Here is a 144179-nt window from a genome sequence, read left to right on the forward strand (position 1 = left end):
ATTGGTTTAACACTTTCAGTTTCTACATGATGCCATGAGTTATTTCATAGTTTTGATGTCTTCCCTATTATTCTACAATGTAGAAAATAGTACAAATAAAGAAACCCTTGAATGAGTAGGTACATCCAAACTTTTGACAGGAATTGTAGATCTCTCAGGTTAGCATGAGTGCTCAACAATGCACTCTCCTACCTCGGGGTCTCTTCTCAGTTTCTGTCACAAAGATACCTGAAACAATACTTTCAATCAACATTTTTATTGAACCTTAAATTAACTTATCCTTTATCTATCTCTATCCACACACACAAAATTATTTACAATGGTTATGACCAAATTCAAGCAACACCCACCATTCAGACAGCCACCTACTCAGCAGCAATAATCAGATGCTTCTACTGGAGTTAGAGTTGGGTCTCCTGTGGCAACATGTAACTTTTTGACCAACCAGACCAAATTCGCATAGAAATTTGGGTTATAGATCTATTCTACTTTAAAGCAAGTCTAATACCGCTTTTATCTGTTCTATTTCTATGTTCTATTTGAGTCTTACGTTCAGTTTTGTACACAAGCTTAAAAAAGCTGAAACAATATTTTTGGTTATGGAAAATATATTTCAATGTTTAGATGTACAATGATTCTCTACACTATACTAGCTTATTTTGTCATATAAACTGACATTAGGCTAACTATTAGAGTTTTAGCATATAGGAAATGGTGGCGCGATTTCTGCATAGAGCAACTTAAGTGCCATTCACATGTGCTATTGCCATCGACACAACATGTGACTTCTTAAGATAAAAATAAAAAGACCAAGTTGCTAAATTAAAATAAAATTCTAAAATGTGGCATTTCATTAAAACAGTATCTGATCAAAAGGTAATATAGCTTCTGAGCTTAGTTTTTTCTTGGTTGTGGTCACTGGTGATGCAGATCCACAACGATCTGATTACTGTGAAATTAATGACCAGCAGTACGAGAATCGGTGGAATACGTTTCTTTTTCTTCAAATGTAGGTGAATGTCTGCTGGCATGAGAGTCATTGTAGAAGAAACATCGGTTGAATGTGTATGTAAACAAAAAGGTATGCTTGTCCAGTAGGGGGCAGTGAAAGTCAGGTATGATTCAAAGTGTTGCAGGTTTGGAGGGTGAAACCAGTGGGTGGATGAGTCATGGGTGTTTGGCATCAGATGTATATGGGGTGGTATTGCCTGTGGGTCAGTTTCTTTCTGCAGGTTGGGCAAGTGTGGGATCTCGACAGTGAGTCGCGGAGGCACTGACTGCAGAAAAGGTGACCACATTTTGTGGAGACCACTAGTCTGCCACTTTCAATGATCTAAAGGAAGAGGAAAACAGAATCTTAGTTGAAGAGACAACTTCACATTCTGGTAGCTACACAGCAATTACAGAAACAGTTTGGCATAGTCACCTTCACACACACAATGATGTATGCTTCTCTTACCTCAGCATAGGAGTCCATACACACTGGGCAGCTGACTGTACCTGGCGTAGACCTGTGGAGAACACCAGACCATCAGGATCTACCGCAACCCAAGGTCATGATTTCAGTGGTCACATGCCAATATTATGATTGGATAAATGGATGAATGAGATTGATGCTTTTATGTGCCTTAACACAAATATTCTAGTAAAATTATTATTATTTTTTTTACAATTTTATATGTCATCTGATAAGATTATCATGTCAGAGAGGTTGTTAGTACCTGGCTCTACTGCTGGCCTGTAGAGAAGATAGAAGGTCAGCACTGAGGCTCCCATTGGTATCCCCCTCCTCATCACTGCTCAGCACGTAACTCTCACCGCCAAGTCCACGTCTGCCCTGAAGCCCTGATATATGCCATTTAGCAGATAAACATGCATTTTTCTAACATAGTTTGTCTGATGTAGTGATGCATGATTACTTGAGGGTCAAAACATAGTTAATCTTAATCTCTGTGATTGAGGAAAACAATGAATTACCTTCATCGACAACCTGGTTTCCCCATTCGCAATCATGCAGTGGTGGAAAAGAAGAGAATAGAAACATAAAATGTCAACATTTCAGTCTTTAAACAGTGACAAACACTTATTGTTATCAATACAATTAAAACAGCTAATGCATACATCATTATTTGCATAGAGAGAGCTCCCAAACTCACCACCACAGAATCATTGTTGGTCAAGTCAACCACAGTTGACTCAGAACCTTCACATGTCAAGTCCACCACCTCCTCACCTGCACAGCCAAAAGAAGGGTTTGAAACCTATCCATAATCAACCAGAGAGAAAGGCATAAAGCCATTGGTACTCACTGCTAGTCCTACTGCTCTCCAGCACAGCAATGGTCTCAGCAGCGGCTGCTGCACGAAGTGGCATAGTGGTGGTGACTCTGCTACTCTTGGCTGTGCGTCTGGAACTTGAGGGGGCTCCAGTCCTTCTCTTCCTCTGTGTCTGTGACAAAGTACTGCTTTTTAGTAACCAGACCCCTTTGCTTAAGTGAAAATGAAACTGAAGGTTTTGGAGGGTTATCATGTGGCAGGAATGTGGGCCTACAACAAACACTACACATTGCCTGCTACCGTAGGCTGAATGCTAGATCAGCCATTTACATGTTAAAAATGTTATGGGATGCATTTCCTCCGTCGTTTGACGTTAGGCCACTCTGGTAGGCCTACATTATGATCAAATAGCCTCAGTGGGTACAGCCTCAGTGTTCACAGTAAACGTACACTGGAAGTTGCAAGGAATTTTCACATCGTTGCGCTCAGCAGAACTGACATTTTCTCTGTGTCAAAAAAAAAACGAGGGATGTAAAGGTGAGAACTTACTGTACTGCTCATGTTGTGATGGGAAAGGTGTGGATGAAAATCGGTCAAATATAGTACACGCTGATAAATCTACATCTGTTCCGACTCAAGCTCGAGACCAATTTAACAGTAATCTGGAGAAATAAAATAAACCAATGACGTTACAAAACAAGCAGTCACATCTGATAAACAACACGCACTAGGCATGAGCCTTTACAATATTTGTTGTTGTTGAAAAATAAACTTATTAACATTAGCGAGCTAATAAAACCAAACAGCACCACAATCCATCTCAATCTCTGCTTAGAGAAATACAACGTGAGTTTATATACTAGCTACGTTTATCCACAAACATAACTAACCAATTGTTGTGTGGTTTAGCTGCTGTGATACCAAAAACAGCTGGTTAGCTAGCTAAGTTAATGAGGTTAGCTTGCATATTAGCTGGGTCTGAGCAGGGCAGCTCATCAAGAAGCGTAGGTTTATCCCGAGAACATAGTCATTAACACGGTTTATTAAGCATGACATGCGTATCTGATTATCACAAATCCAGTGGATAATGAAAACATGAGCTATAGTAGCGAGAATTAACATTTTAGCTAAAGAGCAAAGCCAGCTAATTTAGCTAATAACGCTAACATGCTCCTATGCAAGCTCTACCTCCTTGTAAAATAGGTTTACAACCCGAGTCATCTTAACCTAACGTTAACAAAAACATTCAACATTTGGGTGAGTGACAGCTAGATGTATTAAATTATAAATAATCCAGGTTTAAAATGGTACATACTTTTTGAAAATCAACTTCCTCTCTCCTGCAGCCTGCTAACCAAATACAACGGGAAACGCTTCTTCTTCTTTGGGGTTGGGTTGGCTGATCGCATCCACACGCCCCACCTTCATAGAATGAAAAAATGCAGCAGCAGCCCCGGTGGGCAGAGCTGGGTTACGTTGGACTGGGACTTTTAAGCTTGTCGTTTTACAATGGGTCCACAATGGTCATGTGTAGCCTAGTTGAGATCAGTGTATTGCATTTAATTTCGTCCTTGAGTTAAGTAGAAATATATTTCAGTAGTAAACAGGGAAACAACAACGAGTTCCAGGCAGTTCACAATAGAAAATACCAGAGGGGCATCGTTTACTAGGCTACCTAAATTATTGGGATCATCTGGTTACCACCAGTGTTTGGAATACATTGAGTTACTTGACAACACAGACCATGGGACGCCTTTTCTCACCTAAGGTGTATTTGTCAAAGGTCCGCGGTGGGTCTGTGTAAACTATACGATTATATTGGAGACAGGTTTATTGCGGTGAATGTCATCTGTTCTTTTACTCGTATAGCATTTCTAGAGTAGAAGTAGAAGCCATATCAGCTAGGGAAAATAATTGTTCTCACTTTATGATAGAACATTCAGATGTTCTGCCTGACTGTGGCACTCTTTACCTGCATTTTTAGGATTTTCATGTGATCACAACAAAAATACTTATTTTGCTCAAATAGAGATAATTAGTTTTAGAATATAACATTCCGTTTTCTGCCTGAATGTGGCGCTGTTTACCGTTATTTTCTGGATTGTCTAGTGAACAGAACAAAACCAGTAATTTTACTCAGCTAGAGATTTAATGGAATTGTGTTTCTTTTAAAAGGTGGGCTGACCTGAATAATACATTAAGGGGAAAGTATCCAGAGGCGGATTATCGTTTGGCACATCTTTTTATTTACAATGCTGGCTGCCATGGTTTACACAAACACAGGACATTGAATGCTACCCGAATTGACTCAGTGAGGTCAAACAGGTGTGTGTGTGTGTTAGTCAGATTATCCAGTGTCCATAGCAACACTATTGATTATTTTCTATCCCCAGTGCATGTGGTGTATTTGTATTTATTATGGATCCCCATTAGTTCCTGCCAAGGCAGCAGCTACTCTTCCCAGGGTCCAGGAAAATTAAGGCAGTTAAACAATAAAAAAAAAACATTACAATATATTCACAACACATTTCACAACACATTAAGTGTGTGCCCTCAGGCCCCTACTCTACTACCACATATCTACAACACAAAATCCATGTGTACGTGTATAGTCAAATCACATTTTATTTGTCACATGCGCTGAATACAACAGGTGCAAACCTTAGAGTGAAATGCTTACTTACAAGTCCTAACCAACAATGCAGTTTAAAAAATACCTTTTAAAAAGAAGAATAAGAAATAAAAGTAACAAATAATTAAAGAGCAGCAGTAAAATAACAATAGTGAGGCTATATACAGGGGGTACAGAGTCAGTGTGCTGGGGCACCGGTTAGTCGAGGTAATATGTACATGTACTGTAGGTAGAGTTATTAAAGTGACTATGCATAGATAATAACAGAGAATAGAAGCAGTGTAAAAGAGGGGGGGGGGCAATGCAAATAGTATCTGGTCAAACACAATTTTTTCCGAAAAGTTTACTAAGGGTTGGTAACAGGCTGATTGGTCAACTATTTGAGCCAGTAAAGGTGGGCTTTACTATTATGTAGCTGAATGGCTTTTTCTTCCCTCCAGGCCTGAGGGCACACACTTTCTAGTAGGCTTAAATTGAAGATATGGCAAATAGGAGTGACAATATCGTCCGCTATCATCCTCAGTAATTTTCCATCCAAGTTGTCAGACCCCGGTGGCTTGTCATTGTTGATAGACAGCAATATTTATTTCACCTCTTCCACACTCACTTTACAGAATTCAAAATGACAATGCTTGTCTTTCATAATTTGGTCAGATATACTTGGATGTGTAGTGTCAGCGTTTATTGCTGGCATGTCATGCCTAAATTGGCTGATCTTGCCAATGAAACAATCATTAAAGTAGTTGGCAATATCAGTGGGTTTTGTGATGAATGAGCCATCTGATTCATTGAACGATGGAGATGTTTGCCTTTTTGCCCAAAATGTAATTTAAGGTGCTCCAAGGCTTTTTACTTTAATTCTTTGTCATTTATCTTTGTTTCATAGTGTAGTTTCTTCTTCTTTTTATTCAGTTTAGTCACATGATTTCTCAACTTGCAGGATGTTTGCCAATCAGTTGGGCAGCCAGACTTATTTGCCATTCCTTTTGCCTCATCCCTCTCAACCATACAATTTTTCAATTCGTCATCAATCCACGAGGATTTAACCTGACAGATCTCAAGATCTGTCAGGTTGGATGGGGAGCGTCGCTGCACCTGAGTTCAATTTCGAGTCTCATAGCAAAGGGTCTGAATACTTTTTTTAGAATCTTAGAATATATTTTTCTTATAACTGTTTTCGCTTTGTCATTATTTGGTATTATGTGTAGATTGATGAGGAAATGTATTTAATCCATTTTAAAACAAGGCGGTAACGTAACTAAATGGGAAAAATGGGAAAGGATCTGAATACATTCCGAATAAACTGTATATACAGAATAGGTTGCCATTTGGTACACATCCCATCTGTTGATGAAGCCACCTGAAATCAATGGCTGCATACCAATTGTCCATCCCTCTCCTCATGGATATCCAAGCATTGGATAGGAGTAAGCATTAGTTTCAGCTACTTTACATCATTGTTAAATCCCTGAGATGAGAAGAAATGTGCATGTCCACACTTTGGAAGAAGGACAATGGATATGCAGCCAATGTTGATAGTCACAAACCTTGGAGTCATTAGTAAAAAATAATATTCTATAAAAGGTCAAATGATTGACACAAGTTGTTGCAGTAGTAGGTAAGACAATGGATCCAGATCTGTACATGTTAATTGTGGACTTTAAAGTAACAGGCAGGTAGAGCGGGGCTAGGTGGGATAGGGCCAGGCACGTCCAGGTGTCAGGCCAGGGTGTCCTCAGTCGCGGTCCAAGAGCCTCAGGCCCTCCGGAAGGGGAGACAGAGAGAGATTATAGATGACTGTTAGTGAGAACATGACTAACACCATAGTACACTACATACACTGGTGGTAGAGAATAATCAATAGTGTTGCTATGGACACTGGATAATCTGACTAACACAGATACACACCTTTTTGATCTTGTTGAGTCAATTCAGGTAGCATTCAATGTCCTGCGTTTGTGTTAACCATGACAGCCAGCATTGTAAATAAAGAGATGTGCAGAATGATAATAAGCCTTTGGATCCTTTCCCCTTAATGTATTTAAACATTTTTATTTTTTTTACCCACTTTTTCTCCCCAATTTAGTGATATCCAATTGCGATCCAATTACGCTCTTGTCTCATCACTGCAACTCTCCAATGGGCTCGGGAGAGGAGAAGATCGAGTCATGTGTCCTCGGAAACATGACCCGCCAAACCGCGCTTCTTAACACCCGCCTGCTTAACTCTGAAGCCAGCTGCACCAATGTGTTGGAGGAAACACTGTTCAACTGACAACTGAAGTCAGCCTGCAGGCGCCCGGCCTGCCACAAGGAGTCGCTAGAGCACGATGAGACAAGTAAAGCCACCCGGCCAAAGCCTCCCCTAACCCGGACGATGCTGGACCAACTGTGCGCCACCTGGTCACGGCCGGGTTGTGACACAGCCTGGGATCAAACCCAGGTCTGTAGTGACGCCTCAAGCACTGCGATGCAGTGCCTTAGACAGCTGTGCCGCTCGGGAGACCCCTTAATGTATTTTTCATGTCAGCCAGGCCCACCTTTTCAAAGACACACCATTTAATTAAATCTGTAGTTGAGTAAAATAAAAAGATTTGTTCTGGTCACAAAATAATCCAGAGAATTATGGCAAACAGCGCCACATTCAGGCAGAAAACAGAATGTTATATTCTCAGCCAGGACCATCTTTTCAAAGAAAACTAATTATCTCTATTTGAGCAAAATAAGTATTTTGTTGTGATCACAAGAAAATCCTAACAATTCAGGTAAAGAGTGCCACAGTCAGGCAGAAAATCTGAATGATCTATCATAAAGTGAGAACCATTATTTTCCCTGGCTGATATGGCTGCTACTTAGAAATGCTATAACAGTAAATTAACAGATGACATTCACCGCAATAAACCTGTCTCCAATATAATCACATAGTTTATTTACACAGACCCACCACAGACCTTTGACAAATAAATATCCGTGTGAAAAGGCGTCCCATGGTCTGTTTTGTCAACAAACTCAATGTATTCCAAGACTTGTGGTAACCTATGATCACTATTATTTAGATAGCCTAGTAAACGATGCCACTCTGGTATGTTCTATTGAGAACTGTCTGGGACTAGTTGTTTTCCTGTTTACTACTCAAATATATTTGACTTATTAAGTAAAATATGAAATTAACTGCAATACACTGGTCTCAAATATATTAGCATAACTAGGCTCCACAGAACCACGGCAGTCCCACTGTAAAATGAGAGGCTGTATTAAAACGTGTCCCAGTCCAACATGCCCAGCTCTGGACTTCTTCCTTTCTTCTTTTTTTCATTTTTCCCCCTTCTTCTTCTTCTTCTTCTTCTTCTTCTATGATATCATGGCGGTCCGCAAACAATCGTTTAAGTGCATGCCGCCACCTACTGTGCTGAATGTACGATCAATCGTGATCTGCCCAATTCTTTACTACAATGAACAAAAAAAACAAATACATCCCTACTAACTACCACACCCTCCCCCCCACCTCCCCCCAAAACCCTCCCCAACCCCCCTATCCCATTAAACTGTATCTATATCACGCTGAAACACACCCTTAGGATTGTTCAGCATGTCAACAACCTTTTCAACAGTAACATCTGTTACCCCCAATATCTCTTTTGCCGTCTCCGCAATAACCTTCAACCCGGGTCGTATTGATAACCTTGAGCACAAGATTTCTGAACAGGCCTCGAAACCATGCCAGGACCATCAGAAGCACCAGCCCCGACAGTAGGTCCACTTACTACAGGTACATTTATGTAAGCTCCATCATGTGTCCCTCCACACTTTTCTTTCCTTTACACTGAGCAGCTACATGTCCCATTCTTTGCCATTTAAAACACTGCAGTGCATATGGGACACATTCTCTAACATTGAAATTAAGGAATCCGTTCTGTTCTTTTTCCGGCAAGACTTTCTCAAACCTCTCCATCACTGATAAGCTTTCACTTCTTTGATCCTCTTTCCTACTGATCAACCTTTTGGCCTCAATCACTCTGCCTCACTTCACATTTTCTTTAATATCATCTATGGACATAGATATTGGGACCCCAGTGATGGCTCCCCTCAATCTAGCATATGCACCAGGTACCTGCCTGGCTTTTAATCTTCTTCCCATTAAGTTTTTCCATTTTCAAAATCTTCCCTTGCTGAGCGTGGCTACCACACAATATTAACAATCTACCATTTCCAATGAGCCGAGCTAATTTCACTTCACCTACCTCTTTCTCTACGGCAGTAGTTAGTTGGATAGGTTGTAAGTGAGGCCCTGTGGTCTCCTCAAACACTTTCACCACTTTCCACTCCAACACATCATTACTCTTGCTTCCTACCTTGGCCCTCTTTATGCTTTCTTCACTCACGTTTCACTGCTTTCTGTCTCATGATCTCTCTTCTTCCTACATCTTTCCACTACTGACCATTCTGGTCCTTGACCCTCTTCCTCCCGCTCCATACCATCAGAACTGACACCCATATTGTTCTCATTCCAGCACAGCTGTTGCTTCACCAACTTTTTCTCCATTTCATCCATTTAGTCCGCACTATCCGCCTCCATTTTCGACCTCCTCCCATGGCTGCCTGCTCCTTCTGCACCCCACTGGGTCTTCACAACTTTTTCTTTACGTTTTTTGGGCGAATCGCAACCAAATGACAGTTGCATACACCACCTGCTGCACTGGAGTGTGAGGCCGGTCACAACCTATCTATACCTCTATATTCTCTTAACTAACCCAGAATTTCTAATTGAATAAAAGCATTCCCTACAAACCTCACTACTCCCATCACCGCACCCATCCGCTCACCATTCCTGTCCAACCTCTCTGACCCTGTCAAACAACCTCTACCATTCTACAGCATACATTTCACAAAATAATAATAAATGTTCAACCGTTTCCTCTACCAAACAGCCATTACACATTCCTGTACCATGTTTCCCTGTAAATTTCAAAGAGGAATTAAATCCTCTATGCCCTAATCTCATCCTACACAACATAACTTCCTCCCTTCTGTTCCCATTATATGACATGATCTCCCATACAGATTTCCTAGTACTATAAAAACATTTATATTACATTCAGTCAACTAACAGACTCCCAACCAGAGCCACCCACAGGAGCAATCAAGGTCAAGCGCCCCGTCTAAGGGTGTGTTGATAGATCTCCAACCTGAACCATCGACCTATCGGCCTCTGGCCCAAGCGCCTAACTGCCAGGCCAACAACCATCCAAGATCGCCCCCCCCCCCCCCCTTCCCCCCACACACACACACACATAAAAACTCAACCAACAAAAGGAACAAGAGAAAAACAAAGGAAAACAACAATGCAAAAACAAAAGACATCAAGGACAACAAAGGCCAACTGTATACGTTTGAGTGCATGGGTGGCACTATTTACATGTTTGTATGTGTGTGTGTGTGTGTCCACGTGGTTGTGCACGTGTGCGTTTGAATACAGGTGTGTGTATATGCATGTTTACACGTGAACAAACACCTGCACGGCACTAAATGTAAGAGTGTTGCCCCTCAGTGTCATTCAAACATACTCTTTTTTTGTTTATTTTGACTTTTATCTTTCTGTCATTCTATCCTCTGTCCAGCAACTCCACTCCCACATGTCTCCAGTTCCCCATCCCAACCCTCAGCTTCCCTCAGCCCATATCACCTATCTCTGCTGGCCACCCTCTTCGAATTTCTACACGCCATATATCTACAACAACACCTTGATACAGATAACTTGAAACCCCATGATAAAGACCACTCCTCTACTGCTACAAAAGCACCTTGAGACAGATAACTTGAAACCCCATGATAAAGACCTCTACTGCTACAAAAGCACCTTGAGACAGATAACTTGAAACCCCATGATAAAGACCATTCCTCTACAGCTACAACAGCACCTTGACACAGATAACTTGAAACCTCATGATAAAGACTATTCCTCTACTGCTAAGTCAAATCAAATCAAATTGTATTTGTCACATACACATGGTTAGCAGATGTTAATGCGAGTGTAGCGAAATGCTTGTGCTTCTAGTTCCGACAATGCAGTAATAACCAACAAGTAATCTAGCTAACAATTCCAAAACTACTACCTTATAGACACAAGTGTAAGGGGATAAAGAATATGTACATAAAGATATATGAATTAGTGATGGTACAGAGCTGCATAGGCAAGATACAGTAGATGGTATTGAGTGCAGTATATACATATGAGATGAGTATGTAAACAAAGTGGCATAGTTAAAGTGGCTAGTGAGACATGTATTACATAAAGATGCAGTATATACGTATACATATGAGATGAATAATGTAGGGTATGTAAACATTATATTAGGTAGCATTGTTTAAAGTGGCTAGTGATATATTTTACATAATTTCCCATCAATTCCCATTATTAAAGTGACTGGAGTTGAGTCAGTGTGTTGGCAGCAGCCACTCAATGTTAGTGGTTGCTGTTTAACAGTCTGATGGCCTTGAGATAGAAGCTGTTTTTCAGTCTCTCGGTCCCAGCTTTGATGCTCGGGTGGTTGTTGTCCTTGATGATCTTTATGGCCTTCCTGTGACATCGGGTGGTGTAGGTGTCCTGGAAGGAAGGTAGTTTGCCCCCGGTGATGCGTTGTGCAGACCTCACTACCCTCTGGAGAGCCTTACGGTTGTGGGCGGAGGAGTTGCCGTACCAGGCGGTGATACAGCCCGACAGGATGCTCTCGATTGTGCATCTGTAGAAATTTGTGAATGCTTTTGGTGACAAGCCGAATTTCTTCAGCCTCCTGAGGTTGAAGAGGTGCTGCTGCGCCTTCTTCACGATGCTGTCTGTGTGGGTGGACCAATTCAGTTTGTCTGTGATGTGTACGCCGAGGAACTTAAAACTTACTACCCTCTCCTCTACTGTTCCATGGACAGCACCTTGCATTTTCTCTACTTCATAAGGAATATTCCTTCCCCTTTTCCAAATGGCACCATCATCTGTATATAAGGCCGCCCCGCCCCTATGCCCTGTCCAATATCCCAAAAGATAATAATCAATCTTCAACGTGAATAAGATAGTTATAGCACTATCCTGTGGATTTCCATTTTCCACCTCATATTCTCTTGATAACTCACCCTGACCTGGAAGGTTCAGTCAAACAAGAAATCCATTATCCAGGTGTACATTCTCCCACTAATACCCATTCCATTCAATTCAATCAGTAGACCTTCCCGCCACATTGTATCATATAGTCTTTCAATATCAAAGTATACTATTGACATCACATCCTTCATTGCCAAAACTTTGGTCACCTCAATACTAACTTTAACCAATGCATCAAGGGGAGTCCTTCCTTTTCGGAATCCACTCTGGTATGGACTTAATAGACCCCTATGTTCCAGATAACACATCAATCTGCCTACAAACAACTGTTCCATTAGTTTACAGAGATTTACTGTAAGTGCAATAGGTCTTTAACTAGCAGGACTGGATGGATCTTTACCAGGCTTCACAAAAGGCAAAACCACAGCACGTTTCCATCCTGATGGTAGCACTCCTCTCCTCCATATTTTCTTAAATTAACTCAATCTTTCCCAGAACTTCTGTAGGCAGATGTTTAAACATAATGTAGCATAATCAATCTTCACCTGGAGCAGTACAACCACACCCCTCCAAGGCCCTCGTTATTTCAAACATGGTTAATGAAGCATTCAGTGACTCTCCAGAATCACACTTCTTACGGTAAACACCTTCATGCATTCTTAGCTTTTCTTCCTTACATCTTTTACATTCATCACTTAGATTGTCAACTTTATGCACTGCTGCAAAAGCTCTTCCTAGAGCACCTGCTTATTCTTTGTTTGAAACAGACGTAACATTTTCCTCAGCCAACACGGTATCTGTACTGTCTTTCCTTTCCCCATCATCCTCTTTAACATTTTCCACACATCCCCCAGTTGTTTCCCTCCCTAGAAGAACAGAATTCCCGCCTTGCACCTTTCTTTGCATTCTTAATGACTTTCCAGGCCAACACTCTCTTTCTCTGCTATCAAATGTAAAATGATTCTTCAAAGTTTTAAAAGCATTATCACAATGGATGGCCTTAGTTCCTTGGTGGACTGAAGCATGTACTATCTTTAGTCTACCATTCCCCCCTCTTATTGGAATAGCCAATAAGGCAGCATCCAATATGACTGAATTGACAGATGCAGCACAGTCTTCTACCGACCTTTCCATTGACAATTTATGACCCTCTTTTCCACACAAAGTGTAAAAAAGTTCTGCGTTTGCTTTGTTAAAGCACCAATTTGAAACCAGTTCCCTTTTCTGAAACATACGTCAAGATCTATGTTGCACATGACTAGTGGCGACCAGTCATTCAGGGCAGAAGAGGCAGTGAAAAGCTCTTACAATATTCAATCATTATATTTCTCAAAAACAGGTTACATGTGCACCACCAAGTCAGAACAGTAGGCGAAATTAAGAGGTGAAAATAGACAAAATTATTAGGCTGAGACATATAGGCTACTAACAGCGTAAATTAATCGAAATTATGGATTGCCTCTTATTGGCTTGTTGTCCCCTTATGCCATAGTTTGTACATCTCAAATGTCCGTATAAACCAAATTTGTTTAAGCAAGTGAGCCATATCAGCTATGTTTTTTTTAAAGGCAGTAAATGAGGCTGAATGAACTGGTACGTGTTGGGACTCTGCTGTAGGGACAGCTTTATTTAGGCCCTAACAGTTTGTGGGCACCGTTTGTCACCGTTATAGTGCAATTAATGTATTGTTTAGTATTGAGTAGTGGCTTTGCTGGCATGCAGCCCACTTTTCTTTTCTTTTTGCCCCACCAAGATTTAGATGCTAAAATCGCCACTGTAAGTTATGTTTTTTTTAAAGGCAGTAAATGAGGCTGAACGAATTGATTCGCTGCCAGACAAGGCTCTGCTGATAGCCAGGTGTAGCAGTGGTAAGATGTTGGGACTCTGCTGTTGGGGAAGCTTTATGTAGGTCATAACAGTTTGTGGGCACCATTTGTCACCGTTATAGTGCAGTTTATGTATTGTTTAGTGTAGTGTAGTGGCTTTGCTGGCATGCAGCCCATATTCTTTTGTTTGTTTGCCCCACCAAGATTTACGTGCTAAAATCACCATTGCACATGAAATTATCACTACCTATTGTGGATTCTTCACATCCCACTCACATATACCAGCAATGGAGGACATGACGATGTACCTCTCATTCAATCTTCAACAACTGAACTATTGGAATTTGTGTTATTGCTGCCCCACAAACTGTTATGCGCATAGACATTTCCACAACATATCTCCTTAGAACTTGAACTGGATTTCGCAACTGTGTCTAATTCAGATACAGAAATGGGTTTACAAGGATTATAGTAATTCAACGACGTGATATTACCCCCTTCTCTACACATCTCCACCGCCCCACATTCATGCGCTTTGAAACCATGTATCACTCTATCTGCTACACCTTATTTGATAAATGTAGCACACCCACCACCCGGACCCTCTATTCCATCACCTCTCACAGAAATAAACCCAGGTACAATATAATCCAACTGAGGATTAAACCATGTTTCTTGTATACACACCACATCCAGTAAAACATCTAAGCCATGTATAAACTTCTTCAATTCTTGTCTATTAGCTATCAGCTATCAACTCCCGGTATGGGAGTGGCTTTTTGGGCTCCCGAGTGGCGCAGCGGTCTAAGGCACTGCATCTCAGTGCAAGAAGGCTGAATCCAGGCTGAATCACATCCCGCCGTGAATGGAAGTTTCATAGGGCAGCTCATAATTGGCCCAGCGTCGTCCAGGTTTGGACGGGGTAGGCCGTCATTGTAAATAATAATTTGTTCTTTTTATTTATTTATTTTTTATTTCACCTTAATTAAACCAGGTAGGCTAGTTGAGAACAAGTTCGCATTTACAACTGCGACCTGGCCAAGATAAAGCAAAGCAGTGTGACACAGACAACAACACAGAGTTACACATGGAATAACATAGAATAAACAATAAACAAGCCAATAACACAATAAACAAGTCAATGACACAGTAGGAAAACATAGTCTATATACAGTGTTTGCAAAAAGCATGAGGTAGGCAATAAATAGGCCATAGTAGCGAAGAATTACAATTTAGCAGATTAACACTGGAGTGATAAATGAGCAGATGATGATGTGCAAGTAGAGATACTGGTGTGCAAAAGAGCAGAAAAGTACATAAAAACATCATGGGGTTGAGGTAGGTAGATTGGGTGGGATATTTACAGATGGAGTCGGCACGAGAATAGAACCCTGTGGTGCCCCCATAGAGACACCCAGAGGTCCGGACAAAAGGCCCTCCGATTTGAGGGAGCGTTTGACAGTGATGAGGGGTGGTCGTTTGACCGCGGACCCATAGCGGATACAGGCAAAGAGGCAGTGATCGCTGAGATCCTGATTGATAACAGCAGAGGTGTACTTGGAGGGCAAGTTGGTCAGGATAATGTCTATGAGGGTGCCCATGTTTACGGATTTAGTGTTGTACCTGGTGGGTTCCTTGATGATTTGTGTGAGGTTGAGTGCATCTAGCTTAGATTGTAGGACTGCCGGGGTGTTAAGCATATCCCAGTTTAGGTCACCTAACAGAACAAACTCTGAAGCTAGATGGAGGCCGATTAATTCACATATGGTGTCCAGGGAAAAGCTGGGAGCGGAGGGGGGTTGATAACAGGCGGCAACAGTGAGAGACTTATTTCTGGAGAGATACATTTTTTAAATTAGAAGTTTGAACTGTTTCGGCATATGTAACCGATGTGAAATGGTTAGCTAGTTAGCGGTGGTGCGCGCTAATAACGTTTCAATCGGTGACGTCACTCGCTCTGAGACCTGAAGTAGTTGTTCCCCTTGCTCTGCAAGGGCCGTGGCTTTTGTTGCGCGATGGGTAACAATGCTTCGAGGGTGGCTGTTGTTGATGTGTGCAGAGGGTCCCTGGTTCAAGCCCAGGTTGGGGCGAGGAGAGGGACAGAAGAAATACTGTGACACATAGGCCTGGAAAGTATGACAGAACTCTGCAGTAGATTGCAACTCCTCCCCCGTTGGCAGTTCTATCTTGACGGAAAATGTTGTAGTTGGGTATGGAAATCTCAGAATTTTTGGTGGCTTTCCTAAGCCAGGATTCAGACACGGCAAGGACATCAGGGTTGGCGGAGTGTGCTAAAGCAGTGAGTAAAACAAACTTAGGGAGGAGGCTTCTGATGTTAACATGCATGGCTTTTTTGATCACAGAATTCAACAAATGAGGGTGCCTGGGGACACGCAGGGCACACGCAGAGGAACAGGCATATTGAAAATTGAAAGAGACATAAAGCGAGGCATAAAGCAATCACAGGTGTTCATTGTGAGAGCTAGATAAGACAACAACAGCTAATCAGCTAAGACAACAACAACAGGTAAAATGGCAATGAATTGGCAGAAAGTGTCGGTTAACTACACCCAGAGCCTGAGTTCGCGGCTGGGGCCGACAGATAAACAAAAATAAACAGAATGGAGTACCGTGATTAATGGACAGTCCAGCAGGCATCAGCTATGTAGCCAAGTGATCATAGGGTCCAGGGGACAGCAATTGTAGTGGAGAAACAGTCCGATACTGGTAGGCTGGCAGGTATTATCCAGGCTAAAAAAAGGGGTGGTATCCTTGCAGAAGGTAAAGGCCGCTAGCAGTGGCTAACAATGACTAAATAGTGTGTGGCTAATTAGCTGGTTAGCTGCTGATGGCTAGCTTCTGATGGCTAGGTGGTTCTGGCTATAAGGTCTAAAAAAATTAAATAAATAAATAGTGGTTCCATATCACATTGGGTGAGGCAGGTTACCGGAAGGTATAATTGATTTAAAATGGAAAATAATTTTAAATTAAATTGAAATATATACAAAAAAGGACGAAAAATACAGAAGTACACGAGAGGACGAACAAAACACGTCTGCACTGCTACCCCATCTTGGAATGTATGATCATTTATGTACAAGCATTTATGCTCGCATATCACATTAAACAATCGGCTGAGGTTCCACTGGCGTCCTCGGCGCGGCCACTATCTGCCGATATGCTGTATCTGGAGTATTTTGAACACTAGGTTCATTATTCACTTTCCGAACTTCCTCATAGGATACATTGTTAGTAAATTTGTACCTCTGCGCTTCCATGGCTTTGAGTTGTACCTCACATCCTCCATATACTGCATGTTCTGTGTCGCAGTTACAACATTTAACTTTAGCATCAGTCCCACATTTCCCATACTAGTGATCCCCAACACTCTTTGCACATCTCATTTGACCTTTGCACACATTAGCAACATGCCCCATCCGATGGCACTTAAAGCACAGAAGTAAAGGTGGTACGTACTCTTAAACTTTTTCAGCCTGGGACCCAAATTAGAAATGTTTTTCCTGGGACTCAAGCTTAGGAAAATACGCAACTATAAGTACACTACTGTTCAAACGTTTGGGGCCACTTAGAAATGTCCTTGTTTTTGAAAGAAAGCACATTTTCTTGTCCATTAAAATAACATTAAATTGATCAGAAATACAGTGTAGACATTGTTAATGTTGTAAATGACTATTGTAGCTGGAAACGGCAGATTATTAATGGAATGTCTAAATAGGCGTACAGAGGCCCATTATCACCATCACTCCTGTTCCAATGGCACTTTGTGTTAGCTAATCCAAGTGTATCATTTTAAAAGGCTAATTGATCATTATCAAACCCTTTTGCAATTATGTTAGCACAGCTGAAAACTGTTGTCCAGATTAAAGAAGCAATAAAACTGGCCTTCTTTAGACTAGTTGAGTATCTGGAGCATCAGCATTTGTGGTTTCGATTACAGGCTTAAAATGGCCAGAAACAAAGAACTTCCTTCTGAAACTCATCAGTCTATTCTTGTTCTGAGAAATTCCATGCGAGAAATTGCCAAGAAACTGAAGATCTTTTACAACGCTGTGTACTACTCCCTTCACAGAACAGCTCGAACTGGCTCTAACCAGAATAGAAAGAGTGTGAGGCCCCGGTGAATAACTGAGCAAGAGGACAAGTACATTAGAGTGTCTAGTTTGAGAAACAGACACCTCACAATTCCTCAACTGGCATCTTCATTAAATAGTACCCACAAAACACCAGCCTCAACGTCAACAGTGAAGAATACAATACATATTTTAAATTCTGAACTAGAATAAACTGATTGATCACACCACACAGATGTAGACCAGAAAATACACACACACACAGTCATAATGAGAGGTGTGTGTCTGGTTGAAGTTTTCAACAAGCATGTCTATTCTGGGCTCAGTTTTTAACAGTGCAACACTGAGGTCATACTCAGCATTGACACTGTTTCTGTACATGCTTTTTTTAAAGTATGTCAGAGTTGAGAACCCTGACTCATATAGTTATGTGGTGCCAAACTGGATCAGAATATCAACTGCTTTCTCAGTCAGGCAGGAGACCGCTTCCTGCAGTAGATGAGCAAACCAGAACTGTGTGAGTGTGTTTGCCTCAAAAAGCATCTTGCTTAAATCAGTTTATTCCAGTTCAGAATACAAATTATTACTTGTTTTTAACAGCAACAGTTCCAACCTAGACTAGTTTCAACAATAATTTCTACAGTAAGATGTACAGTAGGCCTGATCATTTTCATCTTCATCTGTACTGTTATAAACGCTTTGGTACACCAGAAGTACATTCATTTCCAATGGAAAACTGCGTTTGCCTTGCAGCATTGCGTTGCAGAGGCAGTTGCATTGCGTTCTGTGTGGTGCATACGTTCCATTTATCGAACATATGCATCAAATTGTATGAGTAAACTTGACAGAAAGTAGCAACATGTGAATGTCGAATTTTTGTTGCACACATATCCAGTAAAATAAATAAATGTGGGATTAAATAATAAAAACAGTTTGATTGCATAGTTTCTTTACATATGTGTATAAATGTATTTGCCAAGTAGCAGACATATTATTTGAGTTCGATTACCTGCTCAAGATGGTTGGAGCCAGGATCGCCCGGATGGATACCAACTACCGGGAGTCCATTAGCCCAGTTGAACGCCTGGCGATTTGTCTCCGGTAAGCTAAATTCTAGTGAATTTTTAAAGCTTTTGATACCGTAATTGATTGATATTAGATATATTTTATGTGTAACCTAGCTAGCTAAAAGGCTCTCTAGTTAATAGCCCTTATGTGACATGAGATGTACTTTTACAGAATGTTCATTAGGACTATAACTTTTCCCAAAGTTGGTTTAATATTTTATTTTAATGATGCAATGTTACCAAATGAAAAGAAAGTTGGGGTGCCCTCTATTCTGATGGAGGTAGGCTAGTCTTCTCCAGGACCACTTGTTGTTCAAGACAGTTGGTCATTCATTAAATTCTTATTGGAATCACTTACACTCTGTGAAAAATGGTTCCACACGTGTCCTTCTGCTTTCCCCATAGGATAACCCGTTTTGGTTCCAGGTAGAACCCTTTGGGGAAAAGGTTATATATGGAACCAAAAATAACCCATTTCAAGTTACACACAGTATTGCTCATTATTTTGAATTACATTTCAGATTCTTGGTGACAGGGGACTCCTACAGGACCATTGGATTCAGCTTTGGAGTTGGATGGTCCACGGTGGCAGGCATTGTCTCCTCTGTGGCACAAGCCATTTGGGACTGTCTGGTTGGTGAATACATGCCTGTCCCCAAGGAGGAAGACTGGAGGACCATCGCTGCCGTGTTCCTGGAGAGGTGGAACTTCCCCAACTGTCTTGGCTCCATTGCCGGGAAACATGAAGTAATCCAGACTCTACCGTGCTCAGGTTCGCAGTTCTACAACTACAAGGGTACATATTCAGTTGTACTCTTGGCTGTTGTAGATGCCTTCTAATGTTTCCGTTTTGTCGATGTTGGTGCTTACGGCAAGGGAAGTGATGGCGGGACCGGGACTCTACCTTCGGCCAGGCACTTCAGGATGGCACATTGGAGATTCCACCTCCTGCATCACTCCCTGGGGTTGAAGACCTGGGACCCGTTTCACACGTCTTCGCCGGCGACGAGGCCTTCCCTTTAGACACAACCTCATAAGGCCCTACGCTGGACGTCAGCTGCCATGGCCAACGCTTGTAGGGATCTATAACAAACGACTATCCAGGGAAAGGTTAGTTGTTGAATGTGCCTGTGGGATTCTGGCAGCCAGGTGGAGAATGTATTGGAGAGTGCTTGGTCTCAGCCTCTCAAATGTCGATGCCTGCGTGAAGGCCACATGTGTTCTCCACAACTACCTGCAGGTCATTCCAGGAGCCGCTCCGGATGGAGATGGGCACGCCAAATGGTCACCTTCCTGATGTCACCAGGGCAGGTGCCAACAACGCCCCCAGACAGGCACTCCAGGTGAGGGAGAAGCTGACCACCTACTACTCATCACCAGCAGGTGAAGTCCCATGGCAGTATGCCGTGGAGTGAAACGGCCGTTTTAAGAGCCCCATAACACAAAGGTTATTTTAAGAACCATCCACCATTGTCCATAAAATAGCATTTTTTCCCCCAGATTACTTTATGTATCCTTGTCTCTCTTCATTTGGAGGCTATATTTAAGTGAAATTTGTGAGTAAAGACCACACATTAACCCCTTCCCTCTCCCACTAACGTCAGTATTATACACACCTGGCATACACCAGGTGAGTGGGAGCACTAATTAAGGTTATACGACATACAGTTAGTATGATAACAAAGGGAAAGGGTAACCTAGGTAACCTAGGGTCCATACAAATAGTACAGTTTACCACCATGTTCACTGGCCTGACAAAATACAGGTGGGAAAAAAACGAATTAGGAAAATAATGTGTTTTTACTTTCATCTTGTCTTTGATCTGCAAAGGTGTAGGGAAGAAATAAGCAGATTAAGTCTAAATTAGATATTAATAAACAACTGAAACAACTGACTATGAAAACATTATAATTGAATAAGTATTCAAGTACAGGAAAGAACATGACAGGTATGTGTGTTGTCATTTTTTTTTACAAAAAATTAACTATTGAAAGAGGTGTGTGTGCGTGCGTGTAAAAAAAATATATTTCAAAAATGAATGTGTAGCCTGTAATCTGTAAGAGAACAGCAAGAGCATGTATTTTTGGCACAACTGCAGACCGATACAGGGACTACTCATAAAGCCTAGACGTAGTAGGGGAACTTCAGACATGGCCATAAAGAGAGAGAGGGCAGGGCACTGGAGATCTGAGGTACGAAGAGGTGTGTCTCTGTCTCTGAGAAAAAGGGAATAATATGTAGCCATAACACAGCTAAACAAACAAATGGCCCCTGGACGTCACGGACCAGTCGATGGAACATAACTTCACAAAAAGTTGCAACACCCTGGTTTTCAAGTGGTTTTAAATGAAATAAATATATTGACCTTTAGTCTCGTAAGAGACCAAGAGCATCTGTGAAAACTCCGTATGAGTTTCAATTCAGAAATCTATGTAACACTAATAATGAATGCTATCCTAAGACTTTATAAACAAATTAATTGACTGAATTTAAACAGAACTGATGTGTGTGAAAAGAAAGGTACAACGAGGGAGGTCAAAACAACAACCAGACAACTCCTCTCCTCTTCCTGTCCTTCCTGTAAGCTGGTCGGCTAAATTGACTCAATTTCTGAAAAGGAAGAGAAAAACAACACATACAAGCTTAACATAATATGACACCATAAAAGGTGAGATTTATGTTAACTAAATACTGCTTGTATAGTGTAGTTAGTGGCATAAATATAGGAACAGTGTGGTAAAGTTGGTAATACTTGCTGTTTACTCATGGAATTTGTATTTCAGATCAAAAGATGAATATGACAGGCAGATATTTTGACAGCAAACTGTTTTAGGATATTTTCTAACCCAGAAACAACAGCTATACATTTGCCTCATATTAATACTTTGATCTGAAATACCAATTAACCTACATGACTATACTGTAAAAATGACCTACTTTACTTCACTGTTGCACTTATGACACTACCTGTGATGTGGGAGAAAAAAAGACGTAGCATTGAACTCGGCTTCGAAAAGCAGCTGATACATTTTTAACCTTGACTGCTGCTTTTCTTTGCTGAGGCAGCCTCTTCAGTGTTGGCACCAGGCTCATGGTAAAGAGGGTCTCTTCATCCTCCTTCCTGTGAGCATCAGGTTGGGCTGCATCCCTCTCGACGGCTTGGAGGAGAGCCTCTGCTGAAATGAGTTGAGTGGATCTGGGGGCTGGTGTGACGTTGTTCCTCTTCGTTTCTCTCTTTGTTTCTCTCCACGGCCACATCCTGTTCAACGAGATCCTCAGTGGTCACTTCCATGAGGTTCATAATAATCTCAGGTGGTCCTAGATCCAGAGTTGCTTCCTCCATTTCATCATCTTCCATGGCTGCACCGGTGGTGGTCATACTCGTGGATGATGTTGTAGAGGGTCTCACTCCACCGGTGGAGGTGATGGTCGCATTTGAAGGTGACGTTGAGGGTCTTGATCAAATCAAATCAAATGTATTTGTCACATACACATGGTTAGCAGATGTTAATGCGAGTGTTCCGAAATGCTTGTGCTTCTAGTTCCGACAATGCAGTAATAACCAACGAGTAATCTAACTAACAATTCCAAAACTACTACCTTATACACACAAGTGTAAAGGGATAAAGAATATGTACATAAAGATATATGAATGAGTGATGGTACAGAGCGGCATATGCAAGATGCAGTAGATGGTATCGAGTATAGTATATACATATGAGATGAGTATGTAAACAAAGTGGCATAGTTTAAAGGGGCTAGTGATACATGTATTACATAAAGATGCAGTAGATGATATAGAGTACAGTATATGCACCGGTGGCGACAACACTTGTGGATGACGTAGTAAAGGGTCTGGCTGTAAAATTGCCACTCGTTGCCCTAGGCACAATAAATGGATCCAGAAAAGAAAGAATGTGGCAGAAGTGCCAAGGCTGCTGGCCTGAAGCTGCTGACCCAGACCTCTTCTTCTCTCTCTCTGATACCTGTCCCTGAGTCCTCTCCACTTCCTCCTACAGTCTTCTTCTACATAGACATGAACATGATATGCCAAACCACATACCTAGCATAACTATAGTTATTAGATAGCTATCATGGACATGTCACCTACTGTACACACACACACACACACACGCACACGGTTATCTGACCAAATTATCAGGGGTACAGTAGTATCTACTATTTCTATTACTATTTTTCTAGCATACAGACTCACACTCTTTCAAACATGATTATTTGGTAAAGTTATCAGGGGTAGTAACTAGCATAATTTATTTGACTATTTCTTTTACACACACGCCTCATTGTCTAGGTTAGCAAGCTAGCTAACGCTAACTAGCACATCTAGCACAAGCTCACTACTAAACTGACCTGGCAATTCTACTATCGTGGACCCTTGTCTCCAATTAGCATTTTTTTGCGTTTATGTCCCTGTAGCTGTCAGCAGTTGTGTCAAAAAGACACGGTTTTGAGGATACTGCGAAAATGATTCTCTCCTCCATGTGTCCAACCACATGCGACCATTTGCAAAAGTTACCTGCATCAGTATAGTTGCCTAGCTGCGCAAAATATTATGCAGCAGTGATGCAAAAACACAGTCGGTGTGTTCGAAGCGTTAGGCTGCTTTAGCTAACCGGATAACTGAGCAGTGATCCTAGCTGCACCCTATTCGGCAGGTTCCCCTCAATGTGTAACAGTACAGTTGTAGTGTCCACTCGACCGCCACTCTTTTTGCTTTTCATCCTTTTTGCTTCAATAACTTTTCCTCCTTTCAGGTAAGCCTTATCTCCTTCCATGGTCATTTCCACTGGCATCCCAGCAATTACTCCTCTCAGTTTAGACATAACATCATGAATGTGACATTTCACTCGACCCAATATAGTGAGTATATATATTTTGTTTTACTATTTGCAATTATCAGAACCTTCCCATAACCCAGTGGTTTGGCATCCCTAATCACCCCAATATTTTCCCTAATTGATTTTGTGAAATGCAACGGATGAAAGTACTTACTTGCTGGTTCTGGGAACACTACCAAAACTTTATAATGTTCTACTCCAACCTCTTAGTCTAGAGTGGTCCTTTACAGGTCTACTCTCAACACTACTCATTGTTTCCCCAGCAGTATTCATCCCTCCATCACTCTCATTTGTAAATGGCTGATCACTACTGGTTTTATCGTCATTATCATCATCAATTGCCCTTTAGAGATTCAGTATCTCTATTGCTTTGAATGCTACTAAGTAAAAATATAAGGAAAAAAGCATTTAATATATTGTTTAAATCAATAAATAAAAAATAGAGTTGTAGTTGGGGGCAGGTAGGCTACTTGTTTCAAAAGTTAGAGAGGGCTGTGTTATTGTTCAGGAGAGGGACTGTAAGGGTTTTCTACAAGGACCCTGAGCATTCCCTTCAGTGGCAAACTATTGTTGGGAGAGGGGTCTATAAATGTGTCATAAATGTGAGGATTATTCCATTGACATTTTGTGTGTCTCTGTCACGAACCTCGCTGAAGAGGGTGCCTCTTCCTGTTCGGGCGGGGCTCGGCGGTCGTCGTCACCGGTCTATTAGCTTCCATCGATTCTTTTTCCGTTTGTGTTTGTTATTGGTTAATTGGGTACACCTGTTTTGTATTAGGGTTTGTTTGTAGGGTATTTAAGGGAACTAGGCCTGCTGGGTATTTTGTGCGGGCTTGTTTATTGTTACTCTGTGTTTGATGGTGTATTTGGTTTTCGTATCTTTATTTATCCGGTCTATTTTGTCCTGTTGTTTTTGGACTGGCAATTTATACGCCCTGTGTGTTGGCGTCATCGTTTTGGTTGCACCGGTGAATACATTTTGATAAACGACAGAACCCTGCTCTCTGCGCCTGATTCCACCCACCACTCATAGTTATTCGTAACACTCTCAATCTTAAATGTTATGAGGTATTACTCAATTTAAATGAAGGGAAGTTACATTGTGAGAAACATGATTAATCATATCACCTTTGTAAATTATTTTAAAGGGTTAATGACCTTAGGTTTGAGCATCTGTGGTCTCCATTTCAGAAAATCTAAAATGACCTAAAATGTATCATTGGTGTTACTACTCTGACAAGTGGCACAATATTATCACAATGGTAAAACCTATTTATAGTCTTTAAGCTGCTATAGTAGTTGATTTGGAATGAGAAGAAGTACACAAATGCATTTCAGTAAATACAAATAGAGAAAATGGAAGTACATGTTTTCCAAACTCAATGGATTACTTTACAATAATGGATTAATTCAGTAACATTTCTTTAAGTCATTCATGTTTACAGGTTCCTGTAAATCCATACATCAAGGTAGTATATGCCCCGCCCATAAATGTGCAGGTAAGATCAGGTAAAAAGGGTGAGAACAGGCAAGCCTCCTTTGACAATCGTGTGGTTGAAGAAGGATATGCTAGCATTGCTGCGTGCAGCAGCACTTTAGCAGCGCCTTTGAGAGAAATCTTGGGATTATTGTTGATTTGAATATTAGATTGGCTAGATTAACCTAAGGATATAGACAAGGTGAACATTTTCAACCATGAACAGATTTCGAAAGTGGTTTCACAAACCTAAGGTAAGTGTCTTTTAAAAAATGTAACCATGCAAGTCAGTTTAGAACAAATTCGTATTTACAATGACAGCCTACCGTGGAATAGTGGGTTAACTGCCTTGTTCAGGGGCAGAACAACAGATTTTTACCTTCTCAGCTCAGGGATTCAATCCAGCAACCTTTTGGTTACTGGTCCAATGCTCTAACCACTAGGCTACCTGCCACCCATCACAATCTTTTGGCCCTATCAAATGTCTGATACTCTTTTTTGGAAGATTTTATTCAAATCTAATAATTCATAACCCTTTATTATTTGAGGTATTTTAAGAAAAAAATCTATTCTTTCATTTCCTAGCAGTTTCTTTGTTTTTTTTTGTGAGAAACATGTTTCCCATTATATATATTTAAAAAATGGAGCAACAATAATTGTATAAACATTAGCATTACTATTCCATATAGAATATCCAGTATTTGAGTCAGACATGCTAGCAGTATTCTTTTTAAAATTCCAACCAGTGGTATGTCCACGTTTCCTCTGTAAACACGGACATGTAAGCTGCTGCCCAGCTAATTACAGTAAGGGCTCCTTTGTTGGTGGCTGCTGGGCTTTGTAATAGAAACACAGCCTCGTTCAATAGCTCTGCTTCTGGGCTTTTTTCAGCTAGCCACAAGTCATACCCCAGGGGCATTGTTCTCTCTCATTTGTTGAGCTCCTTTTGTTTGTCCAAAGTGTAGAATCTTACAGAAAAAAATATGTACTGTTACTCCCTCCCTCCTCAGTCCTTTTACCGTAAAAAATGTGATTAGTCTATTCAGTCTTTAATTTCTTAATGTTACACTATTTGTTTGCCTGAAGAAATCGGACCAACAATTGCTCGCCCAGTTCTACTGTGCTGATGAAGAGCTGAGGCAAGTGGCTGCCAAGCTCAACAGCCTGAATGGCAAGAACGAACCCCAACGCTGTGCCCTGCTGGTCAGCCAGTTCCGCTCCTGCCAGGTAAAGAAAGGATGTGTCCCAAATGGAACCATATTCCCTATTTGGTGCACTACTTTTGACCAGAGCCCTAAAGGCCCTGGTCAAATGTAGTGCACTACTAAGGGAATAGGACACTGATAAGTGAATCATCATCACTTCCTCTTATTGTAATGATAACAGCATCAGTAGAGACCTTTTAAGATGATTCACAAACTGTAAAATAGTATGTGCTATCTTCAATGGGATTTCAATTCCTCTTCTTGGATTTACAACAGGACAATGTGCTGAGCATCCTCAACCAGATCATGAATGAGTGTATTCCAGGCGAGAGAGCCAACCGAGACTTCTATGTCAAGTTCCCAGACGAGATCCAACAAGAGAACCTGGAAGGCCAGATGTGGTTTGGAGCTGAGGTACCTGCTAGCATAATCTTATCTTGACACTTCAGACGTTCATGTCTCGGCGACAGCATTATAGAACAATTGCTGGTCATAGAGATTTTAGCTATTATCTTCGAAAAGCTGACTATGTAGAAGAACACATTTATGTTATCTCCCTAGTGTTTGGCTGCTGGCTCCATCATCATGAACCAGGAGGCTGAGAGCGAGGCAATGCGTCCCCTAGCAAAGGAACTGACTCGCTGCATAGATGAAGTACGGAACATCGCCCGTGACCAGGCTCTTCGCAATCGGAACATCTATACAGAGCTACTGTGCCAGGCCTTGAGAAAATTTGACAACCTGTTTGCAGGTTTCGAGTTCAGGTGAGACAGTGAAAATGATATTTTACTCCCACAGGAAAAGTGGGTTTCATAGCGTAACACACTCACTCTCTTTTTCCTTCTGTACCTCAGCTATGTTTCAGCCATGGTACCAGTCAAGTCCTTTAAACAGTATGACATCCAACAGGATGTCACTGTGCTGTTCTGTGAGACAGTGTCCAGGTGAGAATGTATACATAGTTCTCACCTACTGTATATATGCTTCCTATCAAATAATTGATTTATTAATCTACTAATAAATGTTACTAAGTCACTTTTTCCCTCATGGATTCTGTTAGGGCACTAAAACGGGGATATATCACTCAAGACCTGATCGATGACTATGAGCCTGCACTCATGTTTACAATCCCACGATTAGCTATAGTGTGGTGAGTGTTCTGAAAAAACTCTCCAATAAATACCTTTTCAATTGTAATTTTTATTGTACAGTATTTGAATAATCTACGTCACTACAAATTCTCAAACCAAATGCCATGTGTCTGTCTAGTGGTCTAATGGTGTTTCCTGATGGCCCCATGAAGCTGGATGGTGAGTTGGAGGACATGTCTGAGTTATTCAGGCCCTTCCACTCTTTACTGAAGAAAATTAGGTACAGTACCTCCATTTCAAAGCCTAGTTTTAACAATAGCATTAGTCTTGATGAGGTATTTTCAAAAGTCAACATTTTGGTATATGAACAGGAATCTCCTGCGCACGCTCAAGGAAGAAGAGCTTCATTCGTTGGAACGCAACCTCTGTGTCACTCATGAAGAGGGTTTGGTTGCCCGCCGCTGTTCTTCAGCCATACCACATTCAGCCATCACTCTGGCCCAGCAACTAGAGCATACCATGCATGGGAAGCAGGGGGCAAAGTCCCAGTCAAGTGTTCCTCCTCAGGCATGTGTCGTGATGGAGGAGGACAAGGAGGACAACCCTTCCCTCCTGCAAGTTGAACCTGGCCGTTTAGAGTGGGACCCAGAGGTTGAGCTGTCATCCTCCATGCAGACTGACATCATGGAGATGGAGCTGCTCAGCATGATGTTCTACCAGGCGGGAGATGAGATGTCCAGCTTTCTGTCCCCAGCACCCAGCCAGACTTCATCTCCTTACCCCCAGAGGAGGGGGGCTGCCAGCCTCACCCCCAGCCCCATGGCCTCTCCTCTCAGGCTCCGCAGGGCTGGGAGCAGAGTGTCATCTGGTGGTTGGTCGTCTGGTGGGTCAAGTGTAGACAAAGAGGAGCGTGTCTTCTACATGGATGACTTGGACGGGACACAGAAGCAAGGCTATTCCCTTCCTAACTCCCCATATCTGAATATGAGGCGGAACATGTCTTGCCCTTCTTCACCGTGGACCAGCTTGTCCAGGAAGTGTGCGGAGGCAGCCCTCCAGCGCAGCAAGAACTGGCCCAGCAGTAGCAGGCTCTCGATCCCAGACCCTGGGGCTCTCTCTGTCCCCCCCATCTACCTGAATGGGGAGGGGTTGAGCCAGAATGTGAGCCAGGATGTTTTAGAGACGGCAGAGCTGATTGCACAGAGGATGAAGGGGATGAAACTCTCTGTAACTGTGATCAATCCCCCATCTCCCAACCTGTCTACCTGGACCGAGAAGGTGAAAGAGGAAAAAGATGACGATGAAGACGACGATGAAGAGGATTCACAGCTGCAGTCTCTGAATGAAGGGGCCACATACTGCCAGATCAGCCCCTGTATCTGCCTCCAGTGCCCCAGTCTGCATATATTCCCACCAGACCATGACACCTATGGCTGCCTGACTCCCCAAACCCAAGGTCCCCCCTTATCTGTTGTTAGAAGCCCAGCTCGGAGCCCCAGGGAACAGGGGAAGGAGAGGAGCCATGTGCTGGGCCCACGGTTCTCTTCACTACGGGCCAAGGGTCAACAGAGAGATGGTGTTCCAGCATCTGTTACCTGCCCCAGCCTGACCCAGTGGAGAACCAATGGAGATGGGAAGGCTGAACAGAGAGTGGTAGAAGCAGAGCCAGAGGAATCCCCCCCGTCTCAATTCAGGTAAGTGCTAACCTCATACTTGCTCTAGTTTGAATGACGTAACCCAAAAGTTGATCAATTATACTACTATTACACTACTATAAACCAGTAGATTATACAATTTTTTTCTAGTGGCACTTTATAAATTACAGAATTTTTATAATACATGACAATAACAGTTTTAGCCTAGTTTTCAATGGCTGAGCAGAACCTAATGTTCCCTATGTCCCCTACTTCTCTCAGCTATCAACCCAGCAGTAATAACACAGAGGGGATTGAGCATCCTGACATCCAGTTGGCCTGCCACAATATCCGATCCCGTTTCAATAGCAGCGGTGACCTCCTTCACCGTCTGTTTGTGTGCATCTCAGGTACAGTAGGTCCTCATTGTCTTTCGCTTTGTCAATATTGTAAAACATTTGCAAATTTTTCCCCCTTTTAGAACCCCGTCATTAGCCACAAATGTTTTATTTTTCACAAAAATAAACAAGTTTGACAGGCCCACTACGCTAAAAATGAGCGTTGAGCCATTAGTGCTTTTTGACGTCGTTTTGGTTTGGGTTCAATAAAAAAAAAAATATCACGGTTTTCAATTTATTTTTTTATTTTTTATTTTTACAATAAACGCACTACGCATTATGTGGGTTGAATGCTGTAACAACACTGAATAAAACAATTATTAAAAGTCCCATGATGGTAGTGACTGTCCATTTATTAACCATAATGTATTCACATTACTTTACTTTAATAAAATATTTCAGTTGTGTATATTACATTTATTTTATTTGATGACTTTATTATTTCATTCCAAGTCATCATCTCATCTTTATAGAGCTTCTACCTATGCTGTCTTAACAACTCCCTACTTCATCGCACAGTTTGGGCTTGATCTGATTTATCTCTAGAGAAACTGCGCATCGGGCAGAAAAAAAACAGAACGAAATGGCATTCAAATAATGTAAACAACATTTCGGTTAATCGCTCAGGACTACTAAAAATGGACCAGCCCATCTGTCAATTGCCCGAAATGCCAGATGGCCAGTCTGCCCCTGTATTATGTCATACAGAATCTGGATATGCCTATCCCTCTGTTTGACATAGCTCTTACATCATAAGACAGACTGAGGGGACAAGTGATCTTAGTCTCTGATAATGTATCAACTCTAACCAGGTGTTGCAGACCAGCTACAAAGCAACTACTCCAGTGACCTAAGAACCATATTGAAGACACTCTTCCAGATAATGACGACTAAGACAGTTCTTGCAGAAGAAGACAAGAAAAGGAAAGGTACTGCAGTGCTTGGGGATATAATGTGACATAACCAAGACATGAGAGATTCTACGCTGCAAAAAGTTCAATCTAAGCACGCATAAATATCTTAAATTGAGTGATTACTCACTTTAAAACAATTCTTACCAAGCTAAATTATCTAACATCATTGGCAGAAAGGTTTTCTTATTTTAATCTAAAAGGGCTTATCTCTTATTTTAAGAAATGTTTACCTTAATCATATTATTTGCAGTGTCCGTAGACCACAGGTTGGTGGAACATATATTGTGGACAGGCTGTGGTAATGGCTGGAGAGGAATCGGTGGAATGGTATCAAATACATTCAACAGATAGGTTCCATGTGTTTAATGTCATTCCAGCCATTATTATGAGCTGTCCTCCCCTCAGCAGCCTTCTGTGACGTAGATGCATCCAAAATCTCTCGACTCCCAGTTCAATATGGTCTGTGTCCTGTCCATGTCTCACCAGCATCCTTAGGCCTGAGTAACAAGGCTCTGGAGGACTGTGCCTTGTGTATGGAGTGGCTGTCCTCCTCCCCATCGATGGAGCAAGATGTCCAATGTGAAGGTGATGTCTCCTTTTGGTCTTGTCATTTTAACTGTCCCTATTATCATTTTCTAACCATACATCAACAACTTCAATCACATGTAGCGCTCCCAAACTGGGTTCCCGATGAGGCCTGTAGCGTCTGCACAGCATGTAACGCCCCCTTCACCTTAATACGCAAGAAGCACCACTGCAGGAGCTGTGGCAAGGTACCTGTAACTACCCAGACAAGGGTACCATATAATCACCACTCAACTTCCAGCCACACACTTACTAATGAACACAGACTTGTGAATGTATGCGAATCATTTTGAAATGTATGTCGTCTCAGATCTTCTGTTCTCGCTGCTCTGCCCGCTCAGCGCCTCTACCGCGGTACGGCCAGGTCAAGGCTGTGAGGGTATGCACCCACTGCTACATGTTTCACGTCACGCCATTCTGCCCCTGGAACAGCAACTGACTCAACCCTGGCCCTTATTATTCTATCAATCCAACTGTTTAAGGTAGTTTACTAGATTATCAATTAAATAGGCATTCACAATGTGGTACCTGTTTTGTGACTTTTAGATGTGTAATAGTACCAAAATGTCATACAAAATGTTTCAACATGTGGAGGACCTTCAATCGTTTGTATTGAATAATATTTTATATTGAGGGTATTTCTTTCTACAACATCACAACTGGGCACTGACATGAGTGAAACCTCTCAGAATGTTTATTACTTTAAGACAAGACAGATATTTTATTCTGCTTCAATCCTTGAGTTGTAGCCACACCATCTGATTTCACACACATATGCAACAAGAGTGCTTTCTCACTACTTAGGAGTGGTTGACAATGTCAAACTGAGTGAGAGGGATCATTAGATAACAATACCATTTCATTCAGCTAGCAGTGCTTTCTTTAACCATTCGTTTCACAAGTTCACGAAGATACAATAACTGTTGTGTTGCACAATATCCACTACTTTGAATTGTTAGGCTGCTGGGCACATACAGCTTAACTTTCTTCCGTGCTACTTTTACATTGTCAGCAACCTGGTTGGACAATTCATTGTACTCAAAAACACAAACATCTCCACTAGAAGATCCATCAGACAGAATTAACATTAAAAGAAAGTGAGCAATTAGCCCTCAAATTCATTTTCTTCCCCCAAAAACAACTATTTCAATCATGGATAACACCTGAAAGATAAGAGCTGTAAAAAAAAGCACATTCAAAGACTTCAAGCATTTCAAAACTTCAGCTCAAACAGAACTAATTTTGTCAAATCAAGCAGGACTGAACAAGCCCTGCCCCCAGTGTCCCCAATGTAAAGGTTCAGACAGTTAAGGGAGACTTGACACAGAACGGCTGACTGAAAAAACAACCACCCCATTACAAAAGCCCTTGGTACAACAGCAGTGCAAACCATTCGCTTTCTTTAACTAAACCACTTATAGGACTACCCTGGAGGACACAAGACACATCACAGTAGCCTCTTAAAATAACATATTTCAAATTTGCTCACAAAATATCTGTATATGACAGGATTTTGTCATCCAAGCCAGCTAGTGGCGTGCTTATTTTTTGTTTAGATCGAGGACACAGGAGCGTTTCCCAGGGCAGAGGAAGTGTGGTCAGTGGCAGGGACATCCAGCCTGGCCTCACAGCAAGCTGTTTGCAGACCAAGCCTTCATTACACCACAACGCAGTCCCACTGACCTGAGCAACTGCTTCAGAGACCTGGATGGAGAAACAGAGCAGTCTGTTAACGAACACTTGCCCCAGAGTCCATGTCTAAGATAACACAAACAACAATAAGATACATCGACATGCTTCAGTCTGTGGATGGCAGATGCATTTCATTACCTACTAATCTTCTTAAACGTCAGCACTACAGAGATGGAAAGGAGATCTTGTCAACTTGATTCATCTTAATGTGATTATCAAGGATTTGGAAGATCTCCTGAATGTTGGGTACGTATCCTGACTGTAGCTTGGACCAGATTGGTACATCTAAAAGGGAGTGTAGAAAAGATAGGAGACAAAGATGTTTACATATAATTGAACTGAATTTCATCATCACTGAATTAGTTGTGTACATCCATGCAATGATGTAAAGTGAAGAAAGTGTTTTCAGTGACCCCATTCAACTCACCATTTAGTGTGATTTCAAATGCACCGGTGGACAAGAAGTGGGTCTCCAACATGTTACTGAGGAAGAATGTCATCAGGCACGAGAATATCTGGAAGATAAACAAGTGTGTTTAGTCAAAATCTATTGAAGTTGAAACCGTAAAATCTCACCTTATTTTCTTGAGTCCACGTCCATGCTCTGGGAGTCTCCAGTCCAAGCATAGCGAAGGGATTTTGTCCACTGACAACCAGGGCAATGGCAAGAAGTTTGAAATAGGAAAATACATTTCCGAGATATCTGGTGGAGGGCAAAAAGTGGTGATCAGAACACCAAATTCCCTGACGAAATAAATATGTTGACTGGCTACATGGCAATAACGTGCCATCTTACTTGTTGATGGTTGTGGGAGGGTAATTTTCCCCTTCTATGCGGATGTCCGGGTACAACTGGCTGATAGACCGGGAGTACTCCTGGAACACCTTGCTATACCCTCAGGAGATGCTGTAACACAGAAACTGGTTAGAAATGTGTGTATTTGACATAAATTAGAAGTTATATTATTGAAGTTATATTTCGTGGCTCCCGAGTGGTGCAGTGGTCTATGGCACTGCATCTCAGTGCTTGAGGTGTCACTACAGACAACCTGGTTCGATTCCAGGCTATATCACAACCGGCTGTGTTTGGGAGTGCACAATTGGTCCAGGTTTGGCCGGTGTAGGCCGTCATAAATAAGAATTTGTTCTTAACTGATTTGCCTAGATAAATAAAGGTTACATTAAACATAGCTGGATACTGTGACACCAAATTCCAGACTAGCAGCCTGCATATAGTTAGCTAGTTCAGGTAATATGCCGGTTCTTTCATTCTATATTAGGAGCCAAAAGGCTGTATATAGCTAGGAGGATTAGCGAGCAAGCTCAGCTAAGAACTTACTAGCTAACTAGCTAGTAGCTAGCATCAAACAATGTCCCCAAACGATCAAATGGCTAGCTAGCATAAGCTAGTTAGCATTGACTAGCTAACTGCGCCTGCTATCTAACGTTAGCTCGAAAAATAGCTACATAACAGAAAAAAAACGATAATCTTACCAAAACTGGAATTTCAGCACTGGCCCAGTGTAGAGGGCCTGCTTGCTGAGCCTCTGTGGGTCGGCATCCCGCAAAATATCAGCCCCCATATTCAGGCTGTCAGAGGCCTGCGCTGGGTGTTGAGTCATCATGGACCTCCCGACGTAAATGTCTTTTACAGTGACAACTGTGAACAGCAGAAGCGCCGTCAAGATACCCGTTTGGCTATATTCTGCCATTTGAAACGGGGTTTAGGGGACCAACGCCCCGCTTCACAGCCAAGTCTATCGACTGGCAAACTACTGTACACCTGACAGTTTTCTTCTGACCCGTCTCCACTGGCAAGCGGCTACAAACTGGCTAGCTCTGTATTAGTAGCAGCTTCATCCTCTTCCTGTAATCTGTGCACTACATCTCTGAAATGCTGCCCCTGCCGGAGTGGATGCAGCACTATTTGTATGAATACGTTATACTGTATCTCTAATTCTATGGATACACTGTACAGTGCCTTCAGAAAGTATTCATACCCCTTGACTTATTCCAAATGTTGTTTTGTTCCAGCCTGAATTCAACATGGATTAAATCGTATTTGTTTCTCAGCCATTCGCACACACTACCCCATAATGACTAAGTGAAAACATGTTTTTAGAAAAGTTAGCAAATGTATTGAAAATAAAATACAGAAATATATCATTTAAATAAGTATTCACACCCTTGATGTTAGAATCACTTATGGCAGCGATTACAACTGTGCGTCTTTCTGGGTAAGTCTCTAAGAGTTGTGTACACCTGGATTGTACAATATTTGCCCATTATTATTTTCAAAATTCTTCAAGCTCTAGTTGTTGATCATTGCTGGACAACCATTTTCAAGTCTTGCCATAGATTTTCGAGCAGATTTAAGTCAAAACTGTAACTCGGCCACTGAGGAACATTCACTGTCTTCTTGGTAAGAAAGATCCAGCATAGATTTGGCCTTGTGTTTTAGGTCATTGTCCTGCTGAAAAGTGAATTCATCTCCCAGTGTCTGTTGGAAGGCAGACTGATCCAGGCTTTCTTCTTTTTCTTTTTTTATCCTGAAAAACTCTCCAGTCCTTAACGATTCCAAGCATATTCATAAAATGATGCAGCCACTACTATGCTTGAAAATATGGAGAGTGGTACTCAGTAATGTGTTGAATTGGATTTGCACCAACCATAACACGTTGTATTCAGGACAATAAATTAATTGCTTTGCCAAAAATAATTCTGTATTATTTTAGTGCCTTAGTGCCTTGTTGCAAACAGGATGCAGGTTTTGTAATATGTTTTATTCTGTACAGGCTTCCTTCTTGTCACACTGTCAATTAGTTTAGTATAGTGGTTTAGTATGTTGATCCATCCTCAGTTTTTTCCAATCCCACCCATTAAACTCTGTAACTGTTTTAAAGTCACCATTGGCCTCATTGTGAAATCCCTGAGCGTTGTCCTTCCTCTCCTGCAAACGGAGTTAGGAAGGACACCTGTATCTTTGTAGTGACTGGGTGTATTGATACACCATCCAACATGTAATTAATAACTTCACCATGCTCAAAGGGATATTCAATGTCTGATTTTTTATTTGTACCATCTAGGTGCCCTTCTATGTGAGGCATTGGAAAACCTCCCTGGTCTTTGTGGATGCATCTGTATTTAAAATTCACTGCTCGACTGAGGGACCTTACAGATAATTTATTGTGTGGGGTACAGAGATGAGGTAGTCATTCAAAAATCATGTAAAACACATATTGCACACAGAGTGAGTTCATGCAACTTATTATGTGACTTGTTAAGCACATTTTTACTCCTGAACTAATTTAAGCTTGGCATAACAAAGGGGGATGACTACTTATTGACTCAACATATTTAAGCTTTTCAATTTTAATTAATCTGTAAAAAATGTACTTTGTCATTATGGGGTATTGTGTCTAGGCCAGTGACAAACAAATCTGAATTTAATTCATTTTAAATTCAGGCTGTAACACAACATAAGGTGGAAAAAGTCAAGGGATGTGAATACTTTCTGAAGGCACTGTAGCTTTGTATGCAGCTATCACCACTGATGATGGGTGGGGTTATATCTTGCCTGTTTGGCCCTGTCCGGGGGTATCGTCGGACAGTGTCTCCCGACCCCTCTTCTCTCAGCCTCCAGTATTTATGCTGCAATAGTTTATGTGTTGGGGGGCTAGGGTCAGCCTGTTATATCTAGAGTATTTCTCCTGTCTTATCCGGTGTCCTGTGTGAATTGAAGTATGCTCCCTCTAATTATCTATTTTTCTCTCTTTCTCTCTCTCTTTCTCTCGGAGGATCTAAGCCCTAGGACTATGTCTCAGGACAACCTGGCCTGATGACTCCTTGCTGTCCCTAGTCCACCCGGTCGTGCTGCTGCTCCAGTTTCAACTGTTCTGCCTGCGGCTATGGAACCCTGATCTGTTCACCGGACCTGTTACCTTGTCCCGGACCTGCTATTTTGGACTCTCTCTCTACCATACCTGCTGTCTCTAATTTTGAATGATCGGCTATGAAAAGCCAACTGACATTTACTTCTGAGGTGCTGACGTGTTGCACCCTCTACAACCACTGTGATTATTATTATCTGAACCTGCTGGTTATCTATGAACGTTGGCCATGTACTGTTATAATCTTCACCCGGCACAGGCAGAAGAGGACTGGCCACCTCTCAGAGCCTGGTTCCTCTCTAGGTTTCTTCCTAGGTTCTGGTCTTTTCTAGGGAGTTTTTCCTAGCCACCGTGCTTCTACATCTGCATTGCTTGCTGTTTGTGGGTTTAGGCTGGGTTTCTGTACAGCACTTTGTGACATCGGCTGATGTAAAAAGGGCTTTATAAATACATTTCATTGATGATGTTGGGGAGATACTTTCGGAAGGTGCTGTAGCTCAGTATGCAGCTATCATCATTGATGATGTTGGGGAGATACTTTTGGAAGGTGCTGTAGCTCAGTATGCAGCTATCATCATTGATGATGTTGGGGAGATTCTTTCGGAAGGTGCTGTAGCTCTGTATGCAGCTATCATCATTGATGATGTTGGGGAGATACTTTCGGAAGGTGCTGTAGCTCTGTATGCAGCTATCATCATTGATGATGTTGGGGAGATACTTTTGGAAGGTGCTGTAGCTCTGTGTGCAGCTTTCATCATTGATGATGTTGGGGAGATACTTTAGGAAGGTGCTGTAGATCTGTATGCAGCTATCATCATTGCTGATGTTGGGGAGATACTTTCGGAAGGTGCTGTAGCTCTGTATGCAGCTATCATCATTGCTGATGTTGGGGAGATACTTTCGGAAGGTGCTGTAGCTCTGTGCGCAGCTATCATCATTGATGATGTTGGGGAGATACTTTTGGAAGGTGCTGTAGCTCTGTGTGCAGCTATCATCATTGATGATGTTGGGGAGATACTTTTGGAAGGTGCTGTAGCTCTGTGTGCAGCTATCATCATTGATGATGTTGGGGCGATACTTTTGGAAGGTGCTGTAGCTCTGTGTGCAGCTATCATCATTGATGATGTTGGGGCGATAGTTTTGGAAGGTGCTGTAGCTCTGTGTGCAGCTATCATCATTGATGATGTTGGGTAGATACTTTTGGAAGGTGCTGTAGCTCTGTATGCAGCTATCATTTTTTAAATATTTTTTGATTTATTTCACCTTTATTTAACCAGGTAGGCTAGTTGAGAACAAGTTCTCATTTGCAACTGCGACCTGGCCAAGATAAAGCATAGCAGTGTGAACAGACAACACAGAGTTACACATGGAGTAAACAATTAACAAGTCAATAACACAGTAGGAAAAAAAAGGGGAGTCTATATACATTGTGTGCAAAAGGCATGAGGAGGTAGGCGAATAATTACAATTTTGCAGATTAATAACACTGGAGTGATAAATGATCAGATGGTCATGTACAGGTAGAGATATTGGTGTGCAAAAGAGCAGAAAAGTAAATAAATAAGAACAGTATGGGGATGAGGTAGGTAAAAATGGGTGGGCTATTTACCGATAGACTATGTACAGCTGCAGCGATCGGTTAACTGCTCAGATAGCAGATGTTTGAAGTTGGTGAGGGAGATTGATGATGTTGGGGAGATACTTTTCAAACAAACAGTAAGTAGGAAAATTGAACATGTCATTATTTTAATTGCATAAAGTAAATTCTTACTGAAGGTTTCACATAATATCAAATCAAATCTTATTTGTCACATGCGCCGAATACAACAGTTGTACTGTGAAATACTTACTTACGAGCACTTTTCCAACATCACAGAGTTAAAAAGTAAGAATATTTGCACAAAAAAAGAAGGAAATAGTAACACAATAACAATAACAATAATGAGGCTATATACAAGGAGTACCAGTACTGGGTCTATTTGCAGGGGTATGAGGTAGTTGGGGTGATTGAGGTAATATGTACAGTTGAAGTCGAATATTTATATACACTTAGGTTGGAGTCATTAAAACTCGTTTTTCAACCATTCCACAAATTTTCTGTTAACAAACTATAGTTTTGGCAAGTCGGTTAGGACATCTACTTTGTGCATGACACAAGTAATTTTTCCAACAATTGTTTACAGACAGATTATTTCACTTCTAATTCACTGTATCTCAATTCCAGTGAGTCAGAAGTTTACATACACTAAGTTGATTGTGCCTTTAAACATGTCATGGCTTTAGAAACTTCTGATAGCCTAATTGACATGATTTGATTAAATTGGAGGTGTTCCTGTGGATGTATTTCAAGGCCTACCTTCAAACTCAGTGCCTCTTTGCTTGACATCATGGGAAAATCAAAAGAAATCAGCCAAGAGCTCAGATTTTTTTTGTAGACATCCACAAGTCTGGTTCATCGTTGGGAGCAATTTCCAAACGCCTGATGGTGCCACGTTCATCTGTACAAACAATAGTACGCAAGTATGAACACCATGGGACCACGCAGCCGTCATACCGCTCAGGAAGGAGACGTGTTCTGTCTTCTAGAGATTAACGTACTTTGGTGCGAAAAGTGCAAATCAATCCCAGAACAACAGCAAAGGACCTTGGGAAGATGCTGGAGGAAACAGGTGCAAAAGTATCTATATCCACAGTAAAACGAGTCCTATATCGACATAACCTGAAAGGCCGCTCAGCAAGGAAGAAGCCACTGCTCCAAAACCTCCATAAAAAAAGCCAGACTACGGTTTGCAACTGCACATGGGGACAAAGATTGTACTTTTTGGAGAAATGTCCTCTGGTCTGATGAAAAAATAGAACTGTTTGACCATAATGACCATTGTTATGTTTGGAGAAAAAAGAAGAACACCATCCCAACTGTGAAGCATGTTGGTGGCAGCATCATGTTGTGGGTGTGCTTTTCTGCAGGAGGGACTGGTGCCCTTCACAAAATAGATGGCAGCATGAGGAAAGGAAAATTATGTGGATATATTTAAGCAACATCTCAAGCCATCAGTCAGGAAGTTAAAGTTTGGTCGCAAATGGATTTTCAAATGGACAATGACCCCAGGCATACTTCCAAAGTTGTGGAAAAATGGCTTAAGGACAACAACGTCAAGGTATTGGAGTGGCCATCACAAAGCCCTGACCTCAATCCTGTAGAAAATTTGATAGCAGAACTGAAAAGCGTGTGCGAGCAAGGAGGCCTACAAACCTGCCTCAGTTACACCAGCTCTGTCAGTAGGAATGGGCCAGAATTTACCCAACTTATTGTGGGAAGCTTGTGGAAGGCTACTTGAAACGTTTAACCCAAGTTAAACAATTTAAAGGCAATGCTACCAAATACTAATTGAGTGTATGTGAACTTCTGACCCACTGGGAATGTGATGAAAGAAATAAAAGCTGAAATAAATCCTTCTCTCTACTATTATTCTGACATTTCACATTCTTAAAATAAAGTGGTGATCCTAACTGACCTCAGACCAGGAATTTTTACTACGATTAAATGTCAGGAATTGTGAAAAACTGAGTTTAATTGTAATTAGCTAAAGTGTATGTAAACTTCTGACTTCAACTGTACATGTAGGTTGGGGTAAAAGTGAATAGGCAATCAGGATAGATAATCAACAGTAGCAGCAGCATATGTGAAGAGTGTGAAAGAGTGTGAGAGAGTGTGTGACTGTGTATGTGGCATCAATATGCATGCATGCATGTGTGTGTGTGTGTGTGTTTTGTGTGTGGATGGGAGGGAGCTCGGCCCCAGTGATGTACTTGGCTGTACGCACTACCATTTGTAGCGCCTTGGACTCGGATGCCAAGCAGTTCCCATAAGAAGAGGTGATACAGCCATTCAAGATGCTCTCAATGGTGCAGATGTAGAACATTTTGAGGGTACGAGGGTCCATGCCAAATATTTTCAGTCTCCTGAGCGGGAAGAGGCGTTGTCGTGCCCTCTTCATGTGGGCACGACAATGATGTGAACACAGAGGAACTTGAACCTCTCAACCCGCTCCACTTCAGCCCCGTCAATGTGAATGGGGGCGTGCTCGGCCCTCCATTTCCTGTAGTCCACGATCAGCTCCTTTATCTTGCTGACATTGAGGGAGAGGTTGTTGTCTTGTCACTTGTCTTGTTTCATCGTCGTCAGGCCTACCACCGTTGTGTTGTCAGCAAATTTAATGATGGTGTTGGAGTCGTGGGTGAACAGAGACTACAGGAGGGGACTAATATGGAGCACTAAGATACTTAAAACAGGCTTAGTGTCTCACTGACTTATGAACAGATCCAATAAACAATTTAGATATTATGAAGTGTGTCAAATTTGACTCTTTGGCTAAGTAATATGAAATGTTATTTTCATGAGTCAGACTGCGACTACCAATTTCTGCAACATCTAGTGGAGATTCTTTGCACTACATTTTTTTTATAACCTTGAAAATTGTGTCAAGTGAAAGATCCTCACCTCAAAACGTTATTTTTAGTAGTATGTGCTTTGTTATCACGAGCTGCAAAATGCAATAAAGGACACATGATATTTGTTGAATATTTAATTTTGAGTCAAAGACAGGAAATGGTCACAAATTGGATGTTTTGATGACGATCAGAAATATGATGATGATCAATGGAGAGAAAACAGAAAGCAGAAATAGCAGACCTGAAGCCAGAGAAACCCCTGGTGGGGCAGGGGAAGGGTATTGGGCTAACTAGCATCGTTGCCTCCCCATCCTCTGCATTATGGTTATGACAATTCAATGTGAAGGATTATTAGTGGATATGTCTTAAAATATAGTTAAAAAACAAACAATATACTCAACAAATGTAAAATGATTGCAGCACATATACAGTACGTCAGTGTGAAGCCCAAATAGTCTTTATGTAAGTCCCTTTGTGAGATTGTGACAATCATGTTACACACAAGTATATTGCATGAAACAATAATACTGACAGCAGACATGTACATACATGATAATACCGACAGCAGTCATGTACAGACATGTACAACTCAAATACAAAATAAATTAACATACTTTACAAACACCACAGGATGACCTCTCTTGACTTAAGGCCATTATTACAGAATGTGATAATGATAACATATCAAAGAAAGAGAGTAAAACAAGAGAGGGACAGACAGACAGACAGACAGACAGACAGACAGACAGACAGACAGACAGACAGACAGACAGACAGACAGAGACAGACAGACAGACAGACAGACAGACAGACAGACAGACAGACAGACAGACAGACAGACAGACAGACAGACAGACAGACAGACAGACAGACAGACAGACAGACAGACAGACAGACAGACAGACAGACAGACAGACAGACAGACAGACAGACAGACAGACAGACAGACAGACAGACTGAAATAACTTCAGGCACATTCTTTCAAGAAATGTTAACATTAGAACAGTATCTTCGCCTTTTGTTGTTTATGTTAAATTGTTCAATTCAAGTCACAGCAGTATTAAAAAGGGATAATGAATCATTGCAGAGTGGAGGAGCCTCAACAAGGGCAGTTACTCTTAACATCTGTCTCTTGTGAAAGCCTAACCCTTCCATCCTCCCTCTCAACATCCCTGTACAGCAGGGACTTCTGGGCTTTCAGCCGACATGCCAGGCACATGAAAATGGAGTCCACATTTTGGCTCTCCTTGGGGTCCTTCGCTGAGGTCTCAAACAGCAGCATGTTGTGGGCATCTGCAAACTTGAGGGCAGTGTTGGAGGGTACTTGGATATGACTAACCAGGTCACACTTGTTACCCACCAGTACCCGAGGCACAGTGGGTGAGACACGGTGCCCGTTGCACTCCTGGATCCACGTCTTCAGGTTCTGGAATGAGGCCATCTTGGTGACGTCGTAAACGAAAACGACAGCGTGCACATTGCGGTAGTAGTGTTCTACCATGCTCTTTCTGAAGCGCTCCTGTCCTGCAGTGTCCCACACCTGAACCTGTTGAGGAGTAATAACACATTCAGTGGTCAGAGAGGAATCGTGTGTATTGGTCAGAGAGAAATGGGAAAACATCTCTAGATAATGCACCACAGTAAACACACACACCTTTGGCTGACCATTGCGTTATGTTTGGAGGACCATTGCGTTATGTTTGGAGGACCATTGCATTATGTTTGGAGGACCATTGAGTGATGTTTGGAGGACCATTGCATTATGTTTGGAGGACCATTGCATTAAGTTTAGAGGACCATTGCATTATGTTTGGAGGACCATTGCATTATGTTTAGAGGACCATTGCATTATGTTTGGAGGACCATTGCATTATGTTTAGAGGACCATTGCATTATGTTTGGAGGACCATTGCATTATGTTTAGAGGACCATTGCATTATGTTTAGAGGACCATTGCATTATGTTTGGAGGACCATTGCATTATGTTTAGAGGACCATTGCATTATGTTTAGAGGACCATTGCATTATGTTTAGAGGACCATTGCATTATGTTTGGAGGACCATTGCATTATGTTTAGAGGACCATTGCATTATGTTTGGAGGACCATTGCATTATGTTTAGAGGACCATTGCATTAAGTTTAGAGGACCATTGCGTTATGTTTGGAGGACCATTGCATTATGTTTAGAGGACCATTGCATTAAGTTTAGAGGACCATTGCGTTATGTTTGGAGGACCATTGCATTATGTTTAGAGGATCATTGCATTATGTTTGGATGACCATTGCATTATGTTTAGAGGATCATTGCATTATGTTTGGAGGACCATTGCATTATGTTTAGAGGATCATTGCATTATGTTTGGAGGACCATTGCATTATGTTTGGAGGACCATTGCATTATGTTTAGAGGATCATTGCATTATGTTTGGAGGACCATTGCATTATGTTTGGAGGACCATTGCATTATGTTTAGAGGATCATTGCATTATGTTTAGAGGACCATTGCATTATGTTTAGAGGATCATTGCATTATTGTTAAGTTCCCCAGTTTCAGTGTTGTTGTGTGTTTGTATGTGTTTGTATGTGTGTGTTTCAGGATGGCTTCCTGGATTTTAAGCAGCTGATTGGTCAGCCCCATTGCAGATTGGAGCTCTGACCCTGCACTCTCATCAGGGGATACAGCTGTCTGCAATTACCGACTCCTTCTGCAGCTTTAAAAGCCAGTGTTCCTTTGTTATGAGGGAGAGCGTCTTGGTATGTGCTGGTCTGGTAAATTTGTTGTAAAGTAGTTTGTAGCCTGCAGAGGTATGTGTTTGCTTATAGTACCTAGTGTTTTTGGTTTAATCAAATTGTTCATGGAGTTTGGTGACTTATTCTGTTACATTTGTTCCCAGGAAGGCACCTTGGGAGTGTTTAGGCAAGAGGCCTGCAGGCATACATATACCCATTGTATGTAATCTGTCTAGGCACACTAGTAAGACCTGGGTGGACCACCCCCTGTGCCAGGTGGCATTGAGAGTAGGTGGGTAGGCAGGTAAGATAGGAGTGGGGACTTTAACTGTTACTTTGGTTCTGTTTATTTATTTAACTAGGCAAGTCGGTTAAGAACAAATTCTTTTTTTCAATGACTGCCTTGTTCAGGGGCAGAATGACAGCTTTGTACCTTGTCACCTCGGGGATTTGATCTTGCAACCTTTCGGTTACATGTCCAATGCTCTATCCACTAGGCTATGCTGCTGCCTCTTCTGTCCAGCACCTTTTTGGCCACTTTACTGTGACGAGAACAAATTCCCTGTAAACGGTAATATTCTCTACCTCTGTCATCCTTACCTGCACCTACAGTCACATACCTCTTTCACTCCACGGGGAGTTGAGTGTAGCAGGGTGTTAAGTACACCTCTTGGAGGGAAAGCAACAATTATGTTTGGAGGACCATTGTGTTATGCGGCCTGTGGGCATGAACCATTCCCAAAGTTGAAATGGGAATACAATGACTGACATTTTGTTTATTTATTTACCTTCATGTGTCATCACTGCCCTTCATCTAATAGCACAGCCACATGACCTGTACTGCTGTTGAGATTATTATTATTTTTTGAATTTGACCCCTTTTTCTCCCCAATTTCATGGTATCCAATTGTTTAGTAGCTACTATCTTGTCTCATCGCTACAACTCCCGCACGGGCTCGGGAGAGACGAAGGTTGAAAGTCATGCGTCCTCCGATACACAACCCAGCCAGCCGTACTGCTTCTTAACACAGCGCGCATCCAACCCGGAAGCCAGCTGCACCAATGTGTCGGAGGGTGCACCTGGAAACCTTGGTTAGCTCGCACTGTGCCCAGCCCGCCACAGGTGTCGCTGGTGCGCGATGAGACAAGGACATCCCTACCAACCAAGCCCTCCCTCGGACGACGCTAGGCCAATTGTACGTCGCCCCACGGACGTCGCGGCCGGTTACGACAGAGCCTGGGCGCGAACCCAGGGACTCTGATGGCACAGCTGGCGCTGCAGTACACTGCGACACCCGGGAGGCCCTGTTGAGATTACATTAACAGTATGTACCCTATGCATAGTATAGTGATCAATGCCGTTTGAGATGCTTTCTTATAGCACTTGCGACCTTTGCATGCTATCTTGAACATGAACACTTTCTATGATTACGTAAGAGGACATAAGTTACAGTAACCTCAATGTGGTCACAGATGTGTTACTCTTTAGGCCATTAACTGTATAATAAAAGTAATTTTGACTTGTTCTGTTGACCAGGCAACCAAATATCAACATTTTTAAAGGAGAGCTACTGCTTGGATAGCTCCATCTGAGCCACTGACTTAATCCCATTTAACTTTTATTTTTGGTTGAGTTGGAGATGTAAATCCTACATAAAAAATAAAGAAACTTGTCAACAAAAACAAATATCACCATTTAAAACAAGATATACCTACTGGCTTCGGTTCCAGTTTGTGGTATGATTGTGAAACAGATTGTCTGAGTGGCAGAATGAGAGAAATGTTGTAGCTTAGCTGTGAATGTCTGCTTGAGAGAAATGCCGCCCTCGAGTGTTCTCTCCCTATCCCAGTCTGTTGTCCCCACGTTCTTCAAGATGTCCACCATTGTTCCTGTACCCAAGAAAGCAAAGGTAACTGAACTAAATGACTATCACCCTGCAGCACTCACTTCTGTCATCATGAAGTGCTTTGAGAGACTAGTCAAGGATCGTAATCACCTTACCTGACACCCTAGACCCACTTCAATTTGCTTACCGCCCCAACAGATCTACAGATGATGCAGTCGTCGTTACACTGCCCTATCCCATCTGGACAAGAGGAATAACTATGTAATAGTTAACTATGCTGTTCATTGACTACAACTACAACCCGCCCTGTGCAACTGGGTCCTGGACTTTGACGGGCCTCCCCCAGGTGGTGAAGGTAGGAAACAACGCCTCCACTTCACTGATCCTTAATTAACACGGGCCCCACAAGGATGCGTGCTCATTTCCCTTCTGTACTCCCTGTTCACCCATGACTGCGTGGCCACGCACTCCAACTCAAGATTAGACTACACAATAGTAGTTGGCCTGATTACCAAAAATTGAGACAGCCTACAGGGAGGAGGTGATGCCAAAAAGACCAAGGACAACAACCACCAAGGCACTGCCTGTTTACCCCGCTATCATCCAGAAGGCGAGGTCAGTACAGGTGCATCAAAGCTGGGACCGAGAGACTGAAAAACAGCTATCTCAAGGCCATCAGATTGTTAAATAGCCATCACTAGCACATTAGAGGCTGCTGCCATATATACAGAGACTTGAAATAACTGGCCACTTTAATAATGTTGATATATTTTGCATTACTCATATGTATACTGTAATCTGTCCTATTCTACTGTATCTTAGTCCATGATTTGATTTAGTCGTCTGTTGTTTAACTTCAATTTTTGATTGAGACGGAGATCAGGAAACCAACATATTAAATTTGAAATCAACCAGAGCTTGAAACCCTAGACCTATTGTATTGTTTATTTTTAGTTGAATTGCAACAATAGCTGTTGATGACTTTACAAATGCTATATAGGCCTAAATAGTATCATTAATGATATTGATTCATTAAGTATGGTTACTGTTAAATCTATTTGAAATGACTTTGATTGCAACAGTGAATCTATTTAATTTTTCAGTGGAGGATTCTCAATTATTCTCACAATAGCACATTGCTAAGAGTCTGACAAATATGAAAGCTGAGCACGGCTGGCCTTTAACACTGTGGATGCCCAGCCAATAGTTCTCTCATAGGCAAATCTTCAATGTTATATCAACCATGTTTAAAATTGATTCCCATCATGACATAATCCTGGGGTTGAAATTTCACCTTCAAAACAAGTTGATGGATTTTTGCATATCCAATGTGTTTTAATTAAATTCCATATCACAATATGTTGGCAAATTACATTGCAACAACGCTGATTCAACCAGTTTGTGCCCTGTGGGAAGGCACTATTTTGAAGACTGTATTAGTGTATGTCTTCCATTTCTGAATAAAATAACTGATACTTGAACAAAGATGCTCTATTGCTTATGTTTTCATACTGAGGAAATGTTTATTTTGAGGGTGACTCTCAATGAGAAGTCATGATGAAGAGCTAATATTGTAAAAACATCACAATATCTATCGCTGTTGCTAGATATGCTGGGATTAGGTCATGTTTGGGGCGGGGGCATTCAGAGGTTGTACTACACTGACATTTTGTGTTTTTATATACACTGAATAAAAGTGTAAACGCTACATGTAAAGTGTTCCACTTTTTCATGAGCTGAAACAAATATCCCAGACATTTTCTAAAGCTTATTTCTATCAAATGTGCACATTTGTTTACATCCCTGTTAGTGAGCGTTTCTCCTTTACCAAGATAATCCATCCACATGACAGGTGTGGCATATCAATAACCTAATTAAACAGCATGATCATTACACCTTGTGCTGGGGATGATAAGGTCACTCTAAAATGTGCAGTTTTACACAACGCCACAGATGCATCAAGTTGAGGGAGTGTGCAAATGACATGCTGACTGCAGGAATGTCCACCTGAGCAGTTGCCAGAGAATGTAATGTTCATTTCTCTAACATAAGCCACCTAACAATTTTTTGAAAATTTGGCAGTATGTCCAACAGGTCTCACAACCGCAGACCACGTGTATGGGCGAGCAGTTTGATGTCAACGTTGTGAACAGAGTGCCACATGATGGCGGTGGGGTTATGGGCTGGCCTAAACTATGGACAAACACAATTGCATTTTATCGATGTGAATGCACAAAATCCGTGACGAGATCCTGAGGCGCATTGTACGGCCCTTTAAAGGTGACCAACATATGCATATCTGTATTCCCAGTCATGTGAAATCTATAGATTAGAGACTAATTTATTTAAATTGACATTTTCTCGAACTGTAACTCAATGAAATATTTTAAATTGCATGTTGCGTTTATATTTTTGTTTTAGTTACTAGGCCTTGCAGAGAACCGTTTGTGAACTGGGGATATGATGGTGATCTGAAATTAAACGGTAAATTCCGTAAATTGAGAACCATGCCAACATTGCTGAAGGATCTATTAATTCAAAAGATTCAACCTAACAGGCCATTAAATATAAATTGATGGACTCGGGAGAGAAATAATTCTCTACTCGGTTTATTGACATGTCATGCATAGATTTATAACGGTTAAACCCGAACACACAAATGGTCAATTGACCCAAATAAAAACGACCCTGTCCCGACCAGATGCTAAATTAGGCTATTACCTTTATTTTTTCGCCCTCTATTTCCACTGCTTTCTCCCTGAAATCCACACCGATTGTCGCCTCCGTCTTCTCGGGAAAGCTTCCCCCGGTGAAGCGGAAGGTTAAGCAGGTCTTCCCTACATTTGAATCCCCGATTACAATTATTTTAAATATTCGAGTCTGAACACTTGAATCTAAGGACGTGCTGAGATCCACAGATGATGTGAAATTTGAGTTTCTCGAACCGGTACCTCCCTCATTTCCAAAAGATTCATTTGCCATTACGCTAAAATGATGTACACAGTTGTGCACTGGTCTCGCGGATGGGGGAAGGTGAGGCAGTCAGGAACCGCAACAACAGCGACCCACTCCCTCACAAGCAGCTTCATTGAAGAAGGCAAAATGCAATTCTTGCAATGTTCCCCTATTTACAAATACTGTAAATATGCATAGAAAATAGTTTCTAGTCAGTAAACACAATGGTAATGTTTAATGTGATTTATAGCTTATATCAAAGAGGAAATGAATACGGCTACAGTAGGCTAATATTTAACAACCTTTAGATTGTCAACATCTGTCAATATTGTTTATTCCTCTGCCATAGACATTTAATTTTTTACATGTATTCAAATGTAACCTACAAATGTCTTTCACTCAGGTTTGAAAAATCATGTGATCCATTCAGCTGATCAGATGCCATCATCCAAAATGGTGCAAATGCATTGGCCTCTTACCTGTTGTCCAGATAAGACAAGTATCTGCTGTATAATGCAGCTTTTAAGGTGAAAATCAATACTGAGAGGTTTCAAGTAAGTGAGTGCACCAGTGATGCATATTTTCCACATTGCACTGGATATCCTAGGCCTATTATAAATACATATTTAGGTCTTGTCATTAAGTGACATTTCCCAAATATGTATTAACAATGTATTAAAGAAATTCACAGCTGGTAGAATTAGTTGCTGGGTCTCCATTTTGATTAGCTCTGTTGAACAATTAGAACATTTGTATCACACAAAGCTTCATTTTACGCCCTCTATGAAAGGCTCATTTGTTCCAAATGGTTTGCATAAAATCTGAAAGCATGCCTCAGAATGGGATTCACACAATCAGAGAGGGCGTACAAACAGATTCCTGTGTAAGTGATTCACTTTTATTTTTTCTATTGTCAGAAGTAACACTAGGCACCTGCAAGCTGTATCTTAGTAAAAAAGTGATATAGATAAACCAACAATGTGAGTTCAGTCAACACAGCATAATTAGATATTTACATACAGGAATATTTATAAATTCAAAGAAAAGAGAGCATTCCCTAAGTCACATCTGTTATGTTTTTATATGCTTATATTTCTGCCAACAATTAAAGCAGACCTTTTTCTCCTTTCCTTGTTAGTGATATAAGAGTTCACACTATTTTACCTCATATAATATGCACATTAATGGTAAGGTTACATAAATACACTGTACATATGGTATTCTAGAGGATTAAGTTTTACATTCAAGTGTAATTGTCAGATTAGATTAGGGATTTCTGTTGTGGCTCAGATCACCTGAAGATATGTTGCTTTGAAGTCACTTCCTAGAGCATTTTTTGCATTGCATTTGTAAATCCCTGAGTTCATCAGCACTGGGTCTTGTATGACCAAGCTGCCCTCAACCGTCATGTGAATTCCTCCCTGTGCCGTGAAACGGTTTTTGGGAACAAGTGTGGTTCTTCCAGGTAGAGTCCATGTTATCTCAGGCTTTGGTATGCCTGCAGCGATGCAGTTAAGTGTTACTGATGAACCTCTGTGGACTCTAGTGATGGAAGGGGGTGCGTTTGTGATACTTGGAGGATACACCATAACTGCAACTGGGTATGACAACGCAGATGACCCAAATGTGTTGGTGGCCTTGCAGACGTAGGTTCCCCTGTCAAATGTGGCGACCTCTTTGAGTTGAAGTGTGCCGTTTGATAAAAATGTAATTCTCCCAATAACCTGGGGCTTGTCCAGGACCAGGCCGTTTGGTAGGGTCCATGTGATTGAGGCCTGTGGCCAGCCATCCACAGAGCACGGCAGGTTCAGAATTTGGCCAAACGTGATCTTCATGATCCCTGTTGTGCCTCGAATCACAGGCTTTCTTCCTGGTTCTAGAGCGTATCGCTTCTCTGCAGTCCCAGCCACGTTTTTCGCCAGACAACGGTAAACCCCTTTGTCAGCTGTCACTGGCTGGTCGATGCGCAACGTCCCGTTTCCTCTATAGTGAGTGAAGTGTTGATGTCTAGTGCCTGGCATCAGCGCTGTGCCATTTGGCAGGATCCAAACAAACTCTGGGTTTGGCTTACCGCGGGCAGGACACTCCAGAGTGACATCACTTCCATCTTGTTTTATTGGTAAAATCTCAATGTTCGGCATGGCGAAGCTTGGCTTCTCTGCTATGGATGCCACTTCAAGCTCAATTGCCAGGCTTGCTTCTCCCAAGTGATTTTTGGCCAAACACACATACTGACCCTCGTCTGTCTTCCTCACTCCACGTAGCTCTAGACTCCCATTCTTGTGGACTTGGAAGCGTCCTCCCAGGTAAGGTGTTGGCAGAGAGAGGCCGTAGGGTGCGGCCCAGGAAATGCGTGGCTCAGGCTTGCCCTCCGCTCTGCAGTCAAGCAGTGTTGTCTGATAAGATACTGCCAACACTTTCATGCTGCTTCTTCCACCTTGTTCATTGATGTGTGGCTCTCTTGGTTCTACTTGTATCTTAATGTTCTTGATGTCATCCCCAGCAGAACTCCTTGCCACACAAGCATACTTCCCTTGGTCGGCCAAAGTCACCTTCTTTATCACCAAAGTCCCATCATCTAAGGTTTGGTATTTGGTTGAAGAGGATGTGATGACGTCATTGCTTGGGGAGAGCCACACAATGGTTGGTGGAGGCTCCCCAGTCGCCTGACACGTCATATAGGCAGACTCTCCGAGTCGGGCCGTGAGCAACAGCTGAGCCTTGGATGTGATTCGGGGGAAGTCAGGGCCTACTTTGATGCTCACCTTCATCTCATCCTCCCCCAGTTCATTCTTAGCATGGCATGTATAGTCCCCCTCATCCTTCTTTCCCATCTGCTGCAGCAACAGTGTTCCATTCCCGAAGATGACATAGCGGCGAGAACGGGTGCCGCTGTCGTCCGACTGTAGGGCATTGTTGATCATGGTTCCATCAGGGAGGCTCCAGGACACCTCTGGGTCAGGAAGGCCTGAGGCAACACAGTCCACCTGGAAGTTCTCCCCGGAGGTCACCCTCTTCTGAGCTGTGGCCAGATGTTCGATCTTAGGTGGCATCATGAGCACCTGCACCTGGAACAGCTCCATGTCCTCACCGTTGGGCCTCTGGAACATACACAGGTAGCTACCTCCGTCTTTTTCAGTCAGCTGCAGGATCCGTAAGGTCCCATTGGAGAACACGGTGACAGGTCTCTCAGGGCTGATTATGAAATAAATAGACACACAATATTAATGTTTTTAACAAGGGTTGGAACCAGTTCAGAGTACAGAACCAAAAACCAGAAAATAACAATTACTTGAAGAAAAGAACCCGAACCGAAAACGAAAGTGATCTATACTGTTCCGGAACAGAACTGTCATTTTAGTTAATAACAATAACATTATTTTATGTTACTGGCCATTTTTTCCAGTCCCACAAAAATCGCAACAAAGTGCTTCAAGGCAAGCTTCCTCCATCCTCTCTCCTAACCATAAACATTTCTGTTGCATCTCACACCCTACACTGTGACTGGCAGCATAGTGTGTGTGTTTGTCTTTCATTATGATTAAACCATGCTGTTATTACAAAATGCAATTTGCTCTTAATGACTTCACTATACAGATTAAGCCACTTACCCACTACACAGCAAACTCCTCTATCCCCCTGATTGGTGAAGTAATTTAATGTCGAGCTAAATGTAAAATATATATATATATATATATACACAGTGGGGCAAAAAAGTATTTAGTCAGCCACCAATTGTGCAATTTCTCCCACTTAAAAAGATGAGAGAGGCCTGTAATTTTCATCATAGGTACACTTCAACTATGACAGACGAAATGAGAAATAAAATCCTGAAAATCACATTGTAGGATTTTTAATGAATTTATTTGCAAATTATGGTGGAAAATGAGCATTTGGTCAATAACAAAAGTTTATCTCAATACTTTGTTATATACCCTTTGTTGGCAATGACAGAGGTCAAACGTTTTCTGTAAGTCTTCACAAGGTTTTCACACACTGTTGCTGGTATTTTGGCCCATTCCTCCATGCAGATCTCCTCTAGAGCAGTGATGTTTTGGGGCTGTTGCTGGGCAACACGGACTTTCAACTCCCTCCAAAGATTTTCTATGGGGTTGAGATCTGGAGACTGGCTAGGCCACTCCAGGACCTTGAAATGCTTCTTACAAAGCCACTCCGTCTTTGCCCGGGCGGTGTGTTTGGGATCATTGTCATGCTGAAAGACCCAGCCACGTTTCATCTTCAATGCCCTTGCTGATGGAAGGAGGTTTTCACTCAAAATCTCACGATACATGGCCCCATTCATTCTTTCCTTTACACGGATCAGTCGTCCTGGTCCCTTTGCAGAACAACAACCCCAAAGCATGATGTTTCCACCCCCATGCTTCACAGTAGGTATGGTGTTCTTTGGATGCAACTCAGCATTCTTTGTTTTTACCAAAAAGTTCTATTTTGGTTTCATCTGACCAAATGACATTCTCACAATCTTCTTCTGGATCATCCAAATGCTCTCTAGCAAACTTCAGACGGCCTGGACATGTACTGGCTTAAGCAGGGGGACACGTCTGGCACTGCAGGATTTGAGTCCCTGGCGGCGTAGTGTGTTACTGATGGTAGGCTTTGTTACTTTGGTCCCAGCTCTCTGCAGGTCATTCACTAGGTCCCCCCGTGTGGTTCTGGGATTTTTGCTCACCGTGATAATTTTGACCCCACGGGGTGAGATCTTGCGTGGAGCCCCAGATCGAGGGAGATTATCAGTGGTCTTGTATGTCTACCATTTCCTAATAAATGCTCCCACAGTTGATTTCTTCAAACCAAGCTGCTTACCTATTGCAGATTCAGTCTTCCCAGCCTGGTGCAGGTTTCTGGTGTCCTTTGACAGCTCTTTGGTCTTGGCCATAGTGGAGTTTGTAGTGTGACTGTTTAAGGTTGTGGACAGGTGTCTTTTATACTGATAATAAGTTCAAACAGGTGCCATTAATACAGGTAACGAGTGGAGGACAGAGGAGCCTCTTAAAGAAGTTGTTACAGGTCTGTGAGAGCCAGACATCTTGCTTGTTTGTAGGTGACCAAATACTTATTTTCCACCATCATTTGCAAATAAATTCATAAAAAATCCTACAATGTGATTTTCTGGATTTTTTTCCCTCATTTTGTCTGTCATAGTTGAAGTGTACCTATGATGAAAATTAAAGGCCTCTCATCTTTTTAAGTGGGAGAATTTGCACAATCATGGGTGGTACTGGTAACTAAAATTCACTCAAAAGGCACCCTGGGCAATATGAAAATAATGCTCAACACCTTATTTGCATAAAATAAGGTGCTGAGTGTGTGTAATTCTTCAAAGAACCATCCCATTTAAGGTTCTTCAGATAACCTAAAATGGTTCTCTTATGGCATTGCTTTGGAGATCCTTATTTTTAAATTTTTTAAGAATGTAGTCTCTGACAGTGGCACCCATCAGGGTTTCTGACCCTGAGATCACAGGCTGGTTAACCTTGGTCAGGCTCCAGCAGATAGCTTGTTTTGAATTACACTAATTGTGTTTGAAAAAAATAATTGTGTTTGATTAAACCTCCCTGAAATTGAGGGCTGTAATAGAGTTGAGAAGTTCTTTATAAGGTCACTGGAGGGAAAGCGATTAGAATGATAGTACAGATCATTTAGCTTACTGAATAATTACAGCTATTCTTCAGATCTCTGATACCTAATCGATATCAGCACAGGGTATTATTATTATAGGAAAACTCCTATATAGGTTTGATTACTAGCATGGTGGAGTTACCTGTAGCGATGTTCCAGCAATGTTTTGGATGGTAGCTGCCACAGAGTGCCACGGGGAGTGCCAGTGGACTCTGGACAGTGCAGGTACACAGTGGAGCCATACATGGCTGTGACTCGGTGCTGTTGGGAGGGGTGGTGTGACAGTCGCAGGCTGGGGACCTCCTGCCTGGCCTTCAGGTACAGAACTCTCCTGGCCGCGCCCACTGCGTTGGTCACAGAGCACTCATACCTCCCCGAGTCTTCTGGAGAGATGTTCTTGATGTACAGCGTCCCATTGGGGAAGACAAACAGTCTCCTGCCGAGGATCTGGGAGGGTTTGACATGTACCCCTGCAGGGAGGGTCCACTTTAGCACGGGCGCAGGCTCTCCCTTGGCAGTGCAGTGGACGTACACACTTCTCCCTTCCTGGATGACGATGCTCTCCGAGGCCTCCTCATTGATGGTGGGCGGTAGCGCTGCCACGTGGATGTGAAAAGTCACTGTGTCAGCTCCGGCCGCATTGCTAGCGATACACCTATAGTCGCCTTTACTGGAGAAGTTAGCTGATTGGATCCTCAGGGTGCCGTTAGCCAGCAGAGAGGCTGACCTGTCAAGAGCTCCCACATCACGCACAAAGGTCCTGTCTGGAAGAATCCAGGAGATCTGAGCCTGGGGCTTGCCAGAGGCTACACAGTCTAAGCTTATAGCCTTCCCCAAATACACTGGGACCTCTCTGGAGTGGGGACCTATGATTTTGGGAGGCTGGGTCAGCACAGCCAGGGTAATGACCATTCGGTCCGAGCCAAATGTGTTCTGTGCCGTGCAGAGGTACTGGCCTCTGTCCTGTAGCTGAATGTTTTTAATCACAAAGGTGCCGTTCTTTACAACTTCAAATCTCTGTCCGTGTTTTGTGTTTGCTTGGACGGTAGCACCTGTTGTTGAAAAGAGAGAGAAGCACATCATTGGTACTCTGGATTAGGCTTGCGTCCTAATGTTAATGCAGTGAATTATTTGAGTTTTTGTCAAGGGTCTCTCTGTCAAATATTACAGCATGAGTTGAGCACACTCAGGTGGTGCCATTTTGTTCATATATTATACAAATGTCTTTATTTTATTTTTATTTCACCTTTATTTTACCAGGTAGGCTAGCTGAGAACATGTTCTCATTTACAACTGCGATCTGGCCAAGATGAAGCAAAGCAGTGCGACACAAACAACAACACAGAGTTACACATGGAGTAAACAAACACAGTCAATACTACAATAGAAAAAGTCTATATACAGTGTGTGCAAATGAGGTAGGATAAGGTAGGTAAGGCAATAAATAGGCCATAGTGGCGAAATAATTACAATATAGCAATTAAACACTGGAGTGATAGATGTGCAGAAGATGAGTGTGCAAGTAGAGATACTGGGGTGCAAAGGAGCAAAAAAAATAAGAAAAATAACAGTATGTGGATGAGGTAGTTGGATGGGCTATTTACAGATGGGCTATGTGCAGGTGCAGTGATCCTTGAGCTGCTCTGACAGCTGGTGCTTGAAGTTAGTGAGGGAGATTTGAGTCTCCAGCTTCAGTGATTTTTGCAGTTAGTTCCAGTCATTGGCAGCAGAGAACTGGAAGGAAAGGCGGCCAAATGAGGAATTGGCTTTGGGGGTGACCAGTAAAATATACCTGCTGGAGCACGTGCTATGGGTGAGTGCTGCTATGGTGACCAATGAGCTGAGATAAGGCGGGGCTTTACCTAGCAAAGAACTATCCTTACCTGAAACCAGTGTGTTTGGCGACGAATATGAAGCGATGGCCAGCCAACGAGAGCATACAGGTCGCAGTGGTGGGTTGTATATGGGGCTTTGGTGACAAAACGGATGGCACTGTGATAGATTGCATCCCATTTGCTGAGTAAAGTGTTGGAGGCTAGGTAGGATAGTCCGTTTTACGAGGGTATGTTTGGCAGCATGAGTGAAGGATGCTTTGTTTGCGAAATAGGAAGTCGATTCTAGATTTAATTTTGGATTGGAGATGCTTAATGTGAGTCTGGAGGGAGAGTTTACAGTCTAACCAGATACCTATGTATTTGTAGTTGTTCACATAAGTCAGAACTGTCCAGAGTAGTGATGCTGGACGGGCGAGCAGGTGCTGGTAGCGATCGGTTGAAGAGCATGCATTTAGTTTTACTTGCATTTAAGAGCAGTTGGAGGCATGGCATTGAAGCTCGTCTGGATATTAGTTAACACAGTGTCCAAAGGGGGGCCAGAAGAATACAGAATAGTGTCGTCTGCGTAGAGGTGGATCAGAGAATCAGCAAGAGCGACATCATTGATGTACACAGAGAAGAGAGTCGGCCCGAAGATTGAACCCTGTGGCACCCCCATAGAGACTGCCAGAGGTCCGGACAACAGGCCCTCCGATTTGACACACTGAACTCTGTCTGACAAGTAATTGGTGAACCAGGCGAGGCAGTCATTTGAGAAACCAAGGCTGTTGAGTCTGCTGATAAGAATGTGAAGATTGACAGAGTCGAAAGCCTTGGCCAGCTCGATGAATACAGATGCACAGTATTGTCTCTTATCAATGGCGGTTATGATATCGTTTAGGACCTTGAGCATGGCTGAGGTGCACCCATGACCAGCTCGGAAACCAGATTGCATAGCGGAGAAGGTACGGTGGGATTCGAAATGGTTGGTGATCTGTTTGTTAACTTGGCTTTCGAAGACCTTAGAAAGGCAGGGTAGGATAGATATAGGTCTGTAGGTCTGTCTAATCCTTTGCAGCCTCAATTAGCCTATGCATATATTATTTCTGCTGCTCCTTGAATGTTAACAAGCTTGTAAAATATAGTATTTCTGTTGGATATTATTCTTTACAATGGTAAGCTCACAAGAACTTGAAGTCAAAATATTTATTCCATGCATTACAGAGAGTCTATACTGTAATTCCCTGCAGAGAGGCAATAATTGTTTCTACCCTACAAAGTCTTTCACAATAAAAGTGTTTAAATACCTGTGGAGACTTTAGTCCAGGAGAGCGCTGGCTGTGGGTCTCCTGATGCTTCACAGGGCAGCAGCACATCACCCTCAGCCAGGGCAGACACACTGACTGTGTTCACAGAACTGATCCTAGGCTTCACCCCACTACCCATCAAGTTGGGGAATGGCAGGGCCGTGCTCAGTCTCCTCTGGCCCCAGTGGCTGTAGTGCCAGCGGCTGCCGTACAGGACACTGGCTGTGGAGTAGGGCCTGTTGGTGGGCACGGGGAGGGAGGTGGTGGGGGGCACAGGCCAGTAGTTGTATGACGGAGTGGGAGGCTGGTAGTGAGGTCTAGGTGTAGGGTGACTGATCTTGGGCTTAGTTGTCACTCTCTTCCCTAGCTGTGAAATACGGTCCAGCTGAGCCTGTCTGTATCTGTTTCTGAGCTTGGAGAGCATTAAGAGGTCCTGCTGTCTGGTCCTGCTGGCTGGGCCTGGGATCCTGTGGGGTGGGTGGGAGGTCAGCGGGGCTGCCATGCCACTGCCCGGTGAAGCAGAGATGAACGCTGTGGGCCTGACAGTCTCAGCTGTGATTTCTGGTCGATTGGTGACCCCAACGCCCCGGCCCCCTGGGTGGGGGAAAAGCATGGGCCTCTCCGTAAAGAAAGGATGTGGCCCTGAACCATGAACTGAGGGCCACACTTGTAAGCGGCTATAAGGCCAATAGGGGGTGGGAGCGCGGGGTGGAGGGGTGGTTTGAACTCTCATTTGGACATTCTGTTGGTAGATCCAGGGGTGGATGGGGAGACTGGGACTGTCAGGTTTCATTTGAGAGTGATCCTCCTCCTCTTTATACGAGTTTCTGTGTGTGTTCCTCAGAAAATCCTCCCGAGCAACACTGCCTTTTGCAACGGTTCTCAAATGTGTTTGTGTCTTATCTTGTGATTTTTTAGGAGTTGGATTTAGAAAATGTACTTTTGTTAAAGGGGTTTCTGGCTTGGCAGCTCCTTTATCTGAAACGTCAAGTTTAGTCAGTACGGGTGTTGCCATAGCAACCGTATCATGTGACAAATGAGGATTTAAATGAATGTTATAATTAATATCAGTGTGCTTTGTTGCTGTTGTTGTTATCTTTGGGGATGTTTGCCTGTTTTGGGTAGTCTGTCTAATAACATCCTGTTTTTTTAAGTTCTCCCATGTCCTCTCCTGTCCAGGCACCTCAGTTGGGGGAGGTAGATTTTCTGCTGAGGTGATTGTCTCTGGTGTAGGCACATGCTCTCTGTTTGAAAGGTTAACTATACTAAGGTCTTTCATCTCTGGTGTTAATGATTTTATGTGAATGCTATCTGATTTGTCTGTAGCAGTGTTGGGATTAATGATCGGATCAACAGGCTCATTGTCATCATGTGTTGAAATAGTGGGTATGTGTTCTGTAATATTGTCCTCCATTTTAGAATTGTCTTTTTGCGATGCAGTAGATTCTTGTTTTTCCACTCTTGTTGCGGGTTGAGGGAGTGTCGTCTGTGGTTTGTGTGATGAGGGGAGGGAGGGTTTCTGAGGTCGAACCCGTCTCTGTGGGGGTCTGCCCCGTCTGTAAGGGGGTCTTCGTCTGTTTGTCCAAATAGGATTGTTCTTCTGGTTCACTCTCTCTCTCTCCCTCCCCACATGCTTGTCTTCTAGATGCATTGGTTGTGTGACGGATTGAGGAGCTTCTGTAACAGACAGATTTATGACCGAGTCTGAATCTGGGTTTGGACCTCCTCTACCTCTACCACGGTTCACAAGTAATGCTTTCCCTCTTGGGGCCTGTTTTCTAGGTGGAGGACGTAAAGGTTCAGGTTGCTTTTCGGAAAAGTCCAATTCACCTTCTGTTTCTGTGTGGTGACTTGTTTTAGAATGGCTCTTGGTGGGCTTTTTAGTTGTGGTTGTTCTAGTAGTTGATGGAGGAGCAGTAGTAGTTGTTGTTGTTGTGGTCGTGGTTGTTGTAGTTTTTCTCATGGTAGTGGTAGTAGGAGTAGTAGTGGTAGTAGGAGTAGTAGTGGGTTTAGGAGTAGTAGTGGTAGTAGTAGTGTGTTTAGGAGTAGCAGTGGTAGTAGTGGGTTTAGGAGTAGTGGTAGTAGTAGTAGTGGGTTTAGGAGTAGTAGTGGTAGTAGTAGTGGGTTTAGGAGTAGTAGTAGTAGTGGGTTTAGGAGTAGTAGTGGTAGTAGTAGAAGTAGTGGGTTTAGGAGTAGTAGTGGTAGTAGTAGTAGTAGTGGGTTTAGGAGTAGTAGTAGTGGTTTTGGCTGTCATTGTCGTTGCTGTTTTTGTTGTTGGTGTAGTTGGTGGTGGTCTTGTAGGCGGTAGTGTCGGAGGTTTAGCATTAGCTTTGGCTAGGATCTCAGCCCAGCGGTTGGGGTCGAGCTCCTTGACAGACTTATTAGGTTTCCTCTTGTTATCCTTGATCCTCTTCCCTTTCATACCAGGGCGTAAAAACCCTCCAGGGTACCTCTGTTGTCCACCCACCCTCTTAGGAGACTGTGTAGCATGGGGGCCTTTTATCTCCTGGAACCCTGACCCCTCACCTTCATCCTCCTTACTCCCAAACAAAGGTGATTCTACTCTGGCTGTTTCAACACCAGGTGATTCTTTCTCGACCTCTTCTTTTGCATCCGAGTCTTTCTCCCCTGTAATGACCACGAGATGAGCCAACATGTCTACTCCATAGAGGTTAGCAGCCAAACAGCTGTACTCCCCAGCGTCCTCATGAGTTGTCTTTTTGATCACCAGGGATCCATTTTGATTGACGTAGACCCTCCCCTTTGGTTGCGACGGTTGTAGGATCTGATTTTTAGGGAGGTACCAGCGTGTCTCGCTAGGCTGTGCTGAGTTCACATAGCAGGGGAGTGAGAGGGACTCCCCGCTCTCCACTTCCATCTTCTTCCCATTTAGAGTGTTTGGACTGAGCAGGCGTTCTTTCACTGTCAACCTCACAGGCACCATGTCCACATCAGTCTCTGTGCGGACTAGACAGTGATACAGCCCAGTGTCAGACACACTAGCATTTCCAATGACCAGTCTGCCTCCCTCAGACACCAGCCGGGAATTAGATTCTTCCAGGATAGATAGATCTGGGAGCATCCACTCCACAGACTGTGATCCTGAACTGATAACTGTACACCCCAGACTGACCTCTGAACCCTCCAGCACAGATTGAACTCTCCCAGGGCTTCCTCTCTTTATTAGGGCCCAGGAGGAAGTCATATCCTCCTGCTCTCCCCTACCACTGATGTGCTTGGAGATGAATGTGGTAAAGTCCAGCACCAGTTTTTTCGTGGTGGTTTGCCGTCTGTTCAGCTGCAGGGTGACCCTTGGTTGGAGGAGCCACGTCGGTTCAGCCATTAAGTGTCCTTTGAGATCTGTAAAGTAAGGGGATTCCTCATTGTGTCCCTGGGAGTACTGAAACGTGACTCTGCTGGTGTTCTCCCTCCTCATCCCCCTCTCCAAGAGAGCAGGGCTCTCGTAGTAGTAGGCCACCAGCCTCCAGAGGTTCTGCAGAGCGTCCCGTTCGATTTCACACTCCAGCAGGCTGACCAGGCTCACGTTGACCGCCACCTCCCCAGACGTCCGCTGGTTCTCCCATGTCAAGGAGGAGCTCTCGCTGGGCCGCCGGACATCGCAGGCCACGTGTGCTTTGTTCCCGTGGTTGTCGGTCAGGACGAATGTGAGGTGGCCCAGGGGACGTTCCAGGTCCCTGGTGTAGGGCAGGTCGGGCTCTGAGTCCGCATCGTCCCAGCCGGGGCTGTCCCACTGCTTCAGATCGGACACCAGAGTGGGCCGCTCACAGACCAGCTGGCCAGCAGACAGTCCCAGGACCTGGCTGCCATTTAAGGACTGAGGTGAGGAGCAGACAGCACAGCTCTCACCAGAGGCAGCGTCCCGCTCCTTCTTACACTTAATCACTCCTGACAGAGAGAGACAGACAGACAGACAGAGAGAGTGAGAGAGAAAGAGAAAGAAAGAAAGAAAGAAAGAAAGAAAGAAAGAAAGAAAGAAAGAAAGAAAGAAAGAAAGAAAGAAAGAAAGAAAGAAAGAAAGAAAGAAAGAAAGAAAGAAAGAAAGAAAGAAAGAAAGAAAGAAAGAGGTGAGGGTGTCAGAATTGTCATTTTTCAGTTTGTTTACATTAATAAAGTTGGTTCAGAGAAAGTTACAGATTACTGCACGCTAATTAGAGCATTGTTTAGTGATCGAGTCATGCAACTATTTATAAATATTAGCAGTCCAACTGGGTCAGAGGAAACAGCACATAAACACTCACATTGATGTATTATACACATGGGCCCAATCATTGTTGTGAAGTGAATGACAAATATGTATGTGTTGGAGTGTATGGCAGACACTGGAGAAATATACAGCACAAACAACTAAAGAGAGAGGGAGAGGGAGAGATGGGAGAGAGAGATAGGGCAGAGAGACAGAAAGAGAAAGAGAGAGAGACAGGAGAGAGAGAGGGCAGAGAGAGAAAGAGAGAGAGAGGGCAAAGACAGAAAGAGAGAGACAGATCGACGGGAGAGAGAGAGAGAGAGGTCAGAGAGACAAAGAGATAGATAGAGACTGGAAAGAGAGAGAGAGAGAGGCCTCACCCTCATGTTTGTTGTTCCACTCTAGCAGCCACTGGAGATGGCAGTCACAGGTCCAAGGGTTGCCATGCAGGGAGAGCAGCTCCAGTTTGCTGAGGGGCATCAGGGTCCCAGGCTGGAGGTAGTGCAGCTGGTTGTCCGACAGGTGGAGGTGACGCAGCCCAGAGCTCCAGAAGTTCCCCAGGAGAGAGAGGGTGATGAAGCTGTGTGGGTGGAGGTCCCTCAGCTTGTTGCCCTCTAGCTGTAGGAGTTTTAATGATGTTAGCCCACTGAAGGTGTACGGCTCGATGAAGTCTATGTTGTTGCGGTCCAAGTGGAGTCGCACCAGGCTGACCAAGCCCTCAAACATACCAGGGGTGATGGCCTCCAGCTTGTTGTAGCTCAGCTTCAGAATCTGGCAAGAAATAGAAATTGGTTAAAAAAATGTAACATTTAAATGTTTTACAATATGGTTGCCTGTAGACAAGTGACTGAATATTTAATAGTGAGACACAATCCCCTGACTGTTATGCATCTATGTACGTTATCCTTCTTGTCTTGAATGAGACGACAGACTCCCCTTGGTGCCAGCCTGTCTGTCGGGGGAACTCACCTGCAGAGAGCGCAGGCTGTAAAATGCTCCTGGAGACACGGTCGTGATATCATTCCCATGGAGCATAAGCATCTCCAGCTGGCGGAGTTGTGTGAACTCTGACCCCCCCACGGCCTGGAGACTGTTATAGCTACACAGAGAGACATCGAGAGGGAGGGACAACATGAGAATGTTGCAGGAGCTGCCTGCCTGTGTGAAATATAAACAAGTAAAGAGGCAATAATCCTGAGAAATCCTCAAAGACATGGAACAGATCAAGCCTTTGGCAGGGAAAGTTGTTTAAAATATGTGAGCCATTCCAACCCCCCACATGTACCGTAGATTGTTGGGTGCAAGTACAGGGCGTTCTTTAAAAACAATTATATATCAGTTCAATTCCCATAACCCAGAGCACCCCATAGTTTCTTGTAAATAGGCTACCATGTTATACTGGGCTGTCAAATAAAGTGTAACCAGAACATGTTGGCCTATTATATGGGATATTATTAAGATAGAGGACCCGACAGTCTGCTTACACTGAACAAAAATAGAAACACAACATGTACAGTGTTGGTCCCGTCTTTCATGAGCTGAAATAATACATATTTCTCACAAATGTTGTGCACAAATTTGTTTACATCCCTGTTAGTGAGTATTTCCCCATTGCCAAGATAATCCATCCACCTGACATGTGTGGCATATCAAGAAGCTGATTGAACAGCATGATCATTAAAAGGGTACCTGCTGTCTCGACCTCTGAATGCTCGGCCACCTGACATTTAGTCCTGAGGTACTGACCTGTTTGTTGCACCCTCTACAACCACTGTGATTATTATTTGACACTGCTGGTCATCTAAGAACATTTGAACATCTTGAAGAACAATCTGGCCATAATGGCCATATACTCTTATAATCCCCACATGGCACAACCAGAAGAGGACTGACCACCCCGCAGAGCTTGGTTCATCTCTAGATTTCTGCCTTTCTAGGGAGTTTTTCCTAGCCACGGTGCTTCTACATATGCATTGCGGTCCATGAAAGTAAGTCCACAAAGTGAATTTTTTTGTATGGAGGTCAATGAGAGAGTGTTGACTTTTGTTAACTCATTGTTCATTTGCTACGTGAGTCGTATTTGATAGAATAGAAGTTTCATCATGGTTAGGCTGTTATGTTTTTATTTAACTAGGCAAGTTAGTTAAGAACAAATTCTTATTTACAATGACGGCCTACCCGGGCTAAACCCAGACGATTCTGGGTTAATAATTATATAATATATAAGCAGTGGCCTGAAGATTGAAATGGAACAATTCACTTTCTAGCGGACCAAACTAATGCACAGTACACTGTGGCCTGAGCCAGTTATCACTTTGTTTTCTATTCCTTTTAAAAACGTATGTGCCTCCCAATCACGGCCAGATGTGATGCAGCCTGGATTCAAACTAGGTACTGTAGTGACACCTCTTGCACTGAGATGCGGTGTCTTAGACCACTAAACCACTCGGGAGCAATGGCTATGAACGTGTTGCTATAAGTGGACTCACGTGACATTTCGGCAACTTTGAAAAAACAACAACTTTATATTGGAGTTGTGCTTGTTGTCAGAGATAGAGGACTCATCATGGATATTATCTGTTTTGGCAAAATGGCTTCCACCATTTTAAAGTAGTCACCTGGGTGGGGATTCATCTGAGTTGGGAGCAAACAGTCAATGAAGAAGAAGAAAAATGGACTACTTTAACATGGAGATAGACTCAGTAGCACTGCCCGCGCTGTCACAGACACTATAATGTTCACACGCATATCTGCCCTCTTATTGCCTAAAATGGTCCCACCTGATTTTGCTGCCTCCCTCCCGCCTTCCATCTTTCAGGACATGCATAACCATTGTTAGAGCGGTCACTTGACCGTCTTGACAATATAATAGACAATCCTTGGGAAGGTATACACTTGTTTCCCCGTGGACCGGTTTGTACATTCTCCATTCAGGCTACATAGGCGCAGATATCCTCCTTAACTCTATTTAATGGCATGCTCTCTGGACAGACGAGTCAAACATATAACCTTTGGCCTCAATTAGAAATGTTATGTTTGTCGAAAACCAAACACGGCGTTCAAACAGAAGAACCTCATCCCAAATGTCAAGAATGGTGGTGGGAGTGTGATAGTTTGGGGATGCTTTGCTGGCTCTGCACCTGGACCTATCAATGACACAACCATGAATTCTGCATTGTATCAGAAGATTCTAGAAGAGAATGTCAGGCTATCCGTTCTTGTGATGAAGCTGAACCGAAAGTTAATCATGCAGCAAGACAATGTTCCTAACATGACACGCAGATCTACCAAAGAATGGCTGCAGAAGAAGAAATTCCGTATTTTAGAATGGCCTAGACAAAGTCCGTACCGAAACCCCATGGGAATGTTGTGGCAGGACCTGACGCCAGCTGTCCATACAAGGAAACCAGAGCATGACATTTTGACATCACATGACTATAGTTCACAACCTTGTCACACTCCAGAACATAACATTTTGACATCGTCACATGATGAAAGCACTCCAGAACATGACATTTTGACATCATATCATTAAATATAACATTTCTACAGTATTTGGAATACAGGACCAATCTTACCCCAGGTTAACCCTCTCTGTGTCCTTGGGCAGGTTACGTGGGGCAGAGGTGAGGTGGCGGAAGGTGCAGTGTACCTCCTTGATGCCAGGGCAGCTGCAGCCTCTGGGGCATGGGGCACACAGGGCCAGCGGAGAGAGGAGCAGCACCAGCAATAACAGCACTGCCCTCAGTCTCAGCCAGGGAGCCAGGACAGTGACACCCTCAGCAGCCATGGCAGGTCTCTCACGCCATCATCCGACCTGGGACAACATGAAGACACAGGAGGGAAGGTTAGTGTGCTTCAGCAGTTTCACTTTGTAAATGGTATAGCTATTGTTATTGTGATTGAACATTTGCAAACTCTAGAATACCTGTAATAGTGCAAATAAATCAAAATCTTCTTAAGTGGTAGTACAACATGCTAACATTACAAAAGCACATAGGGCTGGAGTGGTATTAAACTGTTGAAAGTAGGCCTAGCTACAGTGTTTGGTTATATTCATTGCTGCATCTCTTGCTTTCATAACATTGTCCTTCACTCTTAGAAAAAAAGGGTTCCAAAAGTTTTTTTTGTCCCAGCCAGGTAGAATGGAACCCAAAAAGGTTCTACTTGAAACCAAAAGGGTTTATTAACTTGCAACCAAAAAGGTTTCTTCAAAGATTTCTCCTATCGGGACATCCGAAGAACCCTTTAACGTTAAGAGTGTAAGAATTATGGGAATGAGTTTTAGAATATTGTTTTAAATGTTTCATATCCAAATGCATAGAGCTGCTGCTGAATTCGTAGGGGAAAAAACCCATAAGATTCTTCCTTAGAAAATGCAAAGCATTAAATACTTATTGCATGCCTGTGCTAGCAGGCCTACGCATTCGAGAGCTCAATTACAAAATCCCCCTTCAAAAGGTTGATGACATGTACAGTACCTCCCAAACTGCAAAATATTCACCTTGAGGGCAAATAAAACAAGCTACAGTTTCTTGTGTTGTTGGTGTGTTGCCTTGTGTGGACCTTGGTGGTTAGAGGCTAAGCTGTTTTTCATGCCGTGTGTGCAGAGGGTCTATGAGGGAGACATGATTTATCATGTCTGTCTTTGGTATGATAATGACCCATGATGAGTGTGCCAATTTTGGACAGTTTCCTCCCTCCCTCCCCCTCTTCCTGTCCCACCACCTTTGCTGACTCCAGCTGCATGTTGAAATACCTATCTGAGTGAGAATAAAACATACTGACAGCCCAGGCCAGCCCAGCCTAAAGGGACCCTGTCAGAGAGTGAAAATATACTCTGTCTGAGGATGACAGGAGTTGGTGTACGAGTAATACGACCATAATATAGTCTTCAATCTGACTCCATTATCATGTGAATGCTGTTGGTCCATGGGTCTAGTCAAGGAAGCTAGACTTGCATTACCACTCTGAATACTGTACACTGAGTTTACAAAACACCTTCTCTTTCCAAGACATAGACAAACCAGGTGAATCCAGGTGAAAGCTATGATCCCTTATTGATGTCACTTTTTAAGTCCACTTCAATCAGTGTAGATGAAGGGAAGGAGACAGGTTAAAGAAGGTTTTTTAAGTCTGGAGACAATTGAGACATGAATTGTGTATGTGTGCCATTCAGAGGGTGAATTGGCAAGACAAAAGATTTAAGTGCCTTTGAATGGGGTATGGTAGTAGGTGCCAGGTGCACTGGTTTTGTGTCAAGAACTGCAACGCTGCTGGGTTATTCACGCTCAACAGTTTTCCGTGTGTATCAAGAACGGTCCACCACTCAAAGGACATCCAGCCAACTTGACACCACTGTAGGAAGCATTGGAGTCAACATGGGCCAGCATCCCTGTCGACACCTTGTAGAGTCCATGCTTCAACAAATTAAGGCTGTTCTGTGAAGACGGTGAGGTACAACTCAATATTAGGAAGGTGTTCCTAATGTTTTATACACTCAGTAAGATACATGTGTCCAAGATAACCGTTATGCAATTATTAAGAAGCTGAGAGACAAAGAGCTAACACTGTTCCTTGCGATTAAAGTCAGTGCTAAATGATTGAGTTAACCTTAGCTCAGAGCTGCACAGTTAAGAGGCCAAGCATATCTGCTATTTGTAGTGTGAATAACATTTATCATTAGACCATACATAAAATAATCATTCACAGAATAATACTCAGACATATGAGGACTACCTTTCATATTCATTTAAAAGTAAGATGTATTACAGTTATGCAATAAGAACACACTTATCAAATGGTTCCTACCAGAAGTCTTCGATGTCAAAAGATACTAAATATCTAAAAGTCTAAAGGTATAAAACCCCACTATAGTGTAATGGAACCCTACACCAGGAGGTTTACAATGACTCCATGAACAAAGTTTCCACCAGTCTTTTGTTCTCTGTGGGAATGTCCGGCGCTGGAGGAAGCCACGGGTAAGGTATGTTTGACTCTTGTGATAGATGTCAGATGGTCAGCCATCCAGGCATGGCCATAAATCATGATGGAGTCATCACGCTGGGCCTCGGCGCCTGCAAGTCGCTAGACACATCTTCATCACTGGCCTTCATCATCATCTCTTTATTTTTAGACTACAACCCAAAACACAGCACACGCACATCACTGATGACAGGAGTGAAAACAGAGAGAGGTTTGTGGTTACAGCAGTCTATGCTACATGTCTGCTAGTCGTAAAAGTGTGTTAGCTGTGCTTGTAAATCATTGTCAGTAGGTGATCATGCAGGCTTTGCTGGGTATAAACCGTATTGTGTGAAAATGTACAAATGTATACCACAGTACTGAAAACACTCTCCAATCTTTGGTGCACACCTGATGACATGTCACGTACCACCAAAAGTTCATAACAAGCAACTGCCAGGCAGTTGGTCCTTACATTGATGGGTTTAACACAACCCACAGCTATACACTAGAGTGGACTTTCTCTCCAGTCTTAAACCACCTGGCAGAGCTGAGGCACCACATGCCTGTAATGTATAATATATCTAATTCAGATCGAAATCACATGTGCTGTCTGGGAGTCAAAATAACACATATATGACACCCATATGTTTCCCATATATGACGTAATGTATGTTATGAAGAACCTTCACACTTTTTATTGAGATTTCAAGCCAATTGAAGATGCCATTTTAAATATTCAATTTTAGGGATATAATAAAATGTCGGACTGTAAAATGTTGGACTAAAGCCCCTTTTCCACATGTCTGTCTTTACTCTGAATTGTGATTAAGCGCTTCACTATGAATTGCGGTTCTGTATATCCTAACCACAGGTCAATCAGTCCAAAATGACAGGAACCATATAAAATAACATTAATGTATGTCTTGATTTAAGTGTTGAATTAGTTTCCAACTAGAATTTACTGTTTCTTATAGGTAAATGCTGTGTGTTTAAATAGCCTGTATGTTGACAAATGAAAGATTCTTCAGGCAATTGCTCTTTTGATAATGTATGGTAAATGAATTCAGTCAGACTTGGCGTCCGTTAATTATTCACCTAAGAAAGGAATTTTGTGCATCAGCAATAACTTCTTGCACCAACAACAATGTGAACTTCACTATGTGGCAATATTCTTCAACTCTTGTCAAATACTGTATGTTGCTTACCTGGAAATTCCTCCAAGAAAAAGTCGGTTGACAGTAGTGTTCACAGTAAACAATAAGACACCAGTTCGGTCGAGGAGTGAGGTATCCAGTCTGTGTTTAGTCTTGTTGTGACGCTCTGAGGTAAACCAAGCAGCACTAGGTCTGTGTTAGGAGTGATGGAGGAGAGTTGGGTCTGTTTTAGAGAGGTGGGACCCTAGCTGAGTCTGCACTGGTCCACCCAGCCACACACATCTGGATTAGAGGTTAACTCTAACCCACTCCTCTCTTCCTGAGAGCCTGGCTATACAGGGGAGGAATGCTGTGCTCTGGCTCTGCCTTTGCTTCTCTCTCCTCCACCCCCTCTATTCTCTCTCTCTCTCTCTCCACCCTCCCCTCTCTTATTCTAACACTGTGATTATTTCTATCCTTTGGCTTGTCTGGTTGGTTTTTACATAGAATATCATGAATGTAAAGATGATACATTTATAGTGTTTTGCATATTTTCAGATATATTTGAACAGGTTGGTATCAGATATATTCACATTAATACCCCCAAAGATAATCGCATTGAAAGTAATGTTGTCAAATACTTTTGTGAATTTTCCAAATTGTGAGGTTGCAATATACCCCCCCCCCACCCGAATATACACCCCCCACCCGAATATACACCCCCCACCCTCTCCACTCCAATATATACCCCCCCCCACCCATCCACCTCCCCATTGTAAATATGAGTCAGACAGGTATTATTTTCAGATTGGGCTCTGACATTCCTGTCCCCCTTCTTCCTTTCCCCTCCTAAACATCCTAAACCTATCTTCTTCCCCATGTCTGTGATGACAGGCTTTGCAGTTTGCACCCATCATCCATCCACAGTACCCCCCACCCCAACCATCCACAGTACACCCCACCCCAACCATCAACAGTACCCCCCCCAACCATCAACAGTACCCCCCCCCCCAACCATCCATCCCCAGTCCCTCCCATCATCCATCCACAGTACACCCCTCCAACCATCCATCCACAGTAACCCCCCACCATCCATCCACAGTACCCCCCACCACCATCCGTCCACAGTACCTGCCCACCATCCATTAAGAGTACCCCCCCACCACCGTCCGTCCACAGTACCCCCCCACCCCATCATCCATCCACAGTACCCCCCCACCCCATCATCCATCCATAGTACCCCCCCATCATCCATCCACAGTACCCCCCCACCCCATCATCCATCCATAGTACCCCCCCATCATCCATCCACAGTACCCCCCCACCCCATCATCCATCCATAGTACCCCCCCATCATCCATCCACAGAACCCCCCCACCCCATCATCCATCCATAATACCCCCCCCCATCATCCATCCACAGAACCCCCCCACCCCATCATCCATCCATAGTACCCCCCCACCCCATCATCCATCCATAGTACCCCCCCCATCATCCATCCACAGAACCCCCCCACCCCATCATCCATCCACAGTACCCCCCCACCCCATCATCCATCCATAGTACCCCCCCATCATCCATCCACAGAACCCCCCCACCCCATCATCCATCCATAGTACCCACCCCATCATCCATCCATAGTACCCCCCCCACCCCATCATCCATCCATAGTACCCCCCCATCATCCATCCACAGTACCCCCCCACCCCATCATCCATCCATAGTACCCCCCCCATCATCCATCCATAGTACCCCCCCACCCCATCATCCATCCATAGTACCCCCCACCCCATCATCCATCCATAGTACCCCCCCATCATCCATCCATAGTACCCCCCCACCCCATCATCCATCCATAGTACCCCCCCCACCCCATCATCCATCCACAGTACCCCCCCACCCCATCATCCATCCATAGTACCCCCCCATCATCCATCCATAGTACCCCCCCACCCCATCATCCATCCATAGTACCCCCCCCACCCCATCATCCATCCATAGTACCCCCCCCACCCCATCATCCATCCATAGTACCCCCCCTAACAGATTCTGTTCTGTTTTTTTTCTGTATTCTGCTGTTGTTTCATTTTCTGTCTTTGCCCAGCAGTGTCGGGACAGGATGTGTCTGCTCATCATCATGCTGACCATGTCTCTCAGCTGCATCTGGAAAATTAATTTGGCTCTCTCCACTTTTTACTGTTTCTCAGCGATAGTCAGACCTTGGAAAATGGTGGAAAGTGAAGAAATAGTAAACCACCCAATCACTCGGAATTTGCTAAATAGATTAGATATACAGGCCAATACCTTGAAGCTACAGTACATGTAGCAGAGGAAATAGGAAATCTGAACCATGGAAGCTGGCACAAAAGCCTCAATCACTCCTAACCAAAAGAGAGACAGTACATCCATTTCTAGACTGAAAGTTATTTTGGTCTTAGTGTATCATTAATTCATCCTCCTTTTCTCTACCAACACAGATAAAGCCATGCCAGCCCTCTGCTTGCAGTACTGTGAGGGTTGACAGGGGAACAATGCTATGAAAGAGATCATGCACTGGAGAGGTCTCACCTTACACGAGTGGGCTCATCTTGCATTCCCAGAACACTGCTGCCAGTACCCTGTCTCTCTGATATGCAGACAACCCACCATGGGCTCCGGTATTAATGCATGCACTCTCTGTTTCATCTTTACAATGGACTTAACACGTGTAAAACAACATGCTAAGGACAATTTGGGACTAAATAACTAACTCTCTCTCTCTCACTCACTCACTCCTCCAGGGACAGAGTTCCTTTAGATCTCTTAGGTCATTACCCCAGCTAGCCCAGAGCTAAGTGGCAGCAGCATACCAAATCAGGCCCCTCAGCTCTGCTCTTCACCAACTGGACCTGGCTGTCCTTTTGAGCGTGTAACTGCTATGTAATGCGGTGGTGGTGCTGTCCTGGACCAGGTCCATTTGAAGATCAAAGTATCATTGGGTGTTTGATCCAACTTTACTTGTACGTAAAGGGATCAGGTCTTGTTTTGCTTGCTGACCTAAAATCGATGGCAGATAGAACTACTACACCAGAAACCAACTTGCTCTAACCAACTTGCTCCGTAAAGAGCTGGAGCAGTTCACCTCAGGCCTACATCATTAAAAAGGCATCATCAATCATTAACATTCAATTGAGCATTATGCACTCACACAATGAGACCACTCAATAATGACTATGGTCTATGCGCACCCTGAAAGCACATTCTTAAGATTCCACTCCATCGTGGGAGATGGCGTGATCATTCATTCCACATCTCAATTCATAAAGATGCCAATGATATTTACTTGCAGTTTCACAGTGAGCCAGCCCATCATTCTAATGATCTAAAAATAAAATCAGGAGTGGAAATACTCTCCTCCATTTGCCAGGGTTGAACAGAACCCAGCAGTGTGATGCATGATAACCTTTTCACTTTGGGCTACAGTGCTACCACATCTTCAGCAGAGCTGAGCCAAGTATTTAATTACCAAATTAGGCTCAGGATGATTGGACTCCCTGTGATACAAATGGAGAGTTTCACCAATCACATACTAAGGGGGTCTCCTTAATCACAATGAAACATACAGTCTATTATCAATGCCTTACTCTGTCTCTCTCTCACCTCTCACCTTGTCCCTACTCGGCCCATATCAACCCCTGGCTGCCTGCTCTCTCTCTCTCTCTCTCTCGCTAACTTCTCCCCTCTCTCTCTCTCTGTTACTCTCCTTTTCTCTCTGTCTCTGTCTGTCTGTCTCCCCCATGTAATCCGTGACCCCCTTTGACAGCCACAAATCAAGTGGTCAACAGCTCAGTGGACAGGAAGTTCAAAGTTCACCGGACATGGTTATCACAACTTCTATCGAATGTGTTTGGCTTGTAATCTTCTCCTTGTGAAGTCAATAAGAGTTTATTCTTCAGGAAGTCTGTGTGGGCCGTGCCAGTTTATTCTTCTGGAAGCCTGTGTGGGCCGTGCCAGTTTATTCTTCTGGAAGCCTGTGTGGGCCATGCCAGTTTATTCTTCTGGAAGCCTGTGTGGGCCATGCCAGTTTATTCTTCTGGAAGCCTGTGTGGGCCATGCCAGTTTATTCTTCTGGAAGCCTGTGTGGGCCGTGCCAGTTTATTATTCTGGAAGTCTGTGTGGGCCATGCCAGTTTATTCTTCTTGAAGCCTGTGGGCCGTGCCAGTTTATTCTTCTGGAAGCCTGTGTGGACCGTGCCAGTTTATTCTTCTGTAAACCTGTATGGGGCCGTGCCAGTTTATTCTTCTGTAAGCCTGTATGGGGCCGTGCCAGTTTATTCTTCTGTAAACCTGTATGGGGCCGTGCCAGTTTATTCTTCTGTAAACCTGTATGGGGCCTTGCCAGTTTATTCTTCTGTAAACCTGTATGGGGCCGTGCCAGTTTATTCTTCTGTAAACCTGTATGGGGCCGTGCCAGTTTATTCTTCTGTAAGCCTGTGGGCTGTGCCAGTTTATTCTTCTGTAAGCCTGTGGGCCGTGCCAGTTTATTCTTCTGTAAACCTGTATGGGGCCGTGCCAGTTTATTCTTCTGTAAGCCTGTGGGCCATGCCATTTTATTCTTCTGTAAACCTGTATGGGGCCGTGCCAGTTTATTCTTCTGTAAACCTGTATGGGGCCTTGCCAGTTTATTCTTCTGTAAACCTGTATGGGGCCGTGCCAGTTTATTCTTCTGTAAACCTGTATGGGGCCGTGCCAGTTTATTCTTCTGTAAGCCTGTGGGCCGTGCCAGTTTATTCTTCTGTAAGCCTAAATCATGATGTGTGGGCCGTATCAGATTGTTCACCTCTTCTTCTATAGAGTTTTGGGGCATATCCAGGTTTCCTGGTGAATAATCTCATCTCTGACTGGATTGTATTTGTCTCAGTAATTGATCTACCCAAGATCTTGGCATTAACACTGATTTATAATGCTTAACCCTTTCACAGGTCACTGCTCTTTGTGACATTCTGACTTCATGGTGGGATGATTTATCTGAATAACACCTAACCCTTCTGGGTGTCAATGGAGAAAGCCAGGTAGAGAAGTGCTGAGTCACTGCTGAGTCACTGAGAAATGTCTCCTTATCAATTAGAAAACAGTTAGGCCTATGGCCATTTGTTATCAATGTACCTCGGTGAGACAATGAATATCCATTGTGAATCTGTCCGACAGTGTCCTCATCAAATGACCCATCCCTCCATGTATTTCATACTTCGTTTGTTCTCACCCATATTGCCCCCAATTCCAATAACGTGGCGGATCAAGTCTGTCCTTCAGGAATGGACCAATGGAAATCTCTCCTAACCGAGACCAGCTGCAGACAGACAGGATGGAGCAGGGCCAAGAAGAAGGTTATCCCTGGGTAGATAAGTCCATGGCTCCTCAATGCTATGTCACCCCTCCCTCCTCTGCAGAGCTGTAAATCTCTCCATAGTCAGACCAGACCAGACCAGGGCACGATAGGACAGGATACACCGTGCCTGCCCTGTGCGTGTGTGCAGCCCTGGCAGCTGGACTGTAGGGGAGCAGTCAAACACACTCATGGCGGTCAAGTCAGCCAAGTTCACTTCCATAGCAGGAGTTTTATTGGAACAGGACTATCCATTATCAACGCGACTTGACATATTATCCATCATGATTTAGGCTCCAATTGTTTTATAGAGATGGAGCATGGTTAGGGAGACAGCAGATGTCTCTGGTAGTGATATTACCACCGAACAATGCACAACAACAAAACCTTTCTTGGTTACACGTTGTGCATTTTATAAGAATGAGCTCCTGAGTGGCGCAGCGGTCTAAGGCACTCCATCTCAGTGCAAGAGGTGACACTACAGCCCCTGGTTCAAATCCAGGCTGAATCACATCTTGCTGTGATCTGGAGTCCCATCGGTTGGTGCACAATTGGCCCAGCGTTGTCTGGGTTTGGCCGGGATAGGCCTTCATTGTAAGTACAAATGTGTTCTTAACTTTCTTGCCTAGATAAATCAAAAATACAATAATAATATAACATTTTGTGTGTGTGAGAGCGTGAACGAGGACACAGCAAAGCAGGATGTCTTTCATTACCCGGCTGTGGGTGCCAACCCTCCCTCTCCGCCCCCTTTCCCCGTCTAGGGTAGCTGAGGGCCAGCCAGCAGGTGGTGCCGTGGCATCTCCAGTACCTCATCACTCCCAGATGAAGGTAGTAAAGGGATTTGGCAGATCCACTTCTTAATAACGCTCACCTGCTGAGAGGCCCTCTCTGGGAGGCTTATCATCAGCGATGGCAGATAGAAAGGATGCCTTTCAGGTGCCCAGGGTTATCATATCTCTCTCCTCTTTCTTCTCTCTCTTTATCTCTCTCTGATTCTCTCCCTTTCTTTCTCTCCCTTTCCCTCCCCCGTTATCACTCCCTTTCCTGCACTGTGCGGGCCAGGTTGTGCAGAGGGAGAGAAAAGGGGTCTTTAACATCTCATCAAAAAACAGATATATGATAGTTGATGCCAAAAACATTGTTTCATATTTGTTTGTTACCGTTGCCACAATATGTTGTTCACAGCATAAAGAAAGTATAGTATTGTCTGACTTCACCTTTAATATTGCATGTATTGGTAACTTATTTAAAGGAAAATATATTTTTAAAAAATATATATATTTTATATACAGTACCAGTCAACAGTTTGGACACACTTACTCATTCCAGGGTTTTTCTATATTTGAGCTATTTTCTACGTTTTAGAATAATAGTGAAGACATAAAATCGATGAAATAACACATATGGAATCATGTAGTAACCATAAAAGTGTTAAACAAATCAAAATATATTTTATATTTGAGATGCTTCAAAGTAGCCACCCTTTAGAGCTATCTTCTGTATACCACCAATACCTTGTCACAACACAACTGATTGGCTCAAACGCATTAAAAAGGAAAGCAATTCCACAATTTAACTTTCAACAAGGCATACCTGTTAATTGAAATGCATTCCAGGTGACTACCCCATGAAGCTGGTTGAGAGAATGCCAAGAGTTTGCAAAGCTGTCATCAAGGAAAGGGTGGCTACTTTGAAGAATCACAAATATAAAATATATTTGGATTTGTTTAACACTTTTATGGTTACTACATGATTCCATATGTGTTATTTCATAGTTTTGATGTCTTCACTATTATTATAAAATGTAGAAAATAGTCAAAATTAAGAAAAACCCTGGAATGAGTAGGCGTGTCCAAACTTTTGACTGGTACTGTATATATATTTTCAAAAAATATATATATATGGTGGATTGGAAATGATGCAGGCAATTACATTGATGGAAGCCACAATATATCTGTGTCACGTTCTGACCCTAGTTCTTGTGTTATTTGTTTGTTTTAGTTGATCAGGACGTGAGTTGGGTGGGCATTCTATGTTTTGTGTTTCTAGGTTGGTTTTCTGTGTTTGGTCTAGTATGGTTCTCAGTCAGAGGCAGGTGTCGTTGGTTGTCTCTGGTTGAGAATCATACTTAGGTAGCCTGGGTTTCACTGTTGTTTTGTGGGTGATTGTTTCCGTGTCTGTGTTTGTTCGCCACACGGTACTGGTTCGGTTTTGTTCACGTTTATTGTTTTGTATTTGTGTTCATGTTGAGTTTTTCATATTAAAAACCATGGACACTTACCATGCCACATCTTGGTTCGATCCTTGCTACACCTCTTCAGAGGAAGAGGATGAAAACCTTTACAATCTGCAATATCAAAGCAGATCTACCGCCTATTTTTAAAAATGACATTAAAATACATACAGTGGGGCAAAAAAGTATTTAGTCAGCCACCAATTGTGCATGTTCTCCCACTTAAAAAGATGAGAGAGGCCTGTAATTTTCATCATAGGTACACTTCAACTATGACAGACAAAATGAGAAAAAAAATCCAGAATATCACATTGTAGGATTTTTAATGAATTTATTTGCAAATTATGGTGGAAAATAAGTATTTTGTCACCTACAAACAAGCAAGATATCTGGCTCTCACAGACCTGTAACTTCTTCTTTAAGAGGCTCCTCTGTCCTCCACTTGTTACCTGTATTAATGGCACCTGTTTGAACTTGTTATCAGTATAAAAGACACCTGTCCACAACCTCAAACAGTCACACTCCAAACTCCACTATGGCAAAGACCAAAGAGCTGTCAAAGGACACCAGAAATAAAATTGTAGACCTGCACCAGGCTGGGAAGACTGAATCTGCAATAGGTAAGCAGCTTGGTTTGAAGAAACCAACTGTGGTAGCAATTATTAGGAAATGGAAGACATACAAGACCACTGATAATCTCCCTCGATCTGGGGCTTCACGCAAGATCTCACCCCGTGGGGTCAAAATGATCACAAGAACAGTGAGCAAAAATCCCAGAACCACACGGGGGACCTAGTGAATGACCTGCAGAGAGCTGGGACCAAAGTAACAAAGCCTACCATCAGTAACACACTACGCCGCCAGGGACTCAAATCCTGCAGTGCCAGACGTGTCCCCCTGCTTAAGCCAGTACATGTCCAGGCCCGTCTGAAGTTTGCTAGAGAGCATTTGGATGATCAGGAAGAAGATTGGGAGAATGTCATATGGTCAGATGAAACCAAAATATAACTTTTTGGTAAAAACTCAACTTGTCGTGTTTGGAAGACAAAGAATGCTGAGTTGCATCCAAAGAACACCATACCTACTGTGAAGCATGGGGGTGGAAACATCATGCTTTGGGGTTGCTTTCCTGCAAAGGGACCTTTGACTGATCTTGAGATTTTGAGTGAAAACCTACTTCCATCAGCAAGGGCATTGAAGATGAAACGTGGCTGGGTCTTTCAGCATGACAATGATCCCAAACACACCGCCCGGGCAACGAAGGAGTGGCTTCGTAAGAAGCATTTCAAGGTCCTGGAGTGGCCTAGCCAGTCTCCAGATCTCAACCCCATAGAAAATCTTTGGAGGGAATTGAAAGTCCCTGTTGCCCAGCAACAGCCCCAAAACATCACTGCTCTAGAGGAGATCTGCATGGAGGAATGGGCCAAAATACCAGCAACAGTGTGTGAAAACCTTGTGAAGACTTACAGAAAACATTTGACCTCTGTCATTGCCAACAAAGGGTATATAACAAAGTATTGAGATAAACTTTTGTTATTGACCAAATACTTATTTTCCATCATAATTTGCAAATAAATTCATTAAAAAATCCTACAATGTGATTTTCTGGATTTTTTTTCTCCTTTTGTCTGTCATAGTTGAAGTGTACCTATGATGAAAATTACAGGCCTCTCTCATCTTAAGTGGGAAAACTTGCACAATTGGTGGCTGACTAAATACGTGTTTGCCCCACTGTATGTCTCGTTCCCCGTAACAATACATAATAAATATCCTACTAAGACATTTACTGAATTATTGAAAAAAGTAACAGCAACTAGACTATCCATTATATAATGGATTCTTCTACGGAAGAGGCAGAATTATATCATATGTATCTATGTGAGTGGGGTGATATGTGCACTTCACAGAGACCTAATAATTAATACAACATGCAGCTTATGGTACAAAGCTTCCGGCAAATGCTTTGGATGCATTGCCAATTTTCCGTCCATGCAGCACATGTAATCATGATACACTACAACAAATGGGCCGCAAAGCATCAAATCGAAGACTCTTGAATGAAAAGCATTGACCTATTATGACAAGCTGCTGAAAGGGCTGGCATGTGGGTGAATCTCCACCGGTTGGGACTCAAAACAAGCCTTGTCTCATTAGAACAGGAGAACAGATGTGTATAAGAGACATGGAATCTCATTTCCACTGTATCTCTTTACGCCCTCGAGGAGTAGCCAACACTCCGCCAATCAGAATTGCAGTCTGAGCAGTAGGCTCCACATCAGATGTGTGGAGATGCCTTTCCTCATTACTTCTGCATCCCTGTCGTTTCTCTGCCATTCTGTGGTATGGCATCTCAGCCATTATGTGAATGGAAATCAAGTTGAAGCAAACAGGTATGAGTCAGAGCATCTCAGACACTCTAACAGCACATGTTTAAAACATAGGACACAGCCAGACTAAGACTTGGCGACTGGCCATTGTTTCAGCGGATCAATTATTTTTGGCTAAGGGAGAGATAACAGTTATATGGGACAGGTGTGTTCAGATTTCAGTTGGAGATAATGGGATCCGAGAGGAGGGTTATTGTACAGTATATCTCACCTGCTAAGCAATGTAACATTCACAAGTGGTTTGACCAGATTCTGGGGGAAATCTCTGCAATATAATATGCTGAGAAAACGAAAACAGTGATGAAATATAATTTTTATATCCTTTTCCATTATTTTATCCAAAAGGCTGTGGATAGCCCTCTGAAGTTATTTTGTGTAGTCTCCTATCTCCTACTGTTGGCTGTGGGTGTTAGGGGAGACTGAGGCATTGTCACGCTTTGCTGCTGATTGATCGTGTGGTGTGTGTGTGGTGTTCTTGTGTTGCAGTCATGTTTCAGTTGGGTTGGCATGTTCTATGCTTTTCTCCATCATAAACTTGACTGTGTTCCATTCACGTGTTTTTCCTCAGTGCGTGTCATTAGCCTCAACTCACCTAGGAAGCTAATATAGTTTTTGTTCAGTGCATGTCATTAGCCTCAACTCACATTGGAAGCTAATTTAGTTTTTCCTCAGTGCGTGCCATTAGCCTCAACTCACCTAGGAAGCTAATTTAGTTTTTCCTCAGTGCGTGCCATTAGCCTCAACTCACCTAAGAAGCTAATTTAGATTTTCCTCAGTGAGTGTCATTAGCCTCAACTCACCTAGGAAGCTAATTTAGTTTTTCCTCAGTGCGTGTCATTAGCCTCAACTCACCTAGGAAGCTAATTTAGTTTTTCCTCAGTGCGTGTCATTAGCCTCAACTCACCTAGGAAACTAATTTAGTGTCTTTTGGTCTCGGTTGCTGCTCTCCCAACTGCCTGAGGAAGACCAACAGTGTGATGAGGAAACCATCTGCTTCACGTCTTTCCTCTCCCCAGAGTCCACATGTTGGGAGATGATGTGGCCTCGTTTGTGATTAAACTGCCGTAGCATGGAAAATGTTCACTGGCTTTCTTCCTGGCACATCGTTTGCTACGTGAACACAGGCATCTGTCTTTCAACCATTATGTTTTCATGGACTAAATCAGTCACCGTTTTTGATTTGTGAATTTATAATTTGAGCTCAGGGGTTGGATGAGCTCTCCATTGAACCAAAACACAGGTTGCTTCTTTAACCTCCATAGCTCCATGATGATCCACCCTGGGAAGCCGTGTAGTTTCTGTGGTTGGAACAAAGCTGTGAATATTCAGTATAGTGGACTGGGTAGAGCCACTGATCTGACCTGAACTGATCTGACATTGCAGTTTACTCAATTCAGTATTGAATACCTGTGTTGTTTCCTTCCTGTAACATAGAATCCCGGCCTGTCCCAGATATCCACAGTCACAGCCCCCCTTTGGCAAACTTCACCATCAGGCCCGTATGGAGCTACACGGCTCCGACTTCCTTGGTTTTGATGTAAAGACAATGTATGCTTTGATCAGCCATGTTCCATCACTATAGCATCTCCTTCTGGGTTAAGTGTTTGAACAAACGGGAGGAGACAGCTGCTTGACTGTACATAACTTTGCCCCGGGCCAGAACACGCCCACCAGATGATTTGGAAATTCTTATACATGTCCATAAATATGCAAATGAGAAACAAGACTCAAAGACTTCATACTTCATCATCAATTATCATGATATATATATATTTTTAACGCTGTAGTACTATGTCAGAGAGGATTGGAGTCGGAGCGAGGTGTGGGATATTGTATGCACACATTTGACACAATTATAGGATACTAGCATTCAATAGTTCCATTATACTGAATCCAAATTACACTGCATAACAGTAACCTGTAATGACCTCCCTTCAGCAGAAAATTGTGCATTGTATAGAATCGCTGCCATTTGGCTCAGAGGCAAGCGAGTGCCGGTGCACGCACATTCCAACACAAAACATCCAACAAGCCGTTTCATGTATAAAGCAGAGGTGGGGTAACATCACTCATCATATTGACTCCTAATAAGTAACAACCTAGAGTCATGGGAGTAAAGGAAAGCAAAGCCTGAGAGACATCTTTCCCTCTGCTCTCGTTTGCTGCTACGGACTGCAGATGCTTGACAAACTGATAGTATCCAGCTGCACAACCTAGGTCTTATCAGAGGGCTTTTCTTAGGGAGGATCAGTGTCTGTCTGTGGTTTTAGGGCTGGGCCTCCTGACTCCCTCTCTTGATAGGTTAACAATGCTTGACTGCCAGGCATGAATCCAAAAGGCATCCAGAGGATCGTATTGGCTGAGTTGATCATGCAGAAGGAGCATGCATGGAGACTTAGCTAGTCTGGCTCCTTTCACAGACTTTTCAGGAGGATTCACATGTTATGGCTGTATTTTTCTCAGAGAACGATTACAGTCAGTCAATTTTACTGGAGACCAGGTTTAATCTGTAGGATATGATCCATGTTTCCTAGCTTGGTCACCATAAGGTACTCTGAACAACTGTGCTGCGGTCTAAATAGTTCCAGGCTTCCCTTGTTATTTTTACCTGAATGAAGTGGTGCAGCTGGAAAATAAATGGCATTTTACACCCATCTCATGACTGAGCCTAGTGAGATGGAAAGTCAATGAGGAGCAGAAATCTGTCGGGCTTTTCATTGAAACTGACTGAGTGATTCTTCATTTCAAGCCCATTCACTAACAGTTCCAGTAAGGCTGACTTCCATCAGCCATCTTGTGTGGCGGGTGGAAGACGCATTGTGCTGGTGCTCGGCGGCACACGCTAACTTGCTAAATGAACAGGAGACATGGAAAAGCCATTGTGCCTGCCAGGGGAGGAAAGCGAGAGCTCAGCACTCAGGCTTTGACAGTACGCTGTTTGAAATGTAGGCCACCGAAAGAATCGGCACAGCAAATTAGTAGCTCAGGTTGTCGAGCAGGCACACAATAGCAGGACAGGCTCATATATCAGCTCAGTGGCTCTAGCTCATAGTAGTAGAGGGAGTAGTAGAGAGTATGGAGGGGCCAGGGTGGCCTGGTGGACGGCCAGGCAAGGTTTGCAGTATCTGAGGATGAGGCCAATACAGAGACAGAGGCTCTCCTGTCTGATGGCAGGCCCAGATGTGAATGCTGAGCTGCAGGCTGCAGGGACCAGGCACGTCAGGCCAGTCCACAACAGACCCCACCACCCTGGGGACCACCACGTGATTTATGGGACTCAAAACCGCACTTCCTCTTCCCACTCTGCTTCTGCCCCAGAACGATCTTTATTTGTCCAGGCCGCTCTGTTTCCGTATTCAGATCCAGCCAAGTCTCCGGGAATGAAATGCCTGCCTGCAGGAGAAGAGCACCTTTAAAATACATCAGCTCCCTGTTTTAAAATGTGGTGCTTGTTGGACCTTAGGGACTGGATAATATGGGTCAAGCAGAGGAGGCTGGGTCGAGGAGATATAGCTGGATGGGCCCGTCCTACTGTAGCTCCGTCCACCAACCTCCCCTGGTGTCAAGGCCCATGGAGCATCTCTGTCAACAATGAGACTTTTTGTGGCCAGGAGTATGGACTGGAAAGCTGGCAGCCTCATGTGCAGGATTCTATACTGTTACAGCTCAGCCTCTGCTGTAGTCAGATCAGGAAATGCCTACATACACATTGGCAACACATGGCATGGGTTTCCTCTGTTCATTCACCTCTCCTCCAGTAGATGGTGCTCCATTCCACTCAAAATCTTTGATGTCCTCCACTAGACTGCACAGAGCTGCATGAGGACATTTCATAAAAGTCCACAACATTATAAAGTCTATTGTTATCGTTTTCTGGGATAATGATAAACTACAGGAAACGCTACATTATATTTTTATATATTGCTATGTTATATGATGTCATGATATCATCCTCATTAAAGAACATGGAAGATAACATTTGAGGCCCGAATCCCCCCCCCCCCCAACACACACACACATGCAGTCTTGTACAGATAACCGTGTGGGAACACACAATTCAGTCCCATTCAAAATCCTATTTTTCCCTAACTCCTAACCCTAAACCTAACCTGTACTCTTACTGTAACCCTTACCATAACCCTACCCCTAGCCCAAAAATCTAACCCTAACCTTAATCCAAAAACCTAACCTTAACCCTAACCCAGCTCCTAACCCTAACCCTAAAACTAACCTTAGCTCCTAACCATAACCCTTAATTCTAACCCTAACACTAATTCTAACTTTAACCCTAAACCCCCTAGAAATAGCATTTGACCTTGTGGGGACCAACAAAATGTCCCCAGTTAGAATTAATGTTAGGGTTAGAATTCCGTTAAGGCTTAGGGTTAGGAGCTAGGGTTAGTTTTAGGGTTATGGTTAGGAGCTAGGTTTAGAGTTAGGGTCCCTAAACCCCCTAGAAATAGCATTTGACCTTGTGGGGACTAACAAAATGTCCCCAGTTGGTCAAATTTTTGTTTGTTTGCAATTCTTGTGGGGAGTTCTGGTCCCCACAAGAGTAGTTAATAGTCTGCGCGCCACACGCACACGCACACACACACACACACACACACACACACACACACAAAATCGTCTTATCTTTTCCTGTCTTCTCGGTACCATACTCTCCCTATCTGCTGTAAATCCCAGCAACGGGGAGTGTGTGGCAGAGATGATTGAAGGTATGATTGTGTTTGGTTAGGGACGAGCTCAGGTGATGCCATATCCAGTGAGTGTATTGCTCCGTGGGCAGGTTCATAAGAACCACAGTTATTTGTGTTTGCCCTGGGATCTATATGAAATCCATGTCTGTGTGTGGTGTTCTAGTCAAGCCCAGCTGGACCTCTCTGTGCTGGGCCTGCCTCCACTGGGCTCTCCCTGGGTGGGTTGGGGGGTTGGATTTGTCTGGGAGTATCAGCACATGGCTCTCACCCTCTCAACTGACAGCTGCCAACACTGCAGTCTGTCTCCCCTGGCGGGTGTCTGACTCTGAACCTCCCACGTCACAAACTTAAGCCCCGTTGGCACGTGTTCCCTCCATAAACCCTATACTGGATCAGATATTATATTAAGGTCTATACTGGATCAGATGTTATATTAAGGTCTATACTGGATCAGATGTTATATTAAGGTCTATACTGGATCAGATGTTATATTAAGGTCTATACTGGATCAGATGTTATATTAAGGTCTATACTGGATCAGATGTTATATTAAGGTCTATACTGGATCAGATGTTATATTAAGGTCTATACTGGATCAGATGTTATATTAAGGTCTATACTGGATCAGATGTTATATTAAGGTCTATACTGGATCAGATGTTATATTAAGGTCTATACTGGATCAGATGTTATATTAAGGTCTATACTGGATCAGATGTTATATTAAGGTCTATACTGGATCAGATATTATATTGGGGTCTATACTGGATCAGATTTGATATCAAGGTCTATACTGGATCAGATAGTATATTAGGGTCTATACTAGATCAGATATTATATTGGGGTCTATTCTGGATCAGATGTTATATTAGGGTCTATACTGGATCAGATATTATATTAGGGTCTATGCTGGATCAGATAGTATATTAGGTTCTATACTAGATCAGATATTATATTGGGGTCTATACTGGATCAGATATTATATTAGGATCTATAGTGGATCAGATATTATATTAGGGACTATACTGGATCAGATATGATATTAGGGTCTATACTGGATCAGATAGTATATTAGGGTCTATACTGGATCAGATAGTATATTAGGGTCTATACTGGATCAGATAGTATATTAGGGTCTATACTGGATCAGATGTTATATTAAGGTCTATACTGGATCAGATGTTATATTAAGGTCTATACTGGATCAGATGTTATATTAAGGTCTATACTGGATCAGATGTTATATTAAGGTCTATACTGGATCAGATGTTATATTAAGGTCTATACTGGATCAGATATTATATTGGGGTCTATACTGGATCAGATTTGATATCAAGGTCTATACTGGATCAGATAGTATATTAGGGTCTATACTAGATCAGATATTATATTGGGGTCTATTCTGGATCAGATGTTATATTAGGGTCTATACTGGATCAGATATTATATTAGGGTCTATGCTGGATCAGATAGTATATTAGGTTCTATACTAGATCAGATATTATATTGGGGTCTATACTGGATCAGATATTATATTAGGATCTATAGTGGATCAGATATTATATTAGGGTCTATACTGGATCAGATAGTATATTAGGGTCTATACTAGATCAGATATTATATTGGGGTCTATACTGGATCAGATATTATATTAGGATCTATACTGGATCAGATATTATATTAGGGTCTATACTGGATCAGATATTATATTAGGGTCTATATTGGATCAGATATTATATTAGGGTCTATACTAGATCAGATATTATATTGGGGTCTATACTAGATCAGATATTATATTGGGGTTTATACTGGATTAGATATTATATTAGGATCTATACTGGATCAGATATTATATTAGGGTCTATACTGGATCAGATATGATATTAGGGTCTATACTGGATCAGATAGTATATTCGGGTCTATACTGGATCAGATATAATATTTGGGTCTATACTGGATCAGATAGTATATTAGGGTCTATACTGGATCAGATAGTATATTAGGGTCTATACTAGATCAGATATTATATTGGGGTCTATACTGGATCAGATAGTATATTAGGATCTATACTGGATCAGATATTATATTAGGGTCTATGCTGGATCAGATATTTTATTGGGGTCTATTCTGGATCAGATATAATATTTGGGTCTATACTGGATCAGATAGTATATTAGGGTCTATACTGGATCAGATAGTATATTAGGGTCTATACTGGATCAGATGTTATATTAGGGTCTATACTGGATCAGATGTTATATTAGGGTCTATACTGGATCAGATGTTATATTAGGGTCTATACGGGATCAGATAGTATATTAGGGTTTATACTGGATCAGATATTATATTAGGGTCTATGCTGGATCAGATATTTTATTGGGGTCTATTCTGGATCAGATATAATATTTGGGTCTATACTGGATCAGATAGTATATTAGGGTCTATACTGGATCAGATAGTATATTAGGGTCTATACTGGATCAGATGTTATATTAGGGTCTATACTGGATCAGATGTTATATTAGGGTCTATACTGGATCAGATGTTATATTAGGGTCTATACGGGATCAGATAGTATATTAGGGTTTATACTGGATCAGATATTATATTAGGATCTATAGTGGATCAGATATTATATTAGGGTCTATACTGGATCAGATAGTATATTAGGGTCTATACTAGATCAGATATTATATTGGGGTCTATACTGGATCAGATATTATATTAGGATCTATACTGGATCAGATATTATATTAGGGTCTATACTGGATCAGATATTATATTAGGGTCTATATTGGATCAGATATTATATTAGGGTCTATACTAGATCAGATATTATATTGGGGTCTATACTAGATCAGATATTATATTGGGGTTTATACTGGATTAGATATTATATTAGGATCTATACTGGATCAGATATTATATTAGGGTCTATACTGGATCAGATATGATATTAGGGTCTATACTGGATCAGATAGTATATTCGGGTCTATACTGGATCAGATATAATATTTGGGTCTATACTGGATCAGATAGTATATTAGGGTCTATACTGGATCAGATAGTATATTAGGGTCTATACTAGATCAGATATTATATTGGGGTCTATACTGGATCAGATAGTATATTAGGATCTATACTGGATCAGATATTATATTAGGGTCTATGCTGGATCAGATATTTTATTGGGGTCTATTCTGGATCAGATATAATATTTGGGTCTATACTGGATCAGATAGTATATTAGGGTCTATACTGGATCAGATGTTATATTAGGGTCTATACTGGATCAGATGTTATATTAGGGTCTATACTGGATCAGATGTTATATTAGGGTCTATACGGGATCAGATAGTATATTAGGGTTTATACTGGATCAGATAGTATATTAGGGTCTATACTGGATCAGATAGTATATTAGGGTCTATACTGGATCAGATGTTATATTAGGGTCTATACAGGATCAGATATTTCCTCCCTCATGTTCTGTTTTGTTTTACTAATCTTGTTCTGCTTTATCCCTGCTTAACAGAAAGTCAGGATTTCAGTGGCGGTGTGGCTGAGTTATACGTGGTCTCTGGCTCAGTCTGGGGCCAGGACCTGTTAGCAGACAGAGGAGCAGGGGAGGTTTGTGTCTGAAGGTGAGAGTTGTAAGTCCCCCCTGCCTCTACATAGTAGGGAACACAGTTGTTTACAAAACATTTGGAAAGCAAAAAAGCACTCCAACATGAAAGAGCTTCCATTTTCCGTTCGGACTAATACATCTGTGACCCTCTGAGCCCTCAAAGCTGGGGCAACACAATTATCCCGTAGGATGGGATTCTCATCTAAGAAGTACCACTGTTTTTCTCACCTTTTGGGATTTTTCCTGGCGGCATGCATACATTATTGCAGTGCTTGTGCTGGGCAAACCTCTTATGGTGTAATTATACTCAATTGCGTTGTCATGCAGAGGTATAACACGGTTGCAGTCACTTTTAAGATTGAAAAGGAAATGAGCATATTATGAAAACGTTCACCTTCAATCGTGAAACCTCCAAAGAAAAAACAACAATGCACATTTCAATTTTCTATTACGTTAAACTTTCAGGTCAGCCACATTATTTTCACTTGACTGCTCCCTTGTCCTTCACATTACTTACACAGAGTCAATAATGTCTCTCCCAAAGGAAAACGGGCTCATTTTAATTTCCTGGTCAGTTGGCATTCTCGTCTCCTTCAGTAGGTGTCGTTGTGGCTCTCTGTTCAACTCATGTCGCCCAGGCAACGGGGGCACTGCTGTGCACAAGGTTCTCATCCCCTTACCTTTCCAGACGACAGCAGCAACAATAGATGCGGTTTGAAACTCCCCTTAATCTGACTAATCCCCTTCCACTGAGTGGAGACCACTCCTCTGTCTTTGGACCAGTGGTTGTTATTAAACTGTGCTATGCCCCTGAGGCTCCTATAGGCCTGAACCAGGAATATCAGGCTGGGTGCTGGTCGGTGGGGGGGGGGGGGGGGGGGGCTTCCTGACACCCCACAGTCATCATAGATCTACATTCACCCCATTGTGGAAGATGTGCTATTTAAAAGCAGAAGGGGATTGCAATAACCACTGCCAAACCAAATCATTACACGCTTCTGCGGCTTTCTGTTACTGTGCTATTAACTCTCATTATGAACACAATGGTAGCTACCCACAACGTCGCTCAGGAGTGGAGGGAACAGGCCCCTTCTTCTGGCTGCTGTAAACTGTGAGAGGATGGTTGTTCCTGGCTGATACTGAGACGGTAGGATGCGAACATTGGGTGTCGTGACCCTTGTCCCGCTGCTCTGCTGGGATCCACCTAAACACTGTTGAGGCCTCAGACGTGGGCTTTGCCAAGGCTAGGCCAGGTCTGAAGTGAGGCAAGGCATGTTTCTCAATATGCATACTACTGTGCCCCACACTCTCATGCGCTTAGTGCATTCTCCAAACATGTTCTCTTGAGTACATTCTTGTGAGGATGAGAGAGTGTGGAGAATGCATAAAGCAATACATTTGAGAAGCACTCGCACTCCCACCACTGTATTGACTTACACCTCACCTCCCTATTCACTGAACCTTCTTCCAGCCAGGACAATGGTAACAATAGAGGAGATATACACAAAGCAAAAGTTTTACTTCATAATTATCAGTTAGATATGTGAACCGTAATAATCTAGCTAGCCAGCTAGTTAAACAGTCAAAGATGACCTCAAACTAATGTTATTCAAGGTAGCTACCAATTCTTCATGGCTAGATAGCTAGCCAGTTAGCCCTATTGACTTACTATGGACTTACAGTACCCATTCACTGAACCGTCTTCCAGCCAGGACAACAATGGAAATAGAGACGAAACAAGATATACACAAAGCAACCATTCATAACTATAAGCTAGATATATGTGAACCATACTAATGTAGCTAACCAGGTTGTTTAACAAGCAAAAAGGACCTAAAACGTATATTATGCAAGATAGATGCAAATTCTTTGTGGGTAGCTAGCTAACAGTTCTTTGTGGCTATATAGCTAGCTAAGAGTACTAGTACCTAGCCAGTTAGCCCTATTGACTTATTATGGGCTTGCTATCTCAAATCAAATCAAATTTAATTGGTCACATACACGTGCTTAGCAGATGTTATTGCGGGTCTAGCTCCAACAGTGCAGTAATATCGAACAAGTAGAATCTAACAATTTCACAACAATATACACAATACCCCTAAATCTAAAGTAAAGGAATGGAATCAAGAATATATTAATATTTGGACGAGCAATGTCAGAGCGGCATAGACTAAGATACAGAAGAATATAATAGAATACAGTATATATGTATGAGATGAGTAATGCAAAATATGTAAACATTATTAAAGTGACTAGTGTCCCATTATTAATGTGGCCAGTGATTTCATGTCTATATAGGGGAGCAGCCTCTAATGTGCTAGCGGTGTCTATTTAACAGTCTGATGAAGCTGTTTTTCAGTCTCTCGGTCTCAGCTTTGATGCCCCTGTACTGACCTCGCCTTCTGGATGATAGCGGGGTGAACAGGCAGTAGCTTGGGTGGTTGTTGTCCTTGATGATCTTTTTGGCCTTCCTGTGACATCGGGTACTGTAGGTGTCCTGTAAGGCAGATAGTTTGCCCCCAGTGATACATTGGGCAGACCACACCACCCTCTGGAGAGCCCTGCAGTTGTAGGCGGTGCAGTTGCCATTCCAGACGGTGATACAGCCCAACAGGATGCTCTCAATTGTGCATCTGTAAAAGTTTGTGAGGCTTTAAGGTGCAAAGCCAAATTTCTTCAGCTTCCTTAGGCTTCTTCACCAGTATGTATGTGTCTACAGTATGTAGGCAGATAAACATGCCTAAATTAACACAACATGAATTTATTAACATATGATTTATTAACATTATTAACATATGAGATGTGAATAGGCAACATTTCATTGCGAAGTCGGAGTGTATTTTCTCCCGCTTCAGTTCAAATAATGGCCGGCATTGATTTCAAGAAATTGTGCAATTTTTTTTACGTGTTTGCGTCATATTTCTTTGCATACTATCCGTTTGCATCGATGCATGCTTCAAAATATGTACAAATGGAGTACGCATTCGAGAAGTGCCCTCTGTGCTCTGTTTCACATACCTTGATTTGGACTCGTACCCCGACCCTCCCGTGCTCCAATGAATGTATTTTGAGAAGCATGAAGTGCACATTAAAGCACGATATATGGAATATGGTGCCATTTTGGGACATCACAGTAGCTAGGGTAGCAGTAGCTAGAGTCACAGCAGCTAAGGTAGCATTAGCTAGGGTAGCAGTTGCTAGAGACACAGCAGCTAGGGTGGCAGTTGCTAGAGACACAGCAGCTAGGGGAGCAGTAGCTAGAGTCACAGCAGCTAGGGTAGCAGTTGCTAGAGACACAGCAGCTAGGGGAGCAGTAGCTAGAGTCACAGCAGCTAGGGTAGCAGTAGCTAGAGACACAGGGAAGCCAGTTAAATGACATTAATGATCCTCTGGGTGTGAAGTGGCTGTGGATTTGGACAGGTGCTCTCCCCAGCTACACTCACATTTATAGCAACGCTTGCAGCCAACCCTCTCACTGCCTAGCTGGTGAATAGGACTCTATACTCTACTTGCCTACTGGTTGGTTACCATGGCTCCTGACTGCTTTCATTTTGGTCTTGGAAAGCACAGATAAATAAAATAGAAGGAGGGGAGTGGTGGGGGGTGGAAAGGTTTCCCGTTGTTGGCGTTATGAGCATTCTTCCTGTAGGTCTGGGGCATGTATAGTTAAACTTGAAATTGTTTCTTCTATGGCCTTCCGAGTGGCAAAGCGGTCTAAGGCACTACATCGCAGTGCTTGAGGCATCACTACAGACCAGGTTCGATCCCAGTCTGTGAGAGACCCATGAGGGGGTGCACAATTGTCCCAGCGTCGTCCGGGTTAGGGGAGGGTTTGCCCGGCCGGGATGTCCTTGTCCCATCGCGATCTAGCGACTCCTTGTGGCTGGCCGGGTGCATGCACACTTACTTCAGTCGCCAGTTGTATGGTGTTTCCTCCAACACATTGGTGAGGCTGGCTTCTGGGTTAAGCGAGCAGTGTGTCAAGAAGCAGTGCGGCTTAGCAGAGTCGTGTTTCAGAGGATGCATGGTTCTCGACCTTCACCTCTCCTGAGTCCGTACGGGAGTTGCAGTGATGGGACAAGACTTTAACTGCCAATCAATATCACAAAAAAGGGGGGTAAAATGTAAAATATTTAGCAGTCTCAAAATGCACATAAGCCAATCAAAATCTTTGATTTACTTACACACGTTAGCCCTATGCTAACCTCACCAGCTCACAGTGATTATTTCCTGTAACAGATTCCTCAACAACCTATCAAAGATTTTAGACTTTAAATCCATGAACCAATGGCATTTCTTAAAATAAGTCAACCCTGGCCACCAGAGGGACAATTTAAACCTACAAATTCAAGGTTTACTTTCGTTCTGTTGATCTCTAACAAAATGTTGTGTGCCAATATTGCGTTGATGCATCCTTGACTAGGCTACTAGCTAGCTGCTAGTACTAACATAAGACAAAAAAAATGTTAGGACCTTACGACATGTCCGTTTATTGTATGTCATAGGAAAAAAAGAGGAAGAGACTTGTGAAATAGCAGTCCTGTACCATCACCACTGCTTCCTTGTGCCATATACTGTTAATAGAATAGAATAACAGAAGCATTCTATTCTGTGAGGCATGTTGTACACGTGGAGAAGGATGAAATCTCAGGGACATCCTTTCTACATTCTGGGTACATAACCATACCTTGAAGCACACAGACTGTATGACATTGGCTTAGCCAGGAAAGGAAAGAGAAAAAAAAGGCTTTTACTTGACAGATTTTCATCACGATCTGATTGATTTTTGCCGGGTTTTTCCTTTTGCTTAGTAATGTTGTTGGCTTCTGAAACTATACACACTTGAGGGGAGATACATAAATATACCTTTGAATCAATGGTGAACTGAATTTATATCAGTTACCTTGGTAACGGGAGGCTGTGCTATGCAATAAGAGGGAATACATTCAGTACAGTAGGCTAGATGAAGAGCAAAGACTGTTTTTCATGTAAAAGTTCAAATGAATGTTGCGAAACCTAGCCAAGGGAAGGAGATAAATCCAAATCTGGCAGTTGTATAACATCATTCATAACCCTAGTTAACCTGCTGGATGCCAATCACGATCAAAGCAATATTATTTTTGATTTACAATAGTCAAGGCCATTACTGGATCCGAGTATAGCTAAATACAATTGAGAGATGCATAACACCAGGCCTGGAATTGACATATTTCTGGAAGCCCATAGCTAATTAGTCCTAATTCAAATATCATCAGAGGTACAGTATGTAATAGTTAAACTGCATATTGAGCAGCTGTGTGCCGGTGATTTGGAGCTAGATTTTTCTCTCTTGTTTTGGATGAGTGGTCACAAAGCTGCAGTGATGATGGAGGGGAAGGCCCATGCCTGGCAGGGCACTACGCTGGCCATTGAAAAATGTAGGCGCACACAAAGAAATGTTGGATCACAATGAAAGATATTTGAGGTAATAAAGCTAGAATCCTTAATTTTTCTAAGCGCACTGGTGCTCCTAAATTAAAATTCCAGGTTGCACAACAAAATATTTAGGCGCATATGCAAGTCAATTGGTCGCACTTTTAGAGCCCTGCCAGGTATGGAACTCTGGGGCACGGTGTGTTTGGCCCAGGCGCACTCGCTGAGGGATTGATCGGCATGAATTTGAGAAGGAAAGAGCAGTGAAGCAGTTTATTGAGTAGAAGGTGGGGGTTAGGGAGGATATTGGGCCCGGCTCAGCAACTTTTCACTCCCTGTTTGGGGCAGGCTTGCCCCCCTCCTATGGCCCAGTGACATTTGGAGCGTCAGCCCGAGAGACACATGGCAGAGGCTGATAGATTTACTACTTAATGATCTGCCGATGCCCAGATGGAAGGACAGGACCGAGTTGGGGACAAAGTCTTTGGAATTTGTTGTGTTTTTCAGTGGAATAGAGGTGTGAATCGGCAGAACACTGTAGTCTATTGGTTCACGTCCTCAATAAAAACAGTATATGTTTGCTCCCACATCCTTAAGAGCATGAATCATGATGTTGTTTGTTAGTTTGACAGGGACATGGTTCTACTCATGGTGGATGATGCTACAAAAATATCTGTCATGTCAACCCATTCTCATCCACCCTTAGCTGAGCTATTCTTAGCATCTGATTAAACATGCTCTTTGTGACAACAAAATGAACTTACCCATTTTTCATACAATTTGTGCTCAATAGTCCTAGGTCTGTAAATACACCATATCACCAAGAAAGATTGCGTTAAACAGAACGCTGAAAGGCACTATATCTATCAGAGTTTGCATATTAGGCTGCCAAGACACGTAATCCTCTCTTGCAAGTAATTCATGTGAGGCAATTTACTTATTTGTACATAAAAAAGCCATCTGGCGAATAGACAACAAACCACAACCAAAGGTTGAAATTATCATGCTCTAAGTACGTTGGGAGTTATGTGGCTGGAAGTCAGAAATGGGCATTGATACAAGAGCTTTTGGAATGGGGTTATCTTGATTTCATTCCTTAGGCGTGGGAACACTCTCTGTTCTTCCTGTTTTCAGGGAACACTATGTTCTTCCTGTTATCAGGGAACATGCTGTTCTTCCTGTTATCAGGGAACATGCTGTTCTTCCTGTTATCAGGGAACACACTATGTTCTTCCTGTTATCAGGGAACACGCTGTTCTTCCTGTTATCAAGGAACACACCATGTTCTTCCTGTTATCAGGGAACACGCTGTTCTTCCTGTTTTCAGGGAACACTATGTTCTTCCTGTTATCAGGGAACACGCTGTTCTTCCTGTTATCAGTGAACAAACCAAGACATGTAATCATCTGCTTCGCTTCAAGTCATCAGGGACTGTGCAGTATTGTGTTTTTGTATGTATTATTTATTACATTGTTAGCCCATAAAACCTTAAGTGTTATTACATACAGCCGGGGAGAACTATTTGATATCAGAGAGATGTCAACTTACCAGCACAACCAGCACTACGACCAGGAATACGACTTTCCCAAAGCAAATCCTTTGTCTGCACCTCCCAGGGCATTTAAGCTCATTCCAGAGGCCGACACAAAACAATGCCGACGGAGGAGAGGGTGCCGGAGCCGTCTTCTAGTAAGATTTCTGATGCGCACACACCACGCACCACTTCCGAGAATATTACTCACTAATGTCCTAGTTAACTTCTTGGATATAGGGGGAGCTCTTTTAATTTATGGATAAAAAACGTGCCCGTTTTAAGCGCAATATTTTGTCACGAAAAGATGCTCGACTATGCATATAATTGGCAGCTTTGGAAAAAAAACACTCTAAGGTTTCCAAAACTGCAAAGATATTATCTGTGAGTGCCACAGAACTCATGCTACAGGCGAAACCAAGATGATACTTTAACCAGGAAATGGGCAGAATTTTCGAAGCTCTGTTTTCTATTGTCTCCTTATATGGCTGTGAATGCGCCGGGAATGAGCCTGCCCTTCCTATCGTTTCTCCAAGGTGTCTGCAGCATTGTGACGTATTTGTAGGCATATCATTGGAAGATTGGCCATAAGAGACTACATTTACCACGGGTCCGCCCAGTGTCCTTTGTGTAAATTTGTGCGTAATCTTCAGCCACAGGCATTTTCTCCTGGGATTCAGAGGGGATAGCAGACTTCCACGAATGATATATCATCGAAGAGATGTGTGAAAAACACCTTGAGGATTGGTCCTAAACAACGTTTGCCATGTTTCAGTCGATATTATGGAGTTAATTTGGAAAAAGGTTCAACGTTTTGAAGACTGAATTTTCGTTTTCTTTTGGTAGCCAAACGTGACGCACCAAACGGAGCAATTTCTCCTAAACAAATCATCTTTAAGGAAAAACGGAGCATTTGCAAAAGGCTAAGCTTGAGAGCTAGCATATTAATTTAACTTAATTTGCGGTTTTCATGAATAGTTAATGTTGTGTTATGCTAATGAGCTGCGGGGATAATTACACTCCTGGATGCAGGTTTTTTTCGTAGCTAAACGTGACGCACCAAACGGAGCGATTTCTCCTAAACAAATAATCTTTCAGGAAAAACTGAGCATTTGCTATCTAACTGAGAGTCTCCTCATTGAAAACATCTGAAGTTCTTCAAAGGTAATGATTTTTTTGAATGATTTTCTGGTTTTTGTAAAAATGTTGCCTGCTAATGCTAAGGCTAAATGCTATGCTAGCATGCTACGCTAACAGCGCTAGCTGTTACACAAATGCTTATTTTGCAATGGTTGAGAAGCATATTTTGAAAATCTGAGATGACAGTGTTGTTAACAAAAGGCTAAGCTTGAGAGCTAGCATATTAATTTCATTTCATTTGCGATTTTCATGAATAGTTAACGTTGCGTTATGGTAATGAGCTTGAGGCTGTATTCACGATCCCGGATCCGGGATGGCTCGACGCAACTTGTTACAAAGTCGACGAAATTAGGGCAAGAGTTACTTTCCAAAGAGATATCCTGGATTGCGACATACTCTGTTTCACGGAGACATTGCTAGCTGTGGACATGCTGCCGGGGTCCGTACAACCAATGGGATTTTCAGTGCATCGCGCCGACAGGAACAAGACGGCCATCAAGGAACTTCACTGGACTTTATGAAAACTGGAAACCATATATCCTGAGGCTGCATTTATTGTAGCTGGGGATTAAAACAAAACTAATCTGAGAACAAGTCTACCTAAATTATATCAGCATATCGATTGCAGTACACGAGCGAGTAACACACCCGACCACTGCTACTCTAACTTACGCAATGCATACAAGGCCCTCCCCCACCCTCCTTTTGGCAAATCTGACCATGACTCCATCTAGTTGCTCCCCTCCTATAGGCAGAAACTAAAACAGGAAGCGTCCGTGCTTAGGTCTATCAAACGCTGGTCTGACCAATTGGATTCCATGCTTCAAGATTGCTTCGAACATGTGGACTGGGATATGTTCCGGGTAGCCTCAGACAATAACATTGACGTATACGCTGACTTGGTGAGCGAGTTTTATAAGGAAGTGTATAGGAGATATTGTACCCACTGTGACTATTAAAACCTTCCATAACCAGAAACCGTGATTTGAACACAGCATTTGCGCAAAACTGAAAGCAGGTACCACCATGGCAAGGAGACTGGAAACATGACCAAATTCAAACACTATAGTTATTCCCTCCATAAGGCAATCAAACAAGCAAAGCGTCAGTATAGAGACAAAGTAGAGTCGCAATTCAACGGCTCAAACACGAGACATATCTGGCAGGGTCTACAGACAATCATGGATTACAAAAAGAAAACCAGCCCCGTTGAGGACATCAACGTCTTGCTCCCAGACAAATTAAACAACTTCTTTGCGCGGTTTGAGGAAAATACAGTACCACTGACACGGCCTGCTACCAAAGACTGTGGGCTCTCCATCTCTGTGGCCAACGTGAGTAAAATATTTAAACGTGTTAACCCTCGCAAGGTTGCCGGCCCAGACAGCATCCACAGAGCATATGCAGATGAGCTGGCTGGTGTGTTTACGGACATATTCATTCAATCTCTATCCCAGTCTGTTGTCCCCACAAGCTTCTAGATGGCCACCATTGTTCCTATTTCCCAAGAAAGCTAAGGTAACTGAACTGAATGACTATCGCCCCGTAACACTCACTTCTGTAATCATGAAGTGCTTTGAGAGACTAGTCAAGGATCATATCACCTCCACCCTACCTGTTACCCTAGACTCACTCCAATTTGCTTACCGCCCCAATAGGTCCACAGACGATGCAATGGCCATCACACAACACACTGCCCTATCCCATCTGGACAAGATGAATACCTATGTAAGAATGCTATTCATTGACTACAGCTCAGCATTCAACACCATAGTACCCTCCAAACTCATCATTAAGCTTGAGACCGTGGATCTCGACCCCGCCCGGTGCAACTGGTTCCTGGACTTCCTGACGGGCCACCCCTAGGTGGCGAAGGTAGGAAAAAAACATATCCACTCCACGCTGATCCTCAACACTGGGGCCCCACAAGGGTGCGTTCTCAGCCCTCTCCTGTACTCCCTGTTCACCCACGACTGCGTGGTCATGCACACCTCCAACTCAATCATCAAGTTTGTAGATGGTAGGCTTGATTACCAACAATGACGAGACAGCCTACAGGGAGGAGGTGAGAGCCCTCGGAGTGTGGTGTCAAGAAAATAACCTCTCACTCAATGTCAGCAAAACAATGATTGTGGACTTCAAGAAACAGCAAAGGGAGCACACCCCCTATCCACGGGACAGCAGTGGAGAAGGTGGAAAGTTTTAAGTTCCTCGACAAACTGAAACGGTCCACGCACACAGACAGTGTGGTGAAGAAGGCGCAACAGGACCTCTTCAACCTCAGGAGGCTGAGAAAATGTAGCTTGTCCCCTGAAAACCCTCACTAACTTTTCAGGTGCACAATTGAGAGCATCCTGATGGGCTGTATCACCACCTGGTACGGCAATTGCTCCGGCCACAAACACAGGGCTCTCCAGAGGGTGGTGCGATCTGCACAACGCATCACCGGGGGCAAACCAGCTGCCCTCCAGGACACCTACTACACCCGATGTCACAGTAGGGCAAAAAGATCATCAAGGACAACAACCACCCGAGCCACTACCTGTTCACCCTGCTTCCACCCAGAAGGTGAGGTCAGTATAGATGCATCAAAGAATGGACAGAGAAATTGAAAAACAGCTTCTATCTCAGGGCCATCAGATAGTTAAACATCCACCACTAGCACAGAGAGGTGGCTGCCTACCTACAGACTTGGCCACTTTAATAAATGGAACACTAGTCACTTTAATAGTGTTTACATATCTCGCATTACTCATCTCACATGTACAGTTGAAGTCGGAAGTTTACATAACCTTAAGTTGGAGTCATTAAAACTCGTTTTTCAACCACTCCACACATTTTTTGTTAACCTTTTCGGGCTACGGTGCAGTATTTTCACGTCCGGATGAAAAGCGTGCCCAAAGTTAACAGAAGCTAGGATATGCATATAATTGGTATAGTTAGATAGAAAACACTCTAAAGTTTCTAAAATTGTTTGAATAATGTCTATGAGTATAACAGAACTGATATGGCAGGTGAAAACCTGAGAAAAATCCATCCTTCTGATAGGCTAATTGACGTCATTTGAGTCAATTGGAGGTGTACCTGTGGATGTATTTCAAGGCCAACCTTCAAACTCAGTGCTCTTTGCTTGACATCATGGGAAAATCAAAAGAAATCAGCCAAGACCTCAGAAAAAAAGTGTAGACGTCCACAAGTCTGGTTCACCTTGGGAGCAATTTGCAAACACCTGAAGGTACCACATTCATCTGTACAAACAATATTACGCAAGTATAAACACCATGGGACCATACAGCTGTCATACCGCTCAGGAAGGAGATGTGTTCTGTCTCCTAGAAATGAGCGTACTTTGGTGTAAAAAGTGCAAATCAATCCCAGAACAGATGCTGGAGGAAACAGGTACAAAGCATATATATATATCCACAGTAAAAACAAGTCCTATATTGACATAACCTGAAAGGCCGCTCAGCAAGGAAGAAGCCACTGCTCCAAAACCGCCATAAAAAAAGCCAGACTACGGTTTGCCACTGCACATGGGGACAAAGATCGTACTTTTTGGAGAAATGTCCTTTGGTCTGATGAAACAAAAAGAGAACTGTTTGGTCATAATGACCATTGTTATTATGGCCAAACCGGGGGATGTTTGCAAGCCGAAGAACACCATCCCAACTGTGAAGAACAGGGGTGGCAGCATCATGTTGTGGGGGTGCTTTGCTGCAGGAGTGACTGGTGAACTTCACAAAATAGATGGCTTCATGAGGGAGGAAAATTAGGTGGATATATTGAAGCAACAACAAGACATCAGTCAGGAAGTTAAAACTTGGTAGCAAATGGGTCTTCCAGATGGACAATGACCCCAAGCATACTCCTAAAGTTGTGGCAAAATGGCAACAACAACAAAGTCAAGGTATTGGAGTGGCCATCACAAAGCCCTGACCTCAATCCCATAGAAAATTTGTGGGCAGATCTGAAAAAGTGTGTGAGAGCAAGGAGGCCTACACATTTTCACCAGCTCTGTCAGAAGGAATGGGCCAAAATCCACCCAACTTATTGTGGGAAGCTTGTGGAAGGCTACCCGAAATGTTTGACCCAAGTTAAACAATTTAAAGGCAATGCTACCAAATACTAATTGAGTGTATGTAAACTTCTGACCCACTTGGAATGCGATGAAATAAATAAAAGCTGAAATAAATCATTCTCTCTACTCTTATTCTGACATTTCACATTCTTAAAATAAAGTGGTGCTTGTAACTGGCCTAAAACAGGGAATTTTTACAAGATTAAATGTCAGGAATTGTGAAAAACTGAGTTTAAATGTATTTGGCTAAGGTGTATGTAAACTTCCGACTTCAACTGTATATACTTTATACTGTGTCTTTCACTATCTATTCTTTACTATCTATTGCATCTTAGCTGCTATGTCACTGCCCAACCATATATTTGATACTTATATATTCTCATCTTATTCCTTTACTAGATTGTGTGTATTAGGTTTTGTTGTGGAATTGTTAGATATTACCTGTTAGATACTGCTGCACTGTCGGATCTAGAAGCATAAACATTTCGCTACACTCACAATAAAATCTGCTAACCATGTGTATGCGACCAATACAATTTGATTTGACACCGTTCTTCCTGATATCAGTGAACCCCCCCGGTCATTCTTGTTATCAGGGAACACTCTGTTCTTCCTGTTATCAGGGAACACACTCTGTTCTTCCTGTTATCAGGAAACACTCTGTTCTTCCTGTTATCAGAGAACCCCCCCGGTCATTCTTGTTATCAGGGAACACTCTGTTCTTCCTGATATCAGTGAACCCCCCCGGTCATTCTTGTTATCAGGGAACACTCTGTTCTTCCTGTTATCAGGGAACACACTCTGTTCTTCCTGTTATCAGGAAACACTCTGTTCTTCCTGTTATCAGAGAACCCCCCCGGTCATTCTTGTTATCAGGGAACACTCTGTTCTTCCTGTTATCAGGGAACACACTCTGTTCTTCCTGTTATCAGGAAACACTCTGTTCTTCCTGTTATCAGAGAACCCCCCCGGTCATTCTTGTTATCAGGGAACACTCTGTTCTTCCTGTTATCAGAGAACCCCCCCAGTTATTCTTGTTATCAGGGAACACTCTGTTCTTCCTGTTATCAGAGAACCCCCCCGGTCATTCTTGTTATCAGGGAACACTCTCTGTTCTTCCTGATATCAGTGAACCCCCCCGGTCATTCTTGTTATCAGGGAACACTCTCTGCTCTTCCTGTTATCAGGGAACACTCTGCTCTTCCTGTTATCAGGGAACACACTCTGTTCTTCCTGTTATCAGAGAACACTCTCTGTTCTTCCTGTTATCAGAGAACCCCCCCCGGTCATTCTTGTTATCAGGGAACACACTCTGTTCTTCCTGTTATCAGAGAACCCCCCCCGGTCATTCTTGTTATCAGGGAACACACTCTGTTCTTCCTGTTATCAGAGAACACTCTCTGTTCTTCCTGTTATCAGAGAACCCCCCCGGTCATTCTTGTTATCAGGGAACACTCTCTGTTCTTCCTGTTATCAGGGAACACTCTCTGTTCTTCCTGTTATCAGGGAACACTCTGTTCTTCCTGTTATCAGAGAACACTCTATGCTCTTCCTGTTGTCAAGGAAGCACCAAACTCACCATCAAGGATTTACACAGCGGGAGGTCAAACAAGGAACTGACCGCTCTGATTTCCTTTGGGCTAAATGTGATGCGTAGGAGATTTTAAAAATGAAATGCACTTTTACTGTCTGGGCCTCTGTGACCTGAGTTTGTGTGTGGGCTTGTGTGAGTGTGCAATTAATGTGTGTGTGTGTGTGTGTGTGTGTGTTGCTGAGTGCTCCTTCCCCCATGCTCATTAACTCTCTCCTCCATCTCCCTCTGGGAGCAGACGGTGGTGTGGTTCTTGATGACTACTGGGAGAGAGAGAGATAAAGATAAAAGGTTATTCCTATTATACAGGAAGGGACATCAAAGACACTACCACTCCCTGCATTTCAGAGTGGTTTCATTCTCTCATTGTATTTGCTAATCCTAAAAAGTGGACTTGTCCACTAACAATGTGGCTGGGGAATCGTTTGAAGTTTCAATTGAGGCACTCAGACATGTACGAGGGCGATAGCACCGCAAGGAAAGCATCGCTTTCCCCAAAAATCTTCCGTGTCATTAACATGACTACGAGGATAGGAAACCTACAGTACCGCACAATTTCTTCCAGTCTTTGAAAGAGAGACTTGCAGTGAAGTCACTCTTCTCCCATATACGTCACACAGTGCTTCCAGGCCCTCTGAGTCTCTCTCTCTCTGGGCAGGTTTTTAGAGTATTTTTTTAGCTGTAGCTCCATGGAAGTCAGGTAGAAGCAGCATTGCTCATTAAAGGGCAATGGAAACACTAAGATTTAGAACGTGAAGTATTAGTGGATTGAGTACATCTCTTTCCTTAGATTTACTTCTTAAAGTGTTTCCATTCTCCTTTAATAGCTGTATCTCACTCTGTCTTGTTTCATGCCATCCAGCCACCCAGCCAGCTCCAACAGATTGATTACTGTCCCCTCGACAGACAGACAGGCAGACAGACAGACAGGCAGGCAGGCAGGCAGGCAGGCAGGCAGGCAGGCAGGCAGGCAGGCAGGCAGGCAGGCAGGCAGACAGACAGGCAGGCAGGCAGGCAGGCAGGCAGGCAGAGAGACAGAGAGACAGACAGGGCCTCTCTCTCTATGTGTGAATCTCAATTGGCACCCTTTTCCCTATCTAGTCCACTACTTTTGTGCTTTGGTCAAAATAGGGCCCTGGTCAAAAGTAGTGCACTATACATTGAATAGTAGTCCAATAGGGTGCAATTTGGGATACAGACTCTCATTCACCCAGGGGAGGGGGATAAAGGAAAATCCACTGGACCGGGGAGAGGGGGATCGAAGGGCTGCCCAGAGAGCCTACCAGGCAGAGGGCGAGGGATCGGAGGGCTGCCCAGAGTGCCGAAAGCCTCCCAGGCAGAGGGCGAAGGTTCGGAGGGTTGCCCAGAGAGCCTCCCAGGCAGTGCACGTCTGGCAGGGTGACGGGCTAATGACAGGCCAGCAGGACAAGGCTGAGCTACTGCCTCATATCATAATAAGGCCTGCTGTTGGAGTTGCATGGATCTCCTGTCCCTGCTCCGACTGGGCACCCGGCTGGGCTCCTAAACAGCGGTCCTCCTTGCACCACGGTAATTGTCCTGTGTAAAAGGAAACAGCAGCTTCTTCACTCTTCCACTTCCTTCTCCTCTACCTCCCTCCTACTCTTCTTCCCCCTCTCCCACACACACACACAAGGCCCTCTCCTATTGTCTCCTTCATGCCCAGAGGTGAGAGGTTGGAAGTAATTGGATAGGTATCCATTGGAAACAGGCTGTGGTGTTGTGCCCATGCCCACATGGGATGCCCGCCCCTTCCCTGGAGCGATAAGGCAGCAGGCTGTCTCCTCAACACCCTGGAACTATTGCAGCGTTTCCCTATTGTACCTGAGGGCTTACTATACTGGTTACACATACACACACCGGTACACACACACACCGGTACACACACACACACATACCGGTACACACACATACCGGTACACACACACGCCGGTACACACACACACACGCCGGTACACACACACACACCGGTACACACACACCAGTACACACACACCAGTACACACACACACACACACACACCGGAACACACACACACACCGGTACACACACACACCGGTACACACACACACACACACACACACACACACACACACACACACACACACACACACACCGGTACACACACACACACACACAGTATTTACAAAGTCAATCTTTTGAGAAGGAGATTTCAGCATAGCCCTTCCAAATCTGACTGAGGGTTTCTGTAAATTACTGCCTTTTCCACAAAACTTTTTAGGCCGAAATAAATCCCAGGAGGTTTCACACTGTGCTGAGGAATACCTGATGCGTTTTCCAACAAAGCACAAGCTCTAATTCGCTAATTTCTCACACATAGCCGTGCATACATTCACACTCTACAGTCAAACCACCTTTGTGCTGTGTTGGTTTGTTGCATTGGTTGTTTGTTTGTTTGACCACTGCAGCATTCAGCTCTTCTCCCCCACTGTTTTGTCCTCTTACCAAGGATGAGAGATGCAATGCAGTCTCAGTGTTTCCCTCTATTTTCATGCTAAATTCTTGCCACCTCTGAAAAAGAAATGTTAGATATAAAAATATATACACACACACCACCAGTCAAAAGTTTTGGAACACCTACTCAAGCACTTGTTGACAGCTTTTCCTTCATTCTGCGGTCCAACTTATCCCAAACCATCTCAATTGGGTCAGGTTATTGTGGAGGCCAGGGCATCTGATGCAGCACTCCATCACTCTCCTTCTTGGTCAAATAGCCCTTACACAGCCTGCAGGTGTGTTGGGTCATTGTCCTATTGAAAAACAAATGATATTCCCACTAAGCGCAAACCAGATGTGATGGCGTATTGCTGCAGAATGCTGTGGTAGCCATGCTGGTTAAGTTTGCCTTGAATTCTAAATAAATCACAAACAGTGTCACCAGCAAAGCACCCCCACACCATCACAACTCCTCCTCCATGCTTCACGGTGGGAACCACACATGCAGAGATCATCCGTTCACCTACTCTGCGTCTCACAAAGACACAGCGGTTGGAACAAAAATCTAAAATTTGGACTCATCAGAACAAAAGACAGATTTCTACCGGTCTAATGTCCATTGCTCGTGTTTCTTGGCTCAAGCAAGTCTCTTCTTATTATTGATGTTCTTTCGTAGTGGTTACTTTGAAGAATCTCAAATATAAAATATATTTAGATTTGTTTAACACTTTTTGGTTGCTACATGATTCCATGTGTGTTATTTCATAGTTTTGATGTCTTCACTATTATTTTACAATGTAGAAAACAGTAAATATAAAGAAAAACCCTTGAATTAGTGTGTCCAACATTTTGTCTGGTACTGGTACACTACCGTTCAAAGGTTTGGGGTCACTTAGAAATGTCCTTGTTTTCCGGGAAAACATACATGAAATGAGTTGGAAAATGAATAGGAAATAGTCAAGACATTGACAATGTTATAAATAATGATTTTTAATTTAAATAATAATTGTGTCCTTCAAACTTTGCTTTCATCAAAGAGTCCTCCATTTGCAGCAATTACAGCCTTGCAGACCTTTGGCATTCTAGTTGTCAATTTGTTGAGGTAATCTGAAGAGATTTCACCCCATGCTTCCTGAAGCACCTCCCACAAGTTGGATTGGCTTGAGATGGGCACTTCTTACGTACCATATGGTCAAGCTGCTCCCACAACAGCTCAATAGGTTTGAGATCCTGTGATTGTGCTGTCCACTCCATTGTAGACAGAATACCAGCTAACCGCTTCTTTCCTAAATAGTTATTGCATAGTTTGGAGCTGTGCTTTGGGTCATTGTCCTGTTGTAGGAGGAAATTGGCTCCAATTAAGCACAGTCAACAGGGTATGGCATGGCGTTGCAAAATGGAGTGATAGCCTTTCTTCTTCAAGATCCCTTTTATCCTCTACAAATCTCCCACTTTACCACCACCAAAGCACCCCCAAACATCACATTGCCTCCACCATGATTGACAGATGGCGTCAAGCACTCCTCCAGCATCTTTTCATTTTTTCTGTCTCACGAATGTTCTTCTTTGTGATCCGAACACCTCAAACTTAGATTAGTCCGTCCATAACACTCTTTTCCAATCTTCCTCTGTCCAGTGTCTGTGTTCTTTTGCCCATATTCATCTTTTCTTTTTATTGGCCAGTCTGAGATATGGCTTTTTCTTTGCAACTCTGCCTAGAAGGCCAACATCCCGGAGTCGCGTCTTCACTGTTGACGTTGAGACTGGTGTTTTGCAGGTACTGTTTAATGAAGCTACCAGTTGAGGACTTGTGAGGCATCTGTTTCTCAAACTAGACACTAATGTACTTGTCCTCTTGTACTTGTCCTCCCACTCCTCTTTCTATTCTGGTTAGCGCCAGTTTGCACTGTTCTGTGAAGGGAGTAGTACACAGTGTTGTACGAGATCTTTAGTTTCTTGTCAATTTTTTGCATGGAATAGCCTTCATTTCTCATAACAAGAATAGACTGACAAGTTTCAGAAGAAAGTTCTTTGTTTCTGGCCATTTTGAGCCTGTAATCGAACCCACAAATACTGATGCTCCAGATAGTCAACTAGTCTAAAGTGTAATGAACACGATGGGAGACAGAGAGCTGGTTTCAAGTGCAGCAGGTTTTATTTGTAAAGGACCACAGTAGGAGGAAGGTAGCTGGGTCCAGGGACAGCCAGAAGGTCATACACAGGGGGTCCAAAAAGGCAACAGTACAGGCAGGGAAACGTTGTCCGGGAGATCAGGCAATAGGTTGATAACAGGAAAACCCATAGGCTAAAGTACAGGCACGGAAGAGGCAAAAGGCATCATACACGGGAGGAGTCAATTACAGCGCGCCGAATAGAAGCGTGTCACAAAACAAACAATACCTCACAATGATTGGGTGCAAAGAACTGAACAAAATAGTGTGTGATAATGACATACAGGTGTGTGAACAGGTGATCAGAATTCAGGTGATTGGGATCTGGAGAGTGAGCTGCATTCAGGGGATCTATGTGTTTGAGAGTGTGAGTTGGAAGCAGACATTACATAAAGAAGGCTAGTTGTATTGCTTATTTAATCAGAACACGTGTTCAGCTGTGCAAGCATAATTGCAAAATGGTTTTCTAATGATCAGTTAGCCTTTTAAAATGATAAACTTGGATTAGCTAACACAACATGCCATTGGAACACATGAGTGACGGTTGCTGATAATGGGACCTAAATACTTCTCAGTTTCATCAGCTGTCCGGGTAGCTGGTCTCAGCTGATCCCGCAGGTAAAGAAGCTGGATGTGTAGGTCCTGGACTGGCATGGTTACATGTGGTTTGCAGTTGTGGGGCTGGTTGGACATACTGCCCCACCCCCCCAAAAAAAAACATTGGAAGATGCTTATGGTAAGAGAAATGAACATTCAATTCTCTGGAAACAGCTCGGGTGGACATTCTTACAGTCAGCATGTCAATTGCACGCTCCCTCAAAACTTGAGACATCTGTGTCATTAATTTTATTGTCCCCAGCACAAGGTGCACCTGTGTAATGAGCATGCTGTTTAATCAGTTTCATGATATGTCACACCTGTCAGGTGGATGGATGCTCACTAACAGGGATGTAAACAAATTTGTGCACCAAATTTGAGCAAAATAATATTTTTGTGCGTATGGAAAAATTTGATCTTTTATTTCAGTTGTTCCGTTTATATATATTTTTGCAGAGACACGCTTTAAATGGATAGTAGTTGGCTCAATGACCGGGCGTCTACGGGAACAGCTAGCATGTCATTGCGCTAATGCTAGTAGCAATGCAACCCCCCCCCCCTTGCCACCACTGCGGGAAAAATCTTGGTGGAAACACTGCAGTCTGACTGTGCTCTGCTGTGCTCTGCCATGGCTGTGCCAGTTAAATAAGGACCCACACAATTAGGCCCCTCCCAGCCCTGGGCCCTGTAATGAATCCCCTCACTGATGAGTAATGTGTTGGCCTGTCTGTCGCTTGGCTAATAGAGCTTTGTCTCTTCTAGCTCTGCACCGGGGAAAATGAATGGCTGACAAATGAGCCGCGTCCTCTGGCAGAGCCCGGTCCCTCTGTGTGTTTAGTTCCCAGGACAGGGATGGGGGACCAGCCATGGGCATGAGGCAGGCCCAGTGCTAGGTGCCTAGGCCTGCAGGTAGCAGACCTAGGCCGCCAGGCCCAGTGCTGCACTGGCTGTGTTGGGCTTAGAAATGTTCCCTGATGCCCTTTTTACTTCCACTATTCCCATCCATATGGGCTGCCACACTTCATCAACAGATATCATTTTTAGGCTAGCACCGGTTGGCTGGTACTGACTGCCATCCACTAAGGTGTGTCAGCATTAGGGCTAATACCCCTTTTGTCAGCAGAAACTAATTGGTGCTGATTCATTTCTTTTGTTGGAGAACAAGCAATGTGTTGTTTAGAAAATAATATGCTGTAATTCCTTCTTTATCTAGAATACCTGGATGTTGTGTTGTTATAATAATGAGTGTGAGCTCTTTCGTTTTTGTATTGGTCACTAATGACAGGTCATGTCCACTGTGTTCATGCTGCTCCAATATGAGGCACCTGAGAGCTCCATATGGACCCCAGGGGAGCTGCCCAGACCACTGATCCTGTCTTCTGTCACTACAGCAACAGCCGTGGCCATTAGCACAGCCTTAATTACACAGCAGTCAGTGAGTCTTGATGCCCTCCTCCCCCCTCTCCTCCCCCTTCCCCTCCACAACCCTCTGTCACTGCAGCCTGTTGTCTATCTCATGCTCAGCCCTCACATCCACAACAATCCATCACACAGGCTTGGCATGGGGAGAGCTCATGGATAGGCAGGCCACTGTCTCTCTCCTACCAACCTGGAGAACATCAGCTCTGTCACAACCTCAGGATCTGAGTTTCTATTTACATGTGAGCCTCTGCCACTGGCACGCTACAGAGAAAGAGAGAGGACGTACGATGAAGTCGTAGTCCTTATGATGAAAAGAAACAGAACAGGAGGATGAGAAGAAAAGAGAGAAAAAAGCACAGCCATCAACAAACATAGTTCTCCTCCGTAGGGGTCTGGGTAATGAGTGGGCTGGTAGCAGGAGGTGGTGGTGTTCTGCCGTACCGCTGAGTGTAAATCCATCAACCTTGGAGACAACATCATGTGAAGACATTCAAATGGCGAGTGTGTGTGACATCTAGGTACTGTAGCGATGCAAGCCATTCGTCACACCTGGAGAGACATGCTTCTGACAACCAATCCAAACCCGGCGCTTTACGAATTCTTGTTTTTTCTTTCTGTTTCGTGTTGGATCAATTTCTTCCTCCATATATTATTAATTTGATACAATTTGTAATTCTGAGCAGGCAATACATTTCAAATGAATTCAATCGGAGAATCAGACTTGTAGATCTGTAGAGCCCCCCCCCCCCTCCCACACACACACACAAATATCAGCCATTGGAAGAGGAGGCTCTTGAATTCTAGAAAACCGGCACCAATTTGCAGTGCATTATGAAATTTAAGGCCGTATTTAAGCTTGCATTGTTTTTTTTTTACCCTGGGGTAAAGCAAGTTTAACTGATGGCCTCAGATGACTAGCGATGGACATCAAACCAGCAACAAGATGAGCCTGGTGGAGAGAGGCTTTACCCCAGGGTATCGGGGCACTGTAACAGCATTGCTAATTGCCCCTCAGGCAGCCTCTGCACAGGGAACCTCTTTTGAATAAATATGTTGAAACACTAAACAATGGAGCCAACTAAGATGTGTGTATAAAAGACACACACAGCCAGAGACAAATACAACCGCTTCTCTCCAGGTGATATTGATTTGACCTGCTGTGAGTACATGGGAATATCACCAGCATAGGGCTTGATGCTTTTAGCACCCTGCCTATGAATGTGTCCTGTATGAGTAACTTAAGTGCTCCCTCTATCCTCCAGTTCAGGGATGCTAGATGTGCTGCATGCTAGTTTATTAAAGGTACATTGCTTGATGACTATGTGGGAAATGAAAGAGGCCATATCCTATACTGTCATTCAGAAATATGCATTCAGCTTGAAGAATCCCTTTCCCTTGAATCATTGAATGATTCATGTTGTGAAAGTTTGTGTTAAAGAATATTTGTGACCACGCTGTATCTCAACATCTTCTGTTTGCGGAGATACATGGCATTTCATCCCAACAAGGACATATTTTAGATTACAGTAACAAAACCTGATTTAATAAGGTGGCGAAGGCTTCAGCTCTTCTGCTTGCTATTCACCTCACATTCCAATGCAACACAAACTGCTGCATCGCCAGATGGAATTTACACATTGTAATCAATGGTTTATTCCTGTTGAGGAGACGTGGTTGAGCCTGATATTGCCCTCCTGCTGGGAGTGAAGGAACGCCATCGATAATGCTCCGGCTCCAGTCTGAATGAGGCAACAAACGGGAGCGCAGTTCCACACTGGGATTAGGAACCATGACTCAGGCACACTAGAGAGAGGAACGGGAATGGGGCTGCCTCAAACTGACTGACTCACAGCCCCATGCAGATGTAGATTCACTGGCCAACGTGCAGTGAAAGTCCATGAAATTATGTTTGTCCCACTACTGCTAGCCCCATTGCGTCTTTTCTCTTTGTTCAGCAGCGTAGGGCCTTGAAATAAACCAGTGATCAATTTTATTTTTATTTTTATTTTACCTTTATTTAACCAGGTAGGCAAGTTGAGAACAAGTTCTCATTTACAATTGCGACCTGGCCAAGATAAAGCAAAGCAGTTCGACAGATAAAACGACACAGAGTTACACATGGAGTAAAAACAAACATACAGTCAATAATGCAGTATAAACAAGTCTATATACAATGTGAGCAAATGAGGTGAGAAGGGAGGTAAAGGCAAAAAAGGCCATGATGGCAAAGTAAATACAATATAGCAAGTAAAATACTGGAATGGTAGTTTTGCAATGGAAGAATGTGCAAAGTAGAAATAAAAAAATAATGGGGTGCAAAGGAGCAAAATAAATAAATAAATAAAAATTAAATACAGTTGGGAAAGAGGTAGTTGTTTGGGCTAAATTTTAGGTGGGCTATGTACAGGTGCAGTAATCTGTGAGCTGCTCTGACAGTTGGTGCTTAAAGCTAGTGAGGGAGATAAGTGTTTCCAGTTTCAGAGATTTTTGTAGTTCGTTCCAGTCATTGGCAGCAGAGAACTGGAAGGAGAGGCGGCCAAAGAAAGAATTGGTCTTGGGGGTGACTAGAGAGATATACCTGCTGGAGCGTGTGCTACAGGTGGGAGATGCTATGGTGACCAGCGAGCTGAGATAAGGGGGGACTTTACCTAGCAGGGTCTTGTAGATGACATGGAGCCAGTGGGTTTGGCGACGAGTATGAAGCGAGGGCCAGCCAACGAGAGCGTACAGGTCGCAATGGTGGGTAGTATATGGGGCTTTGGTGATAAAACGGATTGCACTGTGATAGACTGCATCCAATTTGTTGAGTAGGGTATTGGAGGCTATTTTGTAAATGACATCGCCAAAGTCGAGGATCGGTAGGATGGTCAGTTTTACAAGGGTATGTTTGGCAGCATGAGTGAAGGATGCTTTGTTGCGAAATAGGAAGCCAATTCTAGATTTAACTTTGGATTGGAGATGTTTGATATGGGTCTGGAAGGAGAGTTTACAGTCTAACCAGACACCTAAGTATTTGTAGTTGTCCACGTATTCTAAGTCAGAGCCGTCCAGAGTAGTGATGTTGGACAGGCGGGTAGGTGCAGGTAGCGATCGGTTGAAGAGCATGCATTTAGTTTTACTTGTATTTAAGAGCAATTGGAGGCCACGGAAGGAGAGTTGTATGGCATTGAAGCTTGCCTGGAGGGTTGTTAACACAGTGTCCAAAGAAGGGCCGGAAGTATACAGAATGGTGTCGTCTGCGTAGAGGTGGATCAGGGACTCACCAGCAGCAAGAGCGACCTCATTGATGTATACAGAGAAGAGAGTCGGTCCAAGAATTGAACCCTGTGGCACCCCCATAGAGACTGCCAGAGGTCCGGACAGCAGACCCTCCGACTTGACACACTGAACTCTATCAGAGAAGTAGTTGGTGAACCAGGCGAGGCAATCATTTGAGAAACCAAGGCTGTCGAGTCTGCCGATGAGGATATGGTGATTGACAGAGTCGAAAGCCTTGGCCAGATCAATGAATACGGCTGCACAGTAATGTTTCTTATCGATGGCGGTTAAGATATCGTTTAGGACCTTGAGCGTGGCTGAGGTGCACCCATGACCAGCTCTGAAACCAGATTGCATAGCAGAGAAGGTATGGTGAGATTCGAAATGGTCGGTAATCTGTTTGTTGACTTGGCTTTCGAAGACCTTAGAAAGGCACGGTAGGATAGATATAGGTCTGTAGCAGTTTGGGTCAAGAGTGTCCCCCCCTTTGAAGAGGGGGATGACCGCAGCTGCTTTCCAATCTTTGGGAATCTCAGACGACACGAAAGAGAGGTTGAACAGGCTAGTAATAGGGGTGGCAACAATTTCGGCAGATAATTTTAGAAAGAAAGGGTCCAGATTGTCTAGCCCGGCTGATTTGTAGGGGTCCAGATTTTGCAGCTCTTTCAGAACATCAGCTGAATGGATTTGGGAGAAGGAGAAATGGGGAAGGCTTGGGCAATGTTCATCTTCTGGCATATTGGCATACAAGTTTGTCCGTTTTAATGAACTCGCTCTGGCAGTTCTATTAAATCAGAGGCGATTATTATCTTGGCTTTTTATGATTTGGTTCATTGGACCGCAGAATGAACTCTATATTAAATAGCATTCATTGAACATTTCCTATTTGTGCCAGTAACCATTATATTCAGTGTTCCAACACAGTCTACTGATGTCTTCCATTGCATGAAGATTCATCAGGGCCCTTATGAGAAAGAGATGAAAAGTTATTCACAACAGATTATGGGGTAGTTGGTTGATAGAAACCCTCTCCTCTCTGGTTTATGAGAATACTTTTGCTAACGTATGCTCTTCTATGGGAGGTGAACTCTATGGGAGGTGAACTTTCAGAGAGCCATAGACAGAATGTGTTTAGTCACTGTATGTAGTCACATCATGAGAGTCAATTAATGCTCTTCCAGTGTCACCATAAGTTAAAAGACAGGCCACTTTGTAGTTATATCACACCTGTAAATGCCCATCAGGGAGCAAGACTATGATATGGCTTGTCATGATACAGGGTTGCTTTTCCCAGTTAGGGGACATTTACTGTGATCCTAACCACCCGGTGTCATCGCTCCAAACAGAACCCTCGTAATGAGAATACGCCCAACAACAAAGATACATCTCTTGTATTTGCAGAGTGGGCGTGTGTCATACCTTTTAACTGGGATGCCTGGGTGGCTTTGATCCCCCAGAAATCAGTGGGGTTTGTTGAGCTGAATGCGGTGCGGGGAGGTTGAGCGGGCCACTAATGCGCTTTGTGTTTATGGGGCTGCTGCCATGTACTGTGCTGATGCATACTGGAGACTTGCCTGTGCCTCTGGGTGGAAGACACACTTCCCAGGCTGCACAATGGATTGGTTATGCATGATTTAAGAGATTTGGGGGATGCTCTGTGCAGATGGAAAGCTGCCTTTCTTTTCCCCGTTGAGGCTGTAAATCACCACTGGAAACGCCTCTTTGGAAAACAGCTGACCTCCACCACTCTCTGTCTGTCAGTGAATTCATTCCTCATTCAAGTTACCCACAACTGATTAGTATGCACAACTACAGTGACATGTTCTGTTCTTGAACACTGAGCGTTAATTGCTTAAACTTGTGCCATGGCATTGGTACATCAAGTATTTTTGGGCGCTGCAGTTCCTCTTGCAGTTCCTACTTCTCTTTTTTGATGCTTCTATCACCCTCGCTGGTCTTGTTGCCTTATTGGAAACCAACCCAGTAAGGACCTGGTGTCCTTTACGATTAAGAGCAGTGGTCTGGTGCTCCAGTCTCTCCTCTGTAGACTTTGATAATAAGTAATGTCCCCTCCTTAGTAACCTAACACAGTAAGGGGCTCTCCTCTCCTCTTCACTAACCTAACACAATAAGGGCATTGGTCATCTGAGAGAGCTGGCATCTGCTGTTGTCTGCCATCACTACAGGGGGTAGGGAGAGGGCACAGGCATGGCACCCCAGGAGTGGTGGGGGGTGGGTGACTCTCACAGTGCAGCTGTTCTATTATCTCCCCCCTATGACGCAAGGACAAGACTCTGTCATGACCCCCCCTCGTGACCTGATAGTGGCCCCCCCAGTTCTGATGGAGTGGCAGATGATGGCCCAGATCCCTGCTCCTTGCATGGGAAAAATACATCCTACTGACACAGACCTCCTCTGGGGAGATGGCATAATGACATAGTCCCTTGTCTGAGGATGCTGTCCTGCTCCTCCCAACATGACTCATAGAGAAAGAGGGGGAGCAGAGAGATGGGGGTAAAATGAGAGAGGAAGGGGGAGAAGGGATATACTGTATAGAGAGCCAGAGGTATAGAGGGAGACATTTTAGCTCAAATATACAGTACCAGTCAAAAGTTTGGACACACCTACCCATTCAAGGGTTTTTCTTTATTTGTACTATTTTCTAAATTGTAGAATAATAGTGAGACATCAAAACTATGAAATAACACATGTGGAATCAGTTTTTTTAGTAACCAAAAAAGTGTTAAATAAAACTAAATCTATAAATCTATATATCTATAGATTTTAGATTTTAGATTCTTCCATGTAGCCACACTTTTCCTTTATGACAGCTTTGCACACTCTTGTAATTGTCTCTGCCAACTTCACCTGGGATTCTTTTTCAACAGTCTTAAAGGAGTTCCCACATACGCTGAACACTTGTTGGCTGCTTTTCCTTCACTCTGTAGTCCAACTCATCCCAAAGCATCTCAATTGGGTTGAGATCTGGTGATTGTGGAGGCCAGGTCATCTGATGCAACACTCCATTGGTCTCGTTCTTGATCAAATAGCCCTCACACAGCCAGGAGCTATGTTGGGTCATTGTCTTATTGAAAAACAAATGATAGTCCCACTAAGCGCAAACCAGATGGGATGGCGTATTGCTGCAGAATGCTGTGGTAGCCGTGCTGGTTAAGTGTGCCTTGAATTCTAAATAAATCCCAAACAGTGTCATCAGCAAAGCACCCCCACAACATCACACCTCCTCCTCCATGCTTCACAGCGGGAACCACACATGCGAACATTATCCGTTCACCTACTCTGCCTCACAAAGACACGGCGGTTGGAACCCAAAATGGAACCCAAAAATCTCAAATTTGGACTCATCAGACCCAAGGACAGATTTCCACTCGTCTAATGTCCATTGCTCGTGTTTCTTGGCCCAAGCAAGTTTCTTCTTCTTATTGGTGTCCTTTAGTAGTGGCTTTTTTGCAGCAATTTGACCATGAAGGCCTGATTCATGCAGTCTCCTCTGAACAGTTGATGTTGAGATGTGTCTGTTACTTGAACTCTGTGAAGCATTTATTTGGGCTGCAATTTCTGAAGTTGGTAACTCTAATGAACTTAAATCTGGGTCTTCCTTCCTCTTCCTTTCCTGTGGCGGTCCTCATGAGAGTCAGTTTCATCATAGCGCTTGATGGGTTTTTACAACTGCACTTGAAGTAACTTTCAAAGTTCTTGACATTTTTCAGATTGACTGACCTTCATGTCTTAAAGTAATGATGGCCTGTCATTTCTCTTTGCTTATTTGAGCTGTTCTTGCCATAATATGTACTTGATATTTTACCAAATAGGGCTATCTTCTGTATACAACCCCTAACTTGTCACAACACAACTGATTGGCTCAAACACATTAAGAAAGAAAGAAATTCCACAAATTAGCTTTTAACAAGGCACTACAGTAATTGAAATGCAATCCAGGTGACTACCACATGAAGCTGGTTGAGAGAATGCCAAGAGTGTGCAAAGCTGTCAAGGCAAAGGGTGGCTACTTTGAAGAATCTCAAATATAAAATATATTTTGATTTGTTTATTTTAATTTGATTTAACCTTTATTTTAACACTTGTTTGGTTACTACATGATTCCATATGTGCTATTTCATAGTTTTGATGTCTTCACTATTATTCTACAATGTAGAAAATAGTAAAAATAAAACCCTGGAATGAGTAGGTGTGTCCAAACTTTTGACTGGTATTGTATATATTTTTCTCCACCTCTATTTGCCTGACTGTATGAAGAATATCTGTGTTGAATACATTACCAAGTATCTGTGTTGAATACACAAAAGAGTAACTGTGTTGAATACACTACAGAAGGTCCATCCATAATAAAACCATCTGGGGCCCTTTGAGAACTGGAACTGGAAACAACTGGAACTGGAAACAACTGGAACTGGAAACAACTGGAACTGGAAACAACTGGAACTGGAAACAACTGGAACTGGAAACAACTGGAACTGGAAACAACTGGAACTGGAAACAACTGGAACTGGAAACAACTGGAAATGATTTATTTAGTGATAAACTGTTTTCCTAGGTGATGAGTTTCATAGCCTTTTGTAGAATAACTTAGATACTTTTCAAAATAATCAAACAAGCCATACTTGTTGCCTTACCTTCTCTGCTATGTAATCTGCTTTCCGAGCTGGTCATGGGTGCACCTCAGCCACGCTCAAGGTCCTAAACGATGTCATAACCTCCATCGATAAGAGACAATACTGTGCAGCTATATTCATAGACCTGGCCAAGGCTTTCGACTCGGCAGACTCAACAGTCTTGGTTTCTCAAATGACTGCCTCGCCTGGTTCACCAACTGCTTCTCAGACAGAGTTCAGTGTGTCAAATCGGAGGGCCTGTTGTTCGGACCTCTGGTAGTCTCTATAGGGGGGCCGACTCACTTCTCTGTATACATCAATGACGTCGCTCTTGCTGCTGGTGATTCTCTGATCCACCTCTACGCAGACGATACCATTCGGTATACTTCTGGCCCTTATTTGGACACTGTGTTAACTAACTTCCAGATGAGCTTCAATGCCATACAACTCTCGTTCCGTGGCCTCCAACTGCTCTTAAATGCAAGTAAAACTAAATGCGTACTCTTCATCCGATCGCTACCAACACCTGCCCGCCCGTCCAGCATCACTACTCTGGACGGTTCTGACTTGACTATGTGGACATCCTCAAATACCTAGGTGTCTGGTTAAACTGTAAACTCTCCTTCCAGACTCATATTAAGCATCTCCAACCCAAATTTAAATCTAGAATCGACTTCATATATTTAACAAAGCATCCTTCACTCATGCTGCCAAACATACCCTAGTAAAACTGACTATCCTACTGATCCTTGACTTCGGCAATGTCATTTACAAAATAGCCTCCAACACTCTACTCTGCAAATTGGATGCAGTTGTTGTTGTTGCTCTTTAGACCCCAGTATCTCTACTTGCACATTCATCTTCTGTACATCTATCACTCCAGTGTTTAATTGCTAAATTATAATTATTTCACCTCTATTTATTGTCTTACCTCCCTAATCTTACCTCATTTGCACACACTGTATATAGACTTCTTTTTCTAATGTGTTATTGACTGTATGTTTGTTTATTCCATGTGTAACTCTGTGTTGTTTGTGTGGGACTGCTTTGCTTTATCTTGGCCAGGTCGCAGTTGTAAATGAGAACTTGTTCTCAACTAGCCTACCTGGTTAAATAAAGGTGAAAAATAAGTAATGCCTCTACTTAAACCACGTACTATGTCTGTAGCCTGAAGATCGAGTTTCTTCCTTTTTAATGAAAAGTGTACTTTAAAGGGATTCTTTACACAAATTAAGTCATTTAGCTACAAATACAGGCTATGAAGTCAAGGAATTTGGATGCATTGTACTGTTTCACTGAAAGAGCAGGGAAGCCTTGAATGCATTCTCACAGTACATGGCATGTGCTTGTGTACGTGTGTGTGCGTATTCTAAATGACACAGTCTCCCCAGAGGAATTGGGGTAAATCAAATTACAGTGAAAAAAGAGAGCCTGGTTGAAGTTTGAGCCTGTGAAATAAAAACATTAATCTTAATAAGCTTCCCTGAGGAAATCGCACAAGATTGCTGTGTGTTATTATATTTGATTACAGCATTGTGCGTTAGTGTAAAAAGCTCCCCTCCATTCTGTGTGGGCATGTGGAAAGAAATGGGTCTCTCTGGCTTCTGAATGCAGTGGATAATCTGGGCACAAACAAGCCGGTGTTTGAATGAATTACTCACAGCACTCAATGAAAGCTGAGTGCCATTTGAGTGACTGGTCTTGGCTGGGAGACTTGAACTCACTAGAGCCAGGCATGTGGATGCTATGCTATTAGGCTCAGTCCATAGGGTTAGGTGAATAGTACACCTGCTGCATCAGACAGACCAGTGGTATTAGGCATCCTTATCAATGTTAAATGGAGCATAACTTGATATTACAAATAAAAAAATCAATAATCTTTCATGGTTTAAGTAGAAATGTGAATAGTTGAAAGTGACAGAGAGATCATTGAAGACAATTTGGGATTGAAGGGATAAGATTTTGTCCAATTTATCTCCTTGGTTGCTGAATTCTATAAGGCTCAGGACACTCCTGACAATCCTTGTGCGCTTCTCTGTGAAGAAGGGCAATGGAATAGCCAAGTTACAATTTCCCATCTCAGAATGCTAAGCTCTTGATCTGTCTGCAGAACCCTTACCTCTGAGGCTTTGATCTTTGCTCTTTTGGCTGAGTTAAAAGAAAAAGAAACACTAATGAAACCAGCTCACTCGGCCCTTTTTCTGCCAAGCAGGGAAAGAAAAAAAACGTATATTCTGTTCCGTTTCAAGGGCCCCAATGTCCTAGGCTGTTATGGAATACTAAAGTGTGTCCCACTCCCCTCCCTCCCCAGCCCTCCTTTTGGACTGAACGTCTGTATGGAAGCCAGAATTTAAATGTCTCGACTGTCACTGACTAAGTGACCTTTTCTAATGGCAACACAATGAGTTTAGCTCTTCTTAACCACACAATGAGTTGGAACACGACACCTGCTCGGTATATTAAGAACAAACTGACATAGGAAAGAGTGAAGTACACCATGGCTTTAATTGAACATACATACATGTTGGTGATAAGCACATGGCACATTAGGTAGTCGGGGAGTAGTGTGTTCCTCTCAGGTGCATTGCCAGCCCGGAAATCTGTTTATCATGCTGACTAGTAGCCAGGCTCCTAAAAAACAAACAAAGCTATCTCACAGGAGACTAATTTACCATGAAACCCAGTCCTGAGACTCACCTCATTCATTCTAGCACATTTCACTGACACAAAATGAAGGATTGCACTAAAACAAGTGTGCTCTCTACAGGACTACCAAGGGTAAGAGGTATCAGCTTCTGATTGAATCATGCTGGTGGATGACTAATGATATGACCAGGGCTGGCATTTGTAGTCTTGTGCCTCTATTGCAACATTCATTCTTATTTAATATGGACCCACAACACAGAGACATGTTTCTACTGCTATGTAGGCTAAGAGGTTACTCTGTCCTATCCAGTCTACCCCAAACTAAGAAATATATAGTGTCAGAGGAAGGCCCTAAAAATTGCCAAAATTGCATCCTAAGTCATAGACTGTTCTTTCTGCTACGGCACAGCAAGCGATACCGATAAACCAAGTCTGGAACCAACAGGACCCTGAACAGCATCTACCACCAAACCTTAAGTCTGCTCAACAGTTAACTATATAGCTACCCGGAACCAAGAGGACCCTGAGTTTTTCCTAGCCACCGTGCTTCTATACCTGCATTGCTTGCGGTTTGGGGTTTTCAGCTGGGTTTCTGTACAGTACTTTGAGATATCAGCTGGTGTAAGAAGGACTTTATAAATACATTTGATTTGATTTGATTTTGAACAGCTTCTACCCCCAAGCCTTAAGACTGCTCAACAGTTAACCATATAGCTACATGGAACATCTGCATTGATCCTTGACTGTTTTGACTCATCACTCACACTGCTGCTACAGTTTATTATATATCCTGTTGCCCAGTCACTTTATCCCTACCTACTGTATATGTTCATAGCTACCTCAGCTACCTTGTATTCCTGTACATCCACTGGTAATGGCACCCCATGTATATATCCAATCGTTACTCATTGTGGATTTATTCCTTGTGTTATTATTTTTATATTATTTCTAAACAAAATTCTCTGCGTTGTTGGGAATGACCCGTAAGTAAGCATTTCACTGTTAGTCTACACCTGTTTATGAAGCATGTGACAAATATACTTTGATTTGATAGTGCCACCCATGAAATGCACACTTGCTTAAGTTAAGTAACTGAGTCACTGAGTTCTGTATTCATTGGATGTCGTCTGAGATGGCTGGGGATATCTGTCTCAGGTGGACTGGGTTCTGGAGCAGAGAACTCATTCCTCTTCAGTACCTGTGGGGAGTGGATGTGGTTAAGACCAACAATCCAGGAAGACTCCATCATAGGGGGAACAAGGATCCTGTCAATAACTTAGACACTTTTATGTTGTAGACTATAAATACTGTATATAGAGTGGTTTGCGAAAGTATTCACCCCCCTTGGCATTTTTCCTATTATGTTGCCTTAGGGGGGGGGTTGTATCATTTGATTTACACAACATGCCTACCACTTCGAAGATGGAAAATATTTTTTAGTGTGAAACAAACAAGAAATAAGACAAAAAAAACAGAACTTGAGCGTACATAAGTATTCACCCCCCCAAAGTCAATACTTTGTAGAGCCACATTTTGCAGCAATTATAGCTGCAAGCCTCTTGGGGTATGTCTCTTTAAGCTTGGCACATCTTGCCACTGAGGTGTTTGCCCATTCTTCAAGGCAATACTGCTCTATTCTCTCAAGATGGATGGGTTCCGCTGGTGTACAGCTATCTTTAAATCATACCACAGATTCTCAATTAGATTGAGGTCTGGGCTTTGATTAGGCCATTCCAAGACATTTAAATGTTTCCCCTTAAACCACCCAAGTGTTGCTTTAGCAGCATGCTTAGGGTCATTGTCCTGCTGGAAGGTGAACCTCTGTCCCAGTCTCAAATCTCTGGATGACTGAAATAGGTTTCCTTCAAGAATTTCCCTGTATTTAGCGCCATCCATCATTCCTTCGATTCGGACCAGTTACCCAGTCCCTGCCGATTAAAAACATCCCCACAGCATGATGCTGCCCCCACCATGCTTCACTGTGAGGATGGTGTTCTCAGGGTGATGAGAGACTTGGGTTTGGGTTTGCAGTGGAGTGTATGGCTTAAGGTGGTCCTATGGACAGATACTCCAATCTCCGTTGTGGAGCTTTGCAGCTCCTTCAGGATTATCTTTGGTCTCTTTGTTGTCTCTCTGATTAATGCTCCCCTTGCCGGGACTGTGAGTTTTTTTTTGGTGGGCGGCCCTCTCTTGGCAGGTTTGTTGTGGTGCCATATTATTTCAGTTTTTTAATAATGGATTTAATGGTGCTCCGTGGGATGTTCAAAGGTTCTTATATTTTTTTTATAACCCAACCCTGATCTGTACTTCCCCACAACTTTCTCCCTGACCTGTTTGGAGAACTCTAAGCTTTTCATGGTGCCGCTTGCTTGGTGGTGACCCTTGCTTTGTGTTGTTGCAGATTCTGGGGCCTTTCAGAACAAGTGTATATGTACTGTGACACTTAGATTGCACACAGGTGGACTTTATTTAACAAATTATGTGACTTCTGAAGGTAATTGGTTGCACCAGATCTTATTTAGAGGCTTCATAGCAAAGGGTGAATGAATATGCACGCACCACTTTTCCATTTTTTTTATTTTTTTATTTTTTTAAACAAGTTACTTTTTAAATTTCACTTCACCAATTTAGACTATTTTGTGTATGTCCATTACATGAAATCCCCACCAAATCCATTTAAATGCAACAAGATAGGAAAAACGCCAAGGGGATGAATACTTTCGCAAGGGACTGTACATATATTTAATCTCACAGCCTCAATGTGTTCCTGTATACCTCCATAAAACTATATACAGTTGAAGTTGGAAGTTTACATACACCTTAGCCAAATACATTTAATCTCAGTTCTTCACAATTCCTGACCTAGTAAAGATTCTCAATCTTTGGTCAGTTAGGATCACCACTTTATTTTAAGAATGTGAAATGACAGAATAATAGAACAGAGAATTATTTATTTCAGCTTCTATTTTTTTCCATTACATTCCCAGTGGGTCTGAAGTTTAATTACACTCAAATAGTATTAGGTAGCATTGCCTTTAAATTGATCGGTTCAAACGTTTCGGGTAACCTTCCACAAGCTTCCCACAATAAATTGGGTGAATTTTGGCCCATTCCTCAGGACAGAGCTGGTGTAATTGAGTCAGGTTTGTAGGCCTCTTTGCTCGCACACACTTTTTCAGTTCTGCCCACAAATTTTCTATAGGATTGAGGTAAGGACTTTGTGATGGCCACTCCAATACCTTGACTTAAGCCATTTTGCCACAACTTTGGAAGTATGCTTGGGGTCGTTGTCCATTTGGAAGACCCAAATGGGCACTGACCCAAATGGACAATGTCATCCAAGCTTTATCTTCCTTACTGATGTCTTGAGATGTTGCTTCAATATGTCCATGTTTCCTCATGAGGCTATCTATTTTGTGAAGTGCACCAGTCCCTCCTGCAGCAAAGCACACCCACAACATGATGCTGCCACACCCATGCATCACATTTGGGATGGTGTTCTTTGGCTTGCAAGCCTCCCCCTTTTCCCTCCAAACATAACGATGGTCATTATGGCCAAACAGTTCTATTTTTGTTTCATCAGACCAGAGGACATTCCTCCAAAAAGTATGATCTTTGTCCCCATGTGCAGCTGCAAACCGTAGTCTGGCTTTTTTGGGGCAGTTTTGGAGCAGTGGCTTCTTCAGTCTTTCAGGTTCTGTCAATATAGGACTCCTTTTACTGTGGATATAGATACTTTTGTACCTGTTTCCTCCAGCATCTTCACACGGTCCTTTGCTGTTGTTCTGGGATTGATTTGCACTTTTCGCAACCAAAGTATGTCCATCTCTAGGAGACAGAGCGCTCCTCCTTGAGCGGTATGATGGCTTTCTGGTCCCATGGTATTTATACTTGCGTACAATTGTCTGTACGGATGAATGTGGTACCTTCAGGCATTTGGAAATTGCTCCCAAGGATGAACCAGACTTGTGGAGGTCTACAAATTGTTTTCTGAGGTCTTGGCTGATTCCTTTTGATTTTCCCATGATGTCAAGCAAAGAGGCACTGAGTTTAAAGATAGGCCTTGAAATACATCCACAGGTACACCTCCAATTGATTCAAATGACGTCAATTAGCCTATCAGAAGCTTCTAAAGCCATGACATCATTTTCTGGAATTTTCCAAGTTGTTTAAAGGCACAGTCAACTTAGTCAAATCAAATCAAATCAAATTTTATTTGTCACATACACATGGTTAGCAGATGTTAATGCGAGTGTAGTGAAATGCTTGTGCTTCTAGTTCCGACAATGCAGTAATAACGAACAAGTAATCTAACTAACAATTCCAAAAACTACTGTCTTATACACAGTGTAAGGGGATAAAGAATATGTACATAAGGATATATGAATGAGTGATGCACAGAGCAGCATAGGCAAGATACAGTAGATGATATCGAGTACAGTATAACATATGAGATGAGTATGTAAACAAAGTGGCATAGTGTATGTAAACCTCTGACCCAATGGAATTGTGATACAGTGAATTACAAGGGAAATAATCTGTCTGTAAACAATTGTTGGAAAAATTACTTGTGTCATGCACAAAGTAGATGTCCTAACCGACTTGTCAAAACTATAGTTTGTTAACAAGGAATTTGTGGAGTGGTTTGAAAACGAGCTGTAATGACTCCAACCTAAGTGTATGTAAACTTACGACTTCAGCTGTACCTGTAGGTGGCATTCTGGACAAAACCATAGTGGTTTTCTTGAGAGGAAAGCTGTATTCATACTGCAGCAATATAAGCTACTGTGCTTTTCAAATCAAATTAGCAAAACACTGCTCTGAATAATTAGCCTAATGAAAACAATTTCACAGGCCTTAACATCAATAAACAGAGGTTTGTCAACAGCGGCCATGGCACAGCATGTAATTACACCTTTTATCAGGTTCTAAGTATCTCCTTTCGCTCAATGACTTCACCCCTCACCCCTATTCCACAGCTCAAGACTGTATTCCTGTACTCTTATAGAGAGAGAGAGAGAGACAGAGATAAAGAGAGACATAGAGACAAAAGGAAGAGGAAGATGGAGATGGAGAGAGACAGATGGAATTGAGAAGTGAAATGGGAGTAGACAGAGAGCAAAAGAGAAAGAGAGAGAGAGAGAGACAGATCAATAGAGAGAGAGGGGGGGTAAGAGCTGTCTAGTTAAGCAGTCATCCTCCTATAGCTGAACACCCAGATAGATCTCCCCAGCTGGACCTGGTGGATCATGTAGATCCCATCCACAGCTGTAGTATATATCTTCTACTAACATACAGAGTTCATGGGGAACAAAATGAGGCCCAGCCAAAAGCAGCTTGTGACATGATAGAGAGATGAAACAGATTGACTGGTGAACTGCCCTGGGGCGACTGACATGCTGATAACCAACATGGTGTCCACACTGAGAAAGATGTAGAGGAAAACACAGTGATGGATCGGCAACGCATAAACGGAATGAGGAATGAGTGGGGATAGACATCAACAAGGTTGTTGGACGCTATAAACGCACAGTGAATATGTAGCTTGCTCATAATTCTTACTGCAAAGCAAAGCCAGTGTGCAAATAGAGCTAGCTTTTGCCCATCTCTCTTTAAAGCTATTATCCGCAATGTCTTCTTCACATCTGGAATATATGAAGACCCTGGGGTGTTACTGGGTCTAAAACCAGCTAATTGAACTACATTTCAGGCCCGTCCTGACTATATTTAGCCGAAACGTAGGTTGATGCCATACTGTTCCAGGACAAGCTCTGCCTTTGTAAACAGCTGACAGGAAGATTAACCTCTTTCACAGCAAAAAGTCTCACTATGAGCCCTGCTGCCAGGAGAGCTGAGGGATCCTGGGTCCTATACGCTGCTACATCTCCCCACAATTAATGTATTCAGGTCATTAATTAAGTACAACAGAGGTCTTATGAATATGGCTTAGGTCGAAGGTCAACACTCTTGTCAGTTGATAATGATTTGGATACTCCTGAGGCACTGTGGGTATAGGTTCCAGAAGACAGCAGCAGTTAGTGTTGCAGAGTCAAGAAGGCACCTTTACTCTCCTCAACTCCACAAGGCCTCCTGGTGGGGTGGATATATTGTCAGCCCCATCTAATGAAGAGTAACGCACGCACGCATGCACACACACAGACGTATACACACACACACACACTCATTTAACCTGTGTATGTAAGAGTTCTCATTCACGGTAGATATCTCATAGGTGGTTTCCTCATGACATCGTAGACGGTGCACTTTTATATTGAATAACGCTTACAGGTGATGTTACGCCTTGGTAACTCTTATCTCCTCAAAATACATGTAATGGTCGCTCGCCAGATTGTGTTTTACGTTTTCCAACGGCAGGCCTCAAAATAAATTAATAGTAAGATGTGTAGCTTTTCTGTTCTGACGCACACCAGCAGGCTTTTTGCTGTGCTCAAGTGCATAGGGAAGAGAGTTTTAATCCCTATTCCTGTTTTAATCTTTGCTGTGGTAGCTACCTTGGCTCCTGCTGGATTTAAAGGCTCGCTGCAGCTCCATTCAGCCTGGTTTCCCACCACCTGCTGGCATGGCTCCTTCCTGCTAGCAGAGCAGAGCCCTGAGCTCCTCACATTACATAATGAACAACACAAGCTAGCATAATGACTACTCACAGAGAACAACACATCCCAGCTAGCGTAATGACTACTCACAGAGAACACCACATTCCAGCTAGCATAATGACTACTCACAGAGAACACCACATTCCAGCTAGCGTAATGACTACTCACAGAGAACAACACATCCCAGCTAGCGTAATGACTACTCACAGAGAACACCACATTCCAGCTAGTGTAATGACTACTCACAGAGAACACCACATTCCAGCTAGCGTAATGACTACTCACAGAGAACAGCACATCCCAGCTAGCATAATGACTACTCACAGAGAACAACACATCCCAGCTAGCGTAATGACTACTCACAGAGAACAACACATCCCAGCTAGCATAATGACTACTCACAGAGAACAACACATCCCAGCTAAAGTAATGACTACACACAGAGAACAACACATCCCAGCTAGCGTAATGGCTACACACAGAGAACAACACATCCCAGCTAGCGTAATGGCTACACACAGACAACAACACATCCCAGCTAGCATAATGACTACACACAGAGAACAACACATCCCAGCTAGCGTAATGACTACGCCCAGAGAACAACACATCCCAGCTAGCATAATGACTACACACAGAGAACAACACATCCCAGCTTGCGTAATGACTACACACAGAGAACAACACATCCCAGCTAGCGTAATGACTACACACAGAGAACAACACATCCAAGCTAGCGTAATGACTACGCACAGAGAACAACACATCCAAGCTAGCGTGATGACTACGCACAGAGAACAACACATCCAAGCTAGCGTAATGACTACGCACAGAGAACAACACATCCAAGCTAGCGTAATGACTACACACAGAGAACAACATAAACAAACAAGGGGAGGCTGAGTGAATCTGCTTTGATCTACACCCAAACAATATTCTATCTGAGGAACAGAATTGTGGAATCAATTTATGGCTGCTTTGGAGCTTGTTGTTCTTTGGGTAGGAGGCGATCTTTATCTGTTGTTTATGATCTTCATGACTCTATTGATCTGGCTACAGCCACGCCAACAGTGGAGGGGAGCCAGTGTGCAAATAGAGCTAGCTTTTGCCCATCTCTCTTTAAAAGATGGCAGGGGTAATCAAACTGGCTGCTCTCTCTGTCTCTCTGCAGCACTATAGCTGCACTGCATCTCTGCTGCTGCCTCCTCTTTCTGTTTGCCCCTCCTCCTTTTGGTTTGTCTCTGCTTATCACTGTGTTTCTTCCTTAACGAACAGTGCTCAGCTCCCCTGGCTCTTATGACACTTGGGCATTAATTTGATGAATGTTTTAATCCTCAGTGACTAGGCGCCGCAGGCACAAAAGGAAGGCGGCCCTCCTGCAGCCATCCATCACGTTGCTGCTGCCTCGCTCCCGGCTGATGCTAGATGCTGCTTCTGTTTATGGGCCCGTCGGGCCGGCAGTACTCAGCACCAGGACAGTGACAGTCCTAAAAGACCGGCTTTCTGTTTGGGGAGCGTGTGTTTCAGACAGTCAGCTTTATGACGGGAGACAGCAGATGATGTCCCAGGGTGACAATAGCCATTGTAATTGCATCAAAACACATTAGTTCTAATTAAGATTTGAGCGTCACAGAATGTGCACAAAGACCCCCGGTCATTAAGGCTCTCTAGATGGAGCTTTTTGTTCTTCATTAAAATAATTTGAATCTGATACATGCATCAATCTGAACAATGAATCGCTCAAATATAATAGTCTGTGATTGTCTATTTATTTAACTAGGCAAGTCAGTTAAGAACAAATTCTTATTTTCAACGACAGCCTAGTAACAGTGGCAGAGCCTTGTTCAGGGGCAGAACGACATATTTTTTTAACCTTGTCAGCCCAGGGATTCGATCTTGCAACCTTTCGGTTACAAGTCCAACGCTCTAACCACTAGGCTACCTGCTGTCCATTTTGACTTATAGAAGTAATTTATTGGTTGGTTAATCAATCTTTCTATTACTTAATTCATCACTGCCAATGCTCTTTCTCTTTTACTGCATCCTGTTTCTGAAATATGAGAAGAAGAAATATGTAGAGTTATAGGAGGTTGGTGGCACCTTAATTAGGGAGGACAGGCTCGTGGTAATGGCTGGAGCAGTATTAATGGAATGATATCAAATACATCAAACGCATGGTTTTGGTTTCCATGTGTTTGATGCCATTCCATTTGCTCCGGCCATTATTATGATCCTTCCTCCCCTCAGCAGTATGTGTTTGACTTGCGGCCGTCGCAGGGCTGACAGGTGTTGACTGCTCCCTCACTGAATGATCTCTCAGTGGTTCCTCTCACAGTCAGTTGTGGTGTAGATAAGATCAGTTCTGGGTCACCTGATCCAAGCCTCAAGTAGTGTTTCCCTTCTCAACATGATTTCTCCAGACACTGTAGATAGAACAGGAGGGAAGAAGATTGGGTAGATCTGACAAGTGCACCATTCTCTTAATCAGAGATGGTGGTGAGGGGCCTTGTGGGCCAGGATCGTGCACGTTTTAGTGATGCTTTTCAATGAAGCTATTGAAGACCTGGGGTAGGGATTTAAACAAACCCCTCATGAAGGAAGTGCCCAAAATCCCAATGATGACAAGATCTACAGTAGAAGGATATGGGGCTTCAGCCCAATTTAGGCAGTTTCGATACCATCCCCTCCCAACAATGATGAAAAGATGAAATAACGACTTTGAACAACAAGAAGGAATCGGACAAAGCATCCTATGGCAATTGGGTTGGATGGGCTCTGTGCTCAGCTGCCTTACACACGCATCCATTTTTCAAATCAACCTGAAGATGTTTCTGCCCAGCGGCCTAACCTCCAGACAGCCACCGGTGCCCCTGCATGTTATGGAGCATCATGGGAGCCTTAGGAGCACTAATGGCTTGTGACACAGAGCTCTGGGAGGCCTCACCCCGAGCCTCAGGGGACCGTCCCCTCCCTCCCTCCCTCCCTCCCTCCCTCCCTCCCTCCCTCCCTCCCTCCCTCCCTCCCTCCCTCCCTCCCTCCCTCCCTCCCTCCCTCCCTCAGTCAAACCGTCTCCATGTCCTTCACATGGAAGAATAAAGCACAAACAAACTCAGGTGTCGAGGAAGATTAACTGCAAGATCAAGGAGAAAATAAAACATACAAACCCCCAGAAGCAGGGGAGGGGATTTCTCTCCTCTCCTCTCCAGATTTCCCCTGAGGGAGAAGGAATTAATATTTCATGTCCAAGACAGGGGAGGGCTTTCATACAAAATACATACTTCAGGATATAAACAATGATAAACTGCAGTAATGAAGAGTCTGATCTCTCACAGTGGTGGGCCATGATATGGACGCAGCCACCTAATTGTCTGCAGTACTGTGTGTTTTAAAGGACAGCTCGTCCTCACACTGTTTCAATGAGTTGATAAAGAATGTCTCTGTCAATTGGCAACTGACTGTGTCTTATACTGTAGATCAGTGTTGAGAACAGCCACAGAGCTGCCTCCATTTCCAACACAGCCCACTCTTCCTCCACATTGTGTGAATAATTACACTTGATTTAATTTAGAGTTGGAAAGAAGCCCGAGTGCCACAAAGACAGCATTTTCTGCATTCATTTGAATTCAGTAATTTCAATGGAAACTCATACTCAATCCATATTGATTAAAATGTTAATAGACAGTGTATTGGTGGAGAGCACCCTAGTCATGCTTGCTTCAGCCCATCATTCAACCCCCCCCCCCCCCCCCCCGCCTCCTCCAGTGAAATAGAGCCAGTGTCATCGCTCAGGGAGAGAAAGACTCTGCTCTGAATGCTCTTGGCATGTAACATAAAGGATTACCCAACCAACCTCACTAATTTTCAGCCGCTGCAGAGGAAAAGATTACTTCTCCAACGAGAACAATGGCCAAGTATGGACCTTGAGAATAAATCTGAAAAAATACTTTGAATGCGAGCACGATTCTGATCTTCGAGCTTTTGATGTTGTTGAAAATACAGTGCAGCAACTACCTGTACTGGAACATTGATTTCTCTGTTGACCCCTCAGGTGGGAAACTAAACGTCCCAATTTAGCAGTCTGGGCTGTTGGGAGATGGATTACGTGACATTTCGAATATATTGATTGCTTCCTGTAAAACAAGCGGGAGCAGTGAGATAAGCATGCCAGGGAGGCAGTGTGACAGAGGCTACCTGGAACGCTCCAAGCATCATCCATACGCCAAACATTCTGAGTTACCAAGTCACCAAGGTCACTGTGATTACATGTCAGTATCTTCCGTCATACGATTAGCTAGCTGTGTTAGCAGTACTGAGCATACTGATCAGCTCCCCAGACTGTCGACTGTGCAGAGCTACAGTCGACAGTCTGGGGGTCTCACCATGTGTCTGCTAACACAAGGTGTGTAAGGGTCTATATGGATACAGTACCTGAATGTGTGAAACACGGAGTGAATAAATGAAACTAATGTGTGCAAGCACAATATCTAATGTGAAGTAGTCCAACTGGGTGCTACAAGTCTGTGTGATGCTTCAAGGTGTGTTATTCCCCACCACATTATATGGAGCTCCAGAATGACACAGCAGAGAACTAACCCAGTTAATGGTCAGTTCTGGTTAAATAGAACCACATTCAGTAACAAGCAGCGCTGGAGGATGTACAGCTAACCCAAAGCAACCTTTCTGGCAAATACAGTAGTGAAGGGTCTTGTGGCACATTTAGTGAAACATATGATGGAAGCTTACGAGACAGACCCATATCTCTCCATCACTATGTCCAGGGTCTGTTAACTAAGATGTTTTGGGGGTGTTCGTGTCTGGATCCTCAGATGATAGAAGTCTGAACTCAGAAAGAGTGTTCCCTTCAGTCAAACTTCGTGTTCTGCATGTGGGCTTCTCCCCGGTGAAGGGAAAGCTTTGACGGGGGCCGTGCCACCTGTAAAGATGGTCCTGAACTCTTTCATTGATCTGAACCTTTTAGAAATCCTTGTTCAGCTGCTTCTACACCACCTGTCCCTTTCCTTCCTTCCTCACTGACAACATCTCTCTGTCTACCTGTCAGTGGACTCAAGGAGTGAGGAGCATGGAGGTGCAGAGGTATCTCAAAGGTTAGGCCTCGTCTCTGATAAATGAACCAAACTCATTGGATCTCCCCATCAATCCCCCCCCCCCCCCCCAAAATGAGCATTTCCCACAGCCAGCCTTGGATAATAGACCTCTTTCCTCTGGGCTCGTTGTTAAAGTCAGATTATACGTATATATTGTGCCACTCTGAGGCTCTGCTTGCACAGCAGAAAGGAGAGAGGGAAGCCTGCAGCACACAGAAATGCCTGTGTCCTCATGCCACAATATCAAACGCTATCCATTATTCATCCGATTCCATTTAAACGTGTCCCCATCAGAGGCGTGCATTGATTGCCATGCCAGCCACCACTGCTAAACTTCAGGTAATTATGGCGAATGGGGAATCTGGGAGAGATCCGGTTTCACAGAGCTGCTGTTATTTTGGGTGTTTTATGTCATTGTCTCCCCTGAGTGCCACTGATTATACGATAGAGATTAACATTTGAAGGCATTATCAATTCCCTAATTATAATTACGGGGAGAAGGGAGAGAGTCAGATAAGAAGCTATGAAGTGGAAAATCCCTTTCCCTCTATAAAAACAGAAGAGCTCTGGCACAGGGAGAATATCAAGGTGTATGCAGAAAGATATTCATGTGTTTATGACTGTCAGTAAATTCATTGAATTTATTGAATCCATGAAAGAAAAGCCTTAGCTACCTAAAACGGATTTCATGAGTCGTGCCTCAGCGTTTCTTTTGCTGGAACCTTCACTGCTTTTGTAGTAGAATGGGCTTCTATGGGCCCACAATGATGAATTGTACCTGAGTGCTTTGGTTACCATAGTAACGCTTTATCCCCATTATGGCCGGGAAAGGGCTAAGAAAAAAATTCAGTTTTAGACACCTCTGGATAAATGAAAAAAAAAATCCCCTATATTCAAAGGAAAGCCTTTGTATGACACCTTGGGTCATGACACTGGCTATACATTTAATACAGCAACACATTCATCTGGTTAGTCATTTTTTACCCGGTCTTGAACTAAACACATCTATGCACAGACAGTGTATTGTTAATTAGTGTTAGTCTGGATCCACAGCAGTGAATGCCTCCCAGCAGCCCAGAGGCAGAGCTAGAGGAAGCAGGGGGGGGGGGGGGGGTATAGAAAGGTTTACTGTGGTAAGTGAGCCCATGAGCCTAGCAGTAGCACCACCAGCCATGTTTCACCTCACTTGTACCGCCCAGACAAAACTCATGGGGGTTAGCTAGCACTATGAAACAGGGAGGCCATGGAAAGGGAGTGTGTACAAAACAGGGAGGTCAGGGATTGTGTGTTATATATATATATATGCCATTTAGTTTTTATACAAAGCGACTTACAGTCATGCAAGCATATATTTTACGTATGGGTGGTCCCGGGAATTGAACCCACTATCCTGGCATTAGCAAGAGCTATGTTCTACCAAGCAAGCTACAGAAGACCCCCATTCTCATTTTAAATCAAACATCTGCATTTCCATTTCCTAATATTCTCTCAACACAAAAAAGCTAGATGGTCTTTCAGGGAAGGAGTGTGTGTTTCAGGGAAAGAAAGTGTGCATTTCAGACAAGCCCTGAAACCTCTTTGCAAAAGCCATGACAATGTTTTCATTAACTCACCCAGTGTAAATCAGCAGGTTCCCCCTCTGTTCCCCCTAGTTCCTGCATGGTCAGCTGTTCAGAGTGCACAGTGCCTCAGCGTGCCAGGAAACACTGCTCAGCTTTTGTCATAGGGTGTGTCTATTATAGTGCACAAGTTTTGACCAGGGCCAGTTTCCCAATAGACATCTTAAGGCTAAGTTAATCGTTAGAACCTTCATATAAACCTCCAAGCCTTTTCCCAAAACCATCGTTATTAAGGGATCGTACCATTTTTTTCAATTTTCACCTAAAATGACATACCCAAATCTGACTGCCTGTAGCTCAGGACCTGAAGCAAGGATATGCATTTTATTGATACTATTTGAAAGGAAACACTTTGATGTTTGTGGAAATGTGAAATTAATGTAGGTGAATATAACACTTTAGATCTGGTAAACGATAATACAATCAAAAAAACATGCGTTTTTTTTTCTTCATCTTTGAATTGTTGCCGAATTGTTGCAGAATTGGTCAATTGATACATTTTCAAGTACATAACTATAGAGAACATACAAACATGATATGGTTATATTAAATGTAAGTTTACACACTCCCAGGAATGTCCTACATGATGGATCATTAGCTTATACACTAACTTTCACACATCTAGATGGCAGGGTGGGTGTGGAGCCAGGGATTCAAACTGTAGAAACCAGTTCCTACATTTGAATATAAAAATAGATTTTATCAAACAGAATAACACTACATTTTATCTCTGAGACCCTCAGAATGACAAATCAGAGCAGGATTACTGAATGTAAGTACATTATTTACTTTCAAAGGTGAATGTATCAAATCAGTTGCCGTGATAAAAGTTTTTAGTTGTTGTCACTCTCCTCAAACAATACCATGGTATTTTTTCACTGTAATAGCTTCTGTAAATTGGACAGTGCAGTTAGATTAACAATAATTGAAGCTTTCTACCCATATAAGACATGTCTATGTTCTGGAAAATGTTCTTGTTACTTACAATGCCATGCTAATCACATTAGCGCACATGAGCTCAACTTCCCCGGTGGAGGGACACCGATCTCGCAGAGGTTTTAACGTTGCACTTGAAAATGCTTGAAATCTTATTCCAGCCTCAGACCACTCGTAGAACTGCTAAGTGCGTTGTTAGATCCTTTCTTCTCTCTCCACTTTATACACAGAAGATCTTCATTAAACATAGAATCACATGATTTATCCGTCTCTCTGTTACCAGCGATAACTTCAGAACAACGTTTATTACAAATACAAAGTTACCAATGTCTTTGCAATTGATACTAACCCTAACCCTAAAAAAATGCTTAAATGAAAACCTAAATGACTCCATTAAAATATAAACAGTAGGCTATAAGCCTATTTCAATAATATTGAAATACATTTCACGTTCAATCAATTTGTTCTATTTTGCTACTTGTAGGCTACTGTATTTAATGTGTCTCAATATATTTCATTATGTGTAGCCCAACATGTGCATAATGATGTGCCAAATCTGAGATTTTTTATTTATTATATATTTTTATTAAATAGGCTTATTTTTTATTGGGTAAGCAGTAGAATAAGCTGCCTCAATATTTGCAGCCATATGTGGTAATACAGTATCTCTCTAGGAGCTGATCCGTCATCATATTGTGAAATTCTTCTAACTTTAAGGAAAGATTTGAATGGAGAAAGCTGATCCAGAGCAGCGCTCCCTGTTTTTTCCGATCCTATCAGTATGGACACAAGCGCCAGCGACACACTTTGCAACCATTCTCTGTGTGGTGTTTTGGGAAAAGCATGTTACATCTTCAGCCGTTGTAAGATTAAAACAATCGTAAGCCTAAATTCCATCGCGATGGGGAAACCGGGCCCAAGACCCAAGGCCCAAAGGGAATATGCACTATATAGTATGGAATAGTCTGCGCCATTTGGGAGTCATCCTCCCTCTCTGCCCCTATTTCCCTTCAGGAGGGAACCTACTGTCTCACTCGTCTCTCCCGTGGGTTCCAGTCCCTTGGCTGGGGTTATCGAGAAGGGGCAGGCAGTGTCTCAATGGCCAGTGGGTGGTGGGGAGCGAGTGGAGGGAGGGAAGCCGTAGAGGCAATGTAGTTAATCAAGTAGACAGCTGCTTCACTCGTCATGTTCTCCTGCACACACTCCGGCCATCACTTCATTATACTGCCCAGCCAGTGTGGGCGTGTGGGATGAATGATCTGTTACAACTGTGACTACCTACTGTTATATCAGAGTACTACTCAGTGCTATATGAAAACGCAACATACAACAATCCCGGTATTTTTGTGCATTCAAATTGCCGTCGATAAAATGCAATGGTGTTTGTTGTCCGTAGCTTACGCCTGCCCATACCATAACCCCACCGCCACCATGGGGCACTCTGTTCACAACGTTGCCATTAGCAAACCGCTCACCCACATGACGCCCTACCATAACCCCACTGCCACCATGGGGCACTCTGTTCACAACGTTGCCATTAGCAAACCGCTCACCCACATGACGCCAAACACATGACGCCATCTGCCCGGTACAATTGAAAACGGAATTTATCTGTGAAAAGCACACTTTTCCAGCAAGCCAGTGGCCATCGAGGGTGGGCATTTGCCCGCTGAAGTCAGTTACGATGTCGAACTTCAGTCCGGAATTTAGACCTTGGTGAGAACGACAAGCACAGACATAAGCTTCCATGAGACGGTTTCTGACAGTTTGTGCAGAAATTCTTTGGATGTGCAAAACCACAGTTTCATCAGCTGTCCGGGTGGCTGGTCTCAGACAACCCTGCATGTTAAGAAGCCGGATGTGGCATGGTTACACGTGGTCTGCGGTTGTGAGGCCATGTTGGACGTACTGCCAAATTCTCAAATTCTGGTAGAGAAATTAACATTCAATTCTCTGGCAACAGCTCTGGTGGACACATTCCTGTATTCAGCGTGCCAATTGCACGCTCCTTCAAAACTTGAGACATCTGTGGCATTGTTATGTGTGACTGGCTTTTTATTGTTCCAACTTCAATGTGCACCTGTGTAATGATCATGCTGTTTAATCAGCTTCTTGATATGCCACAACTGTCAGGTGAATGGATTATCTTGGCAAAGGATAAATGCTCAAGAACAGGGATGTAAACAAATGTGTGCACAACATTTGAGAGAAATTAGCTTTTTGTGCGTATGGCACATTTCTGGGATATTTTATTTCAACTTTAAATGTTGCGTACATATTTTTTTCAGTGTGGCTTACAAAAAAGTGAATGGTGTCCTGTTGCTGTTGGGCATGTTGGACATGGTTTGAGTTGAAGATTCATTATTGTAATATGATTGAGAATGAAGTAAAGTTTGGTATTTCAGGGATGAGTTTATTGGTTTATTTATTCCTTATTGGTTTTATTATTCCTTATGAAATCCACATCACACTCTGGAAATCTGATATGCCCCTACAGTACTATCTTCAACAATATATTGAAAAACTTGCCAAATAAATGTTTTTATTTAAGTGATAATGCCCGATAAGCTGGTGTTTGGAGGATATATTGGCCTGGGTGTAGGCCCGAGACAATGGCATTCTGTCCCTGAGCTGTTCTTGTCCTTTAATGTTCTGTTTATGTCATGTTTCATGTTTTATGTGGACCCCAGGATGAGTAGCTGCTGCTTTTGCAACAGTTAATGGGGATCCTAATAAAATACCAAATACCAAACCGTGCCGATATATCCTCAAAACACCGTCTTCAAGGGCATTATAACTTTTCTACAACGGGTTACCAACATATTCAAAAAATGGTTGACATATTTTCATGAACTTTATTTTTATGAATTTATTCAACAATTTCATCCTTCCACAAGATATAGTCCCAACACAAATCTAGGGTTGCTACCCAAGCCGGCTGGTCTTTTGTTCTATTGGTTCAGTTGCTAGGGACGCAACCCAGTCGTTCAGTCTTTTTGTTCTATGTCTACAGTATGGATGCAACCTTGCTTGCTAGCTAGCCAACTACGGCTAATTTACAGTCACATCAAGCAGTGCAACCAGAATAACAACAAAGTAGCTTTGTTTGCATTTGTTTAAGCTGTTTTCTAGTGAAATGTATTTGGATACCTCCATAACAATGAGCTAATGATGCAAGACTTCGCCTGGCATAGAAAATGGGCTCTCTCATCAGGACACTGTTGTCCAGAGGAGCTTGCCAACAACACAGCTAACACAATCACTTCAAACTGGAAAGACTGTAAACTAGCTGCACTTCGTTTCGTTTGACTGCTGATTCATGATTTCGACTGGCTGAGAAACGCTGCCTGCTTGTCTGTCGTTCCGACTCCCGAAACGTTCATTACTATGGGACAGCTGGAGATCGAATATGAATATTGAAACAATGTTGCAAATGTCGGAGAGACAGAAAATGAAATGTTAGTCTAAAAGAAATGTGAGATAATGCCTAGATGCGTTTTATTGTGGAAATCAAGTTCATAAACTGCCTATCTGGGCTGATGAGACAGTGGAAGCGCAGTCAGACAGATTAGAGTAAATAGACATTTTATCGTCATAGATTTAGCCGGTGGTATCTTGTGGAATAGACACCGGCTGGAATGCAGTTTTAACCAATCAGCATTCTGGATTACACCCACCCGTTTTCAATATTCATTAGTGTATGTACAAAAAGTTTATGAAATCAAAATACGACTCATATTACAGAGCAAGCGGAATAGCATCAAATGACACTAATGTTTTTATTTGTTGCACCTCTACGGATGAAACACTATGGCCTGAGTGAGGCCGAAAAGTCCTAAATATGCCAACTTTGATTAATTATTTGTCAAATATGCTTTTAGATACAATATCTGTCAACAATCCTTCCTCCAAAGGACTATTCTATGTATTACATTTTGTGAACATCCCAAAAAATCATGTTTTTTTATTGTCTGGGTTTCATGAGGAATCACTCAATACCTAATGCTCACAGCTGGCTGTCCAATTAGCTTAGGGTTGCTACAACATTTTTGCGTTGCATAGTAATCTCAGCTAATTTCACCACAAATTATAATACATTATTCATTATATGTGTCATCAAGGAAAGCTTGTCAGAGACAAATACTTTAATCAAACAAAATTAAAAGAGGAAGACAAATTATAATGGCACATTATGTAAAAAAGAAGTGTCTCCACAGATGTTTTGAACAACAAAATGACCCCCCTGCCACTAATTATAGCCATCAGTAAAGATGGAGCTCTATAACACTAATGACTAGAAAGAAAAACACTGGCCATTGGAGGACACACTCATCCAGCTGTATATCTGGGTAACCAGTTACTTTCCTTGATAATGTGTTGTCATAAAGCCTACGTAATGCACTCATTAACATTTAGGTTCTGTCTTGAGAGATAATTTTTTTTCTGCAGAAATAGCATCAACATTCGGTTGATGGCATAAACTGTATGTGACATGCATTAAAACATTTGCATACTGTCTTCAGCATTTGCTGAAGACGGTGCTAAGGAATTTGATTTCGACTTCCTCATCAACAACTGTCATAAACAGAGTTGACAGAACTCTGCTGGTTTGTCGGTCCTCTGTCTGACCGTGGTCTCTTCCACTGAGACGGCCACTGTTCTCGGTCTCCTGTCCAGATGGATAATTTCCTGATCCTGCCAGTCCAGTCAACATGCTGAGACATTTCTTAGTCTCCTTATTTTATCCTTGTCCAGCTCCTTTCTTCTGTGTCAGGATTACCAGCAATTCCCCTAGCACGTTCTTCACGCTACATGCCACAATTCTGCATGCCATGGAGAGAGAGAATTGGAGCACTCCGGTTCACTGTGCCCTCAATCCGCTGCCATGATCATCCATCTTTGTCGACTGGGCTGGATCCCCTGCCAAACCCTCTAGATCATCCCAGCCGGGAATGCTTTCCTCCTGAGCCGATTCTCCTGTGAAGGAGAGGCTTTCCACCTCCGGCTCCCAGCGCTTGGCATCCAGCAACCAGCTTTGTCCTATCAGGGAGCAGCTGGAGAAAGAGCAACAGGGATGAGGGCTATCCTCCTTCCTCATTTCATGTCTCACCGCTTAAGACCCTTTTCTCCCTCAAATCCAATTACCGAGCAGTCCGTCCGCCCCCACCCCATCCCCCCACCCCCTAAGAGTGGAGGGGGAAATGTTGCCTCCTGATAAATTCTCCACCCAACTTTTCAGTATTTCTGGAAGTAACTTCTCAATCTAATAAGGAAATCACAGCAGGCTGTGTCACACAAGATTAAGGGGGAAATATAATAATGTATATTGGTGAAATTTATTTTTATCGAATGATACGTTGATAACAGAATTGAAGGCTATTTAGAATCGGCTTGGGGAAGAGGCGTTGCAGTGAAGAGTAGAAACCTTGCCTCATGTCTGATTGTAACATTTTGCTTGCTGTCGGTGACAATGATAAAGTGAAAAATACAGAAAAAGAGAGGGAAAGAGGTGGGGGCATAATGGGTCTCGGCCTCTCTCTCTCTCTCTCCCTTTCCCACTTCACCAAGGGAGACCTAAATCCTGACCCAGATACTCCTTCCTCCCTCCCTCTACTTCCATGCTCTGCTCTGATCATAGGCCTCATCCAAACAACACTCTAGGTGAGCCTTTGATAAGAGCCAACACCCACATTAACCCAGCTGGGAACAAACGACCATGAACCCAGCTGGGAACAAACGACCATGAACCCAGCTGGGAACAAACGACCATGAACCCAGCTGGGAACAAACGACCATGAACCCAGCTGGGAACAAACGACCATGAACCCAGCTGGGAACAAACGACCATGAACCCAGCTGGGAACAAACCACCATGAACCCAGCTGGGAACAAACCACCATGAACCCAGCTGGGAACAAACGACCATGAACCCAGCTGGGAACAAACCACCATGAACCCAGCTGGGAACAAACGACCATGAACCAGCTGGGAACAAACCACCATGAACCCAGCTGGGAACAAACCACCATGAACCCAGCTGGGAACAAACCACCATGAACCCAGCTGGGAACAAACCACCATGAACCCAGCTGGGAACAAACCACCATGAACCCAGCTGGGAACAAACCACCATGAACCCAGCTGGGAACAAACCACCATGAAACCAGCTGGGAACAAACCACCATGAACCCAGCTGGGAACAAACCACCATGAACCCAACTGGGAACAAACCACCATGAACCCAACTGGGAACAAACCACTATGAACCCAGCTGGGAACAAACCACTATGAATCCAGCTGGGAACAAACCCCTATGAACCCAGCTGGGAACAAAAAAGCATGAAGGGAGAGGGAAAGATTGAGTGAGAAAGAGAGAGATGGAGGGAGATATGGAGTGAGAGAGAGGGAGAGTCACCGTTGCCCTAGAGCATTAGGCCGATACCTGCTATTTATCAAAATCCAGAAAAGAGATGTTAAATTCTACAACCACTTAAAAGGAAGCATTTCCCAAACCTTCCATAACAAAGCCATCACCTACTGAGAAATACACCTGGAGAAGAGCCCATTAAGCAAGCTGGTCCTGGGGCTTTGTTCACAAACACAAACAGACCCCACAGTGCCCCAGGACAGCAAAACAATTAGACCCAACCAAATCAAGAAAACTAAAAGATAATTACTTGACACATTGGAAAGAATTTACCAAAAAACAGAACAAACTAGAATGCTATTTGTCCCTAAACAGAGAGTACATAGTGGCAGAATACCTGACCACTGTGACTGACCCAAAATTAAGGAAATCATTGACTATGTACAGACTCAGTGAGCATAGCCAAAGGTAGACCTGGCTCTCAAGAAAAGACAGCCTATATGCACACTGCCCACAAAATAAGGTGGAAACTGAGCTTATTTTGATAAACTCCCATATCTATTGGGTGAAATACCACAGTGTGCCATCACAGGAGCAATATTTCTGACCTGTTGCCACAAGAAAATGGAAACCAGTGAAGAACAAACACCATTGTAAATACAACCCATATTTATGTTGATTTATTTTTTCCTTTTATACATTGACTAATTGCAAATCATTCCAACATTCCAACACTGTATCCAACACTGTTTGTTCCTATATACATAATATGACATTTGAAATGTCTTTAGTCTAACTTTGAATTATTATCTACTTCACTTGCATTGGCAATGTAAACATATATTTCCCATGCCAATAAAGCCCTTAAATTGAAATCGAAAATTGAGAGGGGGAGAGATGAAATGAGAGAGAGATGGAAGGAGATTTGAGGTGATGAAGGGAGGGATGGATGGATGGGGGGGGTACACAGCTGGACTGATGCCCATCTCGCTGAGGCTTTGTAGTTGACTAGGAGTGTGGGATCATGGACCCTCACAGAGTTGAGTGTTTGTGCTCGCTTGCCTTCATCCTCCTCCTCCTCCTCCTCCTCCTCCTCCTCCTCCTCCTCCTCCTCCTCCTCCTCCTCGTCTTTAGCCAGCCAGAGCATGTTGTGGTCCTCATTCAGAATGCTTGGCAGCAGACAGACCTAGTTGTTTACCGCCATTGTCATTGGGTTCATTACCAGGTCACAGAACTCAGAGAAGAGAGAAGAGCGGTTCATTGACTCCAGAGTGTACTTTTCCCTCCAACCCATTCCAACGAGACTCTAACTGACCCTACAAATGCATGAGAGACAGAGTCCTGTCTATTGAGACACTGTCTGTCGATTGTCATTAGAAGTGGCCTCACAACTTCAGGTTCATTAATTCATCTAGGAATTGTCAGCGTGTCCACAGAAACAATATTGATGGCCCTTCCTGTAAAAAACAAGGTCTGAATTATTTTCACAGTGTCTCATAGGAACTGGTGCAGTGTAGGAATCATCTTACGGTGTCCGGCGTCCAGCGTCCAGCTAATAAAATATGGGTTAACTTACAGACCAGACAGTTTGAGGTCTCGGTTGGAGAGGATTTGTCTTGTGTTGAGACAAAGACACTAAAAATGACTTCTGGGCTGCTTTCTAATGTTGCATTCTGGGGCAGCTAGGTTCTTACCTAACAGGAGAAAAGGGTAAAAAGACTCCTGAAAAGAGGCCAGGGGTATTGCAGTGCCAGTCCCAGTGCACCATGGGGAGCAAACCCACAACCACTGCCTTCTCAGACAATAAACCTGGCCTCCTCCTGGTTAAACTTAGCGCTGATGTCTGTTCAACACAGGCAACATTAACATAATAGACAATAAAGTCAGATTTACTGCCCGCCATGTCTGGGCTTCAGAGACGGTGGTCATTATGGCCGCCAATAATGTTCAACATTATGCTTCCTCAACTCCGTGCTTATTGGATGAAGGGCCTCTGAGGAGGGGGGCCCGAAAATCTAGAAAATATTTTAGAGGTCTCAAATTCTGCAGAAAACAGCATTTACTACAGCAGTGGGAGGGGAAAGGCATGGCTCTCCTGTAGTTATAGTCAGACGTTATTGAAGCTGGATGCATGGCCGCCGGAAAATGTGTGGCGAGGCGGCATTTGCCACAGCACTTTTCAATCAGGTGTGGCAGCACCACACCACGTTTGACTTAGTTGAATAAAACATATCGATGCAAAGTGTTAAAAATAAGGACAATTAACCAATTTGCCTCATTGTTTGTCAATTCGCACACAATTTCTCTGTCCTTCACATCGGAGTGCTGCTGCAGGCTCTTTGCATGTCTTCACCAATCAGATTCACGGAAATCGCAGGTCACAGAGGCGGGCACAACACACAAAGCTCAAGGCTCTCCACTTTCCTCGGTACTTATTTACCAAACATGATAACACATCACTCCCTACAGACACAAGCAAAAACTCTTCCATAAATGTAGTAGGCTATTCACCTAGACCCATAACTGTAGCAGCTTATACACCTAGCCATCTGCCATTATGTATTCCATGGACACAATAAACAAATTCCGTCTGATCAACTGTAGGCTACTAACAACAGCAGCTACATACAGCAATATGCACCCTGAAAAGCCTGAAACTAGATCCCCCTATATACTGGTCTCAACAAGAAGAAAAAACCTGTCGGGGGAGGTTCTCTTCTGCACTGTTCAACCTATCTAGTAAATGTGGAGGAGGAGTTAAGTGTTGCCTTGTTAACTAAAAGCGGGAGATGCATCCCAAGCTCTCTTTCCATTTCCCCTGAAAACATTTGCAAGAGGCTAACGTTGTGTATTTATAGTCCATTTGTTTGTGAGAAAATGTGAATGAGATCAAATTTGGTTTAAATTCAAACATAGGCTCACTAGGCTACCTAGACTTTTTTCAATCCAAAATGATTAACTGGAATGAATCAATAAAACAATAGGTGACATTTTTATTTAGGCTTATAAAGTTGCATAGGGCAGGACTACATGATGCAAACCTGCATAAAGCAAGCTCAGCCCTGTGAGTTTTATTGTCCAATCATGTTGCTTTCTCTGTGTCTGTATATAGGAAACCCACTTAGTCCTTCTTTAAAATATAATTCATAAGGTTGCTGCAGTTTGACTGGGTTTTCATCCGCTAAGGCCAGGAGTTTTTTTGAAAACCATGTGACTTGATAATAAAAACTGGTCCCATCATAGCCCATATTAAACATTTTTTTAAAACAGATTAATCACGTCAGTGTATTAGGTCCAGAGTTTTACCTGGTTAATTTACCAGGTCAGGAAAAACTACGGGCCCCAGAAAATTTGTCGGCACACTACTCTGGGACCTGTGGTGCCACCTCTGGCTAGATGGTCCATAGGATTCGTGCTTTGCAGTACATACAAGCTCAGAGGGAGCGGAGCGTCACTCCCTGTAAGATCAGGCAGCTCGGCTGCAGCACGGTAAACACAGCCAAACCACCAGAGGGCACTTTAGTCAAACTGAACCATCACACTTGTGGATGTCTGTAAACCCTACAGTCCCACTGTTGTTTGTTATTGCTCACGATAGGTCCTCATCATAACAGGTAACATAATGACTGTTTGTAATAATGCCTTCTGCTGGCAGTAGAGACCCTGTTTCCCCCCCATTCTGGATCTCTCTCTCCTTTTTTGCAGTCGGAAAAAAATGGATGAAAATCAATGGGGATGCCCACAGAGCACATTCCATTTCAATCTCCCTCTGGGGGGAAATTAAACCATTTATGAGATGAGTATTGAGCGGCGAGATAATAGCGGGATCGCCACGGAAACGCCTTCCCGTGACAACTACCACACAGATGGATGGTTATTGGTCACGGCAAATTAAAGCGCTGTTGGCCCCGGTCCTCTAAATGATGTGACAGATTCACTGGTCTGCTTCCAGTAAAGCAGCAACACACAAGAGTTTCCATTCTACAGGCTGCTGGGATGGAGAATATGAGCTGCTCATCTCCAGGTATAGCTGCTGCTGCTACTGAGTGGGCATGGTGAGGCCAGGCAGCTGAGGGGAGTAGCTGAGGGGAGTAGCCTAGTGGTTAGAGTGTTGGAACAGTAACCAAAAGGTCACCGGTTCAAATCCCTGAGTCAAAAAGTGAAAAATCTGTTGAGGTGCCCTTGAGCAGCTTCTTAGTGTTTGCTAAATGTAGTAGCTCCTTCCAAATGAGTGAGTATTGCTGTGTGAATGAGATCTGAAAGGAGATATGGTGTGTTAGTATTTCAGGCAGTGGCTTATTCAAAACTCCATAAGGAGTCTAACAGATGTTAGCTAATAGTATGGTATTGGGCCACTTGTTTTAAACGTTACTACTGTAGTGGTCACCTACACCATGTTTTAAACGTTACTACTGTAGTGGTCACCTACACCATGTTTTAAACGTTACTACTGTAGTGGTCACCTACACCATGTTTTAAACGTTACTACTGTAGTGGTCACCTACACCATGTTTTAAACGTTACTACTGTAGTGGTCACCTACACCATGTTTTAAACGTTACTACTGTAGTGGTCACCTACACCATGTTTTAAACGTTACTACTGTAGTGGTCACCTACACCATGTTTTAAACGTTACTACTGTAGTGGTCACCTACACCATGTTTTAAACGTTACTACTGTAGTGGTCACCTACACCATGTCTCAAGGGTGTTTCTTCTCACCTGGTTATAGAGACATTTGGGAGGCAAATATAGCTAATGGCAGATTATCACAGATCTCATAGACTTCCCGACCTTGTCTGTGCCAAGACACAGATAGAAACACCCAAATCCCTGTGCCTTCATTAGTTATACAGCGGTAAACCAATATTATAAATCCCTTGTTGTCCATTCCATGAATTATGCATGTTTGTGTACCATACTTCTGTGCAAATAAATCCACCTCAGGCTCTAATATTTTAAGTTATCAAAGACAACATATGCATGCATGCCCTTGGCATAAAAGAGGTGGTGTCAGAACCACCATTCATCTCAATCCTTGGGCTAAGAGCAGCCATCACATTTCACAATTCCAGCAAGATGCTGTTGCTTGGGTAGCTTACGGGAAGAGATCATTGGGCCTGTTTCTCCGTCAGGCTCTGCTCTCTCTATGCATCCTACAGCTAGAAGTCTTCACATGCAAAATGTATGCAGTGTCTTTCTCTCTGTGAATTACTATCACCTTCGATTGGGCTTTCAGGGGATTTTCAATGACACAGGCTCTCTAGGGGGAAAAAAACAAAACAACTAATATTGTAGAAGTTAGAAGACACATGTTGTGTTCATCTGTCATTACTGGGACCTCTGGTGGATGAGGTACAAACCTAGGTCACATGACGAGGTTTGTGGAGTCCACAGTGGCTGAGGCAGTGCAGTGGGGGATGTCCTGGCCCACATGATGGACTGGACACGGAGACAGTGAGCTCTCCCTCCTGTGACTGATTGGAGC

General features: G+C 43.1%; 5 protein-coding genes and 1 long non-coding RNA gene across 8 annotated transcripts; 2 read left to right on the top strand and 4 right to left on the bottom strand.

Annotated features, from left to right (window-relative positions):
- Positions 1 to 240: 240 nt before the first annotated feature.
- Positions 241 to 3738, bottom strand: LOC109905029 (E3 ubiquitin-protein ligase RNF4-like). The gene is made up of 8 exons (XM_020502153.2): positions 3592 to 3738; positions 2826 to 2938; positions 2310 to 2448; positions 2157 to 2233; positions 1978 to 1990; positions 1722 to 1845; positions 1460 to 1511; positions 241 to 1333 (listed from the first exon to the last, which is right to left on the bottom strand). The coding sequence occupies exons 2-8, from the start codon at positions 2835 to 2837 to the stop codon at positions 1184 to 1186; spliced, it is 567 nt and encodes a 188-aa protein (XP_020357742.1). The 5' UTR covers positions 2838 to 2938; positions 3592 to 3738; the 3' UTR covers positions 241 to 1183.
- A 21564-nt stretch (positions 3739 to 25302) lies between these two features.
- Positions 25303 to 32603, top strand: LOC109905934 (lateral signaling target protein 2 homolog). Of its 3 annotated transcripts, XM_031789835.1 has the most exons (13): positions 25307 to 25574; positions 26407 to 26547; positions 26802 to 26939; positions 27087 to 27289; positions 27380 to 27469; positions 27586 to 27675; positions 27795 to 27896; positions 27988 to 29310; positions 29533 to 29660; positions 30461 to 30577; positions 31049 to 31147; positions 31232 to 31335; positions 31458 to 32603. In XM_031789835.1, the coding sequence occupies exons 1-13, from the start codon at positions 25539 to 25541 to the stop codon at positions 31584 to 31586; spliced, it is 2700 nt and encodes an 899-aa protein (XP_031645695.1). In that variant the 5' UTR covers positions 25307 to 25538; the 3' UTR covers positions 31587 to 32603. The 3 variants fall into 3 exon arrangements, with proteins under 3 accessions (XP_031645694.1, XP_031645693.1, XP_031645695.1); XM_031789833.1 differs by having other exon boundaries at positions 25305 to 25574; positions 31049 to 31335; XM_031789834.1 differs by having other exon boundaries at positions 25303 to 25574; positions 31049 to 31575.
- On the bottom strand, positions 31820 to 34743 carry selenot2 (selenoprotein T, 2). The gene is made up of 6 exons (XM_020502155.2): positions 34334 to 34743; positions 33636 to 33746; positions 33416 to 33542; positions 33267 to 33354; positions 32978 to 33124; positions 31820 to 32851 (listed from the first exon to the last, which is right to left on the bottom strand). Exons 1-5 carry the CDS (start codon positions 34549 to 34551, stop codon positions 33003 to 33005), a joined length of 666 nt encoding a protein of 221 aa, XP_020357744.1. The 5' UTR covers positions 34552 to 34743; the 3' UTR covers positions 31820 to 32851; positions 32978 to 33002.
- A 6557-nt stretch (positions 34744 to 41300) lies between these two features.
- On the bottom strand, positions 41301 to 48921 carry rab33a (RAB33A, member RAS oncogene family). The gene is made up of 2 exons (XM_031789836.1): positions 48481 to 48921; positions 41301 to 42727 (listed from the first exon to the last, which is right to left on the bottom strand). Exons 1-2 carry the CDS (start codon positions 48739 to 48741, stop codon positions 42281 to 42283), a joined length of 708 nt encoding a protein of 235 aa, XP_031645696.1. The 5' UTR covers positions 48742 to 48921; the 3' UTR covers positions 41301 to 42280.
- Positions 43911 to 45831, top strand: LOC116353577 (uncharacterized). The gene is made up of 4 exons (XR_004202993.1): positions 43911 to 43987; positions 44077 to 44216; positions 44410 to 44483; positions 44828 to 45831. It is a non-coding gene; the product is annotated as an uncharacterized LOC116353577 (long non-coding RNA).
- Positions 48922 to 49598: 677 nt separating the features above from the next.
- si:ch211-159i8.4 (matrix-remodeling-associated protein 5) lies at positions 49599 to 59536 on the bottom strand. Its single transcript, XM_020502156.2, has 3 exons — positions 57476 to 59536; positions 54497 to 55406; positions 49599 to 51909 (listed from the first exon to the last, which is right to left on the bottom strand). The coding sequence occupies exons 1-3, from the start codon at positions 59436 to 59438 to the stop codon at positions 50001 to 50003; spliced, it is 4782 nt and encodes a 1593-aa protein (XP_020357745.1). The 5' UTR covers positions 59439 to 59536; the 3' UTR covers positions 49599 to 50000.
- Between the last annotated feature and the right edge of the window lie 84643 nt (positions 59537 to 144179).

Source organism: Oncorhynchus kisutch, linkage group LG15, assembly GCF_002021735.2.
Source record: "Oncorhynchus kisutch isolate 150728-3 linkage group LG15, Okis_V2, whole genome shotgun sequence".
Taxonomy (NCBI): Eukaryota; Metazoa; Chordata; class Actinopteri; order Salmoniformes; family Salmonidae; genus Oncorhynchus; species Oncorhynchus kisutch.

Bases quoted from the DNA above. Each gene is read 5' to 3' on its own strand.
- LOC109905934 (XM_031789833.1), top strand. From the start codon at position 25,539: ATGAACAGATTTCGAAAGTGGTTTCACAAACCTAAG. The intron at 27,290-27,379 runs GTGAGACAGTGA...TCTGTACCTCAG, and splicing joins TTTGCAGGTTTCGAGTTCAG to CTATGTTTCAGCCATGGTAC. The intron at 27,897-27,987 runs GTACAGTACCTC...GTATATGAACAG, and splicing joins TCTTTACTGAAGAAAATTAG to GAATCTCCTGCGCACGCTCA.
- rab33a (XM_031789836.1), bottom strand. From the start codon at position 48,741: ATGGCAAATGAATCTTTTGGAAATGAGGGAGGTACCGGTTCGAGAAAC. The intron at 42,728-48,480 runs GTAATAGCCTAA...ACTCCTCAACAG, and splicing joins TAGAGGGCGAAAAAATAAAG to GTTCAGGTGTGGGACACTGC.
- LOC109905029 (XM_020502153.2), bottom strand. The intron at 2,234-2,309 runs GTGAGTACCAAT...TTGGCTGTGCAG, and splicing joins GGAGAGCAGTAGGACTAGCA to GTGAGGAGGTGGTGGACTTG. The intron at 1,512-1,721 runs GTACTAACAACC...TGTTCTCCACAG, and splicing joins CAGGCCAGCAGTAGAGCCAG to GTCTACGCCAGGTACAGTCA.
- si:ch211-159i8.4 (XM_020502156.2), bottom strand. From the start codon at position 59,438: ATGAGAAAAACTACAACAACCACGACCACAACAACAACAACTACTACT. The intron at 55,407-57,475 runs GTATTTAAACAC...TTTCAACAACAG, and splicing joins CTGGACTAAAGTCTCCACAG to GTGCTACCGTCCAAGCAAAC. The intron at 51,910-54,496 runs GTAACTCCACCA...TTTCATAATCAG, and splicing joins TTGCTGGAACATCGCTACAG to CCCTGAGAGACCTGTCACCG.